The sequence below is a fragment of the Sitodiplosis mosellana genome, unplaced genomic scaffold (genome assembly GCF_009176505.1).
Source record: "Sitodiplosis mosellana isolate CC-2019 unplaced genomic scaffold, AAFC_SMos_1.0 Smas_scaffold_11, whole genome shotgun sequence".
NCBI lineage: Eukaryota > Metazoa > Arthropoda > Insecta > Diptera > Cecidomyiidae > Sitodiplosis > Sitodiplosis mosellana.
In genome coordinates, this window is record NW_022595253.1 from 3,553,330 (window position 1) to 3,678,060 (window position 124,731).

At 36.9% G+C, this 124,731-nt stretch overlaps 10 protein-coding genes across 18 annotated transcripts; 7 read left to right on the top strand and 3 right to left on the bottom strand.

Moving 5' to 3' along the window:
• Positions 1–10,450: 10,450 nt before the first annotated feature.
• Positions 10,451–12,604, top strand: LOC129567504 (uncharacterized). The gene is made up of 4 exons (XM_055444467.1): positions 10,451–11,158; positions 11,365–11,635; positions 11,768–12,099; positions 12,166–12,604. Exons 1-4 carry the CDS (start codon positions 10,753–10,755, stop codon positions 12,216–12,218), a joined length of 1,062 nt encoding a protein of 353 aa, XP_055300442.1. The 5' UTR covers positions 10,451–10,752; the 3' UTR covers positions 12,219–12,604.
• Positions 12,605–24,155: 11,551 nt separating this feature from the next.
• LOC129567505 (uncharacterized) lies at positions 24,156–32,452 on the top strand. Its single transcript, XM_055444468.1, has 5 exons — positions 24,156–24,691; positions 27,548–28,740; positions 28,853–28,966; positions 29,058–29,583; positions 31,357–32,452. Exons 2-5 carry the CDS (start codon positions 28,122–28,124, stop codon positions 31,565–31,567), a joined length of 1,470 nt encoding a protein of 489 aa, XP_055300443.1. The 5' UTR covers positions 24,156–24,691; positions 27,548–28,121; the 3' UTR covers positions 31,568–32,452.
• A 3,693-nt stretch (positions 32,453–36,145) lies between these two features.
• LOC129567506 (pituitary homeobox homolog Ptx1) lies at positions 36,146–62,145 on the bottom strand. Its single transcript, XM_055444470.1, has 5 exons — positions 61,024–62,145; positions 56,799–57,122; positions 46,651–46,791; positions 46,300–46,550; positions 36,146–39,419 (listed from the first exon to the last, which is right to left on the bottom strand). Exons 2-5 carry the CDS (start codon positions 57,082–57,084, stop codon positions 38,829–38,831), a joined length of 1,269 nt encoding a protein of 422 aa, XP_055300445.1. The 5' UTR covers positions 57,085–57,122; positions 61,024–62,145; the 3' UTR covers positions 36,146–38,828.
• A 13,268-nt stretch (positions 62,146–75,413) lies between these two features.
• On the top strand, positions 75,414–78,795 carry LOC129567507 (uncharacterized). 2 transcript variants are annotated; one of them, XM_055444472.1, is made up of 5 exons: positions 75,414–75,746; positions 76,992–77,173; positions 77,255–77,697; positions 77,773–77,937; positions 78,008–78,795. In XM_055444472.1, the coding sequence occupies exons 2-5, from the start codon at positions 77,065–77,067 to the stop codon at positions 78,578–78,580; spliced, it is 1,290 nt and encodes a 429-aa protein (XP_055300447.1). In that variant the 5' UTR covers positions 75,414–75,746; positions 76,992–77,064; the 3' UTR covers positions 78,581–78,795. The 2 variants fall into 2 exon arrangements, with proteins under 2 accessions (XP_055300447.1, XP_055300446.1); XM_055444471.1 differs by having other exon boundaries at positions 76,992–77,697.
• Positions 78,796–84,924: 6,129 nt separating this feature from the next.
• LOC129567510 (cytochrome P450 4c3) lies at positions 84,925–89,492 on the top strand. The gene is made up of 8 exons (XM_055444481.1): positions 84,925–85,510; positions 87,225–87,340; positions 87,463–87,579; positions 87,718–87,880; positions 87,967–88,036; positions 88,100–88,850; positions 89,053–89,080; positions 89,224–89,492. Exons 1-8 carry the CDS (start codon positions 85,306–85,308, stop codon positions 89,388–89,390), a joined length of 1,617 nt encoding a protein of 538 aa, XP_055300456.1. The 5' UTR covers positions 84,925–85,305; the 3' UTR covers positions 89,391–89,492.
• Positions 89,493–89,800: 308 nt separating this feature from the next.
• LOC129567508 (protein unc-80 homolog) lies at positions 89,801–104,485 on the bottom strand. 8 transcript variants are annotated; one of them, XM_055444477.1, is made up of 39 exons: positions 104,297–104,484; positions 103,126–103,292; positions 102,858–103,051; positions 102,403–102,776; positions 102,282–102,331; positions 102,036–102,167; positions 101,821–101,913; positions 101,544–101,722; positions 100,970–101,396; positions 100,784–100,902; positions 99,971–100,683; positions 99,545–99,881; positions 99,371–99,467; positions 99,116–99,290; positions 98,792–99,025; positions 98,516–98,706; positions 98,093–98,453; positions 97,614–97,982; positions 97,395–97,544; positions 97,207–97,321; positions 96,742–97,089; positions 95,780–96,662; positions 95,465–95,680; positions 95,227–95,392; positions 94,968–95,102; positions 94,701–94,894; positions 94,507–94,617; positions 93,941–94,436; positions 93,727–93,875; positions 93,507–93,655; positions 93,257–93,428; positions 92,955–93,190; positions 92,735–92,858; positions 92,190–92,652; positions 92,052–92,114; positions 91,799–91,983; positions 91,496–91,664; positions 90,711–91,375; positions 89,801–90,641 (listed from the first exon to the last, which is right to left on the bottom strand). In XM_055444477.1, exons 2-39 carry the CDS (start codon positions 103,276–103,278, stop codon positions 90,384–90,386), a joined length of 9,645 nt encoding a protein of 3,214 aa, XP_055300452.1. In that variant the 5' UTR covers positions 103,279–103,292; positions 104,297–104,484; the 3' UTR covers positions 89,801–90,383. The 8 variants fall into 8 exon arrangements, with proteins under 8 accessions (XP_055300452.1, XP_055300455.1, XP_055300454.1 ...); XM_055444480.1 differs by having other exon boundaries at positions 90,735–91,375; positions 104,297–104,483; XM_055444479.1 differs by having other exon boundaries at positions 90,735–91,375; positions 95,780–96,674; positions 104,297–104,483.
• Positions 104,486–105,043: 558 nt separating this feature from the next.
• LOC129567511 (maltase A1-like) lies at positions 105,044–108,098 on the bottom strand. Its single transcript, XM_055444482.1, has 7 exons — positions 107,385–108,098; positions 107,131–107,307; positions 106,939–107,048; positions 106,666–106,879; positions 106,466–106,573; positions 105,887–106,389; positions 105,044–105,817 (listed from the first exon to the last, which is right to left on the bottom strand). The coding sequence occupies exons 1-7, from the start codon at positions 107,976–107,978 to the stop codon at positions 105,592–105,594; spliced, it is 1,932 nt and encodes a 643-aa protein (XP_055300457.1). The 5' UTR covers positions 107,979–108,098; the 3' UTR covers positions 105,044–105,591.
• Positions 108,099–111,832: 3,734 nt separating this feature from the next.
• Positions 111,833–115,495, top strand: LOC129567512 (maltase A1-like). The gene is made up of 8 exons (XM_055444484.1): positions 111,833–113,196; positions 113,297–113,376; positions 113,460–113,666; positions 113,733–113,952; positions 114,095–114,202; positions 114,304–114,575; positions 114,661–114,888; positions 114,963–115,495. The coding sequence occupies exons 1-8, from the start codon at positions 112,597–112,599 to the stop codon at positions 115,057–115,059; spliced, it is 1,812 nt and encodes a 603-aa protein (XP_055300459.1). The 5' UTR covers positions 111,833–112,596; the 3' UTR covers positions 115,060–115,495.
• A 4,156-nt stretch (positions 115,496–119,651) lies between these two features.
• LOC129567514 (uncharacterized) lies at positions 119,652–120,640 on the top strand. The gene is made up of 2 exons (XM_055444486.1): positions 119,652–119,811; positions 119,923–120,640. Exons 1-2 carry the CDS (start codon positions 119,800–119,802, stop codon positions 120,238–120,240), a joined length of 330 nt encoding a protein of 109 aa, XP_055300461.1. The 5' UTR covers positions 119,652–119,799; the 3' UTR covers positions 120,241–120,640.
• A 1,744-nt stretch (positions 120,641–122,384) lies between these two features.
• LOC129567513 (sensory neuron membrane protein 1-like) lies at positions 122,385–124,510 on the top strand (the record flags this gene model as incomplete). The annotated part of the gene is given in 6 exon segments (XM_055444485.1): positions 122,385–122,563; positions 122,663–122,777; positions 123,248–123,274; positions 123,332–123,490; positions 123,761–123,807; positions 124,289–124,510. Coding segments are annotated over 6 exon segments (714 nt in total), but the record flags the coding sequence as incomplete, so codon positions are not given.
• Positions 124,511–124,731: the final 221 nt, after the last annotated feature.

A 124,731-nucleotide genomic window follows, 5' to 3' on the forward strand; every position in this document is an offset into this window, starting at 1 on the left:
CGAAAACTGATTAGCATTGCAATGAGGAATGTGCGATAGACACATCAACCGACGAGAGTAAAAAGAAAAAAGAAAGAGTGAAATGGACAGATGAAATACGATATTGATTGAGTGAATGGATTTTTTGGCACAATTGTTGACACTGTTTCGCGATATGGAAAATGCCGCATGGTGATGATGGTGATGAGCGCGCACCGGTTTGCGGATAGAAGGGGCAAATAAAAAATGTATAAATATTGGTCAAACACAAGCGGTATGCGTGGATTTTAATTCGAAGCGCTCGCGAGATAGGCGGCCGATGAATTAAAGTCCACACCGTGTTGTTGGCATCCACAAATGCAGCCAAAAGATTTTTATTCCTGAACAATGGAACGGGTTCTGTAGCTAATGCGAGAGATTCTTGTTATGGAAAAACACGCAACTTCCATTTGTTGATGATGATGAATCATTTTTCATCTCAATGGATTCGAGTTGGGTAGTAAATGCATTTTCACGTCAAATTCGTTTCGACTGTCAAAAGCATTCATTGGCTCGCCTCATTTGCCATCGTTGTAAACAACAATGTACTTCTTCCGGAGCATTTCATTTTGAGCGCAAAAAGCTGACTTGTGTACATCGGCTACGGCCCAATGTGTCTGAAACGACGACGAAAAAGAAAAACGTTTTAAAATTAAAAACAATGGCAAACGAGAGAAAAGACGATTTTGTACTTATTACCGAGCAGCAAGAGCACAAGTCGAGCTTGAGCTGTGTCTAGGGGCTTATGTGTCGTACGAATCAGTGTGAATCAGTGCGAATCTCACGAGTCATTTCAAAACATATGGGCAACTGCACGAATCTTACGAGTTTATATGAAGATTCGCGAGTCCTTCACGAGTCTCTCATATAAATTGGCGAATCACTGAACGAAACTATGAAATGTCAACGAGCATGCCAGTTGAACTCACAATTCACTCAATAATCGACTACTAAATCAACTTTTTGTCATTAAAAATATTTATATTGTCACATTTTGACTGCAAGAAAATTAAAATTAATACAAAATTTTAAAATGGTTGGTTTCGAAATGTTTTTTTTATTTTTTTAAGGCAGACAATAATGTATTTGATGTTTTGGGTGTTGAAATCCCGAGAAAAAAACAGTCTTTGCTTGTCGATCGACTTTGGCTCTTATTTACATAGAGAATATCGCTGAAATTGGTGGAATTCATAAACGAAAATCGTGAAATGTTAGTTGAATCTATTTATGAAAATATTATTCCATCCAAATTTTTGGCAGCGCATCGAATCTTCATACGGAATATGTCAAGTTATATAGATCAACTAAAAAATCCTGAATTTGAACACAAAATGGATTTATCACAATTCCCGAACCCATCAAAATGCTTCATTCAAACAATTCAATCTGATGAAAATAAAAGTGTCGAAGCATTTTTTTTACACTGAACACATTAAGTCATTCTCCACATATATTCATATGATGTATGGCAAATCTTGTTATAAATCATTAATGGTTGACTTGCCCATTCCAAAAATAAGTGCAGTTCGTATGTTTCATAAAACATTTCGTGGATCTTAGTTCCATTGTCAATTTAATACATTTCATTTTCAATTCACATCCATTCCAGTTGCCTATATTAAACAGAATAAGAAAAAAATTATAGAACACAAGCTGAGATCCGAATGATTTGCAATGTGTATATAAGCTGATTTGCATCGACTCGCGGATTTGCTATAAATGCCATACACTTTCTATGCTATGACTTGTGTATATATTTGTATGAATTCGTTCGAGTCTTCACGAATCTCCGTAAATTGGTGCGAGTCAGTGCGAGTTACTTGCAATTCAGCGCAAATCATTTTTAATTTACATGAAAATCATACGAGTCTTGCTGACTCGTGACGACAAATAAGCCCCTAGAGCTGTGTGTACGTTGTGATTTTGTTTTCTTCTTCTGCTGCTTCTTTGTCTTTTTTGCGTTTTGTTGATTGAGTTTGTTTGGGGCTTGCTGCTCTGATTAATTACGAAAAGTAATTCTCAATTTGTGCAACATTACCGCGCTTGCCTAAGCACACACACACACACACACACACACACACATACTCAAGTTCACAGCGCATCGCACAGAGAAAATATAAGTCAGTAGAAGTAATTTGATTTCTTCTCTTCAATCGAAATGAAGTAAAACTGTTTGAGCGCACACATGAACCAGACTAGAAGAATGAAGTGCGGAAAAACAACTACATCACACAACAGCCCAACAAACAGCTCATTTAAATTTCACTTTTCTTCATACAATCCACATTCAACGTAAAGTTGAAACAAAAGAAGAACAAGACCGCAGATCGTCACTTCGCTCCGTTCTTGAAGCTTGTAAATTTAAGGGGTTTAACTAATTTGATGTTTCTCATCAAATTATTATCGTAAGCACTACATAGAATGTAGTTTTAATCGTAGTATACTTTTTGTATGTAAATTTTTTTTGAGTTATCTCAAAAGTGAATTACAAGAACATGATTTTATTTCATTTTTGCAATTAGGCGTAATTGCTTCATTTCAAATAAAAAATATGGATATTAAAATAAATCAATTTACGGTCTAAAAAAATGGCCTAAAGACTCTTGAAATTTTCTTGTGAAAAAAAAACAACTACAATAGCCTACATTCCATGTAGTGCTAAAAACCCTATTTAATTAACACACAACTCTTTCGTTAACGTCGTCGGCGGCGGTGGTATTCAAAAATCAGAATAGACTAGTTGAACAATTGGTTTTTTCGTTTACTCAAGTAGCACGAATTCCTGTTTATAGCTTCAAAAGCAGTGAAAATGCACAAATCATTCGAATTCGGTGTTCTTTGACCTTTTCTTTGCATTCAAAATTCACAGCTCACACTTGGCTTGCCGTGTAAAGAGCGTATCGATCACATGTTGGCAATAACAATAAACCAATAGGCAATTTTTCTGGCTTGTTTGATTCAATGATTACGTGCCTGACCTCAAGGTCGTATGCACAACGGGCTGTCGATCATGTCGAGTACATGATTTCGCAGAATCAGCAACAGGCTGCACATTCAGAGCAGTTGGCCGCCATAGCGAGAGAGAGAGAGAGAGAGAAATGGTCGGTGCAATAAAATTTTGTAGGCTGAAAATTAAAATCGGCTCGTAATTAACATTTAACGGTAAAGCGATAAAGCACGTTTTAAATGCTGACCGTTTTCATTGAAGTGTATATACTTTTAATCCTACAATCGAATCATGTTGCCTACACCCGGATTGTGCGCATTGGTTCCGGAAGAAATGCTTTTCGCTCATCGCGCATCTTCTTTCGCGTTTCGATTTGTGTGTGTTTGCTTTTTTTCTGACGATTTTTATTTTCACCTCGCGTTAATTGAGCGCAAAATCATGCAAACGTTCATTTCATTTCGGTTCCAATCGCATACATTCCGCGAATAAGAAGAAAAAACAGATTATTGTGCTTTTTTCGGATGTTTTATGTTATGGAAGACACATTTTATGAGTGTGTGTGTGTGTGCGCGCGAGTGAAATTTTTATCGATTGCCGCCGCGCACATTCCTCTCCCACATTCTTTTTGCGTAAATAAAAAGAAATGTCTATTTTCGGCGGTTGAGTCTGGAGATTTGCATAGAATTTCCATTTATCCCAATTTTTCAAAGCACATCGACGAAAAAATCGTGCCAATGGATTGCGGATCAAATAACAAAAATGATTTTGCGTATACGTTCGAAAATATTATTGTTTCTAATAACTTTTGAGATCACACATTGTGTGTTCATTTCTTTTCGTCGTTTTAAATCCATTTTAATCTGACGATGATCGAGCTGATTAGCAAACTGGACGTCGACGATGTGGAAAAAGTGTTAACGATGTTGACATGGGTAGATTAGACGTATATTTGATCACACACATGACTCAAGTGTGTGTGGAGAGAAATTCGCCCAGCCAGCGAAAAACCAATTCATTCGTGTTTAAATCTTGTCAATCAAGCGCTATTTGAAAGAGAAAATGCCACCCTCATAAGAAAGTATTTGTTTGCGCTTCCAAAAACTCTTTAATCACTGTCCACTTCACAGAGGCCGATGCAAATGCGCAATGACTAAATGAAATGCATGAATACGCTTTTCATTGTTGAAGCGCATAAATCGAGCAATTTTATACGAATGAATAAACAGAAGCAGCTGCGAACTGTAACAACAACAGCAATGTGCAACAAAAAACACAATCGACGTTTATTGATTTGTACGCAAAAATGTACCGTAAATACGGAGCTAGAAATCTTGTGTACGAAAACAAAACACCTGAACAAGGAGAAGAAGAAAGAAAAACAAAAAACTCGTTCTTCTATATATAGATTGGTTTGTGCAGGCTTTCCTTTGATTTCATTGCCATGTATTTCACTGCACGTAAAACTGGATTATATGGAAAAATTTATTCGCGACGATGCAACTGTAACACAACGCGTCCGCTAAACATTGAGATGAAGAAAAAAAAATGGAAAAAGAAGAGAGCAAACAAAAAATAAAAATAAAACTACTCTGCAAAAGTTACTCTCAGAAGCGTGGTTTTCGAATGCAGAATATAACGTTTATTCGTTGATGTGATCGAATGAAGTGCGATACCAAAGGAAATGAAAAGAATTGCCGTGGAAAAACACCGAATTCAATTCGATAAAGAAATCATAGAGCTTCGACAAAGTCAATTCAACGGCAATGTGGAATTTAAACCGAATGGAATTTGGTGGAATAACCACAAAAGGAAATGAATGAATTTTGACAAATGTCCGAGCGTTTACTACAACAGCGTAATTTTTTTATCTCATCACGATCGTCATCGATTCTGATCGTGAAATCCGATACAATTAACATCCTGTTGCAATTTCACGGCAATAACCTTTGTGATGCAGGAGTGTGTACATTGCGGTAAAAGTGGTCGAATTGTTTGCGTGCTCATGCTTCAGTTCTGTGCCATGCCGATGTATCCAGTGATACAGTTGAATAGTTGTTTTGACTTGCATTTAAAATGAAACGAATGAAACGGAAAAAAAGCACTGGCACTGGTTTACCCAAGTACAAAACACACGCATTGTGTTCGATGGACTTCAAAAACGACGAAGAACTTGAAACACAAGCCCAAGCCGCACGAACCAGAGAGCCAGAACAAGTTTTCTGGTCGTTTTTACTGTAATCACAACAGCAATGGAAAATATCAAGCAGAAGAAAAACCGGCCCCGCGTGAATCGATCGTATACTCAATGATACGCACCGCATACATATCTCGGCCTGTGTTTGCTTGCCTTTTTTTCTATGTTTGGTATTATGTTATGTTATTTGTATCGAACGAAGATAAAAACAAGAAGAAATTTTTTTTATTAAATTAAAGCGGATGAACGGAATGGGGTCAGTGAAAATAATTTCGCTTTATAATGGATATATAAATATTTTTTTCTGCTTCTTCTTCTTCTTCTTCTTCTTCTTCTTCTTCTTCTTCTTAATTATTATGAATATATTTTATAATTATACACACACACTGATTTTTGTCTTATGTTTTTTTTCTTGCTGCTGCGGTTTCGTTCTTTTTGTTTGCTAATCAATCCATAGCCGGGAGAAGAGAGTATCAAGTGAAGAAAAGCACTCACCAAATGCCAGAGAGAGAGAGCACTCAAACCACTTTTGGTTTGTCAAAAATTTTATCTCACTTTTGAATTAATTAAAAATGCTTTGATCTCGTGTGTGTGTATGTCTGTTTGTATGTTTGAATGCTGAGTGCTCAATCTCGAGCTCTGACAAAGAGAAGGTGATTTCTAATTAGACTAAAGATCATTTGGCTTTCAGACGAGTGATTTGAATTGAATGGTTTTGTTAGTTGATGGTTTTATTTTTGGATTGAAAGCACAATTAGGTGAATTTCGAATCAAGTTGGTTGGAATTAGAGTTTCAACGAAGGCCGTAATGATGTGTTTTGGATCACAGCACGACAATTAGCTGGGTGCAAATCAACAAACTCGCACTCAAACAAATTGCCAGTGTGTGTTCGATATAGAGGAAATTGTCACATATTTTAAATGACGCGGCAATTGCTCGCGCCATTTCGAATGGATTTTTAAGCGTTTGATTCATATGCGGAACACAATCTCTGTGTTTCGCTTGGCGCAAAGTGAATGAAAACTAATTGAAAAAAAATGAGAGTGTGAGTTTTAATTTTGCGTGTGGTATTAGCTACATTCGGATGAAATGATAGAGCATTGAAAGTGTGTGCTTGGATCACTTCGATCTTTCAATATTTGCTAATGAGACTGACGAGGTATGATAGTTTTGTTTATCTACTTTCGGTAATTATATGTTCCACTATATATTAAGGGTCTTTCTAAAATCGATTGTTTCCTCTGTCTTACCTCAACACCGAAAAAAGACAATTGAGATGAGCTGTTGTTCTCGTCATCGCCGTCATCATTGAAAGATCCAATCGCTTAAAATGTGTTTAATATAATTATAACGTCGATGATTTACTCGTTGTTTGGAATCACTTCATTCCGAGCAGATAGAAAAAAAACGTCTTAATCGTTATGGCAAAGAAATAGAAATCGATGGAAATAAACTATATATAAAAGCCACACCACATACATGTATGTAAGTAGCTTGAAAAATAAAAATAAATTTATCGAAACGAAATGAAATGATGATCCATCGTTAAGCATATAATGGGAATTGATTTTTAAACATCATTCGCAAACGCACCAGAAAAGCATTCACTCCCAATGGAAATAGAAAAAAAACAATTCATTCTTCTTTTCATCACTCGTATCGCACGCTAAAAGCGCGCACGCATACACACACACATACACGCACCGACAATTCAATTGCTTTATAACTTCATCGATGGCCGAAATAATGTAATTATAAATAAGATGTAATTACAGCGAGTCAATGTGACCACCAAAACTGCGTATTATACACAATTTGTATCAATTGTAGCTGTCATTTTCATTACTCATTACCTCTTGACCACATTAAATAAATGAACTACGAAAATGGGTAATTCGCTGTATTTTGTTCCTTTTCTTCGTCGTCGAAATATGTTTATGACCAGAGCATACCGTAAATTGTCACCAGATGAGAGCCGGAACCGAGTTGACGAGTTAAAAAGTTGAATGAAATGAAACCTGTACAAATGAAATCCGATGATTGGCCGAGTCAACAATATCAAAAGAAACACGTAAAGGAAGCAACCGCTTGCACTTTTCTTTTCCTTTGTATCATTGTTCTTTCTCTTTGATGCTGATGATTTTTCGGCCATGTGAATTGAACTCAAAACAGAACTCGATACACATACACGTACACACACATGCGGTGCGCTCTCGAACGATGAAAGTGACAGAGAACATGCTTTTGGTCGAAATGTGAAAGAGAAATTTTCGGTTGTGTGATGATGAAACATTCGGGGCAAAACAAAAATACAATCGAACCTTCAAAGATAAATCCCGCCATATAATGACAATGATGGCGATGGCGTGATTTATTTTTTGGAGATAGACCACGAAAAAAACGACCAAATTAAATTAAATTCTGATGATTCCGTGTCATTCGTACGGGATTTCTCACAGTAGCATTTGATTCGAGCGGGTGCATGTCATTTTGAAAATCAGATTAGTTTTTTTCTTTTCGAGTTCCATAGAATCGTGTCCTCCATTCCAATCATGCCAAAAGAAAAGCAAACGATAAAAATGAATGTGCGTTGGAATAGAGAAAAAACAACAACGACACGATGAGGTTTTTTTTTGGTGAAAGTAAAACGGGAAACATTTCATCATCTTGTTTAAGCATCACATCAATATTGGAGTTGCATACGAACGAACAAGCATGAACGAACTAAAAAAAAACAAACCACGCATACACGCATACTCAAGGGCTATTCACTGCGGGCAGGAGAGTGAAAAAAAAGAAATGCCAAGTGCTGGCCAAACACACCACACAACGAAGAACAACGCACGAAGAAAGAAGCAACAAAAAATGTAAGCCTTAAATTTAAATAAAAGCCCAACACGACATGCAAACGATAATTGTTTTATGGCATTTCGAATGTATAAGTATGGTTCTGTATTTTCAGGTACATTTTTAATTCACCGATTAATATTAATCAACGAAACTTTGTAATTGCTCTCGCTTGATCTGTTGTTTTAAAACTTGTTATGTGCGGTATGTTGTTGTTGTTGTTTTTTGCTTGCTTGCTGGTTGTTTTCGTTCGTTTGGTACCGAGCCGTTTTCATTTTGATGGTCATTGTTTCTGAATGACCGTTTCCATTGATACGATTGTTGTCTGCATGTACATTTTTATTTATTTTGGTTGTAAATCTAGTGTTTTGACTGAAAAAAAAACGAAAAATTTCTCTTTCATTACGCGATACGTATGAATTTCGGCTTTTTTGTCGGTCATATCACCAAAACTAAACAATTTTCGCGTGAATGTAATCTCTGCGCAGATCTTGCAATCGGTACATGATATTCTGTTATTCGAACGAACAAAAAAAAACAATATGAATTAGTTTTGTATCACCCAAAGAGAACCGACCGTAAGTAAAATGTAAATCTGGCGTTGCATTTGGACCAAATCTCGACACGAGATGAAAGTGCTCTCTATCGCATTAAAATCTCGGAACTTTTGCTTTCATTTTGGCTTTATTTGGAGACGCTAATTGATTAAAATCGTTTTCTTAGATTTAACCCATCGCTGCTGCTATGACGATAGGAATAGGTAAAAGACTGACTTTTTAATAATACTTTCTATTCACAACATTCAATTCGGACATGCAAACAAATCCATTGGATTTTCGCTTTCGAATTTCTTTATTAAATTTGTAGCTCGAAATTAACGAAAATAAAGTTCATGACCCTTCGGTTCAATGACATATATGACTCTCGTTGAATTCTCCACTGCGTAACCGATTTCTTTGGGATTAGGCTTAAAAAGAGAGAAAAATATGACGAACTACACGCGCGCACATGTTACCATGCACAAAAACAGAAATCAACTGTTTTCAGGATATGGTCGATTTGATGGTTTTGTAAACATGCGCGCACTGGCTTGCTCGCTTGCCCGCGAATATCGATCAAAGGCATCAAAATGGTAATTTATTCAAAAATCATTGCATCCATAACAAGAGCGTACAATTTATGGAATAGAAAGAAGACACTGCCCCGACGTCACCATTATTGAACGAACGAGTCATACACGATCGGCGAACAAAGGCGAGCAACGTAAAATCAACCTGAAAAAAAAAGAAAATTAATCATGTTTAGTTTCATTGGATACATAATAAATTTTTAGAAAACATGAACGCGTGTGCGCGTTGTTCGGTCGCCACTGACTGTAGCATTGTATGCCGCGCATACTCGCTTATTATTGTTATTATTATATATATTGATGTGGAGTGCACATCACTTGCTGCTTCTGCTGCAGTTGCTGTTAAAGCGCGAGCTTATCACAAATACAGCTCTGACTGACTGGCTGGTAGTCGGGCTGTGCGAGAGTTAATTCGCGTTTTGTGTGCGCGTTTATGTGAAGAATGTTTTGCGAAAAATGTATCATGATCCATTAAACACACAAATTATGATTGCAATTGAGCGCTTTCATCTTTTTTCTCCTGCAGCGCAAAATCACAAAACACCAGCAGCAAAACAACAACACACAACGAGCAGCAACAGCCACAGAGGCCGCAACAACAACAAGCTCGGCTGTAACAATAAATATTGCACTCCAATTACAGTGCTATGACCAAATTATGATTATTCGCGCCTGTGTGTACAAAGAACTAAGAAAAATACCAAAAACCTAACCATTCGAAATCGTGGCACAAACATTTTTAAAAACAAAACGAAGACGAGTGCAACACACACAGACACAACAATGGCCAGTCACAAGCTTGCACATTTCGATCCGTGAAAATTTGCAATAGATCGCTTGCAATATTTTTTCACTCGTGTTCACTCACTCGCTCGCTCGTCTCTATCTTGCCCACGATGCACGTACACACGTAGCTGCGGTGGTATGCACGGGCGGATTTTCATGGCCAATTCACACGCACACACTGACAACCGCAGCCGCTAAGTATCAATTTTCCAAATGATAAACTCTGATCGAATCGGCACAGTAGTGCGAAAAAAAAGACGATGGATGAGCAGCAGTAACAAAAAAATGATATTCTTGGCTGTTTTTTTTTTCTTTATCATGTTTTCGTTTTTTTTTGTTCGTTCATTCGTTCGTTCGTTCGTTGGCTGCTATTGCCCGCGCTTGCATTGTGATTATTTCGTTTATGCGCAAAATAATTGCATGCAATTGGAAAAATCGATGGAAAAATGGGGGGCATGCTCACAAAGTGTGAAAACCATAAAAATGGAAGATTTTCCAAATGCATCATTATTTTTGCTCTATCACCAAACCAAGAAACAATTAGTGCCTGCACTGCATTGTTTTCAAACAAAACAGAGGAACTAGATCGGTCTCAATCAGTTTATCGAGAACAACAGCAAAAATAACATCTCGAGCCAACAGCACACACAAACTCAGCGAATTTTCTATTTCGTGCCGATTCTCTTCGAAAAAATAACATGTGCATAGTGTAATACGGTCCGCAAAATACAATACGGAGTCATATTTAGTTAAACCATAATCTTATTTAGTTGAAGAAAAAAAATCAAGTTACTGAAAGAACAAAATCACACACAGAAAAACAAATCACAATGTCGTTCCAAAGTGTCCGCAAAATGTGCTTGAAATATGTAGTGCTGACCGTGGTGTTGAGTTCATTAGTGCTTGCCGATCAGGCGACCGAAAATAGTGAATCGTTGGTATCAAAAATGACCTGGGATTGTGCCAATAATGCCAGCTGTTTCAATTCAATCAAAAATGAATTCTTGCACGGATTACAACAACGCAAATCATTCAATTTCGATGGATTATTCAGCATTGAACCAACGGTCGGTGACAAATCGAAACCAATTAGCGAGGGACGTGGATTTATGTCAAACATTTTCGCTGACAATAAATTGCGCATCCCATTCGGCGGACTCGCTATGACCATTCAACGTGCCGAACAATATCCCGACTATCTTGAAGTTGCTATCGAAAAGAATGCACAAGAAGAAGGTAATCTCATTTTAAAATCATCAAAACCAAAGAAAAAATCTATAATACAAAGTGGAATTATGAAAATATTCAGTTCAGTTCAGTCTTGATTCATTTCATTTGAAGTAAAAAATCAAGTTCTTAATTGAGCCACATTTACGATTCATTTTGATCGTTAAATTAATTACTGCGTTTGAAACCCTAAATAAACTTCAATCATTTCAAAGGTCGTCGTCGCAACGGACTTGGTAGTGGACACGGAGGTGGGCTCGGTGGCCATGGTGGACTTGGTGGCGGTGGTGGTGGATTGAGAAAGAGCAAAAAATATGTGCAAACATTCATTCCATTGTTCTTGGCATTCAACGCTGTTGGCTGGATGTTACTTGCCGTTAAGGCAGTTGCTGTTTTAACCGTTAAAGCATTAGTTGTCTCGAAATTGGCTTTGCTTGTGGCCGGTACCATTGTTTTCAAGAAGCTCATGGATTCTGCTACCGAAAAGTATACCAACGTTCTGAAGAAAATTGCCATTTTTTCTTCATTTTTAATTTGATATTGTTCAATTTATTCTCTTAACTTGGAAAAAATACTGAAATTGTCCTTTTAAAAATTGATTTTCCGCATTCGATTCAGATGGCATGGATTCGACCACGGTGATCATGGTTTAGTTGGATTACCATACAACATGGAATACGCTTTGCCCAGTCATAACTATCACACAACCGCTGAATTGAACGGAGGTGATTTGTTCTCAATGCCATTGCAACAAGCTGCTCACGATGCCGTTGCCGTTCAACCAGCTGCCACACACACGTTCCAAACGGAAGCCTTAGCCCCATCAGAAAGTCAACTTAGTCCAGTCATTACCGGTTTTACTGCCCAACAAAAATCAGCCCATATCGCACAACCATTGGTCGCCACTTCAACTGGAGCAAAGGTGAAACGCCAAGATGACATTTGGACAGGTAAAAAATAACCAAATCAACAATTTACTTTTTGATCTGAATTTTTTTGAACCCCACTTTTCGTAGGTTACCTCAAGAAACCAATGTTCTATAATGGTGCTTCATACTTCCAAGGTTAAAAAACCCAAACATCGATTCGTAAAAACTACCCGAAAATTACGTCGAAATAAAAAAAAAAGAACGATTCGAAAAAACGGTATCTCCTTCTTCATTCGTGGGCTCCTAAGACATTAAAAAAGAAATTCCGAAAAAACCTCCCAAAAACGTGAATGTGTTTAAAATCCAATTCAAATGGTCAAATTCTTTTGCTCAACGTTCTGTTCGGAAAATTTTTGATTTTTTTTGTCATAAAAAACTAATTTCTCTTTTGAGTTTTTAAAAAAATACCGATTGTTGTTTTTTTGTTCTATTTTCCCAAGTTTTTTTTAATTCAATTCAAACGAATGTGCTGAGAGATGTTAGAAGAGGTGGAAGAGATGAAAATAGACAAAAAAAAAGAAACAAATACACAGTGTAGGGAATGAAAACGTAACGAACGCGCGCGCGCCAGATATACCATTATAGTCACATTCAAAGCACACACACACAAACACACAACGTAACGCGAAGACCAAAAAAATGCTAAGAGAGTTTATTATTTATGTTACATTTTGTAAAAAGTATTTGAACAAGGAAAAAAACGCAGCAAAGAATTAAGCAAGAAGTAATTGTTTTCAAATTACCTACTCGACTAATATTTATTTATTTATTTTATTTATTTACGTGTCTCTGACGAACGAAAAGCAAGCGAGCAGCTGTAACAACATCAACAAAAGAAAAAGAAAAATTAATGAATAATAACAATTTATATTTTTAAGAGGAAAGAAAAACAAAAAAAATGCCATTTGTTTTACTTGTATCGTTTTCGCTTCAACTTTCCTATTTTTTCTGTTGTTCTCTTCTTTTACTTCTTTTCCTGGTTGCTTTATCATCGATAATAATACACGTGCTGTTCATACTTCTGAAGCTCACTCAATGCTCTCTCTCACACACAATCACGGGTGAAATCGTGATCATGCGTATCTTATATTATTTAAGCAATTCATTTGCATAAATATTTTGATCGTACGTATTCATCAATTGCATGGATGATATTGTGTCGCTGGTTACATATTGACCGATGCCGAAGATAAAAACCAAAGTAGAGAAATAACACATACTGAGAGAGAGAGAGAGAAGCCATAAAAAAAGAAAGAACGACAAAGTCGTAAAGTGAATTCTTCGGGTCTGTCGTAAAACACCGTTGTTGCACGGCATGGCTAATGTCAATGCAGCAAGACAATTGCGCGCAACGCGTGCTTGATGACGATACATTACAAGTGCAATGATGATTGCATCCAATTGGTATGTCATTACGTCATCCGTGCAACGCACGGCACACAAATCGTCATGTACACACGAATTTAACGACAATCGACCAAACAAACCAGAAGAGAAATTTAACAACGGCCTTGAAATGATGGCATCATTCGTGTGTCGGTCGGTGTGTGTATAAACAGGACTTTCACATTACAAGAATGCAAAGAGGACGTTCACACACAACGTTTGCATGGGAAAGAAGAGAAAAAACCGAGGAAAAAACAGCAAATTAATACTCAAAACGCATTCGAAGGTGATTAAAAACCAAAACAAGAAAGTGAATAGTCGACGTAGGTTGAGACGATCGGTAAGTATTTGACATCAAACAGTCTCCCAAACAAATCCCAAATAAAAACAATCTTTTTTTATGGCCGTATGCGTGCGTTTCTTGATTTTGTCCAAGCATTTGCATACAAAATCGATTTGTTTCCGAAACTTTTTCTCCAGTGACCTCGATTCTAGAGACACTTCATTTTATTGTTGTATTTTTCGGTTTCTTTTCGTCTTCACAATCATGTTGAGAACGACATTGAATGGGAAATTTTAGAGTCTTTCACTCTCTCTATCTCTCTTAGTCGCCATGCGCACCTCTGTCCAAATCGTATCATGTGTCGTTCTGTGCATAACGATGCTGTTTGGTGAAAATTGTGTTGTTTTTCTGCTTCTGCCCAAGAACAAGACGTAAGTAATATTTATGTTGATTGCCGTCGATGGCATCGAATGTAGCTTCATTTTTTCTTCCGTTGGGTGTTGTGCACGCGCGCATGCCATCAAACGCTGTACAGCTCTGTTACTCTAATGGAGTGAAACGAATGGTTACCGCATTTTCAATCAACATATGCACGAAGCATACGGCTGATAAATTGAAAACAACGATAAATTATTACCCAAATCCAGAAGAAAAACATTTTTATGGAACTGAACAACAGAAAACCGACGACGTCGACGCGCGGCCACATCATTTCTCGTCCATTCTCATACGTGTATAATCGTTTCCGTGTATGCCGTTATTCAATCAGCTTGGCTGTGGGTACTCTCTTCCCCAGTGTGTGATGTGTGTGTGCGTGTGTGTGTTTGATCCATTTGATTTTCGATATCTGAAATGCGTAGAAAATCGTTTCAATCGTTCACATGGTTCGATTGAAAAGTGTCTTTCGGAGCTAATCGATTGATTTCGTGTATGATCCGATACAGAATTCCGATGGAATTTTAAATGTATACAAAGAATGTCTCTTGTTGGAGCGATTTGATGATTCGGTTAATTTCATCTGCCTCTCTTCATCTCGTCGTCGCTGGTTTTTTTCCTCTCGTTCGTTTGAGTCGAACGCTCATTTGCATCATCCATCGTGTCGTTCATCACGATAGAGTGTGTGTGCGAGTGCGATGAACACATGGCGATTAGTATTTTTATGTGTTTCTATTTTTTTTTCGGCGACAAAATGAGAAAGATTCTCAATGAAAATATTCATATTGGTATTTGTCCTAGTGACCCAAAAACACAACGGATTTAATGGACGGTTGTTTTTGTTTCGGGCGTGCGCTGTCGCCGTCATCATCGACGTCGCTGCTCATTTTTATGAGCTTTTTTCTTCTTCTTTGGACATTCGCTTTTTTGCTGTTGACTCTGTTTTTTTTTTTTTCAGTGGATTATTATTAAAAACGCATATGTTTGAAATACGATACAAATAAAAATTGTGTACACTCCCATGCACTTAAAATTAATAATTCTTCATAATTTCACCATTGTTCACTCCTCTGCACATTGCAAAAAATTCTTTGCCGATGATGAAAAGTGCCATTCGCTTCTTTCTGCTTTTAAATCCAGTCGCTAGCCATTGTATTTTTTTCTGTTTGATTCTGAAAAAAAATTACCCAGCCTTTTGTGACTTATAATTTACATTTTTGCGCGCCCTCGAGAGTGCGACCAGCTTACAAATTTCGTAGAGTGAATTTTAATTCCCTTTGAAGCTGTAAACCTATAGAGAAATTATTATGGACATGCTTTCAATTAGTTCCTTTTTGTGGAATTTATTTACGATTGCAGCCTAAATAGAAGAGATTCGCAAACAATTTTCGTCATTTGATGACGTGCGACATTTTTCTCATACCATTTCACTTGGTTCAAATCTCTTTCAATTTTTTTGTATGTGCTTCACTCATTAAACCAACGGTAGAAAATAGAAGACGCAAATTAAATACATACACACAAACATAGAGCAAAAAAAGACTGAAACGAAACGAATGCAGGGGCTACTTGAGATATTCGCAAACGAATGGAATTTTCAGTACTGTTAATCAAACGGCTAACTGTCAATTTCATTTTTATATCAATGAACAGCGTGCGATGCGGAGGCACTCGACTCTTTCAAGATAATTTCAAGTTTATTCAAATCCGTTTTGATCGTCTTTTTTGTAAATTCGCACTTGAAAAGTAAACGAGCTGCTCTTACTGATGACTGAACACTTCTCTTCTGGTGATTTTTCAAGAGAAATAGAGGAATAGAGAAAGAGAGATGGAGAAAGAAATGGAGAATTTAACAAAACGCAAGCACAAACAAAACAAGAAGAAAAAGCATCGACATGAGATTACATTTTATGGATAAAAAGTGTAAATGAATAAATCTAACAATAGACCAAATGGAAGTTTTTTACTTTTTTAATGGAATAAATAACCGAAAGACAAATAGGCAATACTGGTTAATTATCGTAAAACCACATCCATTTCCATGCCGTATGGAAAGTGCATGAGAACGTTGATTTTTGTTGCACTCAGGGGCGCTTTGCGAATGCACGCTCACTCTCTCTCACTCTTTTTCTCCATCTGTAGCAAGTAAAGTGTGCATCGACAGCTGCTCAATTTGCTATTCAGAGTGAGCACATTAGTCTAATTACTATGTTTCAGCGTATATTGTCTGCAGTTGGCATCGCTGTTTTGTTGATGAATATTCCAATCTTGCATCAAGCGGCAAAAATGATGAGTAAATTGTAATGGAAAGAGTTTTTTTCTGCGCTAAAAGTGCTATTATCATTTCAACAAAAACACCTCTTTAATTCTGATGATTGGCAGATAGAAAAGGAATACGAGTGAGAACTGTTTGTTACTTATTTGAGGAGCCGCTATGCCCTATATAAATGAAGACATTCATAATCCGTTGTCGATAAGCACATTTTAATCAAACCCCACAGATTAACGGGTAAACTTGACGGTTACGATACGTTAAAATGTATTAAAACATGACTTTATATCAAATCAACTATTTTCGAACCACTTCACCACTTCAAACTGGAAACTTCGATGTACTTCAAACGAAGTTCGTTTAAACGAACTTTCATCCGATTTACTTCTATTTCTTCTTTCGTGAGCTTTGTTTGAGACTTTTACATCAACTCCAGGAGAAAGTTATCAAAAATATTGCGACTTTGATGATTTCTCTGTTCAAAATCGTCAAAGCGAGAGTAAGACTTCAATTTCGTGAAACCTCCAAAGCGACCAAGAATCGCCTGCAGTTTTCTCTTCGTTTTCATTGCATACCTACAGGCGCATATATTTCATACCATCAAAAGCTTCACACAAAGCGACCAATTCACAAAAAATTGTGAACCCTTCACAATCAACGCAAACGAAATCTATTTAATGCTTCACTTCTTAAGAAAACCCATTAATATTTATGACTGTGCTTAGATGGAATGAATGTTGGATGACTGCTCATGCATTTGTTTCTTTATGTAACACACAAGATTCGTTTGTCACCTTTTGCTTTGGCAGACACAGAATTTTTAACGTCAGAAGCGCATCATGTTACGGAATGACGAATCGAATCCGGTTCGATTTCTTTGGACTTTATTCATTTCATTTGGTTTGAAAGTGGGAGGCTGCATCTGCCACGCAAATGGATATGATGTACGAATGTGAAAAGGTGAAATGCATCTTGTGCGTGGAAAAAACCAATTTATTTCGATGATAGGCGATGACACTAATTTCTGTACACCGCAGCCGGCGTCAATTGCATTCAAAAACTTTGGAAAATTCAGGTCATTTGCTCATCGAAATGCACAGACATTGGTCAGTTGGCAATTAAGAAAAAAAGAACTGACCACTATAAAAACTTCAATCGATGGTTGTTAAAAGCATCGTAACAAAAAGAATTTGGTTAAATTAATCCATTAATTGCCGCTGGTCGGAGATCCGACCAGTCAATTTTTCGAATTGAGCTCATAACTTTTCATGAAAGAAGAAGTTTTTTTTTGAGTTTGTAGCTTTCATTATATGCCTATTTACATTAAATAAAAAAATGAACTTGAAAACCCTGTCTGGAAAAAATCTTCAAATATGGCTGGCAATTAATGGGTTAAAGAAAACTTTTATTAGGAAATACACACGCTTAGACGAATTAAATGAACGAGCCGAAAAAAAAATCATAGCAAAGTCGATGAAATCAATTTGTAGTAAAAAAAATACAGTAAAATCAATTTGAACAAGAACAAATTGAAATCAATCAATGTTTTGTTGTACTCCGGTGTTGCGATTTTTTGTTCCAATCATTATAGCAAGTTGGTTTCGTAATAACGGTGGCTTTAATTATCTCGCCACGGAATGAGTTCGCATAACTCATTTGAAAGAGAAAATTCTATTGGAATGGCACTGCGAGGTTCTTATTAGCCTTTTATGTTGGATGCTTCAATGAAATTTCCCACATTTCACGGTGAACGTGCGGCAATTGTGCGGCCACAGCCATGTGAATCAGCTGAGAAATGTACATTTTCGTGATGTAGCACTAATTGCATACGATGGTTTCTAGAAGATTTACTTGTAGCAATTAAAGAGAACAGAAATAGTCGCATTTCATGACAACTTTCACTACTCGATAGCTGAGGAACACTAAAGTGGGCTAAGGAGGTTAGCTCAATTGTGGGTTCAATCATATTCAACCCACAATTTAAAACGATTTTTGACCTTTTTGGTCGAATTACTCATTACATTTAAAAAATATAGGTGAAAAGCAATTCCAATAAAATTACTCGTATTTTGGATTGGACTATTTTTTAAGTAAAACGAACTTTTTCAAATGGAATGTATCTTATCGCGTATTTTCTTCATTCAATCAATCCAACACCAGCATTCACAGTTCCATGTGTTCAATAGAAGAGAAGTCACTGCACGTTTGTTTTGAAACAGTTAAACCAAACAAACAGTGTTAAAGCAAACACCACCTAGATAATCTAAAGCTAATGACAACACAATCAAGTAAACTCTCCTTTCTGTCAAACGTCATACTGAAGTATAACATACGGACACCACGAACTTGCCATAAGTTCTTTAGGGGCGCTTCGGTCAACCGAGTTCCAACCAAATACATGTATACAAAACATTCCATTGTTGAGTTAGACAAATCATTGTTCCCTTCGAACACTTTGTTGCGTTTGGTGTAATTAAAATGCCACATCAATGATCGACGTCATGGAAAAGCGAGAAGAAAAGAGTTAACTAACCACATTGTTATGACACAATGACCAAATCATTTGGAAATATCGACCAGAGACACGATCATTTGGACATACCAAACTGATACAATGTACCGTTTTTTTGTCACGGCACATTGATCATATGAAGTAGTTTGACGTCTGTCTGTCATTTGGTCTGAGCCAGTGAAAGCCTACGATTTGATCAAAAGCGAATAGGAAAACTTCAATACTTTGTATCATTTTTCTCTCTATCTTTTAATCAATATATTTTATTATCATTGAATTTTAAGTACACTGACTGGGCTGCTTTCAAGGTATGAAAATATGAATAAAGAAAAAGGTTCTGGTTGAAAACATGCTGGATTTACCATAAAACCGAATGGCTTTCTCTGAAGATATTGTTGTTGTTCAATGAAGATGCTTTTCGCCGATTTTCGTTTCAATAGCGTTCCAATTCAGGCACTCGGCGCGAGTGTAGAATGCAACTGAAAATGGGTTTTTTTCACCGTCACGATGAATTACTGACATGGATTTCAGTTCGGCGCAGTTGTTTGTTTCTTTTAAGTCTGCCAGCATGAGCGTTTGAGCGTTCTTTGAAAGTCGTTGAATGCTTTGCATCGCAATCGTTTTGTGCCTTTAAGCTTTTTATTCGTTTCCCATAAGAATTCCATAATTTTGCCCGGCGATACCTTTTTCATTTTCAAAATATGGAAAGTAAAGAAAGTGTCTCACTTGGCACAGTGAACTTTACCAATCCAATGCCGCGCTTTTTTTCTCTTCTTTTCGCTTCGAATTAATTGAATTAAGCAGATAGACGTCAATTGATTTTATAAACGAAAGCGAATGTGGGAAGTGGTTCATTGTCACGGCACTTAATGACGCTCAGCGATACTTGGTACTCAAATCTGTTTACCAAGATATGCTTTTTAACGATTTTTTCATGTCTCGAAAGAAAGAATGTGTTTGGAGCCGCTTTCACTTCAAAGTTCGTCGTTCAAACGAGAACAAATTCGATGTTGCGAAACAGCAGCAGCCGCCAATTTTCCGTATTCAAACTAATAAATTCATTTGCATAATGAGGCAAAATTATGCTCAGCGGCATGGTAAAGCGTGAAGAATTTAATTTGGTCACACCATCGGTTTGAATGGGAAAAACCAACATATTTGCATTCGCTTCACTTTTGTTACAATTTTCAATGGATGTTAGTGGTAATACTAATTTAAGAGGGAAAAAAGAACATGGAATTGAATGTAATTGATACAATTTGAATCGGCCACCATGTGACCAATTATGAATGGGTGCCACGAACATTGAGAGGCGATTGACTCAGCTGTTGGCTGTTTTACTGAATTTCTTTGGATTTCTTCCGTGATTGAATCGCTTTGGTCGCCACACATATTTGTGTGAAATAACGACAAACACGTATATAAGAGAATAAATGGTTTTATCAACCGGTCATCATATACAGTGGCAAACAAAGAGTCATCGAAACAGACAAACTCATATCGGTGTGCGCACACTGGAGAGAGAAAAGATCAATAGAGTTGAAAGATATGAACTGACAAAACAACTTTCTCTAAATGCTGCCAATAAAACATTTTATACATCTGTGGTTTTTTATCTTCATTGGTGAGCGGCAACGTTAACAAATATATATAATATTGATGCCAGTAACACAAAATAGTTCTCACTGAAATTGCTCTCTCGCTCTCTCTATCTTGCACTTGCACTCGCTCACAGTGCAAGTGCGAGCACGCGTAGCACACATACACACCGATTTTGATTTTTCACACATCTCACACACCCAGAGAGTGCTAACTTTTTCTCTCCATAATTCATTATCATCGTGCATCGTGCTGCAACCCGATTTTGATACATATATATGTCGAACAATAAGTTAATGACACAGTATGGGCCGTGTTAAACGCCACAAAATATGTCGGAATACATAGAAAGAAAATTGAAAATGAAACAATACGTACTATGTAATTGAGAAATTATGATTGGATCACTTTTATTGCGGTAGGTAATTGTGTTGTTTTTTTCATCTTTCTTTTTTTGTGTCTATGTTTGGATCGTGCGCGGTACAATCGATGAACATTGTATTTTGTAGCTGGGATATTTAAAAAAAATGTTACTAAATTAGCATAAATTGAATGAAGACATCGTTATTATAAAAATATATGGAATTTTATTTGAAATTGAATCAAAGTCGGATTACTATGTTCATCCATGAAATGTATATTCCATGAGTCATGTGCCGAGCAGTCATCCGGTGAGTTTGTGCAAATACACGCCACCGTACAAACAATCTCGTCAGAATATCGGTGATTGAAAAATCGAATTGTAGTTGAGTTTGTAAATGGTAAATTGATTTTTTCGAGGAGTATCCATCGAGCAGATCGCCGTAGTACAGTCGGGTGGTTTACTATCATGATTTGATCGGTGACTTAGCATTTGGATGTTTAATCAAATGGAAAATACGTTGGATGTTGGCTCTCGCCGGCACACAACCACATTGATTGTATCACAAAATCGTTGAACTTCATTGTTTTATTGTTTCGATCGTGATTCGTGATCGTTTGAAACTTCTTAAATTGATGATTGTTAGTACAAATCTCGGAATTCATCGCTGCCTTTTCTATTTCTTCATCTAAAATGTTTTACATTTGATACGATTTGAACATGGAAAAAACAATGCACTTGATTATGTTAACACGTAACTAACATTGAAACAAAAAACAAAGCCAATTGGATCATGATTCATGAAAACTAAAGAGTGAAAGAAACCTTGACTTTGATTCAATAAATATCAGCGCTCGGTTTTTATAGACATGTTTTTGTCGATTAAATTGGTAATTCAAAACGACGTTCTTTTCGTCTATGTGCGCAGGCGCATGCGCGCGTTCGCAAATCTCTTTTTGTTTTACTTATCCATCGGTAACATGTGTAACATCAACAACAGCCGCAATAAATTGTATTCATTTAACTTTCCATTAGCAATTTTAGATTGCGTATGTGTTGTGGCACGGCGCGTCGCGATGACGACTAATACGTTATAGACATTGTTCAGCACGTTAGCGGAAGGATTTCAACTTTCTTTTGCAATTAAAATATTTTGTGCGGCAATTGTTATTATTCAATTAATTATGAATCTTGTAGCTGTTCTGGATGTTGGCCAGCCAGCGAAAGTTAGAAACTTTTTCGAAGCGGATAAGATAGTAGAAAATTCGATCGATGAAATCCAAAGACCATAAAAAATCCATTTAAATTCTGATTCATACACAAAGCGGATCACATACACACAATAAAGATTATCATTTTATGGGCATAAATTTCGCGACATTTTCATATTTTCACTATTTCAGCGCGATTTCAGAATTCAGAATAAACATACTGATGAACCGTGCTAAAAGAAAACTGTCACCTTGTCATTTCGATAAATTGGAAGAAAATTGCAATCTCAACTCAGAATTACCCGCAATAACCGTCAATTTCGTTTCTATTATCTTTTCAATATTTTAGCAATGGTTCATTACAACACGCTCCATTAAGTCAATAGACTTTCATTCTGCATTCGATTGGAGGGCGTATGAAATCCGTATCGATTTCCATATGATATGTCATTTCTTCGTGTCCGTGAATCGAATCTAGATTGGTTTTTTCGGTTCAAACTCGGTGAAAACGATTTGAAAAGCCATTTTCACCGTTTTCCGTGTGCATGAAAGTAACCAACATGGATTAAACTAACAGTAGCATTAAGCTGATTAAAGCCTTCGGGCGACGTAATTATATCTGATCATCAAATTAGTATTTTTTTTTTGACCCGCACAGCAGAAACAACAATAACCAAAAAAAATTGATGGATTTTCACGATTTGAACAGCACCAACGAGCCGATTAAGCAATTTTGCCAATGATTTCGTTCATGCTGTGGGCCACCGCAAAAACTTTCGCTGTACATGTTCTTTAGACGATTAGTATTGGCCAATGGCCCAAGCAACCGTCTGTGGCCACCGAAATAGATTATGAATGGTGCAATATTGAAGGCAGTCTGAACGAATTATAAATTAATGGTGCACTAGTTTATTGGGTCATAGCCAATCGAAAGAAAGAACGATCGAGTAATGTGGAAGAGAAAAAAAGATCCCGAACATGCACAACCAGCACAGCATTTATCGACGTTTTGTCATAATCGTCATCTTTTTTTGCTCGTCGTAATCGCACATTTCGATTCATTTTTGCCATTGATTCGGTCTCGTTCCGATATGCTGAAGAAAGCTGGAGAAAAAAAAACACGAAGCAAGCACTTGAACAAGAAAAAATGGAGCACAACATCTACATGCTTGCGGAACCCATACAGTTTTAGCAAAGATTGATTCGTTGCCATATATATGTGAGTGTGTTTCTGACGAAAACGATGATCACATTATGCGGAGCGCGCGAATGATTGCAAACATTTACCACATCGTCGAAAAGTTGCATTCCGATCGATCGAACAACGAAAGAGAAAGACGAACAACTCGAACGAAATGGGAAACAAAAAGAGAGTCGCTCGAAACAAATGAATACTCACTTATTGAATATTGTGTGTACGTATTGAAAAACGCATACAATTCAATTCAAGAGAGCTCTCGATGTGCAAAAGTGGCACTAGAAATCATTTTTTTTTGTCCTTCATATTGATTTTTTTTGTCGTTAAAACAACGTTAGACAACGCTCATTAGTCCACTTGATTATCATGCATTAGTCTAAATAAAACATACTACTCTGAATTGATGTTCTGCTGTGCTTGTTTTGTTGTTGTTGTTGGTCGTGAATGATGAACACACTCAGAATCGATTGTTTTATTGAAGTAAAACAGCAAAAAAATACTTAGCACAAATCAAGCGCGTGTTTATACACATTTCTTCTTGCTATATTGCGAGTGAGTATTTGTCGGTTGCTCTCTGGTTTTGGCGAACGGTGAATGTATATTAGAATGTTGAAAACGAGAAAACCACGTTGCAAGACCAACAGCGAAGAGAGTCAAAAATGAAATGTCGACAACGTTGCATGAGTAAATTCAAACAAATCGGAGCTCATGGCATGAGTCTCATGCATTTTTCGTTTCTCTCTTGGTGGTGAGCGCTCGCTTGTTCGCTCTCTCGCCAGATGTAAAAGTATGCGTGGCCGACTCAAGGCATTTACACGCATTCACATATATACACACAGCCACAAGACATTGACGGCAAGAAGTGGTGAGCCAAAGACATAGCGAGCAACCTGGCTCATGTAGTTTGGTGAAATGAATTAGTGTTCAAACGGTGTGCTACGACACATATCGCATTAACTCGTTATTCCGTGCATTCCAAACATTGGATTGAGATCAAAATATGTCGTTTAGTTTACAGTTTGGTTTCGAATCACATCGATCACATTTCAGCAATACGATTTTGATTAAAACAGTGATTTTCATATTATTTTGAGAAAAGAAAAAACGAACCTACAGTGGCGTTTTGGAAGCAAATTAATTTGTGTATTTTGTGTTCAGTGTGGAATTTTCGCGATCGAAAAAGCTAGTTTTGGCACGAGGAACCTACATACATAAAAAAAACCGTTGGATAAGACAAAAAATAACACGTTAGTGAATGAACCTAATTTAAGCCACAAAGCCACATAGGCGCTAAGAACGGGAAACAAACATACACACAAATACGTTTGCGACAAACAACGTAAAATTGTTGAAAAGGTGAAACCGAATGTTTATTCTTTCAAGTGATTCTTTTGTTTATTATGATTTGTTTTTTTTTTCCTTCATCTGAATTGTCTCATTTCCATCTGTTGCGAGAGCGCGCACTCAAATCCAATTTTTGGGCTGAGATTTATAATTTCATTTGTTTTGTTTGCGTGACAAAGTCTATTGTTTGGAATTTAATTTTTGTGCGTGGCAGAAGAAAAAAAATCTCCAAAGTTTTCCATCGAAAGCTTATATTCGCTTTCATTTCATCTTCGAGAAAATGGAGGAAAGAAACAATGTTGTCGAAATAGAAGCAGAGAAGCAAATACGCGTATCTGTATCGAGAAGTGAAATGATAACATAATAAAAAGTGTTTCGATTTCGTGATATGCCGAACGTAAATATTGTTTTTATCGCTATCGTTTGGAGAAAGCGCGTGCGCATCCGCCAAACTTTATGCATGCATGCATGCTTGCAATCATCATAGTGTTTGCATCATGGATATCTTCTAAGCAAAGGGGGAAAAACAACATATTTTTAGCAAACATCGCGCAGATCGTTTTCTTCTTTCTTTTTCCGTGAATATCTTGGGCGCAACACCTACCTCTCTCCTCACTCATTGAGAAAGAAAGCAAACTATCGTGTAAAAATCATTTTTGAGAGTTGTTTTGTTGTTTTTTTCCTCTCTTTTCTGCCAGCGCGGAATCGTTTTCGAAATGAAATGCGAAATAAGTAAAAAAAATTATACGGAGGGAGAGGAAGAACAAAAACTTCGAATTTTTTTTTTTGATATGAATATACTAGTCTAATAGGAAAACACGGTAGGGATCTATGAGTGTGAAATAGAAAGATAAAAAAACACACACGCATTACAAGAGAAAATGAATTAAAATGATGAAATTGCATGTAAGAATTAAGGTCAGTGCGATAAATCTAAGCGAACGGCGGGTATATCAGCTGCTAGCGATTGCATCTGGAGCAAAAACGCTATGGCGATTTCAACAAGAATAAAGAAACAAACGGTTGAATGAGCTATGTATGTTAAAAGACTGATGATTTGAATGGACCGAGGGGACTCTCATTTCAATTCATTCACACATCACACAAGTTCATGACGCGCCGCAATTCATTCAACAGCCCATCAGCAATGAACGATTTGATTGACAAAAATGATCACGACACAGCGATCATTTGAAATTCAAATAAAATTCGTTGAAACAAAAGCATTTTGCACAATGGCTCACAGCAGCGACCAAATAGCGAACTCTTTCTATCTCTCTCTCTCTCATTCCATTGCCGGTTAATCGCAATAATCAATTATGCGCGGAATAGATCGCTTTCACTCAACAATAAATATGCCAATGAGCGGAACTATTTAGCATATTTGCATGTCAACAACTGTCGATGACACACCGACATCTTCGGAAATTCACACATTTCACTCATTCTTACGCATTATATTCACATGCCATAAAACCGCACACAAATTCCGTGACGATCGGGTTTCACGACGGCGATTTACCATTTTTCGCCGTATTGGTTGGGCTTTGACATCTGTTTACGATTGTTTTGATGACCACCTTTCTCTCGGCCTACGGCCCAAGAATAAGAAATCGGTTTTCATTTGGCAAACGTACATAGTTGAATCATAATTACCGAATCCCTGCATCATCATCATCCAGTTCGGGCTCAATTTGAAAACCGGGCTAACAATACAATTTGCAATGGTAATTGCCGCATTTATGTTCATTCTTTCAAAGAAGTTTCCAAACATCATTTGTCGTTTTGTTCCCGCTAATTTTTGCAGCTAAGGCGAGCACACCCAATGGATGACCTTTTCCAGCTTTTTGTTTGTTTTTCGGTGTTTCACCTTCCTCATTGTGTTTTAATAGCCAAATTCATGGCATTTCATCTATTCACTGTGGCGTTGTCACTTTGCAACGAAATAAATGTGTGAATTTACGCTATTTCTTCTTCGCCAATTCTATTATGTCAAATTTTTATTTTCCTATGTTTATTGCTGAACTTTTTAATAAGACTTGATTTGCTACCAGCAGCAACAAGAAAAGATGAAGAAAGTAATGATATACAAACAATCGTGTCTAATTTATAATTATGGCTAATGATCGACGACAAACAGAAAGAACGAATACTCACACATAGCGTGAAAATGATAAATGAATATTGATTTCATGCAAAATCAAGTCAAATCATTTTGACTGACCTTCCATTTACATGGCTAATTTTTGTTCCGACATAGAAAAAATCGCATTTAATGATTGAGCACATTTTAACTCAATCGTTTGAAACAAGCAGCGCTTTAAATGAGCACTAATAAAAAGACGCACCGTTTTACCATATTGACGCGGTGTCAATCGTGCGCTTTCTTTCTCAACCAGATAATGTTTCTATTCTAAATTAATCGATTGAATGAAGATAATGCGTTCGATGGGCGTGTGTGCCTTTATGACACCTGTTTTTAATGTGTAACATTGCGAGTTAGATGCATTTTAACCAACAGCTCTAGAATATTCACCGTTGCATTAATAACATGGTGAGACCCGGCAATTCAACGACTTTCTTCTTTACTCAACCTACATACATGTATTATTTCTACTTAAAAATGGTACTCTATGCACACACAAGATCTTCATCATCGTTGTCGTCGTCAAGTTCAAGTTTTGTCTGAAACACATAGCGGCATAGAGCGATGTTAGCGATGAACAATTAGAAATACATATGGCCTTTACAATATACCGGTTTACATTTCATGTGCGGCCAATGTCATACGTGCATCGAAAACTCACACATACTATTTCTCATCTCAGTTTCTTTTCAATTTGTTATTTTTTTTCTCTCCATTTACAGGTGAATGCGGAAGATATTTTCATTTCATTGATTGCAACCAAGAAAGAAATCCGATACGACACAACTGGACATTCATCATATATAGACACGAAGCGGTAGTCATACAAAAGCGAAGTAAAAAACAAAACCCGAAAGAGTCAGGGAAAACCAGAAGAAGAGTGGAAGAAACAATTACAACAAAAGAAAGACAGATAAAAATGAAAGAAACAGCGTCTTAGCATATATGCTCGTGCGCGAATGTTCATAAAACGCTTTTGCATACTAAAGTAGACGGCATGACTGCTTCAAGTATGACGTATCAATAGCATTGATTGTCAGTTGTTTATCTTTCTGGCGAGAGAAAGTGTGTACATTTTTGTTCGATTCGTGTTTACGCCTATATTGAACGCTGAGAACGGGCCACAATATCAACATTGTCATAAAAAATAGAAGAAGAAAAAAATCGGCGACCAAAGCAACAGATAAAGCAAAGAAAAAACAGCAATAAAAATAGATGATAAGCTGGATTGACATTCAGATTTCATGTTTCTGATATAAAATTCGGAAATATTTTCACACATCAAACACATCCGACATGTGTCAAAAACGAGTCAACTGGCGGCAATACACACTTTCGATTTTGCTGCTAATTATTGTCTTGGCATCAAACTCAAGTCAACATAAACTATTCAGTTCGCCTCAGCCCTTTCAACGGTATTCCAAAGCGGTAGACAATGATCAAAATGGATTTATGCCCATTTTTCCGCCAACCGAATACACTTCGGTTGCCACTCCTGCTGTACTTGGTTCTGCAGTTCCTTTTTCTGTAGCTCCTTCTGTATCTGTCACGAATTATGAAGAACCCGTGACGATATTGAATCCAATGGAAACAGTGGAAGTCGAGAGGCGCATTGATACCGATGAAACATCCGGTGAAACAGAGGATTCAAATGATACAGAAGCAATTCGAAGTATCAATCAAAGCCTTCAGGAGCTACACGAGATGACAATGGATTTCTTGACTATAGTCAAACAGAATGGCATCCAAAAGCGATCGGTCGACCAGCAACGAAACTTTATCACTGACTATTTGCTCAGCGATCAAGTTATCAATCGTGTGAAGAAATTTACGGAAAAGTATATTTTCCAGGCGGGAAGCAGTTCGGCAATACAAAACATTGTGCCAGCCGGTGGCCGTTTGTTCTTCTTTAAAGGTATGACTAATAGCTTTGACATTTAGAAAAGCTCAGCAGCCGCCGTCGAAATAAATTAAAATTCCATCTCATTAAATTTCACTTTGCATTCGTCTTGTGACTTGGTTTATAGGCTTTAAAAAGTTGATGTGGCCAATCTTTATCGGCGTTCAAGTGGCAAAAACCGTGCTGCTGGCCATGTTTCTGCCGAGCATTATCGGATCAATAGGCAAAATGGTTGGAAAAGGTAAGACCGATTTGCATACATATGTGAAATTTCTTTTCACTAAATTACAATAAAAAAAATGCCGATTTCTTTAACTTTACCAAATTTGCAGGTCTTTTATCATCGTCGGGAGTTGGTCATCCAGCTGAAACGGTCGATGATTTCGAATTCAAAGATAATCCACCACCCGAAGAACCGACTGGAACTGGTATTGGATACAATTATCCAGCCCAACCGCAATTGACTGCCAATCATGCAAACGTCGACCCTAGTGCATACGACACCGCACCGGCTGCCAACAATATGCTGTCAATGTACGATATCGCCGAACCGAAACCACAATTTACGCTCGCCAACACATACGCAATGCCGGAGTATGCACAAAATTCGCGGAAAGAAACGCTGCAGAGCAAAAAAGACGATTTCAAAGTGTTCCATGACATTCCAGCGTCATCGATGCTACTCACCAATTATGATCCATTTTACAGTCCGTTGCTGTCGCGACTGGATGCCGTCTTCCATCAGCTCAACCTGGCCGGCGGTAATGAAGCGTGTCGTGAAAAACTTGTCTGTCTGATGTATGCAAGTCCGGCCAAATATATGCCGTACAGTAATTTAGTATCAGCGCAATTAAGTCGGTAAGTTAAAGACTGATGCGAGTTATTCATCAATCGAGCGAGCACACATCATTAACATAAACGATTGCCAGAATGAAACCGTTAAGAGGACTGCCAATAATAATATTTTTTGCCATTTCATTCGTCAAAATTTGTTAAAGAGAGTCGCAGTCACACACACATCAACAAACGCTTATCAACGAACGGTACGCGCACGAAAATAAAAATGCCATACGTGCTTGAGAAAGAGAGATACGTATCTGACCCACATTCAATACACTTTTCATTTTCGCTTTGCATTGACCGTCAACGATGTTGTGTGTTGGTCGTCGTTGTTGTTGTCGTTGTCGTCATCGTCGTCTCCACTGTTACCGTTGCTGCTCATCGGCTGCGGAATTCAAATTGACGTGTATCTTGTTTTCAAATCAACCAAATCTTCTTTCATCTTTCGGTTTTTTCACATCAAAAAAAGAAACACATTTGAATAGCAACAACAAAACCGCCAAATGCATTATCCTCTCGGAATTTTCAAATAGGAAAAGGGTCGCCACAAAATTAATTTGAAATTCATTATTTTCTCCAAAAAAAGCACGAAAAAACTGCCAATACATAGAAAAATAAAATATGACGGTGTTTTTCGTACGGAATTCATGAGCAAGTTCATGATACACTGTATGTGTTGTATTTAGTTGCAATGACGTTCGATGATGAATGTCTGAGGTCATCTTTTGAAATGAAACATGCGGAACATCTTAGCATGATGGTTTCGGCAATTATTTTACCGTCATATTTCTTTTTCTTGTTCGTTTTCATTTTCGTTTTTTTATGAAACCAAAACACACAAACTTTTATGCATTTTTGGTATTGACATGCAAAAGTCCAAGAAAGAATTGTGGTCAATTTAATGATGAATATTCATACAATTTCTCTCATTCATAAGACCCGACCGAATACGAGTTGTGTCGCGTATTTACTTTTGTGCCGTTTTGTCAATTGTCATCTATTATTCCATCACGTGCTACTTACTGGCCATTAAATAGAATCAGATTTTCCATAGATAGTACACGTATTATACATTTCTATAGAAAATATACTTCGAAGTGGTGACGGTCAATGACTATCTATCTCTACCTCGAAGCTGGTCGAAAAGAAACAGTCAATTCATATGCGAAATGAAATGGTTGTTCACAACTTAATAATTAGATGTTCAAAACGAATGTGTTTTTTCCCCTACAGAATGATAGTCTGTGATCGATCTGTGGTTTCATTTTATGCTTCGCATCACAAATTGTAGTGAATCGTACGTGTTGTTAGCCTGATTTGACAAGATACATTTGATTAGCGACTCTGATTGCCGATTCAATTTCACTAGAAACGACAATGATTTTTGTGGTTGTGTGAAACTTGATTCGTCGTTTTGTTTCTCCCAATTTCTCGAAAAATATTTGCTCGCCATTTCTATGTAAATCACACACACACACACACAAAACGGAATTATGCACAAAAATGAAGAAAAGCGAAAGTATATGATTATCGCTTCACTGATTTATGAACCGCTGTGATTTTTTTTTCTTCTTTCGGTGGAATTTTGACAAAGTGCAATGGAAATGTCACTTCGACTCGCGGCAAGAATGACAATCAATTGAATGTTAATGGTGAAATTGTTCGCAATCGATGCATGACAACACAAAATTTAACCTTTCTTTATAAGTTTTATATTTTTAGACGATTTTACTGATGCGAATTTGTTTCATTTTGCATATGCATTGCATGTCTTTTCTTTCCTCTTTTCAGAGAATTGAACGAATTACGAAAACCGACCAGTGACAACGTGGAGATATTGCGATTCTTCAAGTATATGCGAGCAGCACGGGACGGACAAGATGGAAAGAACTGCCATAATATTTATAAAAAATGCTCCAGTTCCGAAGACACCGACCAACCGGCCATGCTCACCACATACAACGACATCAATAAATTGGTGCAGGCCAGAAAAATGCATTAAACCATGAACAAAGCAATCAATCAGTGTGTGTATTGTGCATCAATGTGTGACTAAAATGTCAATGCAAGAATTCTACGAGAAAAAAAAAACAAAGAAGAAGAAGAAGAATCCAGTGAAACTATTGAGAATGCACTCCGAGTGATGTGAACAGAAGAAACAAAAGAAGAATGAAAAGAATACGATTCATTTTTGCCCAGACCCAGTGACATGAAAAAAAGAACTCTAGAAAAATATTGTGAATTTTGGGGTCAAAAAATTAACAATTGGTTGCATTATACACAAAAAAAAAATACACCGACGTCGTCACCGTTGGCGGAGTGCATATCTTACTTTGCCACATGAAATAGACTTTGCTCCGTATTGGAGTTTAGCAAAAGAAATTGAATTCGATTTGTGTACATAGTTGCTAGTTTGTTTAATAGATGCATAGACATTCCAAAGTATAATCTAGATTAAATGAATTTTCCATTTCGAACGGATTCCATCGGAATATTTTCACACCATTCAAATCAAACTTTACATAGATATTTTCGGGTTTTCCTCGTCAAGAAGGTCAATGTTGGAGTTTGATATACAAATTTAGTGATTTACTAGTGTCTAAATGAGTGGAAAGAAATGAAATGAAAAAACAAAGAATAGAACCATCTTAGAATTAAAACCAACGATTTGGCCTTCATTTCACGACACGGCAGTGTGAAATATAACGAAATTAAAAAAATAGCCATTTTAATTTATTGAATTCAAAATTCGTGTTAAAATTATTTATTTATTTATTCGGTGAAAATTTAAGCTATTTATTGCCTTCCAATTAGAAATATTTATGAACTTAGATAGATGACAAAAAAAAGCATTAATTCAATAAAGAGCGTGTATTATGTAATGTAGAACAAATGTTGTGTGTTCTCATTGAGAGAATTTGGTTGTTGTTTTTTCATGAATGAAATTCAAGTCATCAATCAGCAACGGTATAGGCCAATGACGTCAAACCAAAATCACATTTAGGGCGCATTCATTGAAATCCACATGACTCAATCATTGATGCAATTCTAACAGTGCGATTAACACTGAGATTTCACAAGTCAGCAACAGAGAGAAAAAAGGGCTGACTGCGTGCGAATGCAAAAAAACGTAATTTATGCACACAATGAAATTGAAAATAAATTAATTAAACTATATGGGAAACAATCGCGGTATGAAACAGAAGAGAAAAAAACTAAAATCGGTGCTTACTTAATCACGGTTTTAGAGTGAGAGTTACACGACATTATGTGAGCGAACTCACCGAGTCGGTACCTCCATTGTATCAATTTTATTTGAAAGTAAGGTATTGTAACGCACACACAAATTAGTTTGTAGATCATGGCTTCAGTGCGAGCAAGTCTCTGCTACCATCGCATGCGGTTTTATGATTGATTACATCAATTAACATTTCGTTGTTGCTGTTTTTTTTTCTTTGCATTATTCAGTTCATCTCACTTTTGTTCTTCGTCGAGATTCGGGGCGGTATGCAAGTCTTTTGTTTCGGTTTCAAGTTTAAAAACCAATGTTGATAAATCGGATCTAGTTTAAAATTTGATGTCAGATTATTCGAAAACAGTAATCAGTTATTTGGAGGGAAAATTCATTCATTCTTTTGCTCATCCTGGGGTCTGGCTCTGCAATTATGTATCGCCGGGGAGAATATATTTACTTCGCCTTTTTTTCTTTTATTGAATGCCATTCACCAGATAAATACACTATAAATTTCAAATGGGCCATATTCAGTTAGTAAGCTGCGTATAGGATTCATAGAGGTGCCATCTATCGCTGCGCTTTTGAACTCTTATGTATTCCATTGACTTCAATGATATATTTGGGAAAGATAGTGGCGCCACGCTTTATTCGTAAAGTTTTAAAAGAAAGTTCATACGCTGTCATCAATGTATTTACATTGGCTGTATGGTCCCATTGATAAATTTGATACCATTTAACGATTTCTCTCTCTCTCTATCCCTCTCTGTTCCTCTCTCGCTCGGTCGCTCGCTCAGCGTCCATAACACGGTGTCTCGAACACATTCTCGATTGCAAGTAAATGTGGAACATAAGGGCAAAAATCGAATCAATTTTCGTTTTTATTGACGGCAACATGTCGACGCCACTCGGGCTCAGCTGATGAGATGAATTCTAAATAACCGTTTTGCAATAAACTGAATGAAACTCATGCAGAAAATTACTTTTCGAATAGAAAACGTCAGCCAGATCAAAATCGTTCGCCGAAAATGAGAAACGAAATTTTTACGAACATCAATTCAGCTGGCCAATGAACGATGAACAAAGTTTTTTTTTCTCTTTCCTCTCAAAACAACAACGGAAATGAGACGAGAAAACAAACCCGAATCTCATCAAAAACTATATAACTTTAGAATTGTGGCCACAAGGAAATGTTGATTTTGGATTTTTTTTTTGTTTCTTTTCATTTTGCAACGCCGAAAAAATATATTAAAGCAGCAGTCATAAATTATAAAGCAAAAGAGCCGGAACCACCGATGGATTTGAGTGAAAATAATTTGGCGCAATGAATCAAGACGAAATGAAGAATGTTTTTTGGTGGAGCGCTGAAAGAACAAAAGCATGGCTAATTCTATTTGTCGATGTCATTTTTCGCTTTGTTGGCTTTTGGTGAATGAGACCGGCAGCGCAACGCTGGCGGTTTGCTTCGTGTTTACGATTTCATTTTCCTATTTCTTTATTGCAATGTCGTTCCATTGTCATAGTTGTTGTTGTTTTTTTTTCGCTCGTCATTGTGTGCGCTCGCGCTTGTTGTTGTCGTTGTCGTTGTGTGTGTGTTGTTTTTTTGCGCTCTTGTTCTATTTATCTAGTCACATTTTATGATGTTCATTAAATAATATTAGATATTAGCGGCCATTTTATTAGCAGCATGATCCAAGGGAGCATCAAATAAAAGAGCCACCAAGAAGAAGTGTGGCAGCAAACAAAGAATTTGGTCGCATCGCCCCATAAAAGTAACTGATGAATAGCAGCGATAGAAATGAAAAAAACACGCATTGCAACTTGTTTTCACGTCTCTCACTCCGTCTCGCTCCTGCCTTCGACTCGTTTACGGGGCGGCTGTTTCTCTACTGCCATTTTATATGAATAATTCTATAAAAACAAAGCTAATCCCACACATTGTGCGGAATAAAATGTTGAGATGCTTTGCGCTATGCGAAGGGGGCTGAAATGAAGATCGTGCAAAAGTAGCGTGTGCGTGTCATTGTTGTTATTTTTTCTCTCATTTCATTTCGCCTTTATTTGCTCCTTTTGCAACCGTAAACTATTTTCAAATAAAGTGTAGACGAGAGAGGAAGTGTGTGCGAATTCAATGTGTAATAAATGATGAAATTAATGAAAAGCAACGGCAAACGAAAATGGGACGAACGCTGTGATTTTGATTAAGTTTTTCCACCGCAGCCCGCAATCATTTGATGCTGCACGCACCCATACGCCAATGTGTCAAATATGGGCCGACGATGAATCGCGACAACGATTCGAACATGCACGCACACACTCACTCACTGTGTGCACAATATCACAAAACAAATAAATGTAAATGTCTATTGAACGCATTGCATTCGGAGAAAATATTCGCAGCAACACCGAAATTCGTAAACAAAAACTTGTTTTTCCCATTCAATCATTCGAACGGGGCACACGGCGCGTGTGTGTACGAAAGAGAGCGAGTGTATTTGAATCGTGTTTGTTATTTTTAAATCACGGCAATTTCACAGCCACATTACAAACTACCGCTTACAGTTTCGTCACCCTTGGCAATGTACACATTGTTATTGCTTTGGCACCATGCACGTTCCGAGTAAAAAATGCGAACTTCATTCGCCCCGTAATAGCATCAACAACAACAACAACAGCAATATCAGTAGCTATTACACAGCCTATTTCATTGTGCCCATTTTCATCTCCGCGACAACGATTCACTTTTTTTTGCTCTGGTGTCTTCTCTCCGCTTGCTTTTGGGGTGAATAATAAATAGGATGCGATTAATGCGATATTATGAATAAATTTGGTGTGAATGTTAGTTTAGTTTAGTTTGGTTGTTTTACCGTTTATACACCCATTCTCTTCGCCATTTCCACTGCAGATATTTCTGTTGTTTTTCTTTTAATTTTTGTTTTCCCATTGTTCGTGCTGCTGATCATGTGTGAGCCGAATTTTGTCTATTCTATGCGGTAGGTAGAACAACACAAAACAAAACAAATATTTTCTTTAACACTTTTCCAAAGAAACAATCGGATTTTACAATTTAGTGGCGCAATGCATGTGTTTGTCTAGACTTTACAACTAAATAGAGCAAACCATGTTGTTGTTTGTCCAAGGGAAGTGGTGAAATCAGCCACTAGTGTGGTGGTCGACACCGATGCACAATGCACATTGTACATGCACCGTTGCCAAGGTGGTCAAACACGGAAATCCGCTCAAAGTATCACCATATCCTGATTCGATTAGCATTCTTATTTACCAGCCAAGGGACGGAAGAAGGATCTTCATCGCATTAAAACCACTTTGATTTTTTGGATTTTTTTCTTCTCATTTTATTATTAATTTACTCTGAATCTTTAATTTGGTATTTAATTTAGCATCATTACATTGTTAAATATTTGTAAGATTTGGGTTTTGTTCTTCATTTTTTGTGTATGTTTTTTTTTTGCAATGGTTCATACAATATACTAATAGAACTTCCTTTCTCGTATCTACAAAGGAAATAATTTAGTTATTTTGTTTTAATTCAATAAATTGTAAAGGAAGTATACCATATTTATAGGAAATACATTTGTAAATATTTTTTTTTTTTTGTAATGAAGCAACGCAATGCATTGATTATTATTTCTAAATTGATTCATCCATTTATTGTACGGGCTTTTGTCTTCTGTTGAACAAAAAGATTTTTTTTAATCATCCCAGATAAGAAAGAGTTAAATGTGTGTCAAATACTGTTCATATAATCGCGATTAATTGGTTGAACTTTTGCCTTGCCATCGGTATCTTTCCCAAAGATTTCCCTTTTAATGCAATAAAATAATCGTCGTTTCATCGGATCATCAAAATCGCCCAATAAAAATGTCAAGGTTCATTTTTCAGTGGTTTTTCCGATCTGTTTGTGAGAGCCGATCAAATAAAACTGTTTTGCTTTTTATCGATGTGCCGCACAATAATATTCAAATCATTCGCTTTCTAGAAACAACTCTGCCACTCCCGTTCAAAAACTACACATTCATACTCATTGACATTATTATATACACACACACACACACACACACACACACACACCGAGACATTCCTCTTTTATCAAAGCGGCCGTTTTCTTTTCTTTTTTTCGCTTTTCTGTCTCTTTTTATTATCTCGAAAGCGCGCAAACTATGTGATTGAAAAAAAACTGCAATGCGACGATTAGTTTTATCTGTTTTTAATTAACATAATGCTAATTTTCAGATAATTCACATTCATCATTCTAGTTTTTTCTTCTATATATTATCAAATTATACAACGGCTCTCAAAAATCGCCTATGTTGCTTTTGCCTGAAACGTCAATGTCATTAGCAGCATTGACGTTCTACTGACTTAAAAGCATTGAAATGTCAATTGCTTTGACGTTGTAGGCACAAATTTCCGAGAGCCTTTGTCTTTGCCTTGAATCATTTCACCAAAAATAAAAATCAATCGATTGAACAAATGACATGGAAACATTCACACATTGGATAGTTTACGATTAAGTATTGTCTTTTTTTCCTAGATTTACATCCATAATTTATAGATTGATTTGCTTAAATTGCTATGCATTGAGAACTAACTCATTTTTGTTCATTCTCTTCATCGGCCCGTTTAAAATGTACGTCGAAATTCTTAGTTGCTTAAAAATTGATTAGTCATTCATTTTTTTTTGTGTGTGTGTGTGATTTGTTTTTAGTGAATCTGACACAATCTGACATTTAAAAGATTACAGAATAATTGTTAAGTTACAGGTTGTTGTTTTTGTAAATTTTTGTTGTTGTTCTTGTCTGCTAGCTTAAAATGGTAATAGTTAAAATCCAATGGTTTTTCCACTTTACTCCCGGGTATAAATACTAAATGATGATAGGTTGGATGACCCTTATGTTACAGCTAATCATACATGAATTTTTCTTTAATGGTAATTTCACTTAGTGGCTGGCCTATTATTTAATATAATAATAATAGAGTGTAATCAATGTTGGGGCGCTAATATGCCATGACCAATAAAATCTAATAGCCGTTCATTATTATACTCAAGTTCAGTTTTTTGTTTGGTTTTTTTGGTTTTACTCAAAAAAGAAAAACTTATGCGCTAATGTTTATTGGCAACGTCTCTCTAACACTAGGATTTGAAGGTATTCAAATGGTTTTTCTTTTTTTCTCGCATCTTTTCCTCAATCGGTGTAATATTTTCTTTATATATAATGTATGCTGGGCCAGTGCTTGTACAAAAGAATGTATTCACTTGTTGTTCATCTTAAATAATAAATCAATGGCATTGAAATGAAAAATAAGACTAGACTTTACAACTAAATAGAGCAAACCATGTTGTGTTTGTTCAAATGTATTTTATATATAGCGAACAGTCGCTGCATTCAAACATTCTTAATTAAATTGCACAAAATGCATACAACTTTATTTTGAGTGAGTTTTTTCTCTTCATTTTTGAAAACGTTAAACTCTAACTTAAACGCAAAAATTATATTTTTCTCTCCCTACCTTCCTATCCTCTGTCTCTGTCTCAGACAGTCTCTTTCTCTTTCTCTCTTTCCTTCTGTTCTATCCTATTCAGTTTTACGTTCAATTCGAACAAGCCAAACGAAGGAATAAGTGTGTGCGGCAAAACCTAATAACTGTACTGAAGCTTTTTGGTGTATGGAGAAACCTTCCAAATGTCATTTATTTTATAGCATTCATTCAACTTTAAAGTCACGAATGGAACACGAATCACGTAAAGTTGGTTGATTGTTTAACAGAAATCGGTTTGAGGTGGAAACGATGAATACTCTATTGCTTGATTCTCTGTCTGTATGATAAATGGGTGTATTGTTTAGTTTGGAATATTGTCAGCATTAACAGCATCCTCGTCGTCAGTTTCCTTGGATGATGTCAATGTCATGGGACCATCGTCTGATTCTTGCTTGAATTTCATATTGTTGTTGATGTAATACAATGAAGGATTCGAAAATATATTCGATATGGCCCCGAAACCGTTATCTCACACATCGGTGATGCCAGCATATTGACAGGCGGATAAGCCGGCCGAATTGGACCTTGATACCGGCGACGGCGCTGAATATGGGCTTGCAAAACCAGACGAGTGCTGTTTTGCTTTCAATCGTAGTGTGGCTATGCTGGATGACATGGCCGTGCATGGTTCGGCCGGTGTGCGATGATACATCGAATATGGATTTGCGGCACCGGTATACGGGCATGATGTACCTGCTGTTGGTGTTGCTGTTAACGGCGCACTCATACCAGTTGCGGCCAACATTCCAGTCGAATTCATATTGACCGATGACGATGATGTGTTGAAGCAATTCACAGAGTTTTGATGATGGTTCGGAGTCACCACGGAACCCAATGGATTCACTGGCCATGGAAAGGTTTTTGCTCCCAATGGTGATGGTACTTTTGTAGCCCAATTGTTGTACGGCGAATATGATGAGTACAACGCATCGGTATCGGTGAACGGTTGCATAAATTGAGTGCCGAAACCATTTTTAAAATCGGCTGCTGCAACAGCGGCTGCATTCATCGCATTGCGCTCACGCTTACGCCATTTTGCTCGACGATTCTTGAACCAGACCTGCGTCAAAAAGCAAAAAAAAAAACGAAAAAAAAGATCAGACAATTTTATAGGAAGTTTACTTATTCATCAATTTTCGCTTGAAATTCAGTTCGGCTGAAATGCTATAGAATAGCATAGTGACGGCGGGGCATTGTGAAATTAGTCTTTGTTATCGGCTGGGCGAAACAGAATAATAAATTCTAATTTAGATCTAGCTATATTTTGCAATGCAGATACATTTTTCTCTTCCTCTCTCTCTCTCTCTCGCATTTTCCTATTTCGTTTAATTTTCATCGGTTCGACGAAAGTGTTTGCTTCACAAACTATGCCACTGATGCCGATGCTGTTACTGTACGGCTCCGGCAAAATTTACTCATAAATTCATATTCTTCGACACGTTTTTCGTGCTGGCATATTGTTGAATATTTAAGCAGGGATGCGCTTCAATATTTTATCAAAATTCTTGGGTCGTTCATCTTCGGCCAAGAGAATGGGAGACAGATGGGGAGGGAGTGAGTGACTGAGCGAGTTTGTGTGTGTGTGTGTGTGTGTGCGGTTCGTGCACAATGTTGTAATATTTATATGAATGTCAGTACGGGTTAAACAAATATTATGTAATGAAGGCAGGCAAATGGATGGGTCCACGAATGGATGATGCGAATAAACAATAGTGTTTGCCCATTTTCTGCTGTTTCCGTCGTTGTGTGTGCTTTTGATGTATATAAATTGGCTCCCCATTTAGTCAAAAACCAACAAAATAATGATCAACATACACAACAGCAATATTCAAGTGACATGGAACGAAAAACAGTGAGAGAAATATTTTGCTATACACACAGCAAAAGATCCAACTCATCCATTTTCTGTGTGCCTTTTGTGTGAGTGTGTGTGCTGCGTGTTGTGACTACGATAATGCGTACCGGCAACGATGATGATGACGATGACATTTCATGTTGAGTAAATAAACGATATAATGGTGGCTTTTACATAGTTTGCTTGCAATGACAATCCTTCGTTCCTTATTTACTCTCCAACATTCGCTCGGCCGCAGATATGAAATGTGCGTGCCACTTGAGTTGGCAGCATTATCATCGTTTCGCCGCAAAAAAACAAACAAACAGCAAAACAAATGAAGATGGAGCAATCGACGTGCAAAGATACCGAAAAACATCCAATTCATTTTATCTGCTTCGTCCCAAAAATACGCACAGACCAAACCGAGACTGTGCGTTTGTGTGTATTTTCGGAAGCAACATAATAAATATGTTGTTGAAGCTTCCTTCAGAATTTTCTTCGTGTTTTTTTTTTTCTTCTCTCGATGTTTTTTTTTCCCTTAACATTTTCCTTCCTCTATCTCTCCCCTGCTCCCTTTCTCTCGCTCACTCTCATTCGCCCATTTTCCCTCCCAAAACTGAATGCCGATACCATTCGGGTAACGCTTCTCTAAGCATATAGCAAATGTCGTTTATCTTCATTTTCCCCCACACAATTATACACATGGATGCGCACATAAACGAAAACATTATTATACGTTTAGTATTTAGTGGTTGATTGAATTGATAGTAGAGAGGATGCTGTTTGCCACTGCTGTGTGGATGGTTCGGCTCGAGCGAGAAAAATTGTGAGAAAGAGAACAGCCAACTGTCTATCGCCTGAGACGACTGTACAATGTGTATGTGTGGGAGAGTGTATGTATGTGTATTAACACGAAGTGCGCATCGCATACGCTCATTTTGAACAATGGCGGATGCGTTTTGGAATACTAGATATATTTTAATATATTATTCTCTCCGTTTTTTCTAGTGTATTTGAACATTCAGCACACGCGTACGTATATATGGGTCTCGTCTATTTTTTATTTTTATTTTTCTTTCGGTCTGTGAATGTGCACTTCAAATAATAAACACCGCGCGACGTTCAACTCACACTCCCGGCGAACTCTCTCTCTCTCTCTCTTTCATCAGAGGCAAAATGATACACGGTTGTTGGATGTGTTTTTCGGTAATCGATGGAAAGAAAATGTCGAAATAAATTACTTTTGCGATCTATCTCTCCGGAGAGAGTGCGAGGGGGGGAGAGAGAGAGAGAGAGATAGAAAGAGCGGACGCGAGCATACGCACACTCACGCATATCGTCGAATGGGATACCAACCATGACAACAGCCAACAATACATTCAATAATAAGAAATAATGCCAATGTCAGTCAATGTTCATTCAAGCTAAGACCACCTCCTTGCTCTTTTCTCTCCCCCACCGTCTGTATCGGTCGTCACCGACCGAGCGAGTGAGCGAGATGCACACCAACAGATACTGTCTGTCTTACTTCCGAAAGGAAAATAGGGAATTTTCATAGCTTGCATGTCGCGACTCGTGAAATAGGTAATTCACGGCGATAGGCAAGCAAAGCCAAAAGAAAAAGAAAAAAATGCGATGCATCAATGATTTTAAATTAAAAGCGAGTCGAGTATTTGGAGTAGTGACGCTGTTGAAAATTTTCCATCGAGTCGCTGAAGAATAGCTATTAATAAATCCATTTTAAGAACTAAGACGAGAGAGAGAGAGACATGAAAGAGAGATGTTAATTTTTTACATTAGACAACCATAAAATAATGGAATAATTGTTTTAGATAGCAAGTCATACATCAAATGTTTGTACGGCGACAATTAATTTTATTCGCTTTGTGCAATTTTTTACTCCATTTAGCTGCGCAACACACAAACAGGAGTCATTAATGACGATAATTGAATTATCTCGGAAATTCATTGCATCTCTTCTGCTGTTCGTTTGTCCAATGGAATGAAGCTTACTTTTGTAGTCATTAAAAGATTTACGAACTATCTCAATTAGATGTGAATCGTAATAAATTGTATGTATATCTAAGTTGTAGCGATGCCCCAAAATTGTGGTTTGCCCGCTGAGGGAATTTGAGTGAGCAATTTGCAAGCGGATAGCTTGTGGTATGTGTCATAACAATTATTGGAACATTCAATAAAATATGTTTTCCATTTGTTGGCATTTCTATGATAGAGCCATTTCATTGGCTCATCAGCATCGGTTTGATTGCGGCGCCGACGACAGCGACGGCAACGGCGAAAACCTCCTTCAAAAACTATCGACCGAGTTGCAAGATTTAGTTGTCACTCTCTGCGATATCTCCGATAGAATGAAAATGTCCTACTGTTCTTTTACAGTCGGCTGATTTTATAATGACGAGATTAGCTCCCATAAAGCAGATTAACTTTGTGCAAAAGGGGTTGTTTGACGTTTTCTCTCTATCTCGCAGCCAAAAAGAAAATTACACTTTGTGTAACTTGATGAGATTAACGGCCGAAACGAACAGCGGAGGAGATTGTTTGTGAGTGTGTGTACGTATGTATAAGTGCGAGTTGCGCTTCTGCTGCGTTCGCGATATCTTATTAACGATATTCTGCAACCGAAAATCTCTTTTCGTCTGTATAATTTGTTTTGGCAAACTCATTTAGAATCTTGTGCATCGTTGCCACCCATCGATGAGTGTTCTGTATACACACATCGTATGAATGAACGAATGACGGACTTTTTCCATATCCATTTATAAATGAATAATTTTCGGGGTGCAAAAATAATTATGTGGTATTACGCAGTGGTGCGCGTGCGGGCTCATACGCACACAACTTCCATGTAATTACATGTAGATAGACGTCATAAAGAAAAGAGCTACATGCCACATGGCATAGAGAGAGCATAGAATAGAGAGCATGGCCTCTAGAAGGCAAAATGCGTACCGATTTTTCTATTTTCCTTCGTTTCTTTTCATCCCGTCGCAACAACTAATACTTCAATTTATCGTTTAAATGATTGCATTTATTACCGATGTTGTTGTTCTTTTAAATGCCATTTAATGCGTTCGCTACACTATACCAAAGTAGTTTTTGTTGAACAACAGAGATATAGCCCATGCTGCGGGAATTTTTCGCCACATCACACAACTCTAAACCCGCGATTAACTCAATCGAATGGAAATTGACGTTTGTTATTTTTATTGGCCATAATAAATTTGTCACATGTTAATTGAAAGTTTATCGATTTCAGACGAGGGAAAATCGACATGTGCATATCACCGTCAACATTCATGTCACGAATAATAGCGGCGTTCGCGAGCTGTTCACAATTTTGTTTGGCAGATTAGAAATGAAAACACTTATCAATCAAGATTATCGATGCGTAATAAATGTGCCGAAAATTCAATGCGAAACAAATAAATTACGATATTTTCAATAAAAGTGGTTGCACCACAACAACAACGCCACTGAGTTTTTCATCGATTTTACCGGACATGGGGAAATGATGATGAAGTAATTGGCTTAGAAGACATCCAATTTAGAAAACGAGAAAAATTCGACATAAATTTCGATTACGAATCCAAATATCTTAACCTTCAAACGAACCAAATGGTTGGTTAGATAAAAAAATATATGTTTTCACATTCATTTTGAATTTACGATAATGTTTTGGTCGGCTATCATGATTCACAAAACGAGATGAGCAAAGGGGTGATGTTTTTTCTTCCTCTATTTGGTTGTAGTGCATTTTAACCAGTTACCACAGAAATAAATTGTCACTGTTTCGATATGCTGATTTCGATACACGAGCGCATGCATTGTTTCCGGATTAACTTTGTAATCCGGTATTTACATCAATTTCAATAATAATCATAATATTGGTGAAACACAACTCGATCGAAAAGCAACTCCCAGTCAGACCAAAAAATTATTCCATGTTGCAAAAACAACACGCCAGCGTACATTGCATGTGAGTATTCTTGTGGGCATAATAATTTTGTAAAAGCATCACATACACAAAACATTTTCGAGTCAGTGTCAATATTGCAAAATAGCTGTGCACCCCGACAAAACAACGAATGACACACCGGTTTTATAAATACATTGGTAAATTTTCTGTAAATTATAGTGAACATAAATTGAGTTTATAAACCGACATTCATTTCGTTGGTGTTCGAATGCACGCACCCATAAACTCGCAAACAATCCTAAAACATGCTGAATGATTTCAAATATTTTTGGTAAATAATCTCTCGGCTCGGGATGCAGAACGACTATTCAAGCAAAGGAGGGCGAGTGAGATGGAGAGTATAAAAAAAGTCCATAAAATTTTCTATTTGCTTTTGCTGTGCATTCACTTTTTCATTGTTTTGTGGTTGGTTGCATCATCATCGATCGACGCACCAATACCCCGTTATACGCACGTGCTGCTTGTTTAACGTAGCCTAGAAAAAAAACACAGACACACAGCAGCGGCAGTGGTGGCGGCTAAATGAAAACAGTAAAAATTAAACTAAAATCTCGGTGTGCGGGTGCCTGTCGCGCGCATTAGCACAATAAAATAGTGGAACATTTTGATCCCATGTTTGTGTTTACGTGTATTTGAACCCCAAATCATTACGATATAAATCGTGTGTGTTTGCCGCGAAAATTCCATTTGAATTCAAATTAGATTTCGACACGAATTAGCACGTGCAAAACTAATATTTATGTCACGCCAATAATTTTATTTAAATCTGCTTCGACGGCGACGGCGACGATGACGACACAGTTAATAATGGTTGCATTTCATTTCCACACACTGCGGCCATTACACACACACATTAGTATATTCCGAAAGGGGGCTTTGTGTGTAGCGCGTGTTCAACATTTATTGGTAATTTTCTGCTCAAATGATACTGAAACAGATCGCACGGCTCATAATGAGCCGGAACTAAAACACTGCACAAGTTTAAATCCATTTTCAAATAGTTCACGGCAGTTAGGTTTTTCTTCCCGTCTTGTGTATGGGTTTCCATTTAAATGCATGTTATTTGTAGGCAGCATAAGTGATATTTAACAAATGATAGCTGCACAAAATTTGGTTGAATTCCCATAGAATTAGGCCGATTAAGCCATTGATAATTGGCGTAAAAATCAATTAGACTCGGTCGAGGCTGAAGAGCCGTTCATCATAATGAAATGCTCATTTATTTATCGTTGAATATAAAATTATGAGCTGGGAAATAACATTTAAATGATGTCTTCATCAAACAAGGCAATGAAAAAAAATTCGTTCCCAGAACGAATGAAAAAAAACACACACAGCAGCACAGAGAAAGTGTCGCATTCGCATTTGTAGCCAAAGGCACTGAGACAGTCACTGCGGATTAGGTGATGAATACAGATGACATTTGATTAACCTTCATCCAAATCCAAATCTAATGAAATCGATTTATTTGTTCAAGTATTTAATGCACAATCAACCTAGATTCGCTCACATCGACACACAAATAAGCGAAAGAAGAAAACAAATCAATTTTGTTTATGTTTTTTTGTGTTGTTGTTGTCTTGGCTTCAAATTTAAATTGCCCCAGTATTAAAGTATTTTGGAGATTCATTTCGAATAGGTTAATGCAACTTAATACCGGCTCAAAGCTATTGAGCGCCTGTGAATCAATGTCTTCGCCGTGGCATGAAAACGAGTGGAAAAACTTTCAACACGTAAAAAATCAAAGTGTGGCAAAATGGATGCCAAATCGCATTTGGATTTCCAGGCTGTTGGGTGCACTCCGTTGAAAAGGAATGAATGAAAATGATGACGAAAAATGCGCTATGAAAAAGATAGAAATGGCATGTATCCACTGTATGCTGCTGGTATCGGCCATGATTTTTTGGATTCGCCGTCGGACAGACGGTCGGTGTGTTTGTCTCGATGAGATTTTGAGCGAGAGAGTGAATGTGTCTGCCTCAGAGATAAAGAGAGAGAGAGCAGGAATGAGTGAATACAAGGGCAACGGGAACAGGCGACGTCGATGCGCAACAGTAACTGCCTAACAAAATATCCAAGCAAAGCCATTCGGATTAAAGTACTTACCCGAACTCGAGCTTCTGTTAAATTGGTCCACATTGCTATCTCTTCACGTGTTGACATATCCGGATATCGATTTCGGCTAAACGTATGCTCCAATTCTTGTAATTGCTGCGATGTAAAGTGGGTTCGCTGGCGACGCTGTCGCTTATTCTTTTTATCATTTTTCGTTTCCTCACTACCCACAATTTGTTCATCGTGTATCACTAAATTGGTGTTCTCCACTTTCACATTTGGCTCGTTCAACGATCGATTGCCTAAATCAATTGGATTTGTTTTTTTTTCATGTTTGATTATAATTCAATGCAATTTTCCTACAAAGAACACAAGAAAAAAATTCGGAAAAGAATAGCTTACCGTCAGCCTTTCGGTCTCTGGTTTTGTTGTTCCGTAGGTTTGTTGGTGGTTGGAAATGTAGCTGACTGATATCGAGACTGTTTGCGACGCTGGTCATCGAACTGTGGCTATTATCGCGGAAATCACCTGTTTCAGCCCAGACTGCAAAGAAACAGAAGAGATTCGCGATCAAATTTTACTCTAAGGCATGGACAATATCGAAATCCAAAGGATCAGCAATACGCTTGTTCCAAGGAAAATGCTCAAGAAATCTCTTATTTGGCATCAAGAATGGAAAAATGTAAAACAAAAAAACGCCAAATGTTTCAAAGTCAACACAATTTCCTTGCACGGTTATTTTCTTCTGATGTTCCATAAAATTCCTCAATTTCAAGCCATAAAACCCATTAATGCAAATGAAAACCCATTCCAATTCATTAATGCCAATCAATTGCTCTTTGATTGTTCCAACCAAATTCCAACGATTCTTTGGTTTATTTAACGGGTAATTATTCCATAATGATCGTTGGCCAATGCTTGGCATTCAACGAATGTGTTGACATACGTCGTTTATCGGTAATTTCGTAGAAACAAATTTGTTATGCTTGTCTGACAGGTGTTGTTCTTCTCTCCAGATTCAATAATTCACGCGTTTTATGGTGCGTTCATTTTGGAATTGAATGCATTCCGTTTCTGGACATTTATTTGCTTTCATTTCATTTAAGCAGCGTATGTGCTTTGCATTCTAATGTCATTTACCAGTAGCTGATAGCAACTAACGACTCTGTCAACTCGGAGAAAATTTATTGCATTTTTATTTCTCTATTTTGTCTTGCCTTTCTCATGTCGTACACATGAGATGCCCTGACACTTTTTTTTATTCTTCTTTTCGCTTGACGCACCGAATGGTAAAAATGAAATACCGCACATTAGGGCAAAAGCGTGCACATGTTTTACATCGCATCGGCCCTTTTTTCTTCACATAAACTCTCACTGCATGTGCACATATCGGCTCGAGCAACAACAGTTGGAACTGATGTAAAACTTCTTGTTTTTAGCACTACATAAAATTTAGAGCTACTAATCTGCTTTTTTTTCTTAATATTTTTTGAGTACTGAAACAAATTATGGTGAATTTGAATTTTATGCTCATATTATTTATTCAATTCAAACCAGAGGCAGTATATTTCAAAAAAGAAATAAAACCAAGATCTTGTAATTTATTTTTGAAATAACTGGAAATCTTTTTTCTGTGCTTTGTTGCAAATAAATATATTACTTCAAGTTACTTTGATGAAATGCGTTTCATGTAGTGCGCCAAAAAATATTTTGTTGTGAAACAACACAATAGAATAAGTAACTAAAAACTCAAGAAACTCTGTCTTGTTTTTTTCTTCGATGATTTTATAAACGCCCTGAAAATAAAGACCTTTTTTCACTTTTATTTTACATAGTCCTCGTATCACTAAAAACATAATGTCTTTTTAAATGTTAATTTTATGATGATACTTCGGTCGGAAGAAATAAAAAAAAGAAAAGTTGGTCGAAAGTTTTCCGCTAGCTAAAGAAGTGTGAAATATTTGAATTATTTAAAGCTTTTGATTCAATCAACATAATGATAAACAGAGTTTCATATTTTTCGCCTTAAAATACGAAATGCACAAGAAAATCCATGAATTTTTGAATTCAGACGATTTCTTGTTCAATGAACAATGTTCATCAAATATCACAGAACATTCAGCAGGAGACAATATGTGCGATCAAAAGTCAAATCAACACACCGTCGCATAGATTGTTCCGTTTTAGAAATTTATTGCAAACAAACATGAATATTTGGAATGTTTCAACACATAAATTACACGATGTGGTACGCGCGCGCGCGACATTGCCTACGCGAATGCAGCACACGGATGCCAAATGGAATTGCCGACGGGACGACAACCGAAAAAAATTCAGCGTTTGTCACGTTTCGTGCTATTTTTGATGACAATTAATTTCGAAAATCGGCAAAATAGAACTAATTTATACGCAAAGTGGTGTAAACAAAAAGGAGAATGAAAATAAACTAGAGATAAGAATGAACGCGCGCGAGCTTTGCTCCGATAAATGATTCATGCAATGACGAGAGAAGAAAAAAATGACGATGCGTTCTTGCCGTTGAATATTATTGCCCGAAATTTATTTTTATAAAAGTTCAAAGGACGCACTGGCAATAAGCAAATCGGCGGCGATGATGTGTTTGTGCGTGCGTCTGTATTTATTTTGGTATTGTCTCTAAATTTTCGATATTATTTATCACACCGAGGTATTTCTACAGTGATTTTGCTAATCGTAACAAATTTACAGTGCCAAATTTTACGACTGCAAAACAAATGATTGAATAAATTCTTTGCTTGCGACGATATCATTTGTCACAAATTTATTTCATTGTTGAAAATGTGGAATCGAATATCATTTAGTTAGAGAGATTTTTTTTTGAAAGTTTTGAGTGATTAAAAATTTAATCTCACTTATAAATTTCGCCCGTCGAAATGCGAGCGAGTTTTCGAATTCGCGCTTATTTCTTGGGATGATCTTTATTTATATTTTGTGTGAATAAAATAAATTATAGCGCCTAGAAGTATCTGGTTGGTGTGTGTGTTTTTTGCCGACAGTTTAACTGTAATTACTGGCATTGGTTATTTGGGATCTGCTTAATAAAAATAAGTTGATTTATGGAATTGCGAGTGAAACTTAATAGCATCGACAGATAGAGCTCTCTCTCTTTTTTCAGAGAGAGAGAGAGAGAGAGAGAGAGAGTACACATTTTTCGCTCATTTACCGATTTCAATTTTAAATTTGAGTTGATCACAAAATGGTTATTACGCGAACGAATCCGAGCGCAAAAAAACAATTACACTCGGCGAAACGCTCTTTTATGATACAATTGGGACGTCAGAACACAAAAAAGGGCATCATAAAAATATGTTACACGGAAAAAAAATACGCAAGTAAAAAGGTTAAAGATAAAATGGCAACTTGTTTGCTAATAACACGGTCCATTTCACACGGCGACCGTGTTGATAAAAATACCGAAAAAATGAGAGAAAGAGAGAAGAGATACACACATGCACAGAACCCAAATCAAAAAAATATTTACCGCAATAGTATATAAAAGACAGAGTAAATGCACAGAAACAATGGCCGAGCAGCAAAAAAAACCGACGCCGTCGACGAGAATATAATGGCAGAAATGATTTTCAGCCAGAGCGCCAAAAATATTTATTGAGTTGAGAGCCGTGCCAAATGTGTAATAAAATCGAAAAAGGGTTCGATATCGCCAGTATAGGTTTTTGCGCGGAGACAAAATCCGATCATTTTTTTGCTGTTGTGGTTGTCTCGCTTGAATCGCCTCGACGTACAAATAAAAATCACAACCAAATATAAAATACACAAACTAATGGCGAATAATAACGATAAAAATAACAAATTTTTCTGCTGTTTTTGTTGCGAGCACATTCGATGCGTACGCGTACAAACGCCAGACAATGAACAGTGAATGCACACAGTGTCAGATGGGAAAAAAAGGAGATGACAAATAAGGGCGAATCAATAGTAAAAACAATAAAGTCGTGCAATGTGATATGAAATTGCCCCTGGCAGCAACCGGATAATTTATAGCGATCGAGCGCAAACGGCAGTAGATACATCAAGCACACAAAACAAAAACAACAGCAACAATAACAGCCGCCGCCGAAGTAGCAGCAAGAGAGACAGAGGTAGTGAACACTCACCGTGAATGAACGGAAGGGAAAAAATAACAATAGATAAATTGTTCATAAGCGATAAATAAAAATCACCAAGTAAAAACCACAAAACAAATATTTTGCACGCAAACGCAAACATAATAAATGAATGTAATGAATAGCATCATTGTCATTACGATTATATTTTGATTTTCATTCGGGATGTTTATGTGTGTGTGTGTTTTTAGATATTTCGTTTTGATGATGATTCCGATTATGTCTTTTGCAAAAGTCAAACATGTCGTGCCATATGCTTGTATTTGCCATCAATAACCGCAAAATATGGTGCACGCACCGGACGGGACTGATGGAGAACGGAAAAGACAACTTCTTGTGTCGAATGGTCGACGGCGACGATGAAGATGACGCTTTCTCTCGATGCGTATTGATGCAGCACTTTTGGACGTTTGCTTTAGCATAGGTTATGACTATTTTCATAAATTATGCGATTCCCATGCAGGGATTAAGTATCTTTCCTTCGTTTCCAGACAAAAATTGACCGAAATGTGATTATTATACGAAATGCGCCTATTTTCCGGCTCACGCGACCAGACAAACATCCACTCACTCTCCATCTTGTGACGCATTCATTCACGAAAAAGATCTTGATGCTGACCGAGAGAGAGAGAGAGAGAGAGAGAGAGAGAGAGAGAGAGATTTTCTAGATTCCATAAAATAAGCCCATGCACACATTCCACATGGAGGCCCATAAAGAATACAACAGACAAGATCGTTATGCGAACAACGAACAACATTAAGAAGGAAAAACACCCAACAATGCAGAATGACAAAAAGGAACTGCTCTCGTCGCAACTCTCGCATTTCCTCTCTCACTCTCTCGAACAATGTTAAAAAGAAGCCGAAAACAATCTCTCCATTTGGCCAGAAAATTGGTCCCATATGGCTTATTATACATTAATATATCATCTGTGTCACCAACGAATAAATACATTCAACTCTTGTTCCAGTGCAACAGCCACCAATGCTACGTTTTCACAATGCAATCTTTTCTCCTTCGCTTCCCAAGCATTTCTTTTTCACCGTAGCAATTCGGTATGCTTGTGCTGGTGCGGCTGTGATCAATGCATTGCCCATACCAACCAAACAAATCACTACAACGGGCTCTTCTACTGCTGCTCTTGCTCTTGCACGTCATCCAACCCCAAATGCGTTTACTGGTTGTGTTTACGCGGCCATAATGCTAATGTGTATTTTATTTTTACATCAAATACAAATGATATTAATTTTATACCGCTATCATTATATTGATGCTGGTATTTGCATTGTTTAGTGAAGGGTACGGCTTTATTCACAACTAAATGAACTATCTCTTCGCTGCGTTGACTTTGACGGTCGCATGCATTCAACAAACACTTTCGATTTTCCGCAAAAACCAACCAATCTTTATTCGCCCCTAATCAGAATGCACCCAATCCAGTCCATATGGTTTGTTTTTGTGTTCAACATTCATTTGCCATTCATCTTCGATTGCATTTTTACTTAAAATGATGCGATTTATATGCAGAAACATTTAGTGTCACATTTTCCGAACTCGGGGACCCAGGTTGGTGCATATTTTATGGCAATTTATTCTTCTTCGATGCATTCAGTTCGATGAGCCATTTGTTATGGATGCTCTCTTTACGGAACGAAAACGATTTTGAATCATTTGGAACATGATTGTTTTTTTTTCACTTCTTTTGAGACAAATGATTCATACGCATTACAATATCAAGTACTGAATATTTTGGGATATTTATAAATTCTTATCTCGTTTGAGATAAAATGATGATTTCTTACAAACATCACGATACGTTTTCATTGAAATGGAACACTATTATCATGAATGAGTTGACATTGGAATTGAAAGCAACTTAATTAGTCGAAAAAAAAATCACCTTTTTCTGGCTTTTAAACTAAAAGAAAGGAAAAGAAAATCATGTAAAAAGGATTAAACATAAATCTGCTCAATAACTTCAGGGGAAACGTGTGTCACCAGTGATTTTTCCGGTAATATCTCAGCCTTATACAAACATTTTTTGATTTCAATGAACCAATGATTGAATATCGAAGCTCGAAAAAAACGAAACAATGGAAAAAATTGTAACATTTTCTGTGATTTCAATCGATTTTCTTCATTCATGCTTCAATTTTCAAAAAAATACTGTTCAATTTTCGTCTGTATGCATTGAAATAATTGAAGGCAAACAAAAGTTAAGTCCAAGCAAATGCGTTAATTAAAACGATTTTTTTTTGTTTTCGTCTTGTATTTGCGTTGAGGAAAGAACCACTTAAATTAAATACCAGAACCAACATATCGTTTGATTTTTCTGTGATTGAATTGTGTATCGTACCCACGAAGCTATCACATTTCTTCATTCGTTGTTCCGTTTTGGTTTCAAGGGAAAATTTGTCAAAATGAGATTTTCCATCAAAGTCACTCCATAAAAATCAAAATGATGTTTGCGATGCAAACACACACACACACAGTGAACAGAAGACTGAAAAGAAACACGACGAAAAAATTATTTGAATGCATTGAAGCGGATTTTCCTGTGTTGCTTCGTCAAAATGTACAGATGTACACACTTCATTTGACAGGCGATCCGTTTCGTATTAATTATGAAAATACCCACGAAAGCCACGAAGACACGTACCACAAATTTAACAGCACTTAATTGTGCATCGAAGCTTCACAATTCTCACATTTTCCTCGACTGTTCGTTCAATTTAAAGTGTGCTTAAATTTGTCTATTCTGGAGAAGAAAAAACTAAACGACTTGACACTTGAAAAATCTAAGCGAAATGAACGAGACAAAATCAGATAAAGAGATTAGTTGTGATACTATTTTGAAATTTAGTGAGAACAGTCAGTCAATCGATAAATGTTGGTTCGAAGCGGAACTTCCGTTTTGCACACGCGTTTTAAATTCGAAAAGGATTACCAAATTTTTGTGTTGTGTTTTGTTCGCTTCGAACAAAAATTATGAACATATTTTCCAGAACTGATTTTAATCCCACTCATTTGAATTTTCATTCAGCAAAGGAGTCAAATATGTACAGTTTAACGATTCATTAGGGATGGTAATGAGTTTTAATCGTTGTAATGATATTGAAAGTTATTTTAGAAAAAAAGTTTAAAACGCGATTTGGGGCGGTTACTGAAAACACATGTTGGAATATTCTATGCTGTACCGGGAAAATGAGCATGGGTTGGTACCCAACAGCCAATGCGACTGATAAAATGTACAACGAGCGTTCGGGGTAGAGGTTAAAAAATGTATGAGCGATATTTTATTGTACGCCATACACTTGTGCCATTGTTGCTGCCAAGCGCTTCCGTGGTGGCAGTGAGCGGTGGTGGTGATGATAAATTTTCCGTGGTGACACGCATTCAGAAGCATTTATCATGAGACCATTTGCATATTCGAACTGTCAAATTACTTACGCGAAGCGAGAGAGAAAGAGAGCGTATTGTTATTATGGCTATTATATCACGATTAAACATTAGATGCGAAGCGCATGAGATGCGCTGGCGGACGGATGGAAAATTATGTGGTGCAGCAAATATGTAGCTGCGCGCCATTGAAAATGATTACAGATGTGAGCGATTCGCGCGGGCGCACCTCATCTCTTTTTCTCTTCCTCTCTGTTTTCCAACAAACGATAATATTTTACTATAGAGACGCAAATGAAGCTCATTTCTGCCACGACAGCGGTAAATTGTACCGTGAAAAAAGGAAACATTTATTCATTACATAACGTAATTTACATCAGGTTTTCCATGTACTTTGTCGCCTATTGCTTTTGACACATCGTACCGTATACAAAGAAAGTGGGAGAGAGAGTTGCAGCGGGCAAATTTATGCAAAATGCAAATGAATGTACAGAAAATGTGTCAACAAAATAGAGAAACAAATGTCATGAAAATGAAATCAACACACGGAATTTTCGGTGATGCGCGCATGTTAAATGCGACAGACGACCGAAACATGAAATAAGATAATGTAATATGAATTTGGATGTTGTTTGCAAAACCAATGAACTTCAGCCATTTTGAAGGTAATTTATGATTAAATGTACAAACAACAATATTGAGTACATGCACTTGCTGTTTTTCACTTGAATTCCGGCGAAAGGGAAACATTTAGCAAGAAAGTCCCGTTCATTCTCGGAAATTTCGTATGCATATTCATCACGCATTAGCACCGAGAGATAGAGACGACAGTTTGCTGAAGATGTCCATTTAATTCTGTGCTGCCAAAATCATTGCTGTCGCAATTTATTACACAGCCAAACAGCAGTATTCGACCTCTTTTGGCCAATTGCTGAGTGAGACTGAAATGAACTTACAGTTTCCATGTCGTTTCTGTTGAATGTTGACATATTTTTTGTGATAAAATTATTTAAATATTTTCCATTCGCAAATAACGCAAAAACGGGATTCAAATGAAAAACCAACATTATTCGTGCACTTGTGTGTTTATGATGACAAATTTTCAAAACAAATCATTTAAACACGCACAAAGTAATTTCACACTTTTTTGTGTTGTTTGTTTCACTCCGCTCAATGAATGAGATATATATTAAGCGATTGCGTTATATGAATGGGATTTATTGAAGCGTCATTTACCGCAGCAATGCGAACGATATGTTTATTGAATACGAGTGAGAGCAAGCAAGCGACGAGAGAAGAGAAAAAAATGAGCAACATCAGTAGCGATGAATATGAGCGGTCATGCCTAATTGAACACCCTAAAAAAACACAACATTATTGAATGCGTGTTTTTTTGCTTCTGCTGCCGCTGCTGTTGTTGTAGTTGTGTAATCGAGAGTTTCGTTTCGACCCTTCGATGGATCTACGAGATGCTCTGCTTGCGATGCAAGAGAAAATAACACTTGTGCCTGTGCGTGCATGTAGAGGGGCTGCTAATTTGAACGGTTTGTCATGATTCGCACAGCGATATTGTGTAAAAGTGTCGTCAAAGTGTCGAATGAATAGACAGAGTAACCGTTCCATTCAACAATGAACTGAATGGAATGGATGAATGAGTGAGTGAGTGAGTGAGTGTGTTTAGTTGATTATGATTTTTCATGTTCTTGACTATGTTGTTTTCAATACGTTGACTGACAACCGACGACGACTATTTGCTTATTGTTTGATCAAAACAATTAGATCAAATTACATTCATTCAAATGACATGTGAACAAAGCAATGAAAAATTAAGACATTATCGCTGAGAACCCCACAGCAGCAGCAGCAGCGACGGCAGTGGCATATTCAAATACGTTAAATTGCTCAATCGAACGAAATGCGTCATATTTGATATGTGTCAAAAATGGAAAAACGCGTGCAATGCGATAAAAATCTGGCCGGCAATGGGCTGGATAAAATCATGATCAAAGGCAATGTTATATGTTCACTGAACGCTGTTCATACGATTGTGAAAGAGTCATAATTGAATTTTTATTTCATTTTCTCCCAATTTTCTGTCGGGTGTGAGATTATATCGTTGTGTACGATGTTTACAAATTAAAGCGATTATCAAATGATACCTTCGGCTGAGCACGCGCCCATTACTTAGTCAAACGAATGATTCACCATGCGTTCCAAAGTAGTACTTGAACTAGCTCAGATTACACGTACTCTCTATTTAGTTTCTGTATTTCCAAAACAATACGAATAATTTTTCGGTCGTAAGATAGTACTTGTAAGACGATTATTGGTCTGGTTTTATCCTTATAAAAATAACAGCAAGTTCCGAGCAGTGGTGCCACAAGTGGCAACACCAAATTAAGAAGAAATAAACAGAAGTGAAACGTATGTTTGTTATTACACCAAAAATTGTTGTGAGTATCGAATGACATCGATTGGTTTCGGTGTGTTATTTCGTTGAAGAAGAGAGTCCAATTTCCAGATGTGAACGAATCATTATAATCCAATTTCTTTTCAATTCTGACGAGTTTCGAATTCGGTTTCCTGCGGAATCGTAAATTTTCTACCAATAAATTGTGGTTCGGATGTCCTGCAATTGAAGTCATGCGCTCAATTGCCACCCACAATATTTTGCCGAAAAACTCACGTTTCGATCGATTGAGAAACAAATTGCTGAATGAAAATATGTGTGAAACGAAAATTTGAGGCGAAAAATTGTGAAACACGGAGATGGAAATTAGGTAAGCGTGAAAAAGGGGGAGGAACAGAAATGAAGGAAAATGAAAAGGAAAGAAGAGACGAGGAATAAAAAGACCAGAAATTGGAATGAGAAAGAAAATTCAACATTTTTTTAAAGAAAAAAAGATATCTTCATGGGAAAATCATGTTCCAAACAAGAACAAAAAACTATCAATATATTCAAAATAATATTTTCCGAAACGACTTACGTTTCAATTTTTCCAATGGTTCATGCAGTGTCGGTGTATTCGACAAACTGTGATGATGATGATGGTGGTTCGTCGTGTCATGTGACAAATGATTCAAACTATTGTTACCGGATGACATAAGACCTGTGATCGCCGACGATACGCTAACCGCTGATGAAACCGAATCATGCAAATTATGATGATTGTGCAAATGATCGTTATTCGTTCCATTGTTTGTACCGCCCGTAACGAAATCTTGCAGACACAGCCCATGCGCGTCTGTCATACTTTGTAATCCACGCTCCATCTCGCGACACTAGTTTGCTGCGCTTGGTTTGAAAAAATCTGAAAAAAACGAATTGTAGAAAAAAAACAGTTTAGAGATAAAGTTGACTTTTTCTGCCGTTACAATGTTGTCGAATTGTGTTTTACACGGTGGGGAAAAAATAAGGTTAAATGACTCGGAATGATAACGAATGTGATTTAGATAAGTGGAAGAACAATTTTTCTATTTTCACTCGCTCTGTCTTGACAAAGTCAAGCTGTCTGTATGGCAAAGGTGTTTTATTATTTGCCGAACATCTTATTACTGTTTGTAAATCAAAAAAATAATATAAACTTAATTGCGGTTTAAATAAAGGAACGGCGACGGTTGCATTGACACAGTCTAAATTATGGCTATTTAATAAGAGCTCAAAACGGTGCGGCAATGATCAACGTTTTTTTCTTTCTTTTGCGAGTTAATCCTTTGAGCGGGAAATGACAAAGCGGTGGCAACTTCTCCAATTGTTGATAAAATTTATTGGTTTGGCTGCGACGCAATGCGAACCACGACACGTCATCGTATGATCGACTCTATTCATTGAATTATTTTGATTGATTTGCCGTTACAACGAATAAAACACTTTTTTCGGGTGGTTTTCGATAATTATCGTGACTTAAATATCGATTAATTCCATAGCACCCATCAAACACGAAACAATATTGTGTCGAAATATTTTCTGATATCGCAACTCGAGTAAGGCCATTGCTAATCCTTATTTTACCATTTAATTGAACAAAAGTATCGAAAATTGGTCATAACTGAATCGTTTGAATTTTACCGACTCTTAAGCGTTCCTCTTCAATCGAAACAAGCTAAAAATATTTCTAACAAATCAACGTACTTTGGCCGAATGAGATGTCATTTGGATTGAAAACAATAAAAAAAACCATCAACAAGTACTTTGAGATCAATTTCTAGGAAATTATGAAATTAAACCGAAATAAAATTGACTCCGTTTTTTTCACCACGATTTATGTTTTTTACTAGCCTTAAAATAGCATCCGTCGCTAGGATCAATTGAACCGATTGCATTTTCGATTACAGACACAGAAAAAAAACGCCAAGACAAACATAATAAAATAATTCTGAAGTTGTCACTTAACAAGAATCCGGCTAAAAATACAGAGACGCAGTCTTTTGTTGTTTTAAGAACTGTTTTTGATACTCTTCACTATGAGAAGAGTAAAAAACCAGAGAAAAAAATTGAGACCAACGAAAAAAAAGTCATCGAGTAAAAATGTGTCGAAAAAGGAATCGGACTTATGCATGCGTTGGTTTTTGGATTAGTTGTGCTGTTTATTTAGCTATGCGTACGCATTCGTGACTTTGGTTCGTAATGATTTTCCATATGTGTCTGTGTACATGCGATCCTTAATGCGGGGATTAGAACATCAAATAAATCATCTTGATATTTTGCCTGTGGCGTGCATGTGAAATGTCTGTACACGGCTGACGAAACAACTGGAGAGAATAAATTCTCATTTGACAAAATTTATCATCTAATAAGTTGTTTTTTTTTATTCCGCGTTCATTTCCACATCCATTCGAAATGGGAAAAAATGCCGTTCTTTCTTAGAAGATTTTGTTGAAATGAACAAAACTAATTCAAATAGGATCCATTGCAGCAATTGAAGCCGTCCACTCGAGTGGAAATAAAGTCAATTTTAATTGTTTGAGAGATTTGCAAGCAGCTTTGAATTCGATGAACAACTGTTTATATATTTACTTATGAACATCATATTTAATCCAAGTCTCTACAAATGTGGCATTTCTTATTTGTTCATCTATCGCCCGGCTCTGGGCCCAATTACCACGCATTCCATTGAACATATGACTCGATCGAGGTGGAAATTATGACACGAATTTTTGTCAATTGGCGCCAGTTAAACCAACAACTACATCCGAAATCTTCTCACCAATTAAATGTTTTATCAAATGAAAGCAAACAATAATCAAACGCAGTGCAGTGTGGTGTACGTGTATGCTCGTAATCAAAGATAAAAACAGCTTCGAAAGCAATATGCTTTTTTTTAAATTCAAACAACATTGATAAACGCACATTGCTCTTCTGTACATATAATGATTCTATCCTATAATTGTCACAATTCGGCTACCGTTGTTACGTAAAACGATTATTTGACTTTGTCTAAGAAACCAAACAATTTTCCACGTCGTTTTTCTAGTTTCGTTTTGATAGAGATAAAACCGTGTGTTCTTTCTTTCTTTTTTTCGGGGCATTCGTTTACATTAGAAATTGTTCACCATTATTTATTCATTTGATTTTTTGGTTACATGTGCTTAGGTAGCGCGAGAACATCACATTGACTGCAACACGATTACAATTCAAGTGGTTTTCCGTTGTTTACTACAACCAAATTCGGAAGCATTTTCCTTTGATTATCTATGTATTGAAATAGGAAAAAGAATGTATGTTTTTGATTCGATTTTCTTATCAATTTTTTTAAAAAAATAATTTGAAGGTGACATAACGACGCCAAACACTAACCAATGCCTGTCTGACCAATTATTTGTATTGTTTGATTTATTTATTTCCTCTGTGGATTGAAGAAAAAAATTCCATTTCCGGATGTGTTGGATGACAAAATCGGCGTCTTGCGGCTTGTTTCAACCGAAAAAACGTCTATTCTTCAATAAAATTTATCAAAAGATGAAAAAGACTTGATTCAAGTGGTGCCGTCGGCTAAACCAAAACTTTTTCCTCTTCAAAATCTATTTTATTGTGCAACCAATCAAATTTACCGATAAATTCTCAATTCAAAAACAATTTAAGCATTTTTATTATTTTTTAATCCCCCGAAAAAAATCCAATTGATTAGAATTCGAGCATCGAATGACCATTTTGAATGTTCCACCACTGTTACAATTGGACAGTTGCCAAGTATTTCAATCTCTATCAAATGAATCAATCGCTTATATGTACGCCGGCATACACTTTGATAGTAGCCATTTCTAAAAATTGTGCTCAAGATTCACCAATAAATTTCATTGGAGGATTTGAAAAAAAAAAAATTGAAATTGCCATTAAAATGCGTATTTCAATTTCACCTCTAAACCGGATTCATTTGCATTGGCCAACGATTTTGCAAATCCTAAACCACTTTAAAATGTCGAATCGAATTGTTCGCAAAATGTGTTTACCCATGCAAATTCCGAAAGGCAGAAGCAGAAAGAGAGCGAGCGAGAGAGTATCGCCTATGTGTGGCTCTTGTTCACGGATATTCGCCAACGCACCGCATACATGAAAACATTAGTCGTTTCGGTGGGGCCTCATAAAATATGCGACGATAATTTTTGCTGTATTGATAAATTTATTTGCCACAAAATGGTGTTTTTGTGGATCATTCGAAGTTTGGCGGGCCAAACGGTCGGCTGTGTATCTGTGGAACAGGGGCGAAAGAGTGAGTGAAGCGTGCGAGCGTGTTATAATGCAATTGATGCAGTAAATTGGTGATGAAGCGCATTGGCCGGAAAACAAAGTTGTAAGCAACATACGTAAATCACTGAAAACGCTCGCAAATAACCGAAAAACAGATGAAAATTTTTCTGTAAAATACGAGCGAATGACATCATGAAAAACACGCGCACATATGTAAACATACATCGGGGCAATCGCGAAATGAAAAAAAAAAACTGCACCGAAAAGAATAAATACAGACAGCGTCGACGCTATTCGTGGATATGGGGTTTTGTTGATTTTAGACGGCTTTTTATTTCTCGCATTCACAAGAGTGCTGTTGCTACTGCTGCTGCTGTAGTGCAATGAGTTTGCGACAAATGGCCAAACGAATACTGTAATGAATGCCAATGGTTTATAGTTGTCTTTAGCTTGGGAGGTGTTGACCAGAGACAAAGAGAGACACACTCTAAACGTATGTACGATAACTGGAAACGGATATTTACCGAATTGAATTATTGGTTGCAGTGGTGTGTGCCCAACAATTGTCGCCAAATCGCCTTTCGTTCAGAATTGCGTAGTTTTTGTTCGTGTGCCTTCGGCCAACTGGACACAATTCGGCCAAAAATGCTGTTTGCTTTGCGCCTTTGATTTGTTTGTTGCTTTTTGTTTATGGATGCTGAAGTGTCCGGTTCTGCGGCATAACACACGATTTATTGCTATGGTTTCTCTCTCTCTCTTTCTCTCTCTCTCCCTTTAACAACGTTTTTAGTCTGAAGTAAGTGCTAAATGCGGCTTTCTTTTTCACGTGTTCAGATAATGTTCAAAATTAAAGCGTCAATGTATTTTCTCGGCTCTGGTTTTTTTCGCATTCGCGTTAAAATCTACACCAAACACAAAACGACACACCGGAGCTGATGCTATTCGTCCAGCTTAGTTCGAACTGTCGATGGCTTACTTATGCAAATAATTCGTATGTTGAACCGACGGAATTGTTTGACCAACCGGATGCATTCGATGCGACACATAAAAAGGACACGTTACAAACGATAACTTGTTTTTTTTTTGCTAAAAGGCTCGCTTTCTCACACAAAATGAATGGGCTCATATGCTGACTATTTTTCACCATACACAAATAATGTCTGTCTTCTCTCGCTTTTATAGCCCAACTCTCTCAACGTACTCAATTTCGACGATATTTTCTTATCAGCAAACAAATAGCGCGGAAAGGGCACATACACTCTTTTTTATTTTTTAGTTTTCACCACACCATTTTTCTTTGCTTCGCTTCACCAACTTTTTTCTTTTTTAGTTCAACTGTCCCTGGATGTAATCATATGGATATTTACTGAATTCTTGCCACGGAATTTAGAAAAAAATATGTTTTTTCGGATATTTCTTAAAGGAATTTCTTTTCGAAATCCAAAGATTTTTATTGCAATTTTTTATTCAAATTATGCGGTAAATACGACGAATTTTCAACCGAAAATTGTTTAACTTTTCAAATAAATGCGAGAACGTAACGTTCACTGCCCATACACAGTTTGTGGAAAAATCGGTAAAAAAGCGAGTGACGACGAAAATCTGTTGTGTTGCGTTCACGACTAGAGCTAACGACTGAATTTCACTATCAAATGTGGCTGCTGTTCTCGCATGCTGTAAACTGTTCGCGATCTCTACCGATGATGAGTTACATGTATGCTAGTATACGCGTATGTATGGGTGTGTGTATGTTTATGGCTCGTTGAGTTTGTCGGTGCTCGTATATCGCTCTGTGAGTGTGTGTATGATTCTCAAACTAGTCTATGGGACAAAAGGCAAGCAGCAGCAGCAACAATAACAACAACAACAACAGGCGGAAAACTCAATCTCTCGCACTCATTCACACCGAAATAATACACACAGAATGATATTATACGTCGTGGATCTATATATTCCCTGGCATATTCAACCGAAAATTTATGTACGACCGTATATATTTATTTATTTTATTCGAGTTTCGTGCTGCCACTCGATAGCACAGCCAAAACCAAGGATGTTTGAATGTGGTTGTGTGTGTGCTGTGCTCTGTGCATATGGATCAGTGTTTCTCGCTCTCGACGTGTTCGAATCTCTTTTTCCACGCTGGCTGATCTCTTTCTCTCTGCTCGCGCTATTCCGCGTGTGTGTGTGTGTGTCTGTTTTTTTTCTGTAATTCCGAGCATGGGTCCCTCTCTTTCTGCTCAACTCACTCTATCTTTAAATAATATTAAAATAATGTCTAATAAAAGTGATACGGCAAACGAAATGGATGTGTATTATGTAGCAGTAGCAGTAGCTTTTTCTAACATTGGCATCATTTTGTTGTTGTTTGTTTTTGTCGTTGTCTTCGTTGACAGCGAAAATTCATTTGTATTTCAACTCTCGTTGCTATTTTCTTTTTCGCTTGGCAATTTTTCGATCTATCGTCCTTGTTTTCGGGTCGTCTCTCTTGAGTTCTGATTACTGGAACACAACACTGTGTTTTAGATGCACAGACGATTTTTTCGTGTTGCAAAAAAATAAAGTCAAATTTGAAGTGTATTTTCTTTTGGATTTTTTCATTGAACTAAATGATATTTTCCCCGTTTTCATCCATCCATGCCGCTTGATTTCATCCTCTTCATTCATTTGCTGTTGCCTTTCCATTTATTGTTTTTTCCTCTTCCCAGCTAAAGCTTCATTTGTATGCGACATTAAATACTCAAATCGTTTTCTTATTTTGCTTGTTCGTTGAATGGCGACGAGAAATGAAACAAAAGCAACAGTAGAATGTGGAAAAGATGCGATGAAGAAACACACTGAGCGAGAAATTAAATGGAAACTAATAACAAGAGTAGATTGAAGCGCATGTGTAGTGCTGAAGTATCCGATTTCCGATGATCACACCGAAATAGCGAGAGGAAGAAAATATATTTTATTCCGTTTGAGTGCACTAACACAAGTTGATAGCGAATAATCTTCTTCAGTTTCACCATATTGCAAGAAAAGCACTGCCAAAGGAACTGCTCTCGCTCTCCGTCTCACTCAAGCCCCTATAGAATCAAGGGAATGGAGTGCTGCTTATCGCCATTTGTTTGTTGTGTGCATTTCATTTTGGTTTATGGACTAGTTTTTCTTCGAAAACGATAGAACCGACCGACCGAACGCTTCAAATACTTTGGCTGGAATATTGAAACGCGGAAAAAGCAGAACGGGCAAAGAAACAACAAATGATAATGGCCGCAGTGGATTGGCAAGGACAAAAGCAAGATGAAGCTTTCCCACCACTGTTGCTACTGCTGCTCCTGCTGCGGGTGCTTTTTCCAACTGCAATTACCACTTGATCGATATGTAAATGGTTTTGCGCGTATGTGCATAAATTTTCACGTAATCGGAAGAGCACTTTTGCGATGCATGCATAAATTAATAATTAAAATTTCCATGATTTTGTAATTAAACTAGCTTCCGATCATCCAGCGCAACTTGAGTCGTTTCACTCCGATAAAATTGCAATTATTTTGCCGGTCGACGGAAGGAAGAAGTTTACTTTGAAAATTCCCGTTTCTGGCTCATTTTTTTTCTTCTCCAGTACTTTGTTTTGTTATTCCATCGACGAAGAGAACACATTAGTTCTTTCTCTTTCTTTTTTTCAAATATTCAATTGGTTTATCGCATTACCTTCAGCAATGTGCGCTCTTTGCTATTAGTTTTGCGGAGCTTATCTCAAAATAAGATGCACACATAAATTTAAGATAACAACAAACGAAACGAACGAACAAGAAAGAATAGCGAAGAGAAAACGTAACGAACAGCAGTAGCACCAGCAGCCGCCATAACCAGCCAAGAAAAAATAGCAAAATGCGCAAAAAATGAAAACAGAGCGAGCGAGCGAGAGAGAAAGCATTGGGAGACGATATTGGCCGTAAACATAAAACAAATGAGAAAAATAAAAGTACACACGTAATTTTTCGGTGAAGCGTTCGGAGCGATGAGCTCAAATAAGAAAAACAAATTTATTTAAATTATGTTTGTGAATCAATTTTTACGTGCACACACCAAGAGTGCGAAAAAGGGAGAGAGAGAAAGCCATATAGACGTAATGAATGAAGAACGACAGAGAGAGTGATAGAAAGAGAAGTAGCACTGGATGAGATTCATTGTGCTGTTGGTTTATGTGGTTCCACTTTATTTTCGGTATCATCTTCACTGAATAGTAAATGGAAATCGGGATGCTTATCTGTTGTGATTCTCATTCACTGCTATATAGTACACACACACACCGACTCATCAACTCGCTCTGTCTCTGTCGTTCGCTCCAGCCATGCCCTATGTATAACCGTTGACGAAGAGGTAAAAAATAAAAATCTATCTTGTTTGCTGGATGATAACAAAATGTGACATTCATAAAAGATAAGAGCCGCGCACAATTTAATCAGGTTAAAACATCGAATTGAAGCTGTTTTCTGTCGACACTGTCCCGGCTGTGTCTTTTTTTTCCTTACTCATTCAAATCTTTATCTATTTCCTCGTGTTTTATCTCACGGCCAAACAATTTGGTACTTTCATGACGACTAAGACACCAGCAGGAACAACAACATTAACGACCAACGACGAAGAATGAAGAAGAAGAAGGAGGAGGAAAAAAACATGCGAATTGCTTTTAAAAAGTACGCGTTACGCAAAATTGCGAAAACAAAATGAACTGCGACCGCATTACGGAGAGAACTAAAGTCGTGGATCAATGTGCCAATGGTGCAGTGGGACCGAAGAAAAAAAAACAAATAAACCAACAGCAAAGTGATGACAAGACAGTAGTAGCAGGGAGATCGCAATTTTTCGTGGCTTTGTATATTTCAATTCAATTACAGATTTCTAATTAAGCATGGTATCTCGTGACAGTCAACGCCACCGAAATTCATTCTCTGCCTCTTTCTTCTGTCTTTTTCAATATTCTCATGGCATCTGCATCGCATCACATCGCCAACACAACAACGAACGCCTGACGAAAAACAAGCATCCAAATAAAAAGCATTTTCACCGAGAGCAGAGAGCGAGCGAGAGAGAGAGAAAGACAGTGCATACAGTAAATATGGAGAAAATAAAATTGGATTTATATTTATTTCAATGTGTATTGCTGTTTTTGTGCATAAAATAAAATTGACACGACGAAATAAAGGAAAATGAAACGAACGACAGAGAGAGGAAGAGAGAGAGGGACAGAGAGAGAGAGAGAGAACTAAAACAAAAAAAAAACCAACAACAGCAACCATCGAACGAACGAGAACAACAACTGAGAGAAAGAGCTGTTGGATAAATTCACTTTACAGCAACGCTGAAGCTGAAAGCGTACGCCACACACTGGATAATTCGATCTGGATTTCAGTGTATTTTATATTACTATCGCAACGCATTCACAAAATATATATTAATTTTGAGTATGTTCTCTTTCTCGTTTTTTTTCTTGCCTCATTCGGTGTTTTTTTCTGCTTCGTTTTTGTTTTTTTGTTCGCTCTAGCGAGATATACAATATGGTGTATGTGTTTTTCTGTTCTTTTCGCTTCTGTCGTTCGAGCTCTGGAACTGACAAAATAAGCGCACATACACACATACATGCAAAACGAAATGAAACGAAACGAAAATAAATGCAAACCGCCGTTGTTTTGTTCGTTTTTACCACTCCCATTTGAATGTGTTCTTGTTACTCTCTCTTTCCAACCCGTCGGAACAGTGTATTTGGTGTTTTTATTGCCGTTTCGCTTGGTCCATATGGAAAATAAAAAACCAACTAGCGTCAACACATCGCTACCCATTTGATAAGGCTCTAGTACTTGGTTCGTGTGATATATGGTTGTCCTTTTCACTCGTTCGACACACAGAATCACAAGCCTGTGCGAGCTACGTTGCAGTAGTGCTGGTGCGTGTTGCGTTCGTGTATGTGTACGTATGTTTGCATGTGAATGCTACTTTATGGGCGTTATAGAGGTTGGGTGTAAGTTTAAAAGGAAAAATAACTCAATATTAGAAAATTCACTTTTACTGGATATTGTAAGCTCTCTCAGTCTATTTTATATAAATTAAGTAAATCTCTGCCTCTTCTTCGGATTTTATTTATAATATATAACTTTATGCAGCACATACATACAAAAACGACTGTATATTTTTTTCGTTCGTCTTTCTCGACATTCGGTTCGTTCTTTCGAGTCTTGTGTGAGTGTGTGTTGTTGTTTTTTTGTTTGACGATTCGGTTTGGTTTCTATCTACATATGGTCACATATACGCAATATATTACATTTTGTACTGTGTTTCTTTTTTTGTTCATTGCTCTGGTGAGCGCCTTCAATCTTGGCTCGTTCACTCGTTCCATTTTGCCGCTTGAAAATTTCATGCATGTTTCCCAAACAAAATTGGATCTATTTCGTTTCGTGTTTCTGTTTTTTTTCTGCTTTGCATTGGCAAAATGGCAAAGACACGTTCGGCGGGTAGTTTTTGTTTGTTGGCTGGTTACCATATTCCCATATGAATGTCAAATCAAATATATTTTATAAAGCTACAAACCATGCACATACATATGTTGGTCGTGTATGGTGCGCTTCGTTTCCTTTCCCCTTTCTCGTCCTCTCTCTCATCAGGCTCTTCAAGAAGAATGTTTGATATTTGGTGCCGGCAAACAACAGGGAAAATGAAAGAAAATGAAACGAACAAACGCACGACGTGATTTCATCCACTTTGTATGAGTATATTCGAACATTTTGCTTCGCGTTTGAAGCACGATGCTTGATCCATAAGCGTATTCACAACACATGAGCCAACTTGAAAGTTGGAGAGTTATATGCGAACTGGGCGCACAAACAACAATGATGAGAGATAGAAAGATGGAGAGACACATGCAGAAAATATATACATATATTAAAATGCGATTGCTGCTTTTGAGCGTATGCGAAACGAATAATCAACCGAATGCGAAAGTAAGTTTTTGCTACGCGCCAACAATTGTTATGAACTTGAATGTGTGCGAATGCTTCCATGCGGAGAGCGAATGGCAACAACATATTCTGATTCCGAAATGGACAGATGAACCTTCTTAAAATTTTAAACAGCCAAATATATATATATTGCTATTTGCCATTTCGTATTTTTTTCATATAAAGTGGCGGCAGTGACGCGGTGACAGCATATATATGATTGTGAACATTATAAATTATAGCTGCATCCTTGTTCGCAGCCAAAGTCATATATATATATATACATTTTAGTTTTGTTTGCTTAGCATTTTGGTATCGATCGATCGTCAACGACGAATGAGAGCACATTGACGAAATGAAGCACGGGGCACGCACTCGTCATCCAAAAATAACATGCGATAGATGTGATTTGTCAGACGCTGTCGTTTATGCTTTCTTTTTTTTCCTTCTTGTCCGCTCCGCATTTTTATTTGACTTTCTTTCTTTCTTTCTCTTCATTTTGCCCATTTGCGCTGGCCACATTTTTCTTGCTACGCCAGCATTATTATTGCATTCACATACGCATCGTATTTTCTCTCTACGGAGTCGGAGTGAACGCACATCTTTCATCATAAATAAAATGCTGATTTTTTTTCTCTCGCCTCTTCTCCGCTTTCCCTTTTGCCACATCACAATTTTTTGGCAGTCGTAAATACGTACACATGAGCCACACACACACACACAAAATTATACACCAATTTATTTATTCGGTCTTTTGAGTCCTTTTTCGTGCTACAGTTATTTTATGGTGGATGAAATTTTCTGACTTCGAAATGGAATTATGGCGAACGCATCGAACACGACAGCCCATTCGAGTTGTTGCTTCTTTTTTTATTTGATATGCGATTTATTTATTCATAGAATGTTTTGGGTTTGGTTTTTATATTTTACTTTGTTTTCGGTGTTGGCTCTTGTCATTTGGAAGTTGTGGTTGCCCTCGTTTTACACGTTTTCTGAGTTTTTTTGGGTTCATCGCATTTTGCCGAAATATTTTCAATTCATTTTCTCGTCCACAACGGCCAATCGAATCATCATTGATTTTTTATTAGATCCGTTATTGCTGTCAATTTTTACACCATTTCGAGTGCTCACGAACTTGTGCTCCTCTCAATTATTTCGCAATCATCCTTCGCATTCGATACAATGTTACCACATTTATCTACCATTCACGAGCTCATTTATGATATCAACTATCTAATTGGAGACAAGTATCGGGTGAATGACGACCATCGGATGAATCGTGATTTTCTCATGAAGAAAATATTCTTTGAGAAGATATCTTTGACTTTTTATGAAGAAAATCGTTGGCAAATTGATCGACATTTTGGTCGGAATCAGCTGATTTTCATATTCGAAAAGGATTAAAACTTTTCAAAATTCAACCGTTTTTTCTGCTGGCGATAAAGAGAATTCAATCTATTTTAATCTAACTTTATTTTGCATAAAACTTCCAACCCCGAAAAAAAGCTAATTAAATCTTTGCAAACAGATTAAAAATGATTTAGCCACTTAATCCACAACTAGCGATCACAATGCATTGAGCGAAAATCCAGAAGCTTACGTTTTAATTTGGCTACTGTCATTTTCAAAACGGAATCTTTTTTTCATCTCCCTCCGCAAGCACGCCCTTCGAACTGGCGAATCGAGTGTTCTTATCTTTTTTTAGAATAAGTTCAATGCCAGTTACTCAATAATCGACACATTAAAAATAGAAGTGAAAAAAAAGGTTGCGCCGGCAATCAGAGTGGAAAAGTATCCTGATGAGGATTTTTGAACTACACAAATAGCACTGATTGGTAGAGGAAAAAAGACGCTTGCAATGGATTTAAAATCACCTGATGCGCTATCGATTTTGCCAACTAATGGAAACGACGTTGTGTTCGCGTTGTTGCGCCACTTCCTTCTGTGCACATATTTCGAAAGAGAGAGAGAGAGAGAGAGAGAGAGAGAGAGAGAGAGAGAGAGAGTAAGAGAAAAGCTGAGTACCGTGTACACGAGAAAACTTGTGACCATAACATTGGTAAAGTCTTTTTGCTGGCAGCAAAATCATCGTTTGATTTTGTTTGCATCTCATTCTCGTCCATCGCCATTTCTAATGGTGGCAGTGGAAGAAGTGGCATTTACCTAAGCTTCATGACGACCTTGATAACGATGTGTTTGATGGATGCGATTTCACAGACACGAGCCAAAGATATATAAAAATTGAGGTGAACAAGAAACACAAAAAAACATACCCGCAACCGGTCAGATATGCAGAGCCAACGCAACAAACTTTTTCATTCGACTTTTCCGAATATAATTTAAATGGAATCGATCGGGGCGGCAATTTGAATTGACCGTGTGACATTTTGTATTGATGTAGTTTTTAGCATTTGATATCCGTTACTATGAAGAAGAGGATTTGTTACTTGATTCGACATTTTCTTTGTCACTCACTTTCTCTCTCCATCGCTCTTGCTCTCTCTCGCTCTCGCTCTCGGTCACCGGATAAAAATCTAATCTAATTGATTAGATTCGGTAGTTTGTTCGCATTTTATCCGTTTGGATCAAGGTCTCACGTATAAATTTTCGCTCACTCAGTCACTCTATTTCGCCTCAATATCTCTAACGTGCCAACAAATCCAGCGCGCATTGTAACACACATTTTGTTGCGTCAAAATTTATTCGAGCTGGATTTAAATCGAAATGCCACGAGATTTCAACCAAATGCGTTAGTCTATAAAGATTCCGGAGCAGAAAAAATCGATGGAGAGAGAGAGAGAGAGAGAGAGAGAGAAAGGCATGTCGTCAAGTGTGTAAACGGGAATTTCATTCAATGCTGAATAAATATGGGAGCATCTCGAATTGCTCGATGAAACGATCTTTTTCCATTGTTAGCTTTCGCATTTTAATTCATATTTCGCACAGTTTTTTATAAACACAGGCACGCACACACGTCGCTTTTTTGTCTTCAACAAATCGGAAAAAAGAGTGGATTTCATTTTTGAACAACTTTTTGAAATTGAGTCGACGAATGTGAGCGAAATGCATAATCGAACAAAGCTTTTTTTGCGAACGATGTGCGTGATATTCGTATGGAAATCAATCGAAATGGGAATGTGTGCGAAACAAAAGGATCACGGAAAAATCTACGATTTATGAAGAGAAACGAAATCAAGTCTCGCAAACCAACAACACCAGCAGCAGAAGCATCAGCAGCAACGGCAGCCCGAGAGTCGGAAGGTTTTTTCGTTATTTCCACTTAGTCACGCCTACAATGTTGACGGGTTTTTGTTAGTGAATCATTTTTTCCATGCTCTTTCTCTCGCAATCGTGTGTTTTTTTCCTCTTCTCCAAAACATTCATTCCATCCACTCCGGGTATTGTGTGTGCGCTTTCCCTTTGGTGTGCTGCTCTGTTGCCGTTGTTCGTATCCATGCGAATATCGTGGTGTTGCTGCACGAGATTTTACCCGTTTCCTTTTTTTGCTCCTTTTGTGTCTCTCTCTAATACACTGATACACTCAACGATTTATATATAATTTATATGGGCGGTGTAAATCAAATCATTCCATGGCACGCACACATTGCACGAATTGCCCTCTGTTTTGTTGTACATTTTTGTATGTTTATCGCATGCAAACGCATACATTTCCATCCAGCGCTCCAGCAGCAGCAGCAGCATCAGTGGCAACCAAACAGAACTGCTCGGATCAATAGAGTCACAGGCATACACACACTCACACGCATACATTCACACACAGAGAGATACAGACCGATTCGAATGTGTTTAAGACCGTAATCAGTGAGTTAATAATATGTGGCTGGTACAGAACACAGAACGGAGCCAAAACTGTTGCTATAGTTACACCCTGTGTAAAAGTAGCTTGTTCCGTGGATTGAACCAGTCGGAATGAATGAGACCAAAATAAGCTGATATTAAGTACTATTCTGCTTTTGGTTTGGTTGATGCTGTTGCCGTCGCTGCTGCTACTACTGCTTCTCTGTGATTACGGTTGGAAAACACGAATGGTGCACGCATATGAGAATCTATTGAGAAAATGTGTGTTTTTCGTTGGCAGCAAAATAGAGTAGAAAATACACGAAAACTAACAAACAGATGGAAAATCGAAAGAGGAAGAAGAAAAAAGCGCATTGAATAAGGACACAAAAAACCATCATCGAAATAAAGAGACAAAAAAACAACAATGCAAACGAAAACGACGGAAACATACCGGAATTTATTGCTTTGGTAAAGAAGTTGGAAAAACGTAATAATAAGTACTTATGTGAGATTTGAATGGTAACCGGACGATTCAACGGCAAAAGACCACGACACACAATCTAACCTAAGAAGTAGAAAAAGTACAAGAGATGAGCGAAGAAACAACAACGCACATTGGACGAATGAATGAACAACCCAGAGATGGAAACTGAAATGTAAAATCGCACATATCGATGTGGGTGCGATGTAACTAAATCTAGCGGTTTGACTAACTAGCACTCTCATCAAATGTTTCATTTCATGTTGGTTTTTTTCTGGTTCCTTTATTTTGATCCAGGGCACCCTTTTATCCAATTTTGTTATTTTATTTTTTCTTGGGAGGATTTCAGTTATAAATTCTATGAAGATGGCGATTGAAGACGGATAAAGAGAAAAAAGTGGAGACGAAAAAGGAAGCAACAACGAAATTGGCATCGGCAATGAAAGCCAATCCCAAAATTCACACAAAAAATAAACAAAACAAACAACGATGAAGGCGACGATAGCAAGTTGTGCGTGTAAACAACATTGTGCAACAATATTTATTTGTAAGATGATGATGATGAGTGCGTTTGTAAGGTGTACGGCTGTATGTGTTTGTGTACGTAATATTAAGCCATTGGCGGAATATTTTGAGCTTATGTTGGCTCAAGGAATCAGATTAGAAATGGCTTGGCGCTGATGATATTTTGTTTTCATCGTGTGTAGCCGAGAAGAAAAAAAAAGATTTGAGCCGCAGACAGCTCAATTGGCGTAAGGAACACCGAAAGAAAGGCAAATCATGAAAAAAACGGAATTCAATGACTTGATTGATCCACGGTAAAAGTGGATAGTTCCCACACAAACATACACACACGGCAAATCGCATCAAATTAAATTACTTGCTGACGAGCATTACTGGCCAATTTGTAAAATTAAATAATAAATATGAATGGAAATACATACACATACACATCCCCATGTAGATCTGGCGCTACGAAATGGAATCTAATCGCACGTGTGCACATTATGCTAAGCCCAAAAAAGCGAAAGTGCGAAAGGTACTAAAACGTAAACGAATTGCTTTTTCTATATAGAGCAAGTAGTACAGTTCATTTGGAAATTCCATTCCCGATACACACACACACACACATATATATATATATATATATATGTTTAGTGTTTAGTAAACAATGTTTACCTACCGAAATCCAGCACTGATGAAATTCATCATGATATTGCACATCTCTCGCATCGTATTGGCATATATGGATTGTTTAGCAGCCGACAAATCTGCAGCAAAAGTTTTATCAAAATTGGTTATTTGTTAAAATTAAATTTGGTTGTGCAAACATCAAACGCGCACATGTGTGCTTGTGACTGTATGTATGTGTAGACGAAACGCTCATCACTTGCTTCCTAATCAACCGAATAACAATTCAATTTGTAATCCTCGTTGAGCTCAAATGGTAATCTCGCTTAATACACACACACACTCTCTCTCTCTCTTTTTCCGCACTCTCCAACTCTCTGACATCGATATGTAACATTATTTTTTTCGAACGGCAAGTTTTTACTCGTCGCATTGATGAAACAATCAAATTACACTTCCTGGTCTTTGACGGCAAACTGATATTAATTGCTCCACTTTGAGCAACAAAAACCTAAACGCATCAAAATCGTTCGATTAATTCAATCGATGTTTGTTATCGGCGCCGTTGGTGATTACAAAGCAATTACTAAGCCATTCGGTCATAGAAGAAATTGTAGTTAAAAGCGGCCGACAGTTTTGTAATGACGCTGAACTGATTTGATTTTATTACATTTTTTTTTGTACTTTCATTTTGTTTTGATGAGTACACGTGCCTTCTTTTTCTTATTTTCTTTCGATTTTTTCCATAAAGTTCTAAACAACGATTTCTTCCCTTAGTGTTTTCACCAGCATTGGATAATAATTAAAATGTTCAAACATTTCAAAGAATCGTGCTGTTGTTGTTTGTTTGCGATTGCATTGAAATTCCTCCGGCGGAATGGAAAAGTTTCGGCAAAGTTGCCAGCAGCAAAATGATTTAGAGCCACGCTGAATATGCATTGTAAATTAGTTGCAAACAAAATGGACGTAAGCAATTGTGTATGTATGTGCTTTTGGGGAACGTTCGCAACGTACCCGCACTGAGGAAGAAGAAGAAGAAAGCGAACGAAAAAAACTCATGCCTGTCATAATGAATAATATGCTGTAATTCAAGAAAATGTAATAAATTTACATTTTGAATATTTTACGCTACATTTACATTGTTGATGTTTTGTGTGCAACTCGCGCACAGCAAAGTGCCCGAATTCGAAACGAGACTTTTTCCTGTTAAGTTCACACATAATTTGTATGGAAATTGTGTACTTTTCGTCTACTGCGCTATATCAAAAATAAAGCTCGAGACCTTCGAAAAATTATCGTTAAAATGATGAAGAATGAGCTATTGCTGTAAAAGTTTTTCGCGATTCGCATTTCCATTTTCCAAAATGGGGGCAAACAATTCGAGTTCAAGCGTTGTTTTTGTTTTTGGTCTCGTTTTGCAGCGTGAGTGAGCGAGCGAGCGAGAAAGAGAGTGAAAGATCGACAGGAAGAAAGAGAGAGCTAGAGAGAGGGAGACAGAGATGAAAGGCACAAAAACTTGAAACAAATCAAAGAAAATACATAAAGTATCTGTTGTAATGGGGCCATCACCTCACGTGAAAGAGTGGTGTGATGCACACACACACTCCGTCATTTCATTCGCATGCACCCCATTTTAATAATTTAAAATGTTCAGCAGTTATAATGATCAAACCCATATTTACATAATCAAGGAATAAGAATAGAAAAAGAGCACATTACGACCTTGTCTTTCTTTGGCTGTGAGTTTTTGAGAGTGAGAGAACAAAATTAATGCTAGAAAAACAGAACACAAATTTGAAACTATATACAGCCAGACGCTTGCAATTCATCATGAAAAATACACTGAGAGAGAAAAAAAAACTGAGGGTGAAACGTTACTTTTTTTCTATCTTTCTTTTTCTGTAATTTATGATTATTTATTTTAACCGCTTTAACAATTGCACATGTACTGTGTGTGTGTGTGTGTGTGTTGTGACTTTCAAAACATTTCACAAATCGAACGCACTCTCTCTGCCAAATATGTTCGTCAGTTATTGTTTGTGTTGTATTGTGGTGACTGTGGAATAATGATTCTATAGGCTTTGTGCAAACAAAACGGAATTTATTGTCAACTCATTTTGTTATTATCATCAAAACATTTGCCAAACTTCGGCTATCCTTTTCATTCTTCGCATTCAAACAAATGGTCGTTGCCACTATCCCTCGACTATTTTCAGATGGCAAGTCAATTTATCTTCATGGTTTTTTCCTCTCCCGTATTTCACTTTAACCTTGTCCATGATCTCTTTTCAGTTTCCCGTTTTTTATTTCAGATGTTTTCATACATGCACTTTTTCTTCATAAGGCGTTGTTTTGTGTCCAACGAAAAAAAAATGTGACAAAGATTTGTTTTTGTCATTTCGAATAACTCTCCTTTGGTATATAATTACCCAATGAATAGCCAAACACAAAAGTCATTAAATCATCGATGATTTGAATTTATTTTCGAATGACATGAAAATAATTATTTTCAGCCGATCATAATCCCAATGGCCGCAATTTTAAGCGGAATTAGTGAAAAAATATTGAAAATCCTAAAGTGTTTTTGTACTAAGACACTTGATTTGTTACGTCAACATGCAAATGCAGTAGTATCACCCCGTAATTACGTGTCAAATAAAAAAATTAACGAAACTAAAACCATTTATTGCGGGCATGCGTTATTTTTGATCAAGTTTAATTAAAATTTTATTTCAAAAAATTGTGTTTTCAAATGAATGAATTTATTTTGTTGAATTTTTGTTGTTGTTGCTGCTGCTCCTCTATATCAATGGATCGGATGGATTCAACTCTTTTTCAGTAAAAGATTTTTTCGGTGGGTGATTCACTGTTTAATTTATTCAGCATTCCACGGCGTAATTGTAAATATCAGTCAGAATCTGTTTATAGGATTACAATTGTATGTGAAATAATGATCCAAACTCATAAAAATGTTGAGCATACTTCCACAAAGTACACGCAAATGAACACACAGAGCAAAAAAAAGGTGCGCCATCAGTGTAAATTAAACAGAAATAATGAAACTGCACCGATATTTTTTTTAAAAATAAATTTGACTCGTTTGCTGAACAACAACAACGAGGAAAAAAAACTGTCGAATGCGATGTGTCTATGGTAATACATCATTACGGAGAAAAAAAAGGCGAAAGAAAAAAAAACAATCAGGACATTAATATGACAAAAATATGATTTGCTTCGACATGGAGTGAATTGAAGCGAGCATCTGTGTATGGGGCGTTAAACAGTTAACTTTATTTATCATTTTGGCATAACCATTTCGCCATACAATATAAACTTTGAAGCTCCGGATGAGAGGCTGAAATGAATCGCTGCAGCAACAGCATCACCATCACCAATCTCAATAGACATACGTGGTATTGTGTGTTGCCAACAACTCATTGTTCGATGCAAGCATATTCGACGCTGTCAATTCATGCCGATATGTTGTCATCTTTTCTGTTGACATTATCTGAATTCAGCACGTAAACATTAATTCATAATGTGTATAATAAAGTGTTGCACCATTCACTCCTAATGTGTTTACACGGTGTGTGTGTGTGTGTTTCTCTCTCACTCTGCTCACTCGCACCATATGTGTCCACGTATGTGAGCGTGTACGTAAAATGCTCTCGCATATTCCATTCAGCCTTCAATGTTACATTATTATCTGTATTTGAATAAGAAATGCAGTGTAATAAATGATTACGAGCACCGAATAGACACACAACTTTTGGCCTTTGACACAGGAATTGCCAGTCAAATCGCTCGCTGTCGCATCACACGGATGCGGATACATGGGCGGGATATTTTACATCATTTTTTATAGACAATCAATCCCTCAAATTTCAATACCATTTTCGATGTTTTTCATTCAATTTTTTTGGTCTGCTCTTCAAATTCTGCTCTTCTTTTTCTTCAAATACTATGTGAATCTACTTAAATACAATAAAAAAGAGAAATCAATTTTTCATTCTTTTTATTGCAAAAATAACATAACTTTTCGACAAAAGATTTTTTTCATGCATAAAAGAAAACAAATAAAAAGAAAAATTATTTCCAGAAACAATTTGCCTTAAGAGAATTTCACGTTTTGCTGTTTGATTTCAATCAATACCATTGAAAATTAGAATTGAATGGAGTTTTACGAGGAAACACCAAGAGTTCCGCTCACTTTCAAAAGATGGAACGCGTGTCGGAATCATACATGGAGCAGCCAACGTTTCTTTTGCCTTTTGAATCCAAGTAGCGTTTTCGAATTCTGTTTTTCAATCAAGTCGTTCTTACCCTTCAGTTTGACACGATTTTAACTTTAGTTTGCATCAGTTTGTAATTTTCGAAAGACTAAACACAAAATGAGTTCGCCAGTGAATATCGAGAAAAAAGGTATTTTCCATTGGAAAAAGGCCACAACAACTTCGTCTCCGTCCTCATCATCTCGGCCAGCGTCACAATCAACATCACGTGCATCATCTCCAACAAAATTACCGGCATCACCACCAAAGGCAGAGAATACAAAGAAAATTAAACGTTCACCAAGTGATACGAAAGTGCTTGCTGAAAGAGTGTCTCGAACTCATGTTCAGCGATATTTAGAACAGCCGAAAATATCGAATGATATTCCAACTTCACCAAGAGCCAAAGAGTCGGTTGTTAAACGGGATGAACAATATAAGGACAAAGGCACCGAACCGATTGAATCGCCATTGAAAAATGTCTATCGATCGGAATCCATCGACGATCTCGGTTCACCGTTCAAAAAAGTTTCAGTAAGTCTCTCAATTCATTCAATCATTTTTTCGGAAAGAAAAAAAAATTAAAAATATTTCGAAATATTCCATTAGGAATTGATCGAAAATTTGGATTTGTCTCTGGAAAATCTAAGCGTCAAGTCGAGCAGTAAAGGTAAACATATTGGTGATTCCTCAAAAATTGGTGATTTTGTCAGCGCACGTGATAGTAATGAAAGCATTGAATCAAATGACAGCGATTTTTCTACAGCATGCGAGGTAATTTCAAGTGAAAAAAGTCTGGTTGTTATTCCATTTGATTTGAAAAGTGTTTTTTTTTTCATCGCAGAGTCCTTTGCCGTATGACCCGACGCAACGTTTGCTCAAGCAAATCGATAATTTCATTAACGACACTGTGACAAATAACACCGATGTACATAAGATACATGTTCTTTTGGCTCAGTTGAGTGAGGTGATTGCAACTTCGGAACAACAGTACAAGCGTCGCATGAAAAACATGAAAGACGTTCAAGACAATGCATTTGCTGAACTATTTTTGGAAAAGAATAGTAAAATCACCCAGTTGCAATTGGATATTGAAGTGTTGAAACGAGAGAATTCGAAAGAAATCGCCAGAGTCAAATCATCGGAAGAGTTGATGGAAGCGCAAAATGAGGTGTGCCATTTGAAAGAGATAATAGCGATGCGAAATAACGAAATTAACCAGCTGACATACAAACTGGTTGACGCTCAATCGTACATTGAATCACTGGAGAAGGAAAAATATGCGCGGATTGACGTAAATGCCGACGATGCGGACATTCGCAATCACTTCAAGACATTGAAAAAGGCGCTTATGTCCAATCGAACTCTTTTGAAGTTGATGCAAACAAAAAAACTCGAGCAAAACACACAAAGCTAATTTAGTTGATTCAGGGAATTTATTCGGTCAAAATGTTCCAGTTAAACAACAAGGAAAAGTACATTTTTTTCTTCAAATACTATGTGAATCTACTTAAAATACAATAAAAAAGAAAAATAGTAGAATGCAAAAAAGAAACAAATCGATGTGTGTTATATGAATCGAAATATTTTGCTTTAAATTCAATAAACAAATGTAAGCTAACGGAAAATCCATTTGATATTTGCGTTTTCAATTGCGACTTGTTCGTTTTTCCTTTTTGTTCTGCTAAGGCATTACGTAGGCTCATAATACGTTAAATAAGAACAACATACTCGCAACCCAAACGGAGGGAGGGAGAGAGGGCGAGCGAAAAATATCTAACAGTCCAACATCAAACGGCGCTTCAGCAACGTAGTAAAGTGTGTTGTCAATTGAAATTATCGCACGTGACTCGTGATTGAGCCGCATTTACGAAGGGATCTACGTCTAAAACTCCTTTTACATGTTGTTATTCTCTCTGTGTTTTTTCTCTCTCAGCTGCTGCTGTTCATGTGTATCTTTGAAACGTGTTGCTGTTTTGAGTTCGCCGCCAAATGTGAATTTACTTCGAATCCCAATTGTTTCAAGTCAACAGACACCTAATATAATTGTGAGTGGTGGCGGTTTTGAGTGATGCGATTACAAACAGTCGCAAATCGGAGCAACCATCTAACATCACTCACTTCATCACACGCATTCGAATGCGTGGCACACACACAAATGGTAAATCAAATAGAATAACATTTGAATACATCAAGCGGAAAATTATGTTTTAACAAGAAGCACCGAACATGCAATTCATTCCATTTCACCAGTTTTCAGAAGCGCGCAATTTTTTGGTTTCCCATCAGAAAAATGCATAATTTGACGCGTGCCTTATGGGCGTTGACATTAGCTATCTCGCTATAACACACATGATCTCTTCTGTAAATAAACATTTGCTCACAGAAAAAGGAGCATTCGGAAAAAAAATGATGCGTAAGAATGGAAAAAACACACACTCACAAAAAAAAAAAACATAAAGCAAAAATCACGAATGTTTTCTTAAAAAAACACTTGAACTGGAGAAAGACGGTAAAAGAGAAGATCAACAAAACGAGAGAATGAAGAGAAAAACGTTTTACGACAGATGAACAAAAAATAAAATGTAACGAATAAACACGAGGAAACTAATAAAGTTGACGGTTTTTATTATCATGCTAACTGTTTTAATGTGCGCATTCACGCACGTATTATTATTGATGCTTCTGCATGCTCACGACTACGGTGACATTTTAACGGGGGCACATCACAGATGCAGCCGAATGATGAGAGACGTGCATTTAAAATATATAACAATACTAATAAATTAACCTTCGAGCCGTTTAATTATTCGAATACTACAATAAAATCTGTATTAAATGATTTTGTTAACAAATAAATCGACAACTGAGGCAGAAAAACAGAGCCAAAATGACAACAGTAGAATATATGTATTCCAGCGCAATTTTCAAATATCACTCACGAGGTATTAAACTTTATGTACAGTTCCTGGTGCTTTTGCTCTTATTTCTTGTGCGTTTGAGCTTGTTTCTTAATTGGCTTTTGTCATGGGTTTTTTGGTTCGCGAAATTAATGCCAAATGCCATTGTTAAGCGAACAATTCTCTTGATTTCGATAGCTGCGAGAATTGGAAAAAATGCAAGTATTTAAACCAAGTTAAGAGCAAAATGACCAAAATTTAGCCACCAAATTCAAATAACAGCTTTGAATGAACGACTGTTTTTCGATCACTAAAACCGTATTTGATCGAAACAAAAGTGAAAACCTTGACGCGATAGCTAATCGCACTTTCTATTATTAATAATGGGCAAAGGTACGGGAGAAGGTCGAAATGGAATGATACCTAATCAGGAATTGGTGACAGTCAAGGATTCGGGAGTTTTTCCAGCGCTATGATAACCTCCAAAAATAGATGCGATTACGGAGTAAAATCGAAAAATGTAAAAATAATTTTGATCTAGCGAAAAACGGTCAACGCCGAACAAACATAATCAGCGACCGAATGACATTCGCTTTGTAACAATAAACACGAAAAAAATAATAGACAAAAAAACATCAATGAAAATACATTGACGTAACAGATTTTGTTATCTGTTTTCATTCACGCCGGTTTTTGAAGAACATACATTTGCTTAAAATATCTAAAGATTAATGGGCGTAACTAAAGAAAAACGTAATCCAAAACTCGAAGTTGGCTTGAGCCGAGCTCGAAGTCATTCGAATGGAATCAAAATGAATAATTCATTAGCGGAAGTGATATAATGTTAATGAAATCTAGCGTTATTTTCATCGTTATATTTGATAACAAATATTTTACTGGTCAATCCAATTTGAATTTATTTGCTGCCGCTGTTTAAAACATTGACATTGAACCGCGAACTGATAGTGAGTTACTGCAGAGCTAATCCATTTCGAATGATACCTTCCGCTGCGACTCATTAACATTGTCTATACCATGATGAAAGGTATGCGGACGCGTCTTTTATCTTGTCAAAATCATAAACTCGTGCGCCACCACACCATTTGCATTTATTTGAATAAATCTATTTACAGACATTCTCTGGTTACGGAAGAACTGTCTTCATCACGGCAATGTGATTTTTCACCGCTCGCTTTGCGATTTCATTTTCAATTCAGTGTTTTTGGCGTTCAACGAATCGGCTTATGACTAATAATAATAATAGTCCGATAATTTATGCTCGATTCGAAACTGATGTACGTGCAAAGGCCAGCACCGCAAACATTGACTCCATCGATCAATATGATTTATACTTTTGATAAATTCATTTGTCAAGCTAATAATAAACGCTTCTCCGATTTTAAATGTAACATTTGTTTACTCAGCTTTTTTTGTTGCTTTTAGTACTTTGTTCGCTGAATTTCAAGTTCGGAAGGAGAATGAAATGACGCGAAGTAGAAATGTCGAGCATGGAAATGTCAACGAAAATTATGTTGTTCACCCGTGCAATTAAGCAAAACTAACAGTAAATTATGTGCTGTCGATACACCGGATAAATGTCGATGACTGATCGTACGCAGCATTAATTGATGCTTCCCGGTCTGAATACGGCGTCGAGCGCTCACGCGCGAGAGAGTCAGTGTCCGAAGTGATATTTTTATTGTTCGTCGCATCCATTTTTGGTGGCCATAAATATAAATATACTGTGATTTGCTTTGGAATCTGCTCATCATCGTGCGGCGTTTTAATTACATTTAACCGTATGTGGACCGAAGCATGGGCTACTGTATCAGATACATAACACTACTGATACTATCAGTGATGTGTGTTTAGTCACGTTGATGTTTTGTCTTTTCACTTAAATGTTAACAACCCATAAAATACAGTTCAAATTCGCACTTTGAATTCTGCGAGGTTGTTTGTGCATTTGAACTTGAAACCATGATTGCAGACCGAACACACACACACACACGTAGTCCAAGAGAAAATCAAATTGTGTGAAAGTATATCTAACATTATTTAATCGTTTGGCATTGAAATCAACAAGTAACACACAACGAGCAACGACGAACAAAAAATTAATTACAAAATTCAATACAAGCTAATGTGTGATGTGTCCCATAATCATCAGCTACTAACAGCAAAAACCAACCACCTGATCAGATTAAATTCAAGACTCCCGAGTAATGAATGGCACGCATGGTCCACACAGATGTCATGCAATCGACATATTTTTTTTGTCTCGCGTGTTCGTCTTTCTTCTTATTCGGCGCATTTATCCAATATTCGGCGCACACTTGTTGATGGTTGAACGTTTCTTTTTTTCGTGTGTGGCTTTTGTTTTGACGGTTGTTCATATGGTAATCATGGGTGAACCGTAACCGATATTTTGGGCGTACGTGAAGAACGCAACGTAATGAGCTAATCATTCCTTTTAAATCGGTTAGCTTTGAAATCAAACGATTTTCTTTGTAACTTTATTTTGATGTTTGAATTGAATTAATAATGGATTCCATTTCGCATAATTTATGATGCTGGGTGTGAAGAAGTCAATATGAAAAGGAAAGTCGTTGTCAGCCGATAAACCGATTGAATAAATGATGATATGATAGGCACAATATCAAGGTCGAAGAATGAAAAACATGTTGGTAGATTCTAGTTTTTAATACCTAAATTCGTTCGGTCTATTAAATTAGTGAAAGTACAAGATTACTGAATAGTATTCAGTGAATACATCTTCTAATTTTTGGGATAAAAAAAAATGTTCAGTAAAAAATAGACGCATGCATGGTATTTACTGCTCAGAGTTTGCTAGTTTGTTTACATTCGGTAAACATCAGCGCTGCGGCTGCGACAATGCGATTTTTCTCAGCGAAAAAATAACCATAACAACAACACTGATTTTAAAACATCAAGTTCCGAATGGAATGAATACCATATATGGACGGACGTAATACAATACATATCATCTTATATTTTTATCCTAAATGTAATAGGTGATGTTTGATCATATTATTGATGATGTTTTCTATATCATTTCCCATTCCAATTCTGATAAAATTTTTCAAATCAATCTTAGTTCCTTAAACATGAGAAGAATTTGGTCAAATTGAACCCCGTTTCTACACAATCATATGAAAATGTGACAATTTCCAATTCCATTAACCTTTCCGTGAATTCAAACAAAACTATTTTTACACCAATCAAATACACACCTTAATATCGAAAATCATATAAATAACTTGAAACCATTTAAAAATGCCAACAAATATAAACAGGGCGTTAGTGTAAACAAAATCTCGAGCATATGGATTTGTAATATATTGAAGAATAGCTTTCTCCATGTTCTAGAACCTTTACAACTGACGTCAAGTTGATTATGGATTCGTATCTAAAATAATGGCAACAATCACGTCAGACAAAATATGAATTAAAGTGGTGTTTTCTCGTTTTGAACGAACAAAAAAAAATAATGTGTATAGTTTTCGTACAAAACTCGTAAATAAACGTTGATATCAATCTGTTTCGATATTTCACACTTGAACGTCAAAATAAACTGGTTGGATACATCATATTTAGAAGTAGCTTAGCTTCTCCAACGCCGTAAACATTCAATTCACTCCCAGTGAAACAACGAACCCAGATAAATACACGGCGGGATTTATTTTAAAATATAGCGGCTGATGTCGCTGGCAAATTGGTAATTATGTGTTTTGGCACTTTTTCATGGAAATGTCACCACGCAGTAAAATGTTGTCGTTAAAAACGTGCTGAAGATCGCACCGATGAACGAGAACTTGCTTGGTGTACATGGTACTGATTGCGGCCGATGAAGTTTTATAAATAGTTTTTGCTTGAAATATTTTGAGGTTTTTTGACTAGTAACACACAAATATTTGTGAACAAATTCTCGGTCACGTTCACAGTGCGGACATTAGGCACATAGTCCACGATTGGTTCCTGCAAAACATTCGAAGTCTTTTTGATCATTTTCCCTTGAAGCGCACGTCGAATTTGATAATGAAAATTTGAAATACCGTTGATAATTGGGCGGCAATCATATAATCAATACGCTGAAAATCGTTGATCGGATATGTTGTCAACGGTTAAAAATCGAAAGAGAAAAAAACTGTGTACCGCCGTTCCGATAATTTATGTATATTGAATTATTTCTTCTCCATCCTTCACTTTGGTTTTTCTGTTCGTACCACCGTTCATCTTTCGCTTAAGCAGCGACAGATTGCTGTATACATATACTGGCTAGCAATAGCCAATCATGTATGATACGAACGCTGTACATAATTTTCAATATCACACTGAACTTGACTCAATACATGTATACGAAAAGTCTGCAAACGGTGAAAAAAAAGAACTACTGGGGAGACAGGAACAGACTGTTTCAAACAGTCAAATTATAGTTTTTTTCTCCTTTGATTTCTCTCCAGTCGCATAATGTCTCTTCCGATCATTTGGTTGCTATTCAATGTACGCAATCAGCTCGTAGCTAGCTTATGATTAAGATTACGTGGTTGTGTGTGCGGGCTCGTTTGTTTTTGAACAAGAAGAGAAAAAAAAAACAATTCGGAACAAAAACTTTTCGGAGACGGCCTTTGAGTGTATGTGTGAGTTTTGGTATTGGGAGCGCGGCTTGCGAGGCACCTAGCTTTAGCACCTCTCTGTTGGTTGATTAATAATCAACAAGCGAGCGATGTGAAATAAGAGAAGGAAAAAAGACGGTGCGAGGTAAATAGGAGAGCATATATATTCAAGATCGAGTATGGAACCTAGATCATCTCAAAGCATCGATATGCTATCAAAATTTAGTCGCGTCGCAACAATTGATCAGAATAGACGCTTGAAAATCGAGACCGACTAAATTCCACAGCAGTTTTTTCTTTGCCAAAAGGGTTGCCCTATAATTTGCTTTTTATCATCTCTCACAGAGATCTTGGTTTAAAACACATAGTGCATCGAGCTCTTATCGTGACAATTGTCGATGTTTTATTCACACGATACAACAAGACAGATTTAATGCAGCCAGTTTTTTTATAGTTATAATTTGGCTTAAAAAAGAACGCAACGATTCAAATACGTAGAAAAGTTAACGAAGTTCACAGAGCAGAGTTGAAAGGATAAAAATACAAACTGCGGAACAAAAAAAAAAACAAACCTGAAAAGAAACGAAATTAAATAATTTATAAAAATGAAGAGTGTAATTTTGCAGCGGGCTCTTTCAATATTCACATATTTTTCACCGGTAACGACGGTGTTATTGGTTTTATTGACCACTTACTTCGTTGCATTTAAACTTCGACGGCGGCGCATTGAGAGCCTCATTGGAAAAGTGCCTGGACCAGTACCGTTGCCCATCATTGGAAATATGTTGGAAGTTTCAACTGGATTCGACGGTAAATTATAATCGTTCCTCAACCAATTCAAATGAAATGACCCAGTCCAATTTGGATGAAAAAATAAAATTTGCGATTTTATTGTGTTTTGTAAAGTGTATTGCGCGATTAAAAAAGAAACAATGCGACAACTGATGCCAAACTAATTTTTATTGGATGAGACGATGTGCGCACAAGTGATATGTGCTAATTTATATATGTGCGGTTAACATTCTTCAATCAAGTTAATTTATGGCATATAATTGTGATGGGTCATTCGGTGTATGTATTAACATTATTGTATTAAAGTTCAAGGAGATTCGCAAACAAGTAGTTCCACAGTGATAAAACAGTGAAAATCGGCTAATTATCTATAATTGAAACGTATACACTTTTAATGGATTAAAACAAATTTAGATCGAACAATCAAAATTGTTTGTGAAATTTAACCATTTTTTGGGCTCCCGGACATAATTCCACGGACGCACAATATAAATCATACAAATTCCAAAGAATTATGTTTTTTTTCTCGTATATTTGATTTTGTTATTTCGTTAAATTGACGACTATTGCGATTTTCATCGAGAAAAAACAAGATTTTGGTCAAAAAAAAAATCACTTCACTACTTTAGACCACAAGAATATCTAAAATTAGATTATTTGAATTCAGAATATACATCTAATCGTGTCTAACCTTTACGTTGTCAAAATCTCGCGAAAAATTGCTCAAACGTGTTCGAAAAGAACTTTGGGACGTTTGGGATAGGTTTGCGAATATAAAAAGCATTACGCAAATCCAAAAATTTAATGGGCCAAACTGTAAATGCCATTCGCTTCAATTCATTGATCATAGAATGATCACATTAGAAAACCGAAAAAACACGCAAATTCCGAAAAGAGTCAAAGAAATTCCCACAATTTGCATAAAATCAAGTTCTTCGTTTCACACATTGATACCGTGGTATTTGAACAATGAAAGAGATGAATTCAAATTAGGTTCCGGCTGTCGCAGGTTCTAGTTGCGACTAAAATCTTGATTACCGAACAATTCTCGTCTTCAGGAATAAATTAAGGATTTTGATGTGAAATGAATGGATCGTCTAACCGGTATACATCAAAATGTGTTGGAATTTCTTTTCGTCGTTCAGTGGCAACAAAAAATGGCTAAATTCAGAATTTCTGCATAAAGACGCATCCTTCTTCTTCATCAAAGGGTATTCAGTTACCATTTCATCGTGTTTATGTTTCTATAAATATTCATTAATCTAATATAAAAATAGTCGAACATTCAATCAGAAGACAGCGATTATACACTACATAAAAATGTTCACATGCAGCATGCGTCCTCTAATGACTAGCGAAACGGAAAATTTACCGAATGTCGTTTATCAGTTCACTCAACCTGTTTTAAATCAAAGTTCAATTAATAATTTATGCTTATACGATGTTCTTTTTCTCTTCGTGTTCGAACATTCATGTTCGGCGATGGATTTCGGTAAAGTAACACACCGAATTTTTTTTATGGTTTATGATGTTTGAATAACCAGTTAGATGTCGGAAATGATAAAAATAATAATGATCGGTCATAAATAATGGCAGTAAGGCGCTTTAACCGTGAAACAAACATGCGAATGATTGAAATGAATGGATACAAAGACCCGTGAAAGTGACATGATGTAATGATCTAAATCGATTGTCTATTAATCGATTGTGTTTTTTCTTCTTTCCTTCACAGAGTTATTCGCAAGAATGTGCGGTGTTAAGAATTTCTGGGGCCGTGATGTTGGAATCTGTCGTGCTTGGTTGGCATACGATCCTTATGTTTATCTCATGGAAGCATCTAAAGTTGAGGTATTTTTTATTAAGTTTTTTCTTCCATTTCAGTTCAAACGAACTGTAACTAATTAGTTAAGTTGAATAATTTCGGATGATAGCATACAAGCGTGGCTAATCTATTATTTTGTTTTTTATAGGTTATCATGTCCAGTCCGAAACACATTGACAAAAGTCAAGATTACGACTTTTTGCATCCTTGGCTGGGAACAGGTCTTCTGACATCGCGTGGCAAAAAATGGCATGCACGACGAAAGGTACGTTCACTGAATGCGATTAATGACGATCAAAAGCAAACGCTTAAGATTGACGATTTTTACCGAATCGAAACGCGATGAAAACGTATCATGTGTTGTAGTATATCAATCACATTCAAATTATTTGTTTCAATTTAGATTTTAACACCAACATTTCACTTCAAAATCTTGGAGGACTTCATTGACGTGTTCCAAGAGCAAAGTGCCGTTTTAGTCACCAAATTGCAGAAAGAAGTCGACAAAGAGGAAGGCTTTAACTTATTCAAATACGTCACCTTGTGTACGTTGGATATCATTTGTGGTGCGTTTCATTATTATCAATATGACAAATGATTCAAGCTTATTCATACAACGGATTTCTTCGGAAATGTGATTTATTTTATTTAGAAACGGCCATGGGACAAAGCATCGACGCACAAAGCAACGATGATTCGGAATACGTGAAAGCGGTTTACAAGTAAATTTAAAAAAAATTCTCGTTCGATTAACAAAATCCATTACTTATCGAATTTTTTTTTAGAATCGGTGAAATCGTTCAAACTCGTCAAGTCAAAGTGTGGTATCATCCGGAGTTTTTGTTCCGTATGACAAAATTGTATCAAGATCATCAAAATTGTATCAAAACTTTGCATGGCTTCTCAAATCGCGTGATCAAAGAGCGTAAAGCCGAAATTGCTGACCAAAACAATAATAATAATAACAATAGTGCTAGCGTTAAAAATTTGAATTTGCAAGAAGAAATCGATGACAGTAAATATGAATTTGTTGATTTTCCACGCAAGAAACGATTGGCCTTCTTGGATCTATTAATCGAAGCATCACAAAATGGAAAGGAATTGTCGGATGAAGATATTCGTGAGGAAGTTGATACATTTATGTTTGAAGGTCATGATACAACATCGGCTTCAATTTGCTGGACACTTTTCTTATTGGGTACCAGTCCAGAGATTCAAGATAGAGTTGTTGAGGAGCTTGATACAATCTTCGATGGAGATCGTACCCGACCGCCAACGATGAAAGAATTGAACGATATGAAATATTTGGAATGTGCAATCAAAGATTCATTGCGACTTTATCCATCAGTGCCATTACTTGGACGACATTTACATGAAGATGTTCAAATTGGTGAGTATCTCATTCCTGCCGGAACCATGGCACTAGTTTCCACCTATGTTCTTCATCGCGACCCAAAAGTCTTCCCAAATCCAGAAAGATTCAATCCGAACAACTTCTTGCCCGAAAACAGTGCCGGTCGTCATCCGTATGCTTACGTAAGTTAAAATTTTTTATTAAACTATATTTATTTTAATTTGAAAATAAAATAAAACGATGATTAAAGATTATTAATTACTGTAGATCCTCAAAATGATATTTGCCGATTTGACACTATTCGTTATATGTAACAACACATTGACTTAATTGTACTAGAATAATGACAAATTATTTTTGATTTTTATCACGAATTTTATTCAGATTCCATTCAGTGCAGGACCGAGAAACTGTAAGTTTTACTATTTGTTTGAATTTTGAATAATAGCTGAAGATACCATTTCCTTGATTGTTTTTCAATTAGCTAGCTCTTTTTTCGAACTTCAAACCAATTCGACGCTTAACTTAATTTCCATTTTCTTTCCATTTCCATAGGCATTGGTCAAAAATTCGCTCTTCTAGAAGAAAAATCGGTGATATCGGCCGTTTTAAGGAACTACAAAGTCGAAGCGCTTGACAGACGTGAAGATTTAACGTTGTTGGGTGAATTGATTTTGCGGCCAAAAGACGGCTTGAGAGTAAAGATTACAAAACGAGATTAAGAAACGCTCATAGATTTATAGGGTTCAATTAAAAGAAAGTTCGAATAAAATCGGCATATCTTTTAGCATAATGAAGTAATGTTTAAGTGAATTACCTAAAATTGGTCTTTTATTTCATCTCTGCGGAATTTTCAATAGCCTGATGTGAAAAAGAAAGGGAAATTTCCCCGGATGGAAATGAAACAAAATGCATATGATTAAAAACGATGTAAGCAACAATTCGTTTGTCAATTTTTATTTGCTAATATTCCTTTTCATTCTGTGTGTTTTTTTTTGTTGGTGGCGTTCAATTCGAAAAATTCAATCGACTAAAAAATGTTTTTCTCTATTTTTCTTTTCGATTGAAGCATAAAATGATCGATAAAATCATTGGTAGTAATAAATAATAATAGACTCATACATTTTTTTGTCTTGTTGTTGTTGGTTGAATGTTTTTTGTTGTTGTTTATAATTTTTTTTTATTCTTTCAATCTAACGTAGTTATTGTAGATGCATTTAAATCTAATTGTCTCTCTAACATGTTACGATGTGTTTCTATCGCATAAAATGTTCTGTTTCTGGTTGTTGTTTTTTTTATTAGTAATTTTTTCCTTTCATTTTTTATTCATTTTTTGTTATTATCATTCACACAATCTAACGGTTAACGATATTAGAAATTCAACAGCTAACAACAGCACACGAACGATCACTATTTCTATATAGCCTTTCGTCAATAAAATTATTTGTTTATCATTTGTTTTTTTCTCTCTATATGTAATAATAGTAATAATAGTGTTAATTATTTGTTGTTGTTGTTTTTTGTGCTTAGGCTACAGCTAATGTTAACATTTCAATACAAATTTGTTGTTTTGTTTTGTTTTTTTTTTTTAATTGGATTTTAAAAAAGATGTTGTTCCTTTCTAGGTGTGGTTTTTGTGCTTTTTTAGAAAAAAATCCTGTGTCTCTCTCTCTCTCTCTTTCTTTATGATGTTTGTGAGACGGATAGTGTGGTGTTTAGATCAGGGTGTCTTCTTCGTCTTGCGTCTCAAATAGCATCAACAGTGAGTGTTGCGATAGTGAGCGTGTCATATTGTGTGGGATGCCATAGGTGAGTGAGCTGTCAGGTGAGAGTAGGCCTGTTTGTAGACTATTGTTATCTCGATAACCGGAGGTCGATGATGTTTGCGACACCGAATCCCATGACAAATCAGCGGCAACGGAAATTGATTTCGGCGGTTGAATCTCTGATTGGTCCGATGAATGCGAAACATTCTGGAACAAAAAGAGATTTTTTTCCTTTCAAAAATACTGAACAATTTTTCTCTGATTCAACTCGCATACCTCTTCGATGCAATTCGAACATACCTCTTGAACTGCCGGTGGATTTCGTCCGCGTCGACTACGGAACGTTTTGCGACTGCTTGCTTTCGACCGTTGTAAACGTGACGGTTTATTATTTTCACCGGAACTATATTCGACCGGACTTTCCGGCGACAATGGGGTTGTTGACGTTTCGCCCGATGAATGTTTAAACTCAACCGAATGTTTAAACTCAACCGATGAAACAAAACGCAATCGTGGCGGTTGCATTTTCCATGAGTTTTGCTGTTGCAATGACATTGAGTGTGTTAGATGAGGAACTGTTGTCACCGCCTCCGATATGCTACCAATTGAGGAACCACCTAACACGGTCGATGATCCATTTCCTGCATTGGCCGGGTTTAAAGTTATTGCTTCTGAACTTTGACCTTCGCTAATGGCCTCTTTAGTCGCTGTCGAACTACTCGACAGCGACTCATTTCGTGGTGGATGAAGGGTGTTTTGCGTTAATTGGGTGCATAGTGCGGCTACGGGTCGTGAATCGATGTGATAGAGGGATGATAGATGCGATGTGGAATGCTGCCCAGTAAACAATGAGATCAGCGAGGGTCGTTGTTGATGCTTCGGTGGTTCAGATGGCGGAGGAATTTGTGATACTTCACGTTTTGATGGTTCGGGCTCTTTTTCTAGTTAATTGTAATGGGATGAATGATTGACTTTGATTTATTTTACTCTCACTAAATTCTAAACACATAAATGGATTCGTTTCTCTTTTGAACCTAAACTAAATGAATGAAACTACAAACCATATCTACGTTCTTCTAATTCTTCTCTGAGCTCGCGCAATTCGCGGGCCAATTCAAGCAGTAGTGCTCCTCGTGATTTTATCATATTCGGTTCGGGCATTCCTTTCATTCGTTCACGAATCAGGTGTTGCATGTGACGCTCGTGATCACCGATCGGTGGCTGGGAGATCTAAATGGAAAATTAGAGTAGAATTTGGCAACAAACGCGTATTAATTAGTTCATATGAGCTCAATGCGTGAGGAGAAAATCGCTACGAAAAGACTATGTTGCATGCCCATCGCCGTTCTGAAAAGTAAACAAACCTTGTGCAAAATAAATGGCATTAAACAAATATACAATGGTGTTCGATGTGTTACAACAAATTCCAAGAAACTCCATAATTCCGGTGCGGCTTCATTTCGCCGGCCCAAATCACGCATAACCCGAACGATTCGCGGCCATTCCTGTCCAAGGCGTTGCTCAAAACAAATGCACAGGATGCGAAGCGCTATAAGAAAGATTGCAAAATTAGAATTGTTTGCCACTATTTTCACATCAACCGTGCAAATTGCATACATAGAAATCCGGCCTGGTATAAACTTCCACTGATTCGTGCTGGCCGTTTGGCATCTCGGCTACCTGTAAAGGTTAATGAACCAGCTCTTAGATCACCAACTGTTCTGTTAACTGCCGTACCAACTTGACCTGTCCTACCGGCAAGTGGGCTCATTGCGTTCAATGTGGCCGCCACTAGAAAAGATATGTCAGTTTGCCTGAGCAGGCCGACGTCCGAAACACCACGACCGCTGCACACTTTCAGGCATAACGGCATCAATAGATGAAGTAGAAATCCTTCGGCTTTCTCTTGTGTTGCAAATTCCGAGCTTCCACCGCAAATGTGCTCCAATGAATGAACCTGTACCGGGCTAATTAACTGCAATGCAATCAAACGGACAACGGTTGAACAGAAGAATGGAGGCGGATTTTGGCTGACAACTGCGTTTCCAGCACCACTGGACACTCCTTCCGTTGTTGAACCCGGCTCGTTTACTATCAAATTTTGCACCGTACTAAACAGAGTTTTGATCTGTTGCCAGTGCAACACATATGGATGACGAACGATTGTCTCATGGATTCCTTTCAACAATCCAGCCGCTGCTTCCCAGTCCGTGTTTCGCTACAAGGGAAAATCATTTCAATGACACACGTTTTATTCAAATTCAAATTTCAACTCAATCATTTCCAGGGGTGTTGCTTACTCGAATTGATGGTTTTTTCGAAATTTTCAAAAATACTTTGTCCAATCGACGTAAAATTTGTACCAGAGCCGCTTTTAGCGCATCATTTGCCCATTCAGCACGAGGGAGTATGAATTGCATGTACCTAAAACAATCAAATTCATTTGAAATACGTTTTTCTTAAAATATTGGAACGAAAGATTGAAAAACGGCTAATAGTTTTCCTGTATATTTCCACAACCTTTGTAATCCCCTGCAAGCCATTGTGTCTGGATCGTATGGCGACACTTTCAGCAGTGAATGAGCAATATCCGCTAAGCGAATGTGGCATTTTACATCGAGTAGCTCAACGTTTTTCGTATCATTCAACGATTGCTTCTTCGCTAATTCGGTTAAACGGGTTGACGATCTACTTATAAATTCACCGACAACTGACAAAAGTACGTCCCTTGCTCGTCGAAAATTCGTTCGAATTGCCTGAAATTTTCATAATGGATTAATTTCCATATTTTCAACCAAATGCCATAGATGGTTAGCACTTACTTCTGAATCTTCTGGTGTCTCGTAGTTTTTGTTTCTTCCAACATCGCTGACATACTTCGAATGTGATTCATCTTCAAAATCTAAGCCCGGCGAAACTGGTGGTCCTCTGCTGCAGTTTCGTTGACTTGATCCTTTGTGCTCTGGACTATTCCTATATGGTCCATTATAGCTCCTACGGAATGAAAATTTAAAATTATCATTCATTCGACATTTCTCAATAAATGATTCTTTCGATAGAAATTATTCTCACTTGGCTAATCCTTCGCTATTGTGAACCATAGTTCGAACAGCGACAGCTAATTGAAGAATAATTTCCCTTTCAGTTTTGCTTTCGGATTGGATATAACACGTTGATTGTATTTGTTGCATGTAACACGGCAGAATCGCTTCCAAAATTATCTGAAAATGAGACAATTTAGTGTTATTATTTCGATTGAAAAGCACGAAAATTGGTTTGATGTAAATCTTACAAGCATTTGGTATCCACGTGTGTTTTCTGCTGAATATGAAACTACCATGACGCAGAGTGTGATACAGTCAAGCACAGTGACCATTTCGTCTTCGTCATGATAGCAGAAATCGATGGCTTTTAATGGTGTTGGTTCTTTTATCAATTCAGCTAAAAAGATTATTCATAAAAAAGTTGAGTGATTTGCGACGATAAATGTGTTTTCTCATCCTTACCAATATTTAAAGGGTCTGGTGACGGTGTTTCCAAGCTCAACAGAAGATTAAAAAGGCAACTTGATTGTACTTTCGATGCGTCGCCATAAACACCTTCTTCATCGGTGTCCAAAATAGCTGATACAGCTCCAAACATTTGCATGATGAATGGCTTTCGATTCAGTAAATAGAATTGTTTAACGGCGTACTCAATGGTTGTGGTTACAAGTTTGTTGGTTTGATGGAATGAATAGACTTGTAACAAAGTGGGCATTATGAGAAAGTATCCATTTGTGGAGAAAATATTTTTGAAATTGAAGGCGGCATTGATGAATGTGGCCATTACGTATCGCATTATGCATGCGTCTTCGGAATGAAGAATTGCAGCACCAGAAAGTACATTCAAAAACAAGTGAATGTCACCGGAATAGGCAAAATTTCCAGCCATTGCCTCAAACATTCGGGCAATTAAACGAACCCACATGAATTTGTGCAGTACATCTAAACCTAATAATTCCTGTGGACAAACAATTTAAAATGAGGTTAATTGCAGTACTCTTATTCCAATTCGAATTATTTGTATTTACTTTTCCCAATTCTCCGCCTTGATAGAGATCCAAATCCGACTCAAGCGCTTTTCGAGGGAAAAATGGCAACTTCATCAATTCTTCGTGCAAGAATACGACTCGTTGCACCACCTAATTTAAGAGATAATGAAAGTTAAACAAATAATTCCTTTTGTTTATTTTGAAAAAATTCAAAAATGCAAAATAATCCTCACCATGTCAACGTTCTTCAAAATGGCCCACGTCAAATGAACCTTTCCGATTTCGACGAATTTTTTCACTAATTCTTGTTTCTGAAGCGCATTGAACGCTTCCTGCGACGGCATCTCCACTAAACGCAGCTGAGGATATTGCGATCTTTTGAAGAAGTACAAATCGCGTACGTACCAATTTGGATTCAAGATTTTCTCTACATTTTCAATAAGAAATATTCATTTTTATTACAATCGACAATCTAACGAGAATATGAAGAGAAATTTTACGTGTTTTGTAATCAATTAAAACGTGTTGACCATGAAACTTCTCTTCAATGCTGAAGAAATCCAACGATTCGCGGAGCAACTGTAGAAATTGAGTTTCTTCTTGTACTGGGAATTGGGATGGAATACCGCCTTCATCTATGTGGTTTCAAAAGAAGACATTCATTAATTTTATTCAGAGTTTTTTTCATTCATTTTTTTTCCAAAAGTTAAAATTATTCCATAATTCTCTTAAATTAGAATAGATCGATGCTAAAATTACCGTCAGGTCCGTGAACGACGATCTTTTTGGCCGATGGAACATTTGCCGTTAGCAAAATGGAAGCATCACACTGTTCTTTTCGTAGAATTTGTTTCAAATCTTTGAACATAATTCCATGAACACTGTGCACTACCATCCATAGAACCGAAAGAGCTGCACCAACCAACTGAAAATGTACCGATTATGAAAAAATGTATTCAACGTGTATGTATTTTCATGAAAATGATTTGAAAAGTACCTGTTGGCTAGATTCATGAGACGATCGAACGTAAAACATAACGTATCCTATGATATAATTGTAAAGTGCGAATGCAGCTTGTTGTGGTAAACGGGGTACGAATCGAATCAAATGTCGCAGCAATTTGAACATTTGATCTTGTCGATCGCGTGTTAGGCGCTCCAGAACATATCGTAAAAAAAGTGCCGAGTCTTCGACTAAACAAACCCAAATGACCTGAAAAGTAAAATTTTCCATAAATAAATTAGTAAAGACTGATTTATGAAACGTTTCGAGTGAGAATTAAATTTCTCTCATTGAAAATCAAAATAGTACCTGATAGGCGATGCCACAGACCGAAACGCCTTCCGAATTAACGGCCGCATCATCTAAGCAAGCGACAATTTGCATAACCGATGAACACAGAACGGATGGAAATAATGAGTGAGCCGCGTGCAAATGTGCCGGTATGCGACCCGTTTCAACTTCATCCTCAATTTCATTGTGATCTTCTCCTGAGTGATCTAAGCCGGGTGCATGTGATGCTTGCTGTGTAATCGGAATGGTTGTCAAAAGAAAACTCTCGCGTTCAGCACGTTGTTTGTCTTCTTGTTGTTTAATTGCATAATGAATGGCTTCGGCTTGTTGCTTTTTTCGCGTTTTGGTTGCTGTTACAAATGAACGATGCCGTTCCTGATTTAGTTGAACTTCCATATCTTTGTTTTGATAGCGTGGACACCACGGTGGATCGACAACGGGTAAACTTTCTATTCCGATTTTTGGCGATGGCAATGTGAATTCGATTCCGGGCGGTGGCACTTTGAACGAAACATGGGCACCTTCTTCCATTCGTGGCCATACTTGGAATCGGCTCTTCCACAACACTTGATACCGTAAAATTGCTTGAATCCGAATGTCAGGGTCTTTGTGCTTCAATGCACGTTGCATTATTTCCGACGCAAAATTTGGAGCTCGAACCGATCCAATTATGAATAAGGCAGCTGCCGATGTTGATATCTCTGGGTTTTTCTCCAACAACAACTCCCATGCAGCTGGTATCACTTCGATAAATGAATCTTCTGTTAAAACCACCGCACTCTTGATCATAATCGCCATAGGGACATGGAATATTTCACGAACGTGATTTTTGATGTACTTCAAAATGGGTGAATTTTCTTCGCGTTTTTTCTCCGTTGTTTTGTCACCGACGCCCAATACGCTGAAAATTATACTTCGAATGAATTAAGTTTGGGAACAGTTTCAATGAGTCATAAAAAATCCAAAGAGATGGGAATTACTTGGCCAGAGTTTCCTTGTGTCGCAGTGATGTTTGTGAATTATTTTGATCGGACACTTTTCGATTTCGACGTTCTTTTCGCCCTGTAGTTTTGGTGTTGTCGGGAAGGAATTCTTGCTGTGGTTCTTCAACGCCAAATTGATCGCCATACACTTTTCGCACGGCTTTGATTAGCCGGGACGAAGCACGAATATGACGGCGATAGCAATAGGGATGACAATAATTTTGATGTGAACAATAATAATGGAATGAGTTCATCATTCTGACTATCGGTTTTATCCATGGAATCATCTTTCCCGTTTCATCAGTTTCATTTGAGTCGCACGGTGATTCGGGTGGCGGTTCATCACTGTGTGGGAAATTATTGGAGATGAGTTCATCACTTCATTAAAAAAAATTTTTTTTAACGAAACCAAAAGCTTTTTGAATTAAAGACTCTGGCAAAGATTTTATCAATCAACCATACCTCAATATTCCTGGTGACTCCTCACCACCGCTTGCCGCACCTGGTTCAGATGTATCACTTCGATCGGATATCGACGAAACTTTTCGACGGGATTGAATTGAATCGGTTCTCCGTACTATAAACGAGACTTTTTGAGATTTATTCAAATATAAAATAATTTAGGGGAAAAGCAAGAATGGTTGCCTTACAATCACTTTCCAGATCTTTGCCTTCTTTCGTTCCTCGCCGTAATTTCAAAGATCGTCGTTTAAATGAACCTCCTTGTGGAGCTTGGGCTTGTGTGCCACGACGCAGTAAAAATGGCCTAACGTTTGCTAATGGTCGTCTTTGTTGAATGCCTGAAATATAAATGTTTTTGTTTTCAAAATTATCCCTTCCGAATAAATAACAATATTCATTGTACTCACTTGGCTGCGGTGCATTGTTCGTTTCCTCGCCTTGCATTGTGACCGTTGTATTGCTGCTATTTTCGGATTCATTATCAGGCTCGTGTAGAACAAACGAAATTTTCCGTTCATTATCTCCGCCAGCGATGCTTTGTAGGCTTTGTGCCGACGTCTGTGAATGACCCATTGAGCTGAGAGCCATCGACCAGCGACGGTTCGCTTCACGATAAATCTTTTCCCATGGTGCTGCCTTTTCTTTGGTCGACATTTTCGATGTTTTCGGCAACGTTCGGTAGGTTTCACGTAAAAATGCAGTGATTTCATATAAAACAAGGCATGCAATCAATTGCAACGCTGGTGGACAACTACCGCCATTCGGGTTCACTGATGCTAGAATTTTATTTGAACGAAGAATTTGTTTCAATAAACAAAAAATCTGACAAATTGTCTAAAACTGTAGGTTTTTTTTTGCTATAGCAAAAATATATATATTAAGCTACCTTCATCCAAAAAGTCTTCCTCTTCATCCTGTTGAACGAGTTCGTTTTGTTTATCCGGATCGTTGAGAGTTGCCTCAATTTTATCATGATTTTGTTTTTCTCTCATCAGCATCTCCTCTAACCGCATGCCAATCACTTCGCCCCATTGATAGAACATTTTGCCAGCCGCTCGTTGCAGAATGTGCGTACGTCGCTGTGAGCTGGAAGCGGAGGGTATTCGTGATGCGATATTCGGACCAGATGGTCGAAATGAAATTAAATTCTGTTTTATCCATGATGCCCATTGATTGCTATTGGCTTTTTGCACGTAGTGTGCACATTCTAACAGAAGAGCCGCTCGCGTTACTATCGGTGCGTTTGGCTGCATTGAAATGAAGTTTCGTTAGTTTATTTCATTCGCGTTTTCATTTGTAATTTTCTTACCAAATCCATAATAGCACCAATCAATTGTGGATCTGGAACAGTGCCAGGCACACACACTTCAAGTAGAAAATTGAATCGTTGCATTCCTTCTCGCACTGGTTTCATTGGAATCAAACGACGCTCTTTCAGAACAACAATTTCGGATTCCTTAGAGCCTTCGCCATAGTCGAACGATGACCTTCGGCTGAAGCCTAAACAAGTGGATTTCAGAAAAACGTATTCGATGATGCCAAAATTTCGGAGTTGAATGAACTGTTCTGTTGAATTTTGACTTACAGCTTCCGGTGGCTTCTTCAACGCCACCAACGACTTTCTTCCCTTTTCCCAAACCAATTCGGTTCAGACGCCGTTCAACACGTCTTCGGACACGTTGCAAGGATCGACCGATTCCATCGCCTCGTCTGCTTTTGAATGAACCATGGCGAAGGATTGATGCTGCCAAATGCGATCCAAACACACCGGACTCCAAATCAGCCGATGCATCTTTCGATGAACCACGGAACCAACGAACTAAAAACAGTATAGGTTGAAACGTTAAAAATGTGGTTATTATTTCGTTTTATTATATGAAAATAATTATATTTATCCAACCGATTTCACCTAAACGACCAACAGAATTCCGATCCGATCGCTGAAGTGTGTCTGGAAAGAATGCCCGTTCGCTGTGTTTCGGAGTCAGCGTCGGATGATTTGAAACTGTTCGCCGGGTTATATTTGAAATTGGACTTTGATTTTCGCACACTTGATCTTCTGGACCCTCTGTTTCGAGTAAACTCTGCGACGAACAATGGGATTTGAACATCTAATTGTTAAACATAAAGAATCTTAATCCGGAAATTGAAATGTGAATCTTACCGCACATGCTGAAGACATGCTACGCTTTTTGAAGAACAATTTCCGTTGGAATTTATCATCCTGCTGGTAAGACGATGCATCGCTGTGTTGAATGTGCCTGTCGATAAAAGAATAAACAAGTTTTTAGTTTGAATAAGGTGTTTTAACCGCAAAAATGAACGACTTTAGTCATACCTGATGACACGAGTGGTTTGTAAATCGTATGCTTTTTTGTGCGGTTTTGGTGTTACGTCAATTGATCCACTCAGCGCAACACGTCGAAATGTTCCGCCATGTGCATTCTTTATATACGTTATTAATTGTCTAACATCCGAATACAGTGCTATTTGCTCTTGACATTTTAATTCCTTAAACGATTGAACACATCGTGTGACTAATGATTTGAAGATGGCACCAATTACTTGTGCTTCAGTCCCATTATTTGGGCCACCGCCAAAATTTGTTGCATAATTATTTGCCATATTGTTTATGTCTGGATTAAGTGTTTTAAATGCTGAATGCCGCTTGTGACCTGTGGACAAGAACGAATCCATTGAATTCCGAACATTCAAAGTTTTGGGAGAAAAAAACCAAGAATTCTTTTGGAAAATTTAAACTTACTCAGTGGCGAAAGAAGTGAAGACGGATCGACGCAAAAACCAACAAATGCGTGAAAAAATTCAACGAGCTCATGTAGTTTAGAGGTTTTGACCATTTTTCGTAGATATTGTCGTGTGTTCGATGGCTCTTGCCGGAGCATTCGAGATAAAATCGATTGACATTGTGTGCGCAAGAATTCGGCCGGTGGACCGCGAATACCTTCGTTGCAGCCATGCGGGCAGCCCAAGTGCAACCAGGTTCGTTTGATGATTCCCATTATCAAATGGTGAGCGTGTTCACTTGTTTTGATAACGCCTAAATCTAGCAACACTTCGGTGATATTCAAACCAGTTTCCAAAACACGTAGCGAACAAACGTTGGATTCTCGTTTGAATACCATGTAAACAGCTAGCAAAACCACTTCGTAGTTGATTGATCCTTCGCGCGTTATATAAAACGCTGATCCAGGTGCTTCGGACTCATCAGCACCACTGTAATCGATGTGCGAATCTGTGTGCGATCGCAACATATGCGGTCGAAATCCAATTTGGCTACCCGATTGACTGATGATTTCCAATTGAGAATCGTATGAACCTTGACGGCGCATATATTCTGGTGACGGCACCGGCGTATGCTCGGTTACAGTAATTATTGGATTTTTCGAATAGAACGATGTACGCGGCCCAGATGACTGCGAGCTTCGAATTACAGTGGAGTTCTCGACAAATGGACAACTAAATGATGGAAATTGATTGGAAATCAAGAAGATTAATAAAATTCATTGTCCTGATGCGAGTAGTGAATAGAGTGCCACCACTGGTGGAATAAACTCACGTCAAGCTTGGCATGCTTTTGCCTTTAACTAAATTCGTTACAGTTCTAGTTGATATCACCGATGCTGATCGTGAAAGCATCTTTTTATCATTTTGTAATGTATTGCCCAATAATTGATCCTGAAATGATTGAAATTCTTATTTTAATTAGCATTTCTTAATCAAAATTGTTTGATTTTTCACTTACTGCATCAGTTTCATCTTGTGAAATACACGATGTTGTATCAGTTGCGGTCGGTTTCTTGGACAGGCCGATTCGTTCTAATTCCTTTTCGGATTTCGAAAATATTTTCGATTCAATGAGCGATTTGAAACTGGCTATTTTAACATTTCGCTTTCGTTCACTATTTGCACGCCGTTCAATCGTTCCTGTCGGTTTTTCCGAGCGTTGTTGACCTTTCGAATCGGAACTGTCACTGCAATCGGTTATAGTTTGCATCACTTGTTCAGGAACTTCAATGAAATCTTTTAATGTATTTCCACTCGGACTATCACGACTATTGCTATTCGTCCCCTGGTAAACGGATATTTCGATTTGGGGTATAGGCAATGAATTCGACCGTCGTCGAGTTTGCCAAATTGGCACAGATACTTCTTCACTTATTTTACGAAGCCTGAAATGAAGCCATTCATTAAATATCTAATTAAATGTGCCGAACAAATAATAAAATAATATTTTCTAATATATTATTTTTTTTAAAGTTAAATACTTGTGAGTAAGAGCAGACGAGTAAATACATAACGCTAGTACATAGTCTTACCTATTGTAAATATAATGTAAGCACCAATAAACACCCTCCTCCTGCCAATGTAAAATGAATAAACAACGCAAAACAGCAACATCAAGAAATGTAGCAGCAACCGTGTCGTATCTCGTTCTCTTACGCGACGATCTGCTCTCGTCATCCGAATCTCTGTCAGTCGAAGAACCCTCGCTTTTCTGTAAACAAATCAGTTATTTTCATGCATTTCTCATCACAATTTTTCAATTTTGTTGATAAATTGGGCCAATTGCACCAAGGAAGAACAGTTTATTACCGCAAAACGTTGAATTTTATCAAAATTGAAACGGTCGCCCTCGAGTTTAGACAAAATACTATCCTGACTTTGTTGCAGCAAACTTGCATCAGCCTTGAAATTCGGATTGAGTGATTAATTTAATGTTAAATTGAACAAAAAAAACTCGTACAATGAAAAATAAGTGAATTTTGTGTCAACAAAGAGTTTAATTTGTTCAAAAGTTGTCTACTTACTGTATAAAATGAAGGCTTGCACGTTGCATATGGTATACGAAAGATAACAACACGTTCTTCTTCCACGCTAGACGCTTCTTCGGGTATTGTTTCTGGGAAAACGCTATCTTTTGGTGATGAAACCCAAGCAGTCTGCACGAATTTGATGAAATAAGTCATTATTATAATGTTGATCACTTGAAATATATTTGTCTTTTGTAATGAAGCAAACAGATCAAAAGTGAAGAAATGCACTCAAACACTTACCTCTTCTTCATGTTTTTGAAGTTCGTAAACGGCCAAACTTTTTGGTGAATCTAAATAGAAATTCGAAATAAATATCATCAAAATTCTTCAAATGCATTCCGAACTCTATGGTTGAACTCACGATTCGGGCAATATGCATCCAATGATTCCCGTGGACTGAGTAAGCTGTTCAAAAGTTGCCTCGCTTTTGGTTTGACAGCGGCTGCAAAGCATGGCGCACCGTGTGGGGCCGTGAATTCCCACATTCCATGCCACAGTTTGATACCATTTTCGAGGCGATAATTTTGAAAATCGGATTCTTTCAAATGGTGCACAATTGGTGCAAATAAATAAACAAATAACGAAATGGTCGGAATGGAAAATAAATGGGATCGGGCTTCATTCTTCACATCGACTTCTTCGTCAGCACATTCAGCCGATGCAAACAACAATATCCAATGCAATGTATACAACAATTTCGTTTCGGCCGGACCAAGCATTTGCAAATCTTTGACGCTGTGGGTGTGTAACAAAGAGGAACGATCTTTAGTTGAAAAATACAAATTCATTTTGGTTAGCTTGATGAGAATTACATACCGATTGTGGAGTAAAGCAGCGGCGCAATGCATAACATGGGGAAGTGCTGCTTGTACTACTCGCCATCGGTCAACCGATTCAAGTGCTTGTGTCAACGGCACCGACAATCCAAAGTGGATATTTTGCACTAGCACCTTTTCAATTGATTTACACGCTTCTTTCAGTTCGTAATGGCCGGGTGCATGTTGACAAAACTGCAGAATAAAAAACAAATATAACGATTAAAAAAGATTATTTCAAAGGCAAAATTCGTAATCGAAATTGTTACCATGCAAGCGGCCTCGTGTAATTTTCCTAATTTTGGACGAATAAACGGGGCAATTTGACCCCATAAGAATGTTTGTATCGGCACCGGTATTCCCAAATCTTGTAAGCCATCCTCGTTGTTGTCAGTTTTTTCTTCCTGATTTGAGACACTCATGGCTCATGGTTTAACTGCAATTGAGAAAAACACTCTATATTGGTGAAGAAAAAAACCATTCACAATAATGCTGTCCATTGTGTGTAGTATAACTTCAGGCGTTAATATGGATTGAGTTGAATCAAATAAACAATCTATGCTATTTCTACTGTGCCGCATAGTCTCTGTGTCGCGTCGTATTCTGTTTACTTTTAACAGCGCTGAGTGGAAGACTGTGATTTATACAGTGCGCATGTCACGTTCCGTGTGTTTGTAAACAGTGGCTGAGGAGAAAAGCTCACGTGATATCGCTGCCAAATTTCAATGTACAAAATTCCATATTGTTTATCAACAAGCAGCATCCAGCACGTGCTTATGGGCTGCGGAGAGGATAACTTTGACACATCTCATTTTCCAGATAATCTTCCCAGGAAAAAATTGCGACAGTTTATCTTTCCAGCGGAAAAGCAAAATGACAAGACGAACTTTCATCTGTCAACTTCAACGATGGGATGCTCCATATTTATTTTTTTCCCTGTCTGACTTCTTCTTCTTCTTTTTTTCGCATTCGTCGCAACTTAATAACTTACAATTTATGCGGAAAATTAGACGAATGTAGAATTTTTGTATGAAAATGAATGAATTTTCTATTTTTGTTGCATCAATTGCCATTTTGCATTGAATTTTGCCGATTCCAAGCGAACAAATGAAATTATTTGAGTCCAAATGACACACAAGCTTACTACACCCTAAAGTAAAATCCACCATTTTTACGATACTTTTTGATAATTTCATAACAATTCAACTCAATTTTCTATTGAAATTAATATCGGAACAAGTTTTATCCATTGAATCAATCTAAAAGAGGGTAATTGAAAATTTAGGGCGGAAGCGTTAAGTGGGCTAGGCAACACTGCAATGCAGAGATAGCAATGTTATTCTGATATTTTCATATTCATCACAATATCCAATTAAAATCACACACAAACACTTTATTTCTATTTGTTTGCATCCGAAAAATGTTGAAAAATTAATTTACCGCAATTTCGGGACAATCACCACTCACTATTTACAAGCATTTCGAAAAAATTGTATACACAGAAAGCTAATGTCAGCTTTGCTCTAGCACTTTCGGAAACGTTCTTTTTTCGACTGTTCTACGGAAAAATCGATTGAGACATCTTGAATGACTATGTACCAAGTGTCATCGAGTGCTGCAATTGAGATTGCGCACTATCACGCAAAGCGTCATCTTTTGGCTGAGCTTTGATTTTGGTACAGTAAATGCTGCAAGATGCGTATGCCATGAGATGTGCACATTTTCCAACCGGCTTTGCTGTTGTTTTGACCGGATTGAATTGCGTTCACTATAATATTTTCCATGATTTTCCAACCGGATGCTGGAATTTTGACAAAAGACGACATTTTAAATTCAAATCAAATCTTTTGAACAGTAATTGTGCTTGAATCGAAAAAAAAATTCATATCAATTGAAGTGAGTGGAATTTTTATGTTTGGAAAATTTCAACTCGTTTACGCCATAATATTACTCCAGCAAATTTATGGAATGCTTCTTCCTCTGTCTTTAATCATTGTAAATAGTGTATTAGTTCTCGACTTTACGAAAATTGTGACCAGCAACACGGTATTCGAAATGGCTAAAATGGGACAATCTATGGTGAAACATTTATTGCGATGGTCAATAACGAACAAATGTACGAGGATAAATAAGTCGAATGGCTATGCACTTGAATCAAAACCATTAGTTGCTCACTTAGTTTAATTTTGAATCGATAATGAGGGGGAAACTTCAACCAGTTAGAAGTAAATTTGCTTGAACTTTATTGCTTCTATTACATTTTGCGACGTAACTGCATTTTCAAATGACCAAAGACAAAACGCCGTTTGATAGAATTATTACTTTGCTACTACTTCTTGTTATGCAATGAAGCATTTTGTTGACATTTTCTGTTCAAATTAATATTTAAAAAGTCCAATTTTCGTGCCATTGGAATATCTAAGTTTTGTGATTTCGGATCAATAAACTCAAAATGCATTTTGTATTTTTCGAATCTATTTTGATTGCGATTCATTAAAACGTCATCAATGAATTATTTATAAGTATCTACCGATAGATGTATGTACAAGTGACCATTCATATGGTATATGTGAAACCGTACGTTTTTACCTTGCTAAATTCTCGTTGTGTCAATGACCCACTGTATCATATCACTTGCTCATCGATTATGTACAGTGATGCTCATTGTTTCACTTGATATATTATTGACGTAATATATATACATTTTTAAAGAGGTTCATTTCACTAGGTCTATTTTATAACCAAACTTTTGAAAAGATTTTTTTCACCGTTTTGACTAAGTTTCTGAAGAATTTCTTGGTTCTATTTACAAAAGAAGGCGCGGACACTGGTTCAGCCTCTGTTTCATGGTCTGAATCGGAATCTGGTTTGAAACTTGGTTTGGGACTAGTTGTTTTTTTGTCAATGAGAACGATACCAACATCCGGTGTCACTTTGACTGCGCTTGTATAAACGGTTTGTCTGCAAATATGAAAGACAATATTAAAATATTGAATCGTACGTTGTACACAATTGAAAATGTAGATTTACCCTTTTACTAACTCCTCTGAATGAATCGACGCGACGGCAACTGTCATTTCTTTCGGCAAAGCATCAAGATGAGCATTCAAGTCGATTGTCTTCGTATTTCCCTCCAAGTTTAGTATAACAACGATAATGTCTGCATTGGGATCCTTTGCGATTGATCTCTTGTACACCATGACTTCGGTATCGACTGGAACTATTTGCAATCCACCATATTTCATTGCGGGACTGTTGTTTCTCAAAAACATCAAATCTCGGAAGTTCTTCAAGAAACTTCGCTCTTGCCGCGATTGCAGTGCAAAATTACATTCAGTGTAGTTCGGTGCTATGGGCAGCCATGTCTTATTCGCCGAACTGAATCCAGCGTTTGTAGATGAGTTCCATTGGTATGGTGTACGCTCGGGATCGCGAGAGAACCATTCGTAAGATTCCCGACTTGTGCGAATTGCTTGTGGATCCACGGTATCTTCCCATGAAACAAACACATTCGTCATTCCGATTTCCTCGCCCTGGAATTAAAATGTTGCTAGTTTCATTCTATGTATTGATAATTAAAACGGATTTAAACATGAACGAGATAATTACGTAATATGTAACTGTAACTCCGGGCAAAGTTTTCAACAGAATGTTGAACAAGTCAGTACGTGATGGCTTGTACCTCGTAGCAATGCGTTTGTTGTCGTGATTTCCCAACTAGAACGAAAATAAATCGATATAGTATAAAAAGGGACGAGTCTCTGATTGAAATGTATAGAAAGCAACAAAAAGGTGAGAGATTAACTTACAACCCAATTGGCCTGTGCACCTTCTGGTAGATTGTTGACCCAGTCTAGAATGTTTTGAATGAATCCGTAGGTTCCCGTGCTCATCCACGTGTTTGACAGCAACAAGAAGTTGAATGGAATCTGTGTACCATTTTCCACAATTTCCCCATTTTCAATTCTACCGTAGTATCTCAATGTGTTTACCACCGACGTGTATCCTTCTGCCATCAAAATGCTATCGAATGCACCCAATCAGTTTGATTCATTCCCAAAAACCGTTTTCAGTGGACTTACCGAGTGTGACCATCAAATTCGGGCTCTTCCATCACTCTTCGCCATTGATAGAGCATGTCATATGTCTCGTCTTGGTCTTTCGTTTCAGTATGGTTCAAATAGCACGAGGCCTATGAAAACAGCAATTATCATATATCATCTTCGAACTATTTATTTCATCGAATTGATTCTATCAAATCCGAATTCACTCACCAATGGATCGTCATTACATTCACCGCTGCGTGGTTCATCGTCATAGTATCCATCAGCTTTTTCTTTGCTTTCAAAAATGAAAGGGACTGCGTCAATTCTAAAGCCATCGACGCCCTTTCTCAACCAAAATCGCAACACTTCGTTCAGCTCTTCTACAACTTTTGAATTTCGGAAGTTCTTTGGTTGAAAAACAGTAAATAAAAACAAATTGATTATGAACGTCTCGCCGTTTACATTTATTGACAATATCTTACCAAATCTGGTTGCTCTTCCAAGAATTGATGCAAGTAAAACGCTTGTAAATCGTCAACCCATTCCCATGCACTGCCCCGGAAAATGCTGAGCCAATTGCTTGGCGGCAATTTCTTTCCATCCCTTCCCGGTTTGCCCTCGTTCCAGATGAAATAGTTCTTATATTTTTGGTGTTCAGGATCACTTTTGTTGAGCGCTCTTTGAAACCATTCGTGCTGATCGGAACAATGATTCGGTACGAAGTCCAAAATGATTTTGATGTCTAATTCTCGGCCGCGTGCAAGCAGCTCTTCGAAGTCTTCCATTGTTCCGTATTCCGGTTGAATTTCTCGAAAATCCGAGATGTCATACCCGAAATCTTTCATTGGCGATTTGAAAATCGGCGACAACCAAATGCCAGTCACGTTGATGCTCTTCAAAAATGGCAATCTCATGGTTATCCCCTTAATGTCTCCAATGCCATCGCCGTCGCTGTCCTGAAACGAGCGTGGATACACTTGATAGAAGTGACCGTACTCCCACCAGTCATCGACTGCAGTCACTTTGCCGACAATCGCACAAACGACTATCAAGAGAATTGGCAGAACTTTGGCCATTCTGACGTTTCAATTATTCAGCAATAAGAGTACACACTACGCCGTTCAACACTGGATATAAATCGCCTTCTTTCAAAGAGCCTTATTCAAATACTGAATGTTTGATTCGCTCAAAACAAGCGGAACGACTGAATTGCTTCAAATCACGCCTAGCCATTTATACCGAATGCAGAAAGCCATTACGCAAAGTTCTGACTTAAATTTGGCCCAATCGCATGACACCTGTTGAGTGCATAGGATGATTTAATGACGTAAATTGTTTGCAATCTCCGAAGTGTATGTGCTATTTACGATACTTCGATAGTCTTTATGCGTAATTAACGCGAAAATCAGTTTAGAAATCTTCAAAGCTTTCGCACTTGAACCATTATCAAATCAGCGCCAAATTGCGTTTGAATGTCATTGCAGGGCAATATCAGCCGAAATACGTAGCGACTTCTCACGTAGGTTCAATCGATACGCCGATAGAAATTAGATAATTTCTGCGAGAACAAATGAAAGAACATTATATTCAAATCAAAATTCCGTGAAAATGATGCTTCGAATGTTGCGTTTGAATGTTTTCCAGAAGGATGATGCGATACCGCAGGACAACAAAAGAAAAGTGTATAGAAAGAAATCATGGGCAAATTTAAAAATTAACATACAGTGAGTTACATAGTTTATAATTACACACAAAACTTTGAAAAGCCGTCTCCATTCTAATGCGAATTCTGTACAAATGGAGACTTTTTCTTAAAATTTTGTTTGTCATTATAATATCAACTATCGATGATGGAGAGAAAGATAGAGCGAACAAAGAGAAGCGGTAAAAAATGAAAAATCATGTTCGTGTCTTTTGACATGGAAAGAAAGAGAGATTTTGATGACCATAATTGAAAATATTGATTTTTCATGCAAAATTATTTTTACGTTTCCATTTGTGCCATGCGTTATCCCATCACGCTTTTGAAAAACATTCAAACGCTATTTCTGTACGGATATTCTTCAGAAACGGCAGCGTTAGAAACGGCGTTTCTTGTTAATTTCACAGAATTCCAGATTCAGAAAAACATTCTTTCACTTTTTCTCTTGCTGTTGCTGTTGTCCAGAAATGATAATGGTTCAAGTGCACAAACCTTGAAGATTTCTAAATTGATTTCAGCGTTTATTACGCAGCATAATAAACGCAATAAACAGCTTAGAAATTTTCAAGGTTTGTGCACTTGAACCGTTATCAAATTGGCGTCGTAATGCTTTGAACCCCTCTTGAATGTTGAATGTTATTTCTGGACAAATATACGTTTTCGGATGGTTTAGAATCTCAGCATTTTGCATACAGCGGATATATCCGAGCATATCGACGACGCAAGTCACTGTATAAGTGGCGTGCGTCGATGCGCACAGCTACATCGACTACACACAAACTCTGCGCTCTCTATTTGTACGTAACCGAAATGCTGAATCCACGAGTATGCCGACAAGTCCGCTGCTTCATTGAGCAGGAGTCAATCCACTCAAACGCTCACGATATTCAGTAAAATGATCATTACGTTTTAATCCGTAAATATATCGAATCTTGTCGTTATCAGCAACAAGATCACGGTGCACCTGGTTTTGGGTGCTATGGGCGCCCCAGCCGTATGTTACCACATTTCCATAATCCATTATGGGATCTATCAGAGCTACAGCCATATCACGTTTGACGTAATTAGTGTTTGTGCTATCGTTTATGTTGTTTATCATCAAAGCACGCACAATTGCCATCTCAAGAAAATAATAAAAAAATGTTTTGTGATCAAAATAGAATTATCTAATCAATACAAAACATCGTATTCAGTTGGACTTTCGATGAAAAAAAAAGATGCGTTGCAAATAATCGATGAATCGAAAAAAATCATATTGCTTTTGCTTTTGCTTTTTATGTCAAAAAAAGTTGTGTTTTCTCGATGTGTTTATGAATTCATTGTGTTTTCTCGATATGTTTATGAATTCATATGTAAAATTTGCTAGAAATTGAAGAACTTTATATTTCCAGTGAATAAAGTGGGCGAAATAACGCATAAACGGTGATTGATATTGGTGACAAGCAAGCTTTACTTTTTTTTCCACTACGAAGTACACCGGCGCTAAACGCCAAATTCTGGATGTCGCCTCCATGCTTTTTAATCAGTTAGAAATGTTTACAAAATTATATTCACATGTTCAGACATGTATTTTTTGTGTATTTGAGAAGGTGCAATTTTTTGGAAGTTGATACGAGTTTGATGTGAGTTTTGTATGAGTTTTGTCACCTGCCGAGGTCGGTCTTGTGCTCGTCGGAATAAATTGATGACCCCAATGGACACTCATTGATTGCATAGCACTTTTTCAAGTGCAAATTTTTGTTAAATAAACAAACAAGCAGAAATAAAAAGTTTCATAAATTACATTTGTGAAGCCAAATTAACTCTTCTAACAATTGATTTTCATTCCAATCCTAATCAACATTTTCTATTTGTTTTCATTTTTTCTGTGAAAAATTATCGATTTTTCCTTTGAACACGTAATCCATTTGTATGGTCTGGAAATGTCGTTGTTGAATAATTTAAATTCAATTGAATTCATACCTATCACAATTTTCAATAAACAGGCCAGTCAATTTATTAATAAACGTACTATCGATTCGCGTACGGTATCTAAGAAACGGCGTGAAGTATGTTTGTCAACCAAACAAATCATGAGGTAGTTGCAAGTGTGATCGAATTTACTCGAAACGCTTTCTTTTTCAACAAACGTTTGTTATGTTAGTCTAAATGTATTTTTTCCCTCGCTCCATATAAAGTTGCACTTTTGTTTGAATGAAATTTCACAATTATTTGTTTGCATTTTCATTCGTCTTTTCAGTAATGTCTGAATAGACAATGGGCAATTCATTTTTATAGTAATTTTTACGCCATCAATCATAACACAATTCAACCTTGATCAAATCATTTTGTTCGTTTCAATGTCAACATTTTTCTATACGTATCTTTTTTACTATCCAAAAAAGCAAAGCTTTTTTCTTTAAATCTTTTTTCATTTAGCATTGCTTGATTTCATATCAAATTTACTTGTTGGCACGAACAAAATAAACTAAAAATAACATGGAACTCAACCGTGACTTGTTATTACAGCAATTATTCGAAATGTACTCCAGTGTTCCGATTCCACTCCACGTACACATATTCTCTTCACTTAATCAGGTATCAAAATGGCAGTAATGACGGCTGTCATCATTGAATCATTTAGCATTATTAAAAATTCACCACACATTTCCTGCAAAGGTCTAGTTGGCAAATATGAGTTTAATGTGTCAAATGGCTTATTATCGATCTGATTTCGACGCTTTTACATTTTGAAATAGACGTACAAAGCAAATGACGACAAAGTTGATATGTATGGACGGCATGTTTTCAAAATCTGTACGTGAATTTGGCGCCCCATATCATTTATAATTCTCATCGTCGAAAGCAACAACACATCAAAACAAAAACGATTTCATTTCTTGCGATTTGGATTTTGATCGAACGAAAGAAAAAACGAGTTGGATTCGTCGCTTGACGAGATAAGCTCATTTTTCAATTGCTCTTAATGATCATTATTGCGAACATTCAGTAAACATTTACGTTGGACGCGCTCATTTTTGCAAAATAAACGACAACATTTCCATTCAGCAAATTTGTTCGATTACCCACATCAAATTGTTTATAATTAAGAACATAAATTGTGTGATCTTTCCGATTCGCAATAACAGCGAAAAACAAAAATTGACGTAATTCTTAACGCGAACGCATTGCATCTTCATGTGCGGTGATTTTTCTGTGTTCAACGCTGTTTGCTATCAGTTCAGTGTCCTGTGTTTACAAACAGAGATTTACTGTGGCGATTTGACAAACGGCATTAGAAAAGGTGTTTGCTATCGTGTTAATCAATCAATTACATAAAAAAACAAGATGCCTTACATTCGTAAGGTTAACTTTTCTACACTCCCAAACATATAATTTCCAATTAAATCCAATTCTCCATGCATTTAAATAAGGAAAGCATCATATTTTAATCCGACCTTAATATCAGAGCGAATTCAATACTCTGTTTTTCATACATTGTGACATAGCAGAATTCTTACCGTGTTTTTGCGTACAGCGTATAGTGTACCACGCGCCTTCCCTACATACCATAAATAAGGCTAGAATTCGCGATTTTCGGCGTTTGAAAATCGAAAAAAAACTGCTTTTTAGTGGGTCAAAAAATCTGGGGCGATCCCAATACTTTTCTTACACGACATGGTCGTGTCGAAAAGTAAAAACTACCGTGCCAAGTACAATTTTTTTTCCGCTAACCATATGTAAATAGGCGCACATTGTCTTTTATTGTGGCTATCTATTCATCTTATCTTTTTTGTGTTGTACACCGGATGAGTAGTCCGAAAAATCGATTCATAATTACATTCATTCCCGAACACTGTGAATTCCCTATAAATAGTACCAGTGTGTTTTGAAACTATTCAGTCGCACCTATAATTTTATACACATCGAAAATTCCCTTTGAAATTATCAACTCCATTTGAAAGTGATAGAAAACTGTTTCTAAGGTGTTTAGCCATTAATTACGTTGTGAAATGGGGAAAATTTTGTGCTTAATATTAGTGCTTGTGATTTGTTTGGGGTTCACGAGTCAGGTTTTGGCCGACGATGATTGGTGGGAATATGGCCATTTCTACCAAATTTATCCGCGTTCATTTCAAGACAGCGATGGTGATGGTGTCGGTGACTTGCATGGAATCACGTCGAGATTGCCGTATTTAAAATTCATCGGTGTGACTGGCATGTGGTTGTCGCCGATTTTCAAATCGCCGATGAAAGATTTCGGCTACGATATCTCCGATTTTCGACAAATTCATACCGGATTCGGGACTCTTGATGAATTCGATCGTTTGGTCGAGCGAAGCAAAGAGTTGGATGTCAAGTTGATTCTTGACTTTGTACCAAATCACAGCTCCGACAAACATGAATGGTTCCGAAAATCGGCTGATCCAAGTGATCCCGAGCATGAGAAATACAAAGATTACTACATTTGGCACGAAGGACGGTTATTGGAAAATGGGACGAGAATTCCGCCAAGCAACTGGCTTAGTATTTTCCGTGGCAGTGCATGGCAATGGGTTGAAAGCAGAAAAGCTTACTATTATCATCAATTTCTTGCTGAACAACCCGATTTGGTAAGAAAATGTCAATAGAAAAACTGATCAAATAAAGAAAAACCAAAGTGGTAACCGGTCATGCATGATTTGTCTTTTTTTTCAATTTTCCTAACCAAAGAACTATCGCAACGAGGCGCTTGTCAATGATATGAAAGAAATTTTGCGATTCTGGTTGAGAAAAGGCGTGAGCGGATTCAGGTAATGAACATTGAAATAAACGCTCAGTGATTGTTCCTACTCACTAAACCATTTGTTCTATTTGACGCATATCGTAAGAATAGATGCGATGCGGTTCCTTATTTATTTGAAGCTGAACAGAATTCCGAAGGATTCTATGACGATGAACCATTGAGTGGGGACTGTGACGATGACCCGGACGCATATTGTCGGCTCAAGCACACAAAAACGCAAGATTTGGATGAAACCTATGACGTGATCTATCAATTCCGCAAAGTGACCGAAGAAGAAGAGTTTGCCAGTGAAACACGGTAATTAGAGATAATTGAATACAATTCGATTTGATGGAATAAATGGTTTTGGTCATTTCATGGCAGCATTCTAATGTCAGAGGCATATACAACACTACCAAACACACTACGGTTCTATGGTAAAGTTGAAAATGGAGAAATAGCCGTGTATGGTGCACATATTCCATTTAATTTTGAGCTGATATCAAAGACAAGCATGGGCACTACGGCCTACGAATACAAAGCGCACATTGAACATTGGCTCAATGGCATGCCGAAGGGTAACAAAATTCACGCCAATTGGGTGGTAAGCATTTTTCATCAAAGCTAACCTCTAATTATTTCTTTTTCTTTGAATTATTCACAATGCAAAATCGTTTTCGCTCTCAATACGCATCAAATAAATTCAAAATGTTATTTTCATTCGATTCAAATCGATAATTCGTCAGCTTGGCAATCATGATAATAAGCGATTGGCTTCGCGTTATCGGCCAGCACGTACTGACCTCTTCAACATGTTGTTAAAAACCTTACCTGGTATCACCGTCACTTATATGGTAAATAATGCAACTGACGATACTAATAATGAAATTGCAAATATAATTTGGTAAAAAATCGTTCTTCAATGTCTCAAAGTTTTCGTTTCGTTGAATGGCAGGGTGAAGAGATTGGAATGACCGATGTCTATATATCATGGGAAAACACCGTTGACCCGCAAGCATGTCGCACCAATGAACAAGTTTTCGATCAATTTTCGCGTGATCCGGCGCGTACGCCATTCCAATGGAATGACGATAAAAATGCCGGTTTTAGCTTTGCCAACAGCACATGGCTACCAGTTGCGAATAATCACACGGATAACAATGTTCAACTGCAAAAATCGGAAATTCTCAGCCATTTAAAAGTGTTCCGTCAGTTGATGGCGTTGAGGTTTGTGTTTATTGTTATCAATTCATTACAACGAGTCACAAATAATGCTTCTTCGCCAAATTTCACCGTTCGTTAACTCTTTTAGACAAAATCCAACTATAAAATATGGGGGATTGAAAATCAATGCAGTCAACAAAGATGTGCTTGTGTACAAAAGAGAAATTGACGGCCAGGATGACGCCGATATCATAGTGGTTTTGTTGAATTTGGGCACAGCCTATAGACCCGTTGAATTAAACCATTACTTCCGACAATTGCCGCGGCAAATGAAAGTGGTCGCTGCATCAATTCACTCGGAAATCCTTGTAATTGGGTAATTGTTTCGTTTTCGAATATGTCGTTCAGCAAAAAATCAATGCTTATTATTTGTTTATTTGCGTTCCGCAGTGATATCGTTGATACGAAAAAGGTGGTGATCCCACCAGAGGCAGGAATTATTATTTCTGGGCAGAAATCAGGTTTTTTGTCAAACGAATCCATTTAAATATATGGACTGATATTTGATTTGCTTTGGTTAGTTAGTTCAGTTTCAAAATTCGGTTTGATTTTGCCAATATTTGGGCGACATTCACATATTCCATATTCGTTAAAGTCTAAACAATGTTATCAAAGAGAAACAGGTCAAATGGCTTGAGTGGAAAATCAAAGCGAAGAAAAACTAACACTTTTTAAACTGACTTTAAACGGTGTAAATCTAAATGGAAATGAAAAATGGGTTGAAAATTCCATAAAAATGAACTGAATAAACAAATGGAATCGGATATCAGCCCATGAGGCTTGTTTCTTTGGTCAAGTTGACAATTTGGTTTGTAAAAGTTTTATTTGATATTTTATTGTTATATATTGATACCGTATAAAACTATCTGCCTTAATGAAATTCAAATGAAAATGCGTGGAAAATAGTGGAAATAAAATTATTGAAAGAAGTTCTATGGCTTTTGAATTTTTCATTTTGTCCCTGATTCAACGTGCTCATATTCGTATGGCATTGCAGCTGCAATATTAATTGAAATACTTGAGCATATGTATGTGACTACTCACTCAGAAGTACTTTTACAACATGCACGACTTGTATTGGTAATTTGACAGATCACCACCATTAATATTGGTGAGCATAGTGATATTATATGTATTGTATTACTACTTAGTAACACAAAGAAGTATTGGTTATAATATCGCACAGCAGAGCCGATACAATACATATAATATCACTATGCTCACCAATAGTAATGGTGGTGATCTGTCAAATTACCAATACAAGTCGTGCATGTTGTGAAAGTACTTCTGTGTGAGTAAGGCACACGCTGGCCAATATTCGTATCGGTATTTTTCGAAACGGGACACGTCACTTATCAAGCACATTGTTGGGAAAAGAATAAATTTCTAGCATTTTCTAGAATTCTCGAAAATTGGGTTGATGTCAACTTTATGATCCGTCGTCGAAGGATTGCTTGTTGTTATTTTTATTTATTTATATAAATTTTAATTTCTTTTGGTCCATAGAGGACAATTATGATGGGGAAACCTCAATTAAAACCCCATAAAACGTTATAAAATATGGAAACCCAAGTCTTACTAATGGTTTTTACATGTGCGCCCAATTTTTCCTATTTCATATGATGAATTTGTAGCCAAAGCTCAAAATCAATTCTTCATTGGCGAAAAACACAAAAAACTACATTCAATATTCACATTCCTCATGTTACGCTTCTATTGAAGCGACGATTCATGTTGCGTTTTTGAGAAAAAAAATCATGTTGCGCTTCAGTTCGAACGCTTCTGTATTCCCATTTTTATTCTCACCGACACATTTACATGCATGTAAAATGACCATGGTCATTCGTAATATTACAATAGTGCCGACAGCTTCTTTATTTCTAAGATCCATCTATCGAAGCCAACAATTTCTTGTACAATGATGGTTTTGATTGTTTAGGTTTTATTAATTGCGGTTTGCTTTTTAAAGGGTGTTTCAATAACGACGCACAAAAGTAACCCTATCGTAAATCATGACAGGCTACCCGATCTGTCAAACTAATACGTCAAAATTATTCGTCAATCTTTACCATTTTGCAGGCCCCGGTTGTAATTGACAAGCTGACTACGTTTGACATTTGTATGATCCCTATCGAGAGTGTGGCACATTCTCAAATGTGCCATTGTGTGTATCATGACGAGTCATTTCAAACATAACCTCATCTTTTTTGATTTTGTGTTGGTGTAACATGCACATTTTCATTTTATTTGATTTTATTATTAAAAAAACACAAATTTTTTTTTTTTTAAACAAAATAAATGTTCAATCATACGGCATTCATTTTGCATGTTTCATTTATCCGCATTTCTTGAACCAAATAATTAGCTCGTCCAATGCGCTGATTCTATGTTATTGTATGTTATACCTCTTGTTCTCGCTCAATTGGCTATGTTGAAAATGGCACAATTTCGAATGTGCCAGTCTCCCGATAGGGTTGTTGACAACCATTGGCAACGAAGCTACTTACCGAGGCTACCGCAACGAGCGCCACAATAGTGGCGGCCTGAAGCCAGGCTATGCCATTTTGTGCCATGAAGAGATATTTCAAAAAGCAACGCGTTAAAATTGTGAAATCCCATCACGAAAATAGGTCCATTTTTGAATTTACAAAAACTCAAAATGTCATGTGAGAATCTCGCTTTTTACCTCTCGAAATCCAATTTTTTTCGTTTTATTTATTTTTAACAGTTTTTATCTCAACTTGAGCCAAAAGTTCGCCCCAACAACCAGAGCAGAATTCCGCACCGTTTTCAAGATATAGCCAACTTTGGCCAACTTTGCAAAAATGATTGTGACAATTATTGATTTTTATACTTTAAAATAACAGCTAGGGGCATTGATTGTATAGACAACTCCATTCAACAATGATATGACTTTAAAAAATCGTTAAAAAACAATTTAATCAGAATCGAGCTTCAGAAATGTCATATATTTTGGGCGCCAAATGCGTAGGTTGGTCACTCAATCCTCAAATTTATCAAAACGTCCAGTTTTTCATTGTTTTTACTGTTCTGTGAAAGATATGTTTATTGCGAGTACCGTAGCTGAGTTTTGAGATGTGTAAACCCAGATTTATTGGTTTTAATAGCATTAATTGAGACGTTTTTACAAAAATGAAAGTGAAATTTGGCCTCCAAAAGAGGCTACTAATAAAAGGCGCCACACAGACTTTTTTAACCATACTCAGTTCAAAACATGAATGGCAAAGACCAAACTACAATATACAATAAAGATTTCGGAAAAAATTAAATTTGTTTGTTTTATTTATCAATACTTTTGTGCGTCGCTATTGAAACACCCTTTAGTTCTTATTGACTTGCATGAGGTGCTGAGATTGATTTTGACGTGTGTTATATTTTTCATGTATTTCTATTTGCTTTAACTTGTGGATTTTAAGTATTTGTAAATTTAAAAAAAAAAACATTAGAAAAGAGTCAATGCAATTCTCTGATTTGTGTTCATTCTCGCTGCTCTTAATATTAGCGCAAACAAAATGACGCTCTCTTCGTTTTATTGTTGATTTTGTCAATCTTTTTTGTTATCGATTTGTTTAATATGTTTTTCTGTTTCATGCCAACCGAGTATCTTACATTCTTTCCACTTGTTGAAATATGAGTGATTGTTTCGTTCGACACCGAAAAATGCATGTGCGGTGTATTGTTCAAGTGCTGCGGTTCTACGGTTCTACTACACAACAAATGGGTCAATGTCAAATCTTCATAAATGCACACAAACAAATATGCGCCTCGATAAAGTGAACTGCATTGATTCAATCGATTGAAAATATTTAAAGTGTATTTACGAAGAAATCACGGTTTCAGTGCGCCAGATTTAGAGCGGCACATTCTAGTGCTTCTGAACGTTTAAGGATAGATCGAGAAAAGAAACAATATTAAATTGTTTTTTGAGTGGCCGGCCTTGGATTATATGATCAAAAAACCAACCCCAAATTTGCGAAGAGAAAAAAAACCTACAAACTATGCAAATTACGTATTTCGCGCACCGAAATTACATAATAATAATTGTCGCCAATAGAATTATCTAAATCTGTTTTTAATTAAAAGAGACATAATGGATAGAGAAAAAAATTGTTTTTGTGTAGTAATGCAAATCGATCAGCAGTATTGTCGCACTGCAGTAGAGTTAGCGGTATGACGACGCGACGCAAACCAGAAAACTGGTTACATGCTGTGAGCAGTGCGTAGTAAAGTCATAGACCGGCAACAATCATCCAATCGCTTGCACAGTCCATAAATATTTACTTGTTACAACCGATTGTGAACTTGCAATTTATTTCATTTCGATTGCAATTCCGAGATGAAACATTTATTTGTGCAAATGTTTTGAAATGGTTTGCCAATCATGTATCGATTGAATAATTGAGTCGTACCGCTTATAACCGGCTTTTACACACACAGAAAAAGTATGCCTAAAATTGGTCTAAATTGCAAACGGAAAGCGTTACTGATTGAGACACAACAAACTGATACGCGGTATAATTTTTCGTGGTATTTTTTCATGCTTTTAATTTTGGAAATTGATGGCGACACTCAATCTCTCACTTGGTTCTTGTTTGTTTGCTCTTGTTTTTCTCGTATTCGTGGTCATTTGTACTCACGTCGCTCTCGAAAAGTCGTTTTTTCCCCAAAAATGATCAGACAAATCATAGCCGATCAATTTAAGTGACTTTGAATGTGTGTGACACCATTAGTGCAATTTGATTTTGGTTCAAAGTCTCTGTGTGACTTCGGTGTGAGCGCCATTTATGGTGAGGTTCAGCATAACTTGTATCGCTCCGACCGTATGCACTATGCAGATACTTCGTGTGTGTGATGCAGATACTGTACTTCGTTCAATTCGTCGAAAACGATACGCGTAAAAATGCACGTTGTGCAAATAAATGCGAACGCATTGACGCATTTTTGTGTGGCATTTCGTAAACAAATAAATTATTCATTTAAAATTAGCTAAATGGAGATTTGAGACGAAAAAAAAAGAATTTAAGCACCATAACACAAGCACCTTGGTTGGCATGTTTTTGTTTTTATGTTTATCTCCTCTCGCGAATGCAACTTCGGTGCTGACTATTTAAGCGGCTGCTGCGACCATTCGACTTCATATTAGTTTCTAAGCGGTGTTGGATTACAGTTCGGGCGATTAAGTGCCAAAGTCAATTAAATTTTAAACATGAAATTCTTCGTAAGTGCATTTGAGTTCTTCTTTCAAACATGCTCATGTTGAATCTTTGCAACAATTTGTTTTTTCATCATTTTTTCTGGTTTTGTGTTTTTGTTTTTTACTCTCTCACAGTGTGGAATTGTGTTGCTAGCGATTTTTGTGTCGGCAACCAGTGCTGATGTTGCCGAAAAATTGACCGATGACAAATCAGCCACGAATGCAGAGGGATCAGCGAAAGAAAAGCGTGGCATTCATTTTCACACGTACTCATCGCCATATGTTTATCACAGTCCAGTCATTGTACATCATGCTGCCCCAATTATCCACCATTCAGCACCAATAATTCATCATCCATATGTTGCCGCGCACGCCATACACACTCCAATCGTTTCACACCATGTCATTTCGCATGCACCGATTGTGGCTATACATCACTACAAACGACGCTAATTTTCCAACGACAACCCGAACTACTTAACAGAACGAGAAAAAAAGCGAAAAATTATCCGCCTTAAAAGTTCAAACTATATTACTATTTAAACGCGTTTTTTATATACTCAATGATAATGAACAACCACACCGAAAAAAATGGTAGAACGATTTGTAACACCATGACAAGGAAATGCAAAAATCAACTGAACAACAAAGAAAAACAAGTACCGACGTAACATTCTATTTTGTACGAATTAATTGACTTGATGAAATTAAAAGGAATGAGATTGGAGATTTTACAACGATTTTTTTTCGAAAACGACCGATTGATGTTAAAGCCATTCTGTTTCAACTATCTAGATGAAACACAAAAGCAAAAGTTGAAATAAAATGATTAAAATCTAAGAAAATTATTCAAGAGATTTGTCTTTTTTTTACACTTTTGTTCTAATGTTATGTGGATTTTGCTATTGCGGTCGCATTTGTGGCAAGCAATCATCATTCCAATGCAATGACGTACGGCTGACGATTCTTGACATTTCGTTCATGAACCGTCGTTGTTTTGTTTTAAGGAAAAGGTGTACACAGAAGTGCAACTAATTACATGTTATCACTGCAATCGATCTATTGCAATCAGCTGAATCGAAAAGCAAGTATGCAGTCGATTCGAACAGGGGGGTAGAGAATGATGACACTTTATATTTCCAAACGAAAGCAAAATGATGAGGAACATTTCAATAATTACAGGCTTACAAATCTACCAATAATTGTATCGATCAAATCTGGCTACTGTGTTGTTTTTCTATTTTTCTGCGTTTTGCAATTGTTAGAAGCATGATACAACGGGATTTTGAAATATTTACAAACAGCAGCGGCACAGTTCACGGCACCATGTATAATTTTCCGCACGACGTATCGCGAGAATCGAAAGGCGGAACTTTGCAGACCATCAATCAAACATAGTGTGCGTTTAATTTTTGATTTTATTGCTTTTTTTATGTTCTTCGTTCGTTTTGTTTTATCAATTAAACGTTTTCTTACATTCGACTTGGATTTTTTCTTTTGCTCAAGGTTTTAAACGGAACTTGTTTCTTCTATCTACTCACCCATGTACGTAATGTAGATGAAAAACGGTTCGATTTCAATCAGTAGAAAAAAATGAATTATGCAAGTGGCAAGTGACATTTTTCTAAGCTGCAATTTTAATTCCCAGTTGTAGAATCTGAATTTTTGATTCAGAAGAGAATTAACATGTTACACATTAGCATACTTGTCTTTCAGTTAGCCTGATCTGCTGTCAATCTAATTTTTTGCCTCCAGAGAAAGTATGGCCGGTCTCAACCAGTGCTGAACAAAACAATCGATAAATTTTTCAAAACCAAATAACACATTCGACTACCAAACGCAACGGAGGAAATGTGCGGTTTTTCTACCGTCAATATTTTATACGGATCAACACATCAGAAATGTGTCTATCGATATTTTAGTGGATTTTTTCTACGAATGATTGATTACGTGTAACATGGATACGAGTATAGGAAATGGTAACGCGTACAAGTGCAAAAAATGTACATTTCAACGAAATGTTTGTGGCGCGTGTATTTTTTCTCCGTGTAAAATGGATAAATGGTGACGATTGATTGGAGCAAACGAGCCAAACTTAACATCGAACATGTCTTATCCGAAGTTCCTTTTCGTTTGTACACACATACATAAACATCGATATGGGTCGCGAGCGAATCCTGTGTCGCATACTCGCTTGTGTCGTACTCTCTCGTTTGAAAATGCACATCATCGTTTTAAAAAAGCATATAATTATCTATTCATAAACAACGAGTCATACCGTGTCCATCGGACAGTATCCTGATTACGACAAATGAATATTCCCATCAGTTTTAGTTTCGCATTCATTCCGTTCGGACGGCTTAATCAACATTAAACAGTTTAATCAAAAATCTTTTGAAAATCAAATCTCTTTTTTTCGACTTAGAGAAATTTTCACTTTCGAACAAACAAGATGATCACTTATTGAAAATTTAAAAAAATAAAATAAAATAGAAATTGTGAATATACCAAAATCGACTTGATTTAAAATATTCTATTGAATTTGTGACAAAATCCTTTAAAACGGTTGCCAATTAATATTTCTTCAAACTTAAATTTGATCAAATTTAAAATAAAGAAAAATCTGTGCAATATGAATCCAACGATGGAACTTCCACGTACGGTGAAAAAGTGGAATTATCTCACAATTGCAATACTCAGTACTTGTGTGTTATTACTTCTTTTCGTGCTTATGGGGCTAGTGATGCCGATGTTGTTTACAAAATTCTTGAAAAGTGTAAGGATAAAGTTTCATTTCTTTTCAAAGTGCAATGAATTGGAACGTGTGAAAAAAAATCGAGTTCCTTCTTATGATTTTGTTTGTTATTCTATACAGCAAATCAATCTCACACCCAAATCTGATGTTCGGGAACTCTATGAAAAAGTGCCATTTTTCATCAATTTCCGTATTTACTTATTTAATTGCACAAATCCGGATGAAGTTACAAGAGGTATAAAGTGAATAAGAAAAATAAAAAAAATGGTTTTCAAGAAATGATGGTTCTGAAATTGCTTCAATCTTGTTTCTTATGACACCATTTTGTAATAATAAACATATGAAATTGCGCTAATTGAAAGAAAATACCTTCAGTGTGATTCTCGTGGAAAAAAAAGATTAAAACTAATCATTATATGAACGCGTGAGAATAAAAGACTGACGCTACTAGGTTTTTCGCAAAAGCGGGATAAAAATCAGTTGCACGCAAAAGAGACATTTCAAAAGGTTGCACGCAAGAGAGAAGTATATTGTTGTTGTAATCACAGCTTTAAAATTCAAAATGCGACAAAATAAAATGTTCCGTTTGCGTGTAACCTTTTGAAATGTCTCTTTTGCGTGCAACTGATTTTTATCCCGCTTTTGCGAAAAACCTGCTAGCGTCAGTCTTTTATTCTCACGCGTTCATATGTATTTCTTTTTTAGGTGGAAAACCACGACTTGTGGAAATTGGTATGTTTATAGTTTTATCGTTTGCTAGAAAAAATTCTAATTCGATTTAAATCTTAGGGCCATACTTTTTCGAAGAATGGAAAGTAAAATACGACCTGATTGACGACATCCAGGAAGACACTCTCACGTATAATTATAAAAATACGTTTATATTCCGACCGGATTTGAGTGGCCCTGGATTATCTGGCGAAGAAGTGATTACCATGCCACATCCCCGTAAGAATACGTTTCAAGTTTTCTTTGAACTGTAAACTAAAACAAATTAGTCAAAATTTATCGCTCGAAACCATATTCAACTGACAAATTAACTTTTTTTTCAAAAATATAACAAGTATGGATAAAATCATTTGTATTATATTAGTGAGCCAAAAAACGAATTTTAAAATTTTCAAATTTCGTTTTTCGCCGGAAGTTTAGAAAAAATAGCATATGAACAAAAATTATATCTCGATTTTTTTTTGTCGTGTGTGTTCGTTCCGAATATAGTGACGACAACGATGCTCATGTCGCTGATGGTGGATAAACAACCAATGGTATAAACAATCAATAATAATTTTATTTATTACTTTCCATTCATTTTATTGTGGTGGTGTCCACGATCCGACAGCAAAAACCAAAAATACATTGATTCTTTAATATTTGTCTCTTTAATCGTTCAGTTATGGCAATTTTGAATGTACGGAATGTGACAAGAGCGAAACTGGTGAAAATATTAATGAACTAACATGTAATCACAAAGTTTCTATTTTAATTGCATTAAAAAACACAAGAACAACGTCTGAAAGTAGTCAAAATTGAGAATTTCAATTATTTAAACATGAATAAACATGTAAAGCACATACACATTTCTGTGACGTAAAAAGTCTCTTGCTATCGGATCGTGGTGGTGTCAAAAATTAGAGAAAAAGAATTAATTTACATATTCTGTGTTTGGCATTTATTTCCAATTGTTTTAGAAACTTCTATCAAAATCCGTTACTTTAGTCAAATGCAAGTTTTCTTTTAAATTCCCAGGTTCCAATGGCTACGGCGGCAATCGACCAAATTTTCCATGAACCAAAGGACATGTTCTGGACTGGAAAAATCATGGATGTCCTGTTCAGAGGCATTCCAGTCGACTGCAGCAACACCGAACAATTTCAAGCGAAAGCTGTCTGCGGTTTGTTCGAGAGTGGCGAAGTTAAAGCGGTTCAAAAACACAACGATACTCATTTTATGTTTTCACTGTTTCAGTCGGTAAGTTTTTGTGTGTGTTTTTTATTAAATTTTTTTTTCGATATATTCGGAGTCATTTAGTATTATATACCTATATCTATGGGTGAGATTGAGATTAGTGTATGTTTCATTGACTTTGTTACGAAAGAGAAGAGTAAGTTTCTTTCGTCTTAAAAATAGTTAAAGTAGAGTATCTATTTTGACTGTTTGTGGCTATGATAAAGGCGAGTATGTTTCATAAA

Bases quoted from the DNA above. Each gene is read 5' to 3' on its own strand.
- LOC129567504 (XM_055444467.1), top strand. From the start codon at position 10,753: ATGTCGTTCCAAAGTGTCCGCAAAATGTGCTTGAAATATGTAGTGCTG. The intron at 11,636-11,767 runs GTATACCAACGT...CATTCGATTCAG, and splicing joins ATGGATTCTGCTACCGAAAA to ATGGCATGGATTCGACCACG. The intron at 12,100-12,165 runs GTAAAAAATAAC...CACTTTTCGTAG, and splicing joins CCAAGATGACATTTGGACAG to GTTACCTCAAGAAACCAATG.
- LOC129567505 (XM_055444468.1), top strand. From the start codon at position 28,122: ATGTGTCAAAAACGAGTCAACTGGCGGCAATACACACTTTCGATTTTG. The intron at 28,741-28,852 runs GTATGACTAATA...CTTGGTTTATAG, and splicing joins CCGTTTGTTCTTCTTTAAAG to GCTTTAAAAAGTTGATGTGG. The intron at 29,584-31,356 runs GTAAGTTAAAGA...TCCTCTTTTCAG, and splicing joins GTATCAGCGCAATTAAGTCG to AGAATTGAACGAATTACGAA.
- LOC129567506 (XM_055444470.1), bottom strand. From the start codon at position 57,084: ATGGAGCGTGGATTACAAAGTATGACAGACGCGCATGGGCTGTGTCTG. The intron at 46,792-56,798 runs GTAAGTCGTTTC...GTTTCTTTGCAG, and splicing joins ACCATTGGAAAAATTGAAAC to TCTGGGCTGAAACAGGTGAT. The intron at 46,551-46,650 runs GTAAGCTATTCT...CAATTGATTTAG, and splicing joins CAGAGACCGAAAGGCTGACG to GCAATCGATCGTTGAACGAG.
- LOC129567507 (XM_055444472.1), top strand. From the start codon at position 77,065: ATGGAGTTTTACGAGGAAACACCAAGAGTTCCGCTCACTTTCAAAAGA. The intron at 77,174-77,254 runs GTAGCGTTTTCG...AGTTTGCATCAG, and splicing joins CTTTTGCCTTTTGAATCCAA to TTTGTAATTTTCGAAAGACT. The intron at 77,698-77,772 runs GTAAGTCTCTCA...ATATTCCATTAG, and splicing joins CACCGTTCAAAAAAGTTTCA to GAATTGATCGAAAATTTGGA.
- LOC129567510 (XM_055444481.1), top strand. From the start codon at position 85,306: ATGAAGAGTGTAATTTTGCAGCGGGCTCTTTCAATATTCACATATTTT. The intron at 87,341-87,462 runs GTATTTTTTATT...TGTTTTTTATAG, and splicing joins TGGAAGCATCTAAAGTTGAG to GTTATCATGTCCAGTCCGAA. The intron at 87,580-87,717 runs GTACGTTCACTG...GTTTCAATTTAG, and splicing joins AATGGCATGCACGACGAAAG to ATTTTAACACCAACATTTCA.
- LOC129567508 (XM_055444473.1), bottom strand. From the start codon at position 103,278: ATGAGTGTCTCAAATCAGGAAGAAAAAACTGACAACAACGAGGATGGC. The intron at 98,454-98,515 runs GTAAGAAAATTA...ATTTCAATGCAG, and splicing joins TTGGTGCTATTATGGATTTG to CCAAACGCACCGATAGTAAC. The intron at 91,376-91,495 runs GTTTGTAGTTTC...ACAATTAACTAG, and splicing joins ATTAGAAGAACGTAGATATG to AAAAAGAGCCCGAACCATCA.
- LOC129567511 (XM_055444482.1), bottom strand. From the start codon at position 107,978: ATGGCCAAAGTTCTGCCAATTCTCTTGATAGTCGTTTGTGCGATTGTC. The intron at 107,049-107,130 runs GTGAGTGAATTC...CTGTTTTCATAG, and splicing joins AATGTAATGACGATCCATTG to GCCTCGTGCTATTTGAACCA. The intron at 105,818-105,886 runs GTAAATCTACAT...TCATATTTGCAG, and splicing joins TCAGAGGAGTTAGTAAAAGG to ACAAACCGTTTATACAAGCG.
- LOC129567512 (XM_055444484.1), top strand. From the start codon at position 112,597: ATGGGGAAAATTTTGTGCTTAATATTAGTGCTTGTGATTTGTTTGGGG. The intron at 114,203-114,303 runs GTAAATAATGCA...GTTGAATGGCAG, and splicing joins GTATCACCGTCACTTATATG to GGTGAAGAGATTGGAATGAC. The intron at 114,889-114,962 runs GTAATTGTTTCG...TGCGTTCCGCAG, and splicing joins TCGGAAATCCTTGTAATTGG to TGATATCGTTGATACGAAAA.